Genomic DNA, 144179 nt, shown 5'->3' on the forward strand with positions numbered 1-144179 from the left:
TGCGAGATTGGAGGAAGCAAGAAGATGTAAAAAAAAAAAAATGAAGTGTCTATTTTTGAACGGACGTATAAGTCGGGGTCTGATTTTATGATCGATTTTTTGGGTTTCAAGACCCGACTTATATACGAATATATACAGTAACTGACCATGAATGGCCTTGGTCAGGGAGAACTTAAGAGGTCCTGTGCTGAGATGAGAGAACCTGCCCGAAAGACCATCTCAGCAGCACCCTATCATTTAGGCATTTATGGTAGAGTGGCCAACTCTCGCTTGAAGATTGAAAAACAGCATTTGAATGACCCTGAGAGGGTAAGGGGAGAAGAATCTCTGGTCAGATTTATCTATTTAAAATTAAATCTTCCACAAAATAAAGATGTACAAAAAGTCAGGGGGTCTCAATACCTGCTAAAGCCAGTGTACTGCATTTATGGCCTGTCCAATGCTGTTTTTCTGAATTGCATTCACCGTTACCGAGAAAGGCCCTGATCCCCACCGACTCTGAAGATTCTCTGGTCAAATGAGACACAAATTGAACTGGAAGCAAACGTCTGGTGTGAAGAAGATACACCTGCATAACACCATCCCTATTGTGAAATGTAGTGGAGGCATCATCATGCTATGTGGGTGCAGGGACAGAGAGACTGGTCAGAAATGAGGGAAAGGTGAACGGATCCAAATACAGAGAGTTCCTGGCAGAAAACCTCCTCCAGAGCGAAGACTACAGCAAATGGTTCAGTCATCCGCACAACCATCACAAGACGCCAAGACAACACTGAAGATGGCAGTTTACAAACACCTCCACCTGATCTAATGGAGCCTGAGAGGACCTACCAGGAAGAACGGGATACACTGCCCAAATACAGGTGTGTAAAGCTTGTAAAGGGTTGCCAGAGAAGTCTGGAATTGCTGCCAGAGTACTGAAATAAGGGTCTGAATACTTAAAGGAGGGAGAGAGTTTGGTTTTTGATTTTTATCATATCATGTTCTCACTTTGTCAATATGAGTTATTGAATATACAGATGTGGCCAAAACGTTTTGAGAATGACACAAATATTAATTTTCACAAAGTTTATCACTTCAGTGTTTTTAGATCTTTTTGTCACATGGTATACTGAAGTAGAGTTACAAGCATTTCATACATTTTAAAGTTTTCGTGCAGTATCAATATTTGCAGTGTTGGTCCTTCTTTCTTTTTTAAGACCTTTGCAATTCACCCTGGCAGTCTGTCTGTCTGTCCATCAACTTCTGGGCCAAATCCTGACTGATGGTAGCCCATTCTTACATCATCAATGCTTGGAGTTTGTCAGAATCGGTGGGTTTTTGTTTGTCCACTGCTTGATTTCTTCTTTTGAGAGGAATGTAGAAATGTCAGCCTGTGGTACGTTGGGGAAAATAAACCTCTGGGGGTTTTGAGGCAAAACAGACCACCCAATCACTCCCACCCTCGGTAAAACGAAACCATCTCCCCTCCACATGACTGCTCTTGCTAGACTTATTTTTTAAAACCTCATCCAGTTTAGCGTCCACTTCGGGCGACTACTGCAGTTTTAAGAACCATGACAAGCAAACATCTGGAGGCTTTTAGATAAATCAAGACGGAAATATGAGATTTCAAAAACCTAATTTTTAAATAACTGGTTTGCTTAGTGCTTTCCTAAACTAGCCCTCCAATTATTTGTCACTCGGGGGTGGTCCGCACCAGCGTTCCTTTTCTTCCACTGAGCTCACCGTGACTGCGGCACACGCTTGCTAAGAGGATAGAAAGCCCAGACGTTTACAAAGAGTCTTTTGTGTTTATACTTTAATAAGTAGTTTAGGATTTGTGCTCGGGTGCTCTGCAGGAAATTATAAAAATAAATAAATAATATTGCAGGTGGGGCAGTGCAGCAAATTTAAAATAAAAAAGATATAAAACGTTTTGGCCTAGCAGTTGTATTTCAAGATCTTTCAAAGATTGCATAGTCATACTGTATATAATTTGTAAAGCTTAACACATTGCAGGACTTACTTTTATGCTATGTTAGATTTATTTATTATTTATATTTTGATACTTCTTACCTGGTTTATGCCAATGTCTCTTTAATTGCTACAACACATCACCTTCACAAAGTCTTCAGATGCCTTCCTGTTATGTTGCGACCTCATCCTAAAATCTTTTCAATTCATTTTTTTTCCTTTATCAGGCAACACTCAACACAAAGAAAACAGAAGTATTCAGACCCCTTTCTTCAGTATTGAGCTGAAGCCCCCTCATCCTGGAGTCTTCTTAAGTGGGACGCCACAAGTTTCACACACCTGGATTTGGGGATTTGCTGCTGTTCTTCTCTGAAGATCCTCTCCTGCTCTGTCATGTTGAATGGAGACCACCGGTGGGCTGTTATTTTCAGGTCTCTCCAGAGTGTTCGATTAGTCTGGCCTCCGGCTGGGTAAGTTAAAGTCACTTTGCTTTGTGCCTTGGGGTCATTGTCCTATTAGAAAGTGAGTGGTTGGTCCAGTCGGAGGTCCTGAGCTCTCTACAGCAGGTTATTATTAAGAACATCTCAGTAGTTTGCACCATTCAACTTCTCCTCAACTAGTGCCAGTTGAAGCCCATACAGCACCCTAGTTGGGGTTGGGGGGTGTCGGGTTGCCCTCTGTGTCCATATCACTGATGATGGTGCGAGTGTGTTAGTTCAGAAAGTCCCAGAGTGTGCATCACTTGAGCGGGGTTGGGTGTCCAGAGCAGGTGCCCCTTGAGTTACCCAAACTGCACTCCCTTTTATTATTTATAGTGCGGACATGGGGGCTATGTCCCATAACTTCCATAAATAGTGCTGCTTGGGTGATGGTACCCAAGACGCATATCTGTGTCACTTAATGGATTGACCGTCTCTGCCCTTAACCCTGACAGGTCTAACAGTCTCTGCCATTGGAAAACAACCCCACAATATGATGCCGCCACTACCATACTTCACTGTTTTAATGGTATTTTGGAAGTGATGAGCAAGGCCTGCTTTTCTCCACTCATGGTGCTTAGAATTGAGTCTAAACAGTTCAATGTTGGCTTAATCAGAACAGAGTTTTCTTTCTTGTAGTCTCAGAATCCTTTAGGTGCATTTCTTTCAAACTCTAAGCAGTCTTCCATATGTTTTCTGACCACTCTGTCATAAAGCCCAGATTAGGGGAGTATGGCAGTGACGGTTATGCTTCTGGAAGTTTTTCCGATCGCCACACAGGTTCTCTTCAACTCTGCCAGAGTGACCATTGGGTTCTTGGTCACCTGTCCTACCATAGCCCTTCTCTCCTAGTATCTCAATTTGTCCACGTAGCCAGCTCCATTAAAAGTGGTAAGAGGCTACTGTCCTCTTGAGAACATTCAATGCTACAGAAATCCTTTTGTGGCCTTCCCCAGATTTGTACTTCGACACAATCCTGTCTCCAAGCCCTGCAGGCCATCCCTTTGACCTTATGGCTTGGTTTTTGCTCAACTTGTGAGACCTTCTATGGACAGGGGTGTGCCTAATCCTAATCATGTCCAATCAATTGAAATGACCACAGATGGACTCCAATCAAGGTAAAGAAACATCTCAGTGATGAGCAGTAGAACTGGACGCACCTGAGCCCAATTTCAAGTGTTATAGCAAAGGGTCTGAAGACTTTGTGGCCAAGACATTCATTTTTTACTTCTTATAAAATGGTAACAAATTCCTAAAATTCTGTTTTCACATTGTCATCTTGGGGTAAAGAGTGTTGTCTGATGAGGAACAAAAATGAAATGATTTTAGCACAATGTGGCACCTTGATAAAATACAGAAAAAAGTGAAAAGGGTCTGAAGACTTTCTCAAGGTGCTGGACACAACCTACCATTCTCAAAGCCACAGGTTGTCATGTTGAGAAGTAATTTTGAGATATCTTGAAATGCATTTCAGATATCTCAAAATCAGGATGATTTTTCATTTGAATAATTTTGACGAGGACAGGCCATCCAGCCCAAAAAAGTCCCCAAGTCAAATTCACCAAATTTCTTTAAACATCAAGTCGAGTTTTGAAAGCACCACTCATTTTCTTAAGGAACACGAGCAACAAACAAATGAAACCTCAAGTCTCAAGCGCACTAAGCTTGAAAAGGCTTTTATGGGATTCGGTTATTAGATCCTTATGCCAAAAGATGTATTTTAAGATATCGAAAATCATTTATTTGTTTATTTAAAGAGCTTCTGTAATGAGAAGTCAACCAAAATGACACCTTCTATTGGCGAACTGAACAGATTAGAATATGCAAGCTTTCGAGGCAACTGAGGCCCCTACTAGACTACAACGTGCCTGAAGAAGGGGCCTGTGTTGCCTCGAAAGCCTCCATATTCTAATCTGTTCAGTTCGCCAATAGAAGGTGGCATTTTGCTCGACTTCTCATTGCATCCATAATGGCTAACACAGTACATTACCCTACTACTACAGATATACAAGAGCTTCTGTAAAAAGCCAAATTTCTCCCTGGTGGCAAATAAACCTTGTTTTTTCAAATGAATGAGCAATCCATCTAGAGCTGACAACTTTCTTTCTCTGGAATTGAGGACATTTGGGTCAAAAAATGAAGACTTTTGAGGACGCCTTTCCCTATGATGTCATAATACACCCTTAATACTGTCTTATGTTTTTTTAAAATGATATAAACCTTTAGGGGCGGCACGGTGGCGCAGTGGGTAGCGCTGCTGCCTCGCAGTTGGGAGATCTGGGGACCCGGGTTCGCTTCCCGGGTCCGCCCTGCGTGGAGTTTGCATGTTCTCCCCGTGTCTGCGTGGGTTTCCTCCGGGCGCTCCGGTTTCCTCCCACAGTCCAAAGACATGCCGGTTAGGTGGATTGGCGATTCTAAATTGGCCCTAGTGTGTGCTTGGTGTGTGGGTGTGTGTGTTTCCTGTGGTGGGTTGGCACCCTGCCCAGGATTGGTTCCCTGCCTTGTGCCCTGTGTTGGCTGGGATTGGCTCCAGCAGACCCCCGTGACCCTGTGTTCGGATTCAACGGGTTGGAAAATGGATGGATGGATATAAACCTTTAGTAGCAGATTATCACTATAATTATGATATGATGGCCATAATCACAGACACTGGCCAACTAATAACCCATTAAATATTTTGAACATGTCAAGCCTCTTAAATTAACAGACTTAATTTCTTCCGTTCTTATTGGGATAGCTTAAATGTTGTAAACCTGTAAAACAAAACAATGCACATGGTAAATTCACTTCTAGTAAAATAAAAATAATTTTACTCTTTTCAGTTTAGTTTATTTGCATTTATCTACATTGTATTATATTTTTCCACTGAAGCTATTTTTCTCAGTAAAGCTGGGTTCTTGGATAAATATGAATAGAAATCTTGACATAGTATGCTAGTGTGATTAATTAATTGATTTCTTAATGTGAATTTCCCCTTGGGATTAATAAAGTATCTGTCTATCTAGTGTGGAAGAAACCTCAGAGGAAGACAGGGATAATTCAATCAATCAACTTTTATTCAGTCACAGATGAGTAGATGGGTTCATGCGTCAGAAGAGCGCAGATTCCCGTTTTTAGTCGGCTTTATATTGTTTTCTTTCGTCCCCCTTCTACTTAAATCTCAAAAAGCATAATATCGTTTACCTAAGCATTTCATTTTATTATGCAAATGGGCCATCTGTTTCTGTTTAGTGTACGTGTCAGATGGACCCTAAAGAAGGAAAGGCCATCTTTCCTGTGTCTAACAGACGCGTTCCTAAAGAGCAAGTTGTCCTCGGTCAGCTTACTGCACCCTGTCTTATGACAGACGCCTGTATGAATAACCTGCTGTTATAGCAAAACAGCTTTGTCAGCTTTTAACCCTTAGTAGCTTGCAAGCAGTTAATTTTTCTTTCACACTACTGAAATTGAATCTTGGAAGCGTTTGCCACTTAATTGAATCTGTTCTGCCCTTTTGAAAAAAAAAAAAAAGAAAAGGAGATTTGTTGTTCAAGTAGTCTGTGAACTTGCACTTTCTTTTTGGCATAATGGGTATTCCTGAATTTATGTAAATGAAAGAATTATGAAAATATTATTAACTTACTCGAAGAAGTGACTTCTTACTTGATCAACTGATGACTAAAAAGATATTGCATTTATATGACAGAATAAATGTGTGATTTTTTTTTTTTAATTAACTGAAACTTTAATAGTTGACTCATTCATTTTCAATTATAAATGCATTTTGGAACAACAACATTTATTTATATAGCACATTTTCATACAAACAATGTAGTTCAAAGTGCTTTACATGATAAAAAAGACAAAATAAATAATTAAAATTAGGGAACACTAATTAACATAGAATAAAAGTAAGGTCCAGGTGGTAATAACAATATATTTTCCATTAAAATATCACAAAGCAGTACTTACTCACACATAAATATGATGGACTGTACCTGGATGTATGAAATTCCTTGTTTAATTGAGCTGCAGCAAGAAGAATCGAAAATAAGATCTCACATAGAAAATGTGAAATTGTAATATCGATTTTGAATAAAGTCACTTAGTTACGGTGAATTAGGATTACAAATAATTAAGGAAAGGAACAACATTTATAATGAACTATCTAGTTCAGAAGATAAGAGCTGAATTCAAAAGATGAAGTGAAAAAGCCAAGTTGGACAGATATCGACTATTCTCGTCAATATCTGCATTGTTTACTACCAGAACAAAAGTGAAGATTCTAGGAAAAAAGTGTGTGCACTACTTCCGCAAATGCTGCATGTGTATGTATGGTGTATGGCTTTCACTTTTTACCAATGATAAGGATATGGCGATTTTCAAATTATAGGAGCCAAAATTCTGGAAATTTTCAACATTTTATAAATTCCTCCTGGACAGTCCATGGCACCTTAAAAGTGAGGACATGTCTGGGAAAATGAGGATGGTTGGCAGCCCTAGATCCATCTGAAACTGCATTTGAGATATAGAGAACAACAAATGTGACAAACGAGAGAGGACCCTTCAGTCCATCAGGCTCGTTTGCTTAGCTAAAAGCCAAGCTGTCCCAGTGTCTCATCCAGGTCCTTTTTAAAGGATGTTGAAGTCCAGAATCTTCAATGATATGTCTTGGTAGTTTATTCCAGATTCCAGCAACTCTTTGCGTAAAGATGTGCTTGCTGATATCATGTGAAGATATCTTGAAATCTATTTGAGATATCACAAAATATACTTGAGACATCTCGAAATAGATAATAGTTCAGATATCTGCAATTAATTTTAAGGTACCCTATGTGCATTTCAAGAGATGTCTAAATATTAATTTGACTTGACATAAATACGCATATTTTAATAGGAAGCAACTCAGGTGGGAATTCAAACCCAAACGGCACCGGCTGTATCACAGCGGCTCTACTGTTAGAGTTAGGTGTGTCCACTTAAATACTGAATTTATGAAAGAAATAATAATAATAAATAATGTAAGCGTTTAAAGGGTACTCCAACTGATAAATGCTTGAAGGCACCTTAACTCCTTCATGTACAGCAGGTAACCTACACTGCATATTTAAGAGAACATGGCTGTCAATACATTAATCAGACCGTAATCCTTTATCAGCCATGACATCACCAATGTCAAGCTCCTTATAGATATTTCTGATGTCTCTTTGCAGTTTTGTTCCTCTAATTTACATTGTGTACCTTCTATATTACCATTAGGTGGGCATTGCCACTCCACCAGATTTGCTTCGTAACTTTCCTCTTAACCAAGGCACTCAATAATACATAATGAAAGTAATAGGCAGCCTCAAGAACTTATTATGAACTGTTAAGATCGTATCACACTGGCACAAATTCAAAGCCTAACCTGCAGCTGAAGGCTTCTGATCTCCTTGGTGGGACTGGGAGTCTTACCACCTTCTCGATCCAGTTTCTCCTGTTCGTCCTACCCGCTCAAACATTTACAGCTTTCCTTTTTTGTTCTTCTTTCTTTAGCTCTCCAAAGTTCAGAAATGTCAAAATGTGGCAGCCGTAGAGAAGGTTATTCTGAAGTGTCAAGCCACTGCACACCCTGTCATTGTAGCTGAAAAAATAAAATTTCCTCGAAAGAAACGTTTGAAAACTTTCATGTTTCTTCAAGTTGCTGCATTTAAAACTGGCAGCTGGTGGCAAAACCCTGGCCATTAGCAGACATAATCTCTTCAAGCCCTTGGTTAGGAAGTACAGAGGCAGAGCCTCAGCAGCAAAGCACCAAATCCAACCCTGAATGGAGGGCTGTGTGTGTACATGTGAGCCACCGAGACACTTGGCACGTTTTGTGCTAAGCAGATCTTAATCTGGTTTTGCTGGCACGTAAACCCAATAAGTTAGCAAATTCTGAAAAGAAAAAAAAAAATTCCATTTACAGAAAAGGTTGGTTAGAAACAATCAATGTGTTTAATCTCAAGTGCTATTTGAGCAAGTGGATTAGTGTCACCCCCCCCCCCCCCCCCCCCCCTTTGGCACAGGTAAACACCTGGAACAGAATGGCTTGAGTTCCTTTTAATTATAAAAGGAGGCTTTTCTTTAAAATAAAAGTATCAGATTAAAGAGAAGTGAGAAGCATAATACAGATCCTATTTGGAATGATCTTGGATCAGCACTGGATACATAATGCGCCGGGGGATTTTACTGGTTTACTGCACTTAACACACGTCGCCTCCCCGTTTGTGTCCACTCTGTCACAATTGCTCTTGACTATTGCATCTGTCTTCTGCTTTTTTGTTTATTTTCTCCAAAACATGGAAATAGAGTTGCTAATCAACTCTGAAGACCAGTCAGACATCACAAGTACCGACTTCTGGGGCGCTTGAAGGAAGAGCATCTTGAATTTAGCTAAATGGTGGGGTACTTCTGAATACTGGTTTACCCTCCTATAGCACGTGTAGTTCTTCAATATTCACACCTTGTTCAATCTGCTCATAGCGTTCACAAAAAAAATTGGTAAAATCACATAGCTATATAAAGATTCTTTGCTCACCTAAACAATGAGATGCCTGTGTCTGAAAGAATGGAACTTCCATAAATAGAAACCCTTAAAAGCTCTAATGTCTCCATTTTGTTCTGTTCACTAACAATGTGTGGACCCTACTGCTTGGGCTGCCTTTCTCCTCACTCAAAAACTTTCTCAACTCTGAAGGACACTTCCCTTTCTCACCAGACTGAACATTAGGACAACAGAAACATTTTGATGAGAACAGACAAGCAAGTCCAATAAAGCTTGCAAATCCTATCCTCATAATTTCTCCAAAATAACATCAAGTCTGATGAATCTACACATGCGGGGCACACAGATAAGGGGGATGAGACAGAGCTGAGGAGTCAGGAGGAGAATGTGGAGAATTGTCTGCAAGTCAACATCAGCAGAACCAAGAACTGGTTAATGACTTTCACTGCATCAAAGAGCTTCTATGCCCAGTCATTACTTAGGGAGTGGATGTAGAGATGGTGCATTGCTACAAGTACTTTGGGGTCCACATCAATGACAGGATAGACTGGTCTTGTAACACAGGAACCACATAAGAAAGGGCAGGGCAGACTCTTTTTCTCTTAGGAGACTGTGTTCTATTAATGTGGATAGGGAGATCCTTCACATCTTCTACAATTCTGTGATGGACATAGTGGTGTGCTGGGCTGGCAATATCACTTCAAGAGAGGCCCACCGAATCAACAACTAAATTAAAAGGGCAGGCTCAGTTATAGGACAGACTCTTGGTCCCCTAGAGGTAGAAGTGGAGAAGAGACTGAAGACAAAGCTGAGTGCCATTATGAACAACACTGCACATCCTGTCTCCGATGCACTAACACTACAGACTTTCAGCCAACTCATTTTTCAGCAGAGATTTGTCAAGAAACACGATTTTGGCTCCTTTACACCAATGAAAATACGCCTATATAGTGCGTTACCGCAACTGTGACTGCCAAGTCAACATTTTCTTTTTTTACGTATTATGGTGTGTGTATACAAACTATACATATTAGTTTGTTCAATGAAGAACTGCAACCGAAACATTAAATTTAAGGAGAATTCCTTTACAGTCAACAAATGCAATCATGGAAAAATTTATTAGAATATTTTGTGCGTAAGAAAATATTTACAAGCATAAATTTCATATTCAAAAGTACCATGATATTAAATAACAAAAAAAAAAAGGCAACAATGGAAAACAAATCTAAATTTGCCATGTTTCATTGAGTGTAAATTACAGATTATTGCAATTTTGTCCTAATAAATGAATGATCATAAGTACCCTTATGTAAAAAATAAATAAGAAAAGCCCATTGGTACATAATATCATTTCCTTCTTGGGCTATAGGACCTGGTTTCTGGGAATCCGCTATTTGCAAGTTGCAACTCCACCGTTGTTTGTGAAAGCTGAAACACAAAAGCAGACACAGTTGTGAACGTTGACAAAAATGTAGCCAGTGCATCTTGCATGTGTCACAGTTTTATAAATATTCTTTAAGTATGGAAAAAAAAAACAATAAAACACTTACCAGCAGAAAAACTGACAATGCACACTGTTCAAAATGACCCAAACAACAGCAACCAAAGCAATGATATCATCATTCTTATGCTTTGCAGGCAGCAATTTGTCATTCTAAATAGCACGGCAGGTATGAGTTTCTTAAAGTGCTGAAAAGGCCCTGCTATACGCGAATTGTATATATGATGCTAATAGTTAGCAACAAAGACTTGCCGTAAAACTTTTCTTCTTAAGAAGTATGTTGACGATTCTGAAAAACGACAAAATGGCTCACGTAGTAGAATACCTATTTAAAAAATTGTTTTGTGAATATATATGAATGTTGATAATAAGACAGGAAGGATGTGAATGGGTTTGTATAACGCTCTTCATTAAAATAAAACTAATGATGACAAACTGAATGAACTGAACAGATTGAAAGCATGTCAGATTTTACGAGGGGGAGTCAAGCTAAACTTAGAAAATGGGATATATTAGAAAATGGAATGAAAATAATTGATGTAATTTCTCAATGTAGTCTCCACCATTCCAGCACGATAAAAGGTTTCATCTTGTCCTCGCCACCACTCGTGCGCCGCTTTCTTCACGTCGTCATCTTTCTTGAATCAACGACCACCCAGATGTTTTTTTAGTGGGTCCAAAAAGGTGGAAATCACACAGTGACAAATCTGGTGAATAAGGAGGATGTGGCAATACCTCAAACTTCAGTTTCTCCAGACAAGCCTTGGTGTTCTTATTGTCTTGCAGGAAAAGGACTCCTTGAGACAGCAGTCCCCACCACTTGGATGGAATAGCAGGCTTCACATTGGTCTCCAGCAAGTCACAGGAACTTGCACTAGTGACTGAAGAACCCGTCAGCATGTAGGGTTTGACAATAACTCGGATGCATGAGTGGTGGTGAGGACAAGACAAAACCTTTTATTCTGCTGGAATCCAGGCAGGTGGCGCAAGTGCAATGAGAAGGGTGGAGACGACGTTGAGAAATGACAGTATCAGTTTGTTAAGGTGTATTCCATTTTCTAATATATCCCATTTTCTAACTTTAGCTTGACTGCCCCTCGTATATGTCTTTTGCAATGCTGGTTTGCTGCTGCTACGGTCGAATATTGACAAAGCTCCTCAACAAATGGTTGAAATATTTATTGGGGGAAGATGATGAAAATCCTGAAATTAAAATACCGTACACCTTAAAAGGCATCCAGTGACAAGAATCAAGACACTTGGACTTCTTCAGGTAAGGAGAAAAAAAATCTTCATTAACTATTTTCAGAAAGTTGCCATTTTTAATACATTAATGTATTCATACTTTAACTGTATTACTTTGAATTTTAGGTGATTACCAATTTGCCTTAAAAATATCTTCTGTTTTTCCTAATATGAGAAATACTCAAAAGAAATATTTTTCTATACAGTAAGTTGCACTTTTTGCTGCATATTAACTTAGCAATTTGAGAACCCTCTGTATGTTATTTTTATGTTGCCATTACAGGTTAAGCAATTTGAAGCAATCAGACAAAAAAGCAGTTTGTTATGATATAAAATAACAGTCAGCGTTGGAAACCAATGTGCTTTGAATCTTGTGCACCAATTATAAGTACTGAGCATTCGATAGCTGAAGAAATGTAATGTCATGCCAAAATGTTCAGAGATAATCTGCTAAAAAGAAGTCCCTTATCTTCTATAAAAACATCTACGCGTGGAAGTGAGAGGTGGAGTCGGGGTAAGGGTTCCACCTCCGAGGAAACAGAAAACTTGCTTAGCCGCTACTAACACAAGCGAGGCCAGCATGTCAGCAAAACAAAACCTCTGAAGAAAGACGATGTCGCTTAACATCAGCAAAACGGTATCCCCTTTTACTTTTCCTCCTGCCGCTAATACACAAGTGAGGTGAGCACGTCGGCAAAACGAATCCTCCTAGGAGAGAGATGCCCAGAGTAGTTCCTTTCATTTACCTGACATCTCTACATTTCAGTTTTATTTTCTGATGATTTCAATAGTTTCTAGGACCCCAGGCTTTTTCCAGCACGAGCTTACACAGCTAGTAAATAAATAAATAAGTAAACACCAAATGCATGGACCCCGGGTTCATGCAAAGAGCCTCACAGGTCTGCAAAGGTCCGATAGGTTTTTAACGAGAACATTGAATTAATAACATAGTAATTATTTAGTTAGTTACTTGCATTAAAATGTATGCAATAAAATTAATTTAGAAATGATCTTTTGTGAAATGCACAGAGTCCTCTTAAAATTCATTAAGCAACTACATGAGCCTGCCCGGCAGAGCAGGATTTCTGTTTGTAGATGGGAAACAACATCCATCCATCCATCCATTTTTCCAACCCGCTGAATCCGAACACAGGGTCACGGGGGTCTGCTGGAGCCAATCCCAGCCAACACAGGGCACAAGGCAGGAAACAATCCTGGGCAGGGTGCCAACCCACCGCAGGACACACACAAACACACCCACACACCAAGCACACACTAGGGCCAATTTAGAATCGCCAATCCACCTAAACCTGCATGTCTTTGGAATGTGGGAGGGAACCGGAGCGCCCGGAGGAAACCCACGCAGACACGGGGAGAACATGCAAACTCCACGCAGGGAGGACCCGGGAATCGAACCCAGGTCCCCAGATCTCCCAACTGCGAGGCAGCAGCGCTACCCACTGCGCCACCGTGCCGCCCGGGAAACAACATTTTAAATAAATTAGTACTCTACTTGAAATAGCTTTGTTATCTTATTGGAATACAAACATACTGAAATATTTTACAGGTAATTTCAGTAATGCTAATTTTGTTTAAAAAAAAGTGTTCAGAGCTGGATTAATAAAAACTACCCATGAATCTTACCATATCCAGAAGAATATCGATCTTTAACTTCAACAGATTATTTTCCTCTTCTAACTGTCGGTTTCTCTTCTTTAGGCGCTGCGCATCTTTGTGTATTATGCCTTCATCCGTTTCTGTAGTAAGCAGATACAGTCATTTGCACACACAAATTTAAACAGTACAAGTTTATTGTCAGTTACACTCTCACCAAACCACTTGTGAATTCTCAAAATGAAAATAAATATCACCTAAAGATTAGTAGTCTAACGAAAATCTAACTAGAACCTAAGAAATGACTGCGGGAATGCAAGATTGAAAATCTCTCGGTCTTCTTCTAGCTAAGTCTCGGTCTCCTGAATGGGCCTTTCAAATTAGATGGGCTTGATGATAAGCCTGAGATTCTTGTTTAGGATGGAGTTTAGCTAATTTAACTATCCTTAATTGAAGAGCTCTGTTCCAAAATCAGCTAAGTACAAAAGATAAATTTTGGAAATAAATAGGAAAATTTGGGTCCGTAAGCAGATTTTGAAACTAAATCCCTAAAACTATAGCGCTACACTGTTGCAATTAGCAGGTTTTGAAGCTCAAACATATTCTCTGCGCATGACCAACTGCATGAAAAGTCACAATCACGTGTTCACTAAATTTTACCAAAAGGTGTAATTAGCAGATTTTGGAACTCACATCTTCAATTATCTTTGCTAATTTCCACTCATTATGCGGTGCAGTAGAGTCTTGCATAATAACAGTGTCAATGGCTTTAGCGATTCTTTAGTTCTTGTTACCCTCACTATGCTGTATACTTCCATCTGAATTTGCATTTTTCATTAAAACTGCACAGTTGCTTTCCATCTTAAATGGCTTTGCATTCATCTTGTCCCACAATCACAATACTGGCTGTTTTTTCAACTGTTATTAAACTATAAGAGGTATAATCATGGAAAAAAAAACATTCAGTGAGATTTGCACTGGTTACATTAAAAATTCATAAAGCAGTAAAAACTGTACACAATTAATATGTTTTGATTGCAACTTGATTCCCGGGGTGTTTCAACTGTTTAATATATTAATGATTTTAAGTGATTTTAGGATACTGGGACCAGGATGCAGCGGGCTGCTTGCTAGTGACTAAAGGACATATTAACAGAAAAGCCTTGTTAAATTACCAATAAACAAAGAAGAATTGAAAAATTAAAACACTGTTCTTGCAAAATATATTTGTGCCAGAGTTAAAACCCTATCATGGATTACTAGACATGTTAAAGATATTCATCAACATGAAATTGGGATATCACACACTGGCAGGTGGCATTATAGTTACTGAATATGGAAGCTTCATGTGTAACTCTAGGAGTCTCTTTGTCCACCATAATCAAGTCAAGCTCAGCTCACACCCCTTACCTATGGTCATAGGTTTATCCCTAATCAGAAATATTTCATGTTGTGCTTTAGCTGTTATATATTTCCCACATTTTCAAGTGTTTCAGACACGAAACATGTTGTTGTTAAGTGTTAATTTCTTATTTAAAAGCATTTATCATTGCTTTACAAGATATACTGTGAAGATAAATAAGACAAAGAAAACAGATTCCTTTGAACACAGCTAGAAAGGCACAGTGGTAGCACTGCTGCCTCACAGTATGGACACCAGGATTCACACTCCGGGTCCTCCCTGTGTGGAGTTTGCATTTCATATCCATGTTCGTGTGGGTTTCTTCCAGGTGGTCCGGTGTCTTTCCACAGTTCAAAGAGATGTTAGTATGCTAGACTGGAGATGCTAATTTGGCCCTTGTGTGTGTGCGTGTGTGTGTGTGTGTGTGTGCATTGAGTGTACTCAATCTGGAATGGACTGTTGCCCTGTCCGCTTTCCGGGACAGGCTCCAGCCCTCTGCACCCCTACTCAGTATTAAGCAAGCTTAGAAAATGGCATGGTTAGGTATGATATGATACACAACTTTAGTTATTTACAGCTGGGGTTGTTTGCAATTTAAATAAAATGTAATCAAATCGCTGCATAAGGAAAGTCCATTTTTTAGATTTACCTGCAACCCACTGGCCATCTTCAAACTTTAGGATCTGGTCACCAATTTTCATACTTGGAGATCCATATTCAAGTCCTAATTCACTTTCCCTGACTGAACGTTCCAACTGCCAATGAAAAACAGGAAAAAAAAAATGGATTGTAAAGATATTGTCATAATAATATATTTCAGCTTTATCATGAGGTAAACAACATTAAACTGACACTTAAGTCAGAATGCAATTGACATTTTTTTAATTACTCCATATTCCCTTCTCAATTTAAACATCTACTGTATGTCACTCTACCACATAAAACACATCCTGTCAATTTTCTTTAGCAGACATTTGTTCCAAACACTTTGTAATATTTCCTTTACATATCCATTTTTATATGCACCTTTTTCACTATCCTGATAGTATGCGGTACAACAGCAGAACAAACCCCAGCCTGACCATTCCAGGGCACAAATTTACTGTACAGTCACTCACATTGAGTCAATTAATTATTAATTTAACAAGCACATTTTTTTTTTGAAAGGCGGCTGAAATTCTTGGTGGAAAAAGAAAACAATAGTGAACAAGATGGCACAGGACGTCACACTATATGACTATAACTGGATCGGCAATAAACTGATTGTATATATTTCAATACAGTTATTCAATTACCGGTATTTTAGTAATCTGCTTGATTAAAAATCTGCCTCATAAACACAGATTGCAAGGTAGGAACCAACTTGTCAATACAACAATGAGCAAACCAACTTAATGTGAGTACATTTAGAGTTGCAGAATGCACTACACCACACATTCTTGAGATATCTGAAAAAAGAAGACGACCTAAATTTCAAAAAGATGAAGAACCGGCAGTAAGCCTGCATATTGAGACAAACCAATTGTTACACTTACCGTATGGAGACTGGACAGAGATGCTGATCTTCGTGGAGGGGTCTTTTTGGGACTGAAGGCATTTCCAAAAAGTGGCATAATTTTATTTATTGATTTCTTCTTATCTAAATGTAAAAAACACATTAAATGATATAATAAATAACACATACACATTCAGGAATTTTGTGAATGGATACATAACATGACAAGTTAAAAAGAGTGTGACATTCACCAAAAATGTAAATTATTAAGCAGATACCAGTAAAGTACCCGGGTACATTCATTTTTAAATCAGACATATGATTTTAAAACTTAACACAGTATGCCCCAAATGCATCAGGCAGTGTTGCAACTGAAAGCTAATTAAAAAAAATACAATTAGATGCAACATTTACCATGTTTATTACATATGTTCAAGCTCTGCGATTTGGCTAGGTTAATAAAAATGACTACAGTTTCTCGTTTACGTATTAAGGCAACTAAACTGAAGAAATAAATGTAAACAATAGGCTACGAGGTCTCTCACAGGGAGAACCGTAGAAATGAAATCGATATAAGCTATACTTATATTTGTTTAAGGAGAATGAAACAAAGTTATTATATGCCATGTTTATATTCTGGAAATTAAATAAAAAACAGACAATAACTAAATGCTCACCCTTGTCAGCGCCTGGCTGGCCAACGTCTTCAAACTCCTGGCGTTACGGGGACTCGACCACTTAAATTATAGGGGGTGACGTTTATAAAATCATAATTATATATGGCTATTATCATAAAATATAAATCTGTTGAAAATAATATATAAAAATTAATGATTATGTATTATTTGATTATTAATTTATTATATCTAATTTATATTTCTAAATCTGTTTTAATTATCAGGGTTCACCCCTCTGTTCTAAAATATCGTCCTAACGGCCTCATGTCACCATAGAGACAGCGTTACGCTCAATAGTCCGTGTGGGAACGATATCAAGCGCTAATGGTTCCGCAAAAAATTGTTAGATAAACTAACATTACGGGATGTTTTGAAGCGTGTAGAACACGTTAGACGATATTTAAATCCCAATTTCTTCCTAGCAAAGTATTTGCCTTCTTCTGTATACGTAAACCTAAAAGAATGATTAGAGACACGAGTAACTGTCATATATTTTTTCTTTATTTATTTTTGGTGACGCGGTTTCCTGGGCTACTGTAGACGCCTTGCTTTGCCTTTGCACATGCGCATTAAGAATACCGGGCCAAGTGTGTTTCTGCAAGGGCGGAGTACTCAGGGTTGCCAGATGAGGGGTTTTCACGCCAAACTGGGCTGTTGGGGAAAATATAAAATTTGGCGCTGGGGGTGGGATGTGATGTGGTTCTATCTTATAAACTGCAAGGTGGGTGGGTGAATGGGTAGGGGGCAAACCCCCCCCCAGTCATCGACATCTCCAAAACTCCCGTGGTTGTCAACAGCGTCATGCATTAGGATGGTCCACAGCGTTATTAGGCGGGTTTTCATCTGTCACTGGGCTGGGAATATTTGTAGGACCTGCAACCCCGGCATGCCAAATGGGTTTAACAGCGATGCCATGACAGAATATATATCATTTTCTGAATGTATATTCAGTAAATGTCATGTAGTCACTTTAACCAATATGAAATATCTGCAGATTTATGTCACCACTTTAATTACCAGGTTATTCTTTTCAGTGCTTTTTCACTCATCTCTATAGTAACTGATTTGATTTCAGCGGGATGTCTCATTTACGACAGCATAGAGATTGAATGGTCCAGTTCTATTCTGTTCAAAAATGATTGTTAGGTGGACGCCTTTATCCAAGGTGACTTACAACATTGCAATATAATTGGTTCCATTTCTTTTTGTCTTTACACTTGGAGCACAGGCAGGCGAAGTGACTTGCTCAAGGTCATACAGTGTTGGGACTATGAACCTTCAACTTCATGGTTTGAAGCCCAAAGGCTTTAGCCACTACACCAGACTGCAACAAATATTTTTTTTCAAGCTATGAAAGAAGAGAAAAGTAATGAGCCTGGACAAACATGTACGTCTCCTAAAATGGCATCCAAAAACATTTTGAATGTTGTGTTCGTAAGGGCCCTACCTATCAGTGGACAGGTACAGTTGTAATTTTATACAGCCATTATTAAATTAGGTGAGATGAATTATGGAAACAAACTAATAACTATGCTAACATGGGGAGTGAGAAAACCTAGACAGGAGTTGCTTATTTGCCAAGGATGGTCTTAGTTGGTCACTTTAGGTGCTGCCTCTGATAGCCACCATGCTTTGGTATCATGGAATTTTCTAAATATTGTGGACACCAGGGAGCACTCCAGCTCCCCAAACACCTAACACAAGTAGGCTTGAGGCCCAAGGTAAAAAACAAAGAGTCTTTAATTCGTGGGAAACCCTTTGATGCAAGCGTTTCCCACCACCACAACCACAAGTATATACAATCGGCACAATAGACACAATAAAGCAAGAGTACTTTGCCTTCTCTGTGTCTCTCTTTTAGTTGCTGCCTCCTCCACACCTCCATGCAAGCTTTGTCCACCACCTCCCGACTCTGACTCTGACAGTCCCTTTTATTTTAGCTGCCCCACAAGTGCTCCCAATCTTCCACACACATGGCCTTTCAGCACTTCCAGGTGAGGCGGAAACCCCGTGACATAGGGGCTCTCCAACACTGTGGGTCTCTCTGGTGGCCCCCAGAGGACTACAATGCCCCCTATGCCCTGCAGGCACCGATGTGGAATTCTGAGCCTGGGCTCACTGGCCCTGCACTCTGACCTCCAAAGGTCCACATCTGCCATCCTCATGTGTTTTTGTAACCAGCCAGCCTTTCCTAACATTAAGATCTTTCTCAGTTTTTGAACTCTGGGAGTGTGACACAGTCCATTATTGTTATTTATTAATTTTTTGTAATAGCAGATTGTTCAAAGTCATAATTAGATCCATGCACGGCATTTCTTATAGTTTTAAGTTCACCTGCTTACCCTGTACACTACGCAACACAAAATTCACAACTTGCTCATATGTGCAAATTTAAATGTATTTCAGATGTCTTTAATGATTACAGTTTTACACGATATTTTAGTTTAAAGGAATTTTGCCAATAAAAGATGAACAAACATTTTTTTAGCTACACACATAGACAGCTGGCCTATCCTTCAGTAAGGATATATTTCCAGTGTCTAGGCCACAGATGCAGACAGGCATCTCTATCATCTTCATTTTCAGGAATCTCATCCGCCAGACGTCTTAAACGTGACCAGTTTCCTTGCTGATTTCCAAGGCTCGTTTCATCTGGATATACCAGAAGGTGGGTGAGCTGAATCTACCCTGTAGGTTGTTTTTCCTTGGGTATGCAAGAAGCATCTTCTTTACCAGGTCTGCCAGGATGACTGACCAAGCTGGATATGTAGAGGAGTCTGAAAAGGTAATGTGACAGTTCATTAGAAAGGTGGCTGGAGGCAAGAACACTCAAGAATTTTAATAATGCACTGTACAAATTACTTAAGCACACATATAATGTATAAAGAAACAGCTGAATCTGCTGTAATGAATGGTGCAGTGACATCACTATTTGGTTTTAAAATGGAGTGATTGAAGCAAACTGTTGTGTATTAGAACATCAGAACACTCTAGACAAGAACAGGCCATTCAGCCCAACAAAGCTCACCAGTCCTCTCCACTTCATTCTTCTTTAAAAACATCAAGTTTAATTTTAAAAGCCCCTAAAGTCCTACTGTCTATCACACTACTTGGTCACTTATTTCATGTGTTTCTGTTGTTCTCTGTGTAAAGAAAGGTCTTCCTAATGTCTGTGTGAAATTTACCCTTAACAAGTTTCTAACTGTGTCCCCGTGTTCTTGATGAACTCATTTTAAAGTCACTGTCTCGATCACGATTAATGTATATTCAGTTAATGTCATGTAGTCACTTTAACCAATATGAAATATCTGCAGATGTACTGTATGTCACCACTGTAATTACCAGGTTATTCTTTTCAGTGCTTTTTTACTCATCTCTGTAGTAACTGATTTGATTTCGGCGGGATGTCTCGTTTATGACAGCATAGAGATTGAATGGTCCAGTTCTATTCTGTTCAAAAATTATTGTTAGGTGGATGTAGCATGCACTGCTACAGCACCCACCCACTTGACAAAACAGCTCGGGATCCCGGTTGGCAACATCCCCAGGCAGACACGCGGCCTAGTCCCACCCTCCGGAAATTTCTCTCTATCTGCTGCAGCCAGGTGTCATGTGAGCATCCCCTTGGCCTGGTGCAGCCACTCAGGTCCTCAACAATGAAGATACTGGAAGCTGGGGAATCGCGCCACATGCCCGTAGTGCCGTAACGGATGCTTCCTCACAATGCAGGTAATGTGCCTCATTCGGGACTCCATGAGCAACACAAAGTCAAACCAGCAGTACCCAAGGATTCTCCGAAGAGACACAGTACCGAAGGAGTCCAATCTTCATCTCAGGTCACTGGATAGCAACCATGACTCTCAATATAGCCAGACAGGAAGCACCAGGACTCTAAAGACTTGGACCTTTGTCCTTTTGTATAGGTATCGGGAGCCATCTTACAGTCTCGATTCACGGGACTAATTCCCTTCATAATTTTAAACAATTCAGTCAGGTCTCCTCTTAATCTTCTTTTTTTAAAACTGTAATTGCTTAGCTCTTTTAATCTTTCCTCATAATTTATCCCCTGCAGCCCTGGAATCAGCCTAGTTGCTCTTCTCTGGACTTTTTCTAGCACTGTTATGTCCATTACTGTAGCCTGGAGGCAAAAACTGCACACAGGACTCCAGATGAAGCCTCACCAGTGTGTTATAAAGTTTGAGCAGAACATCCTTGGACTTGTACTCCACACATCAAGGTGCAATATAACCTGATATACTGTTAGTCTTCTTATATAGCACTATGTGTAGTGATCCTGAATGACATACCACACAAACTCCACGATACACAATGCAGTGTGCTCTATGCTGACAAACAAGGCGATCCTCAAATACAACTTTCATTTATAAGCAAACCTGGGTTTTACGTCCTTACATCAATGTTTGGTTGAAGAGCACTACTGACGAAGGGTAGATCAGAACCGTATTCACTATGGGATGGTAATTTTCATAATGAGAACAAAAGAATGTGTGGCCAAAACAGAAATGTTCAGCTTAAAACCCCCTTTGTTTGAAGACCAGAGTTCCGCATGTTTCCTAGTTACAATAATAATCTTAATAATAGACTGATAAATGTGACGTTCTCTATGCGGAAGCCTGTAATGTGGTAGAAAAATTTTCAATTGGAGTTTTTGATAGTGCTTTGGATTGCATGTTTAAATATGAATTTTCAGAAATTTTATTTGCATCATGTTGCATGGCTGTTTGAAACACAGAGGGGCAGAGTGGGATTTTTAAACTTGACGGCACATATGTCTGACATTGGTACTGTTCTTTATTTAACAAAGTCACAAAAAGACTTTTCCTTAATTAAGAGTGGATGTTTTGCATTTATGCAAATAAAAATAGGAATCCCTTTTTGAGCCTGATTGTATTTACTGTAGTTGAGTGAGAATATTTAAAGGACACACACAAGCATAATCAAGCAAATATTGACAGCAAAATTCAACCTGTTTTTTAACCTCAACATTGATATTTCTGAATGGCTTATTAGCAGGTAGAGTGGTGGTAAAGAGGGGTCAATCCATCATGTTCGTAGTGCTTGATTTTAAGGGCCAGCTTGGTATTTTGAAAAAGAAATAAATACTGGGACCTTATGGTCCTAAGACATGACCAGAAAAAAATTCAAACTTAATTATAAGTTAACTGTGAACAAACAAAAAAAACAGGGATATAGGAAAGGCAGTCAAGCTAAAGTTAGAAAATGGGATTTATCAGAAAATGGAATGAACCTTAACAAGACTAATGCTGTCATTTCTCAGTATAGTTTCCACCCTTCTCAATGCACTTGTGCCACCTGCCTAGAAATGCCTCGATTCCAGCAGAATAAACGGTTACATCTTGTCCTCGCCACCACTTGTGCACCGCTTTCTTCACATTGTCATCTGTCTTGAATCGACGACCACCCAAATGTTTTTTTAGCGATCCAAAATGGTGGAAATCACACGGTGCCAAATCTTGTGAATAAGGAGGATGTGGCAATAAGCCTTGGTGTTCTCAGCAGTGTGTGTGTGCCATTGTCTTGCAGCAAAAGGACTCCTTGAGACAGCAGTCCCCACCTCTTGGATCAAATAGCAGGCTTCACATTGGTCTCCAGCAAGTCCTAGGAACTTGCACTAATAACTGTAGTACCCCCCCGGGATGTAGTGTTTGACAAAAACTCAGGTGCACGAGTGGTTGTGAGGACAAGACAAAACACTTCCAGGCTGGTGGAGCAAATGCATTGAGAAGGGTGGAAATGACATAGAGAAATGATAGCATCAGTTTTCTAACTTTAGCTTGACTCCCCCTTGCAAGTCGACTAAATAAATGATACCATTGTAAATAGAAATTATCATTTTAAATATCAATTTAAGTTTAAAGTAAAAGAACCGTCACCCTTATGAGGAAGTCTCCGTCCAGATCCTCATTTTCGTCTACGCTCTCGAGTTCTGATCTCTTCCAATTCCTTCTGCATGAGCTGTGAATCAGCAGTCATTTCTGATAGCTGAAATATCAAAACAAAAAACATTTGGAAAAATGAAAGAGAGAGTTTCTATGTGATTTGTTATTAGGTTTAAAACATTGCAATATTTCAGAAAGTGCTAACTTTTCTAACTTTAGTAAGCAAGATTTAATACATCTGCGGTGGGTTGGCACCCTGCCCAGGATTGGTTCCTGCCTTGTGCCCTGTGTTGGCTGGGATTGGCTCCAGCAGAACCCCGTGACCCTGTGTTCAGATTCAGCGGGTTGGAAAATGGATGGATGGATGGATTTAATACATCGTTTTCACCACGCCCGGTCATTTAGGCCAAATTTAGTGGGGTAGCAGGGTGTGTAGGATAGAACAGTTTGATATTTGTGAAGGCAATGACTTTTAATAACTTTTTAAGTTCTTCAATTACTTTTTAAGTTCTACCCTTATTACTAAGCAGGTCATATATTCTTCCTGTGAAATTATAAGTAATTGTACTCTATACTTATCTTTTACGTCACTTTGGAAGAAGGGATCAACTAAATATACATTAATTTGTCTAGCATGTGTTCCTTAGCAGCTCTGGCTTCTAAAAATGTCACAGTTCATACAGATGGAATCAATAAGAAAGTACTGTGTTAACCAAACTGACTATTTGTGACTAATAAATTATGAAGTTCTTGTCTTGGATTACATCATTCATTTACAACACAAAGAATGATGTCAGTATAATAAAGGTTATCCTTCTTAATGTCGTTAAGCTTTAATATTAGAGAAAACTGTCAGTTAATACCATTTGAATAAATGTTTGTTCAAATGAAATAGAACTCAGTTTGCTGCCTGATTATTTTTAGTATCTATCAATGATTTACAGAATAACAATTTTGGCATTAAGAAAAGCAGTTTATAAATTATGCAGCCCAAATCTAGTCATATAGGCAACCTATTTTTCATTTTTGATATACTTAATTAATACCTGAGAGGAAATTGTCTTTTCACATGACCTTTGGCAGTCTGAGCACAGGGTCAGCCATTGTACAGCTCCCCCAGGTTTAGGGCCTTACTTGCTCAAGAGTGTCCAGTGGAGTGGGATCCCATCTGGCAGTAAAGGGATTTGAACCAGCAAACTTCCAGATACCAGCGCAGGTCCTTAACTATCTGCTCTTTTATTGACAGTTACAAGAGTCTGTCTCGTTAAAAGTAAGGTGTATTCAATTTTGTGATTGTCTATTTCATGTAAATTGTTAAGAAATTAAATATTTTGCAGCATCTCACTGTCAAGAAGTCAGTCATTTTCTAACCCACTCTGTCATGAATAGGGTCGTGAGGGTCTGCTTGAGCCTATCCAAGCTAGGACAGGGTGCAAGGCTGGAAGAAACCCTGGACAGAGTACCATTCCATCACAGCGCAAGCACACACACACACACACACACACACACACACACACACACAGATTCTTTGGTTCCTATGTGCTTCAAAAGATCCACAATTGTTCCTGTTCAAAAGAACAATAAACCCACGTGCCTGAATGACTACCGACCTGTTGCACTGACATCAGTAGTCATGAAGGTGTTCGTGAGGCTACCGAAAGACATCATCTCATCCTCCATCCCAAGCACCGTTGACCCACTCCAGTTCACCTATCGTCCTAACAGATCGACGGAGGGTGCCATTTCCCACATACTGCACACCACCCTCAGCCATGTGGACAAGAAACAGGGGAACTATGTGAGATTGTTGTTCATTGACTATAGTTCAGCATTCAGTACAATAATACCCTGTAGGCTGTTTGTGAAACTGAGGGACTTAGGACTCAACAACCTCTTGTGTGCGTGGGTGCTGGACTTCCTCACAGGCAGAACACAGGCCGTGAGGGTTGGTAACTGTGTTTCCAACACCATCACCATCAACACAGGAGCTCCACAAGGGTGTGTTCTTAGCCCCCTGCTGTACTCCCTCTACACCCATGACTACACAGCCACATATTCCTCCAACACTATTGTGAAGTTTGCAGATGACATGGTGGTACTGGGCTTCATCGCAAACAACAATGAGACGGCCTACATGGATGAAGTTGCGAACTTGACATTGTGGTGTCAGGAAAACTGCCTCCAGCTTAACGTCAGCAAAAGCAAGGAGCTGGTTGTGGACTTCAGCAGGAGACAGCAGCGGGACTATAAGCCCCTCATCATTAACGGGACTTCAGCGGAAATGGTGAACAGTTTTAAATACCTGGGTGTTCACATCTCTGAGGACCTGATATGGTCTGAAAACATCCAAGTTCAGACCAAAATGGCAAAGCGGAGACTCTACCATCTCAGACAGCTTAGGAAGTTTGGAGTCTCTTCAGGGATTCTAAAGACTTTCTACTCTGGCGCTGTGGAAAGTATCCTGACACAGAACATTACATCCTGCTGTGTACAGGACCGTAAAGCCCTACAGAGTGTGATCCATGCAGCAGAATGCTGCTGCAGGTCAGCTCTACCATCTATGCAGGACATTTACACCAGAAGATGCAGGACCAGAGCACTCAGGATTATCAAAGACTCATCTCATCCCAGCAATAGCCTGTTTCATCTGTTAAAATCAGGCAAAAGGTTTTGTTGCATCCTGGCCAGGACAGAGAGACTCAGAAGGAGTTTCTACCCTCAAACTATAAAATCAGAACATGCCATCTCATCCATGACCCTCCACATACTTAGACTGGACTGTAAGTTACCATGCCGTCTACCTTTACCTTGTTTTGGAATTGGTCTGTCATTTAACTATGCACCTGTCTTAACTTTGGTTTTGGACAATAATCACTGCACTATTGCAACTTAACACTTAATTCTACTTTATTCACTTAATTTTACTTATTTATTATGTTCTATTATTATATTGTTATCTTTCAATCTAGGACTTTTTTGTTAATCTCACTGATTCTTTTAACTTTGCACAGTTTTGATAAGCAGATCAGGATGCATTTCTCTGCGTGTTGTCCTGTATAATTATGCATGTGACAAATAAAGAATCCTGAATCTTGAAACACACACACCCCAACACACACTAAGGCCAATTTAGGAACAGTCAGTCCACCTAACCTGCATGTTTGTGGACAGTGGGAGGTCCATAGGTTATATATTATTTCTACTTACTTATAAATAGCAAAGCCCATTTACCTGGAAAATCAATGAACTTCTTTAATACCATTTTAGATTGAGGTGGCATGGTGGTGCAGTGATAGCTTTTTCTGCCTTGTAGCAAGGAGACCAGGATTTGTGTCCCGGGTCCTCCTTGTGTGGAAGTTTGCATGTTCTCCCTGTGTCTGCGTGGGTTTCCTCCTGGTGTTCTGGTTTTTCCTCCAACTACCCAAAGACATACAGTATAGGCAAAGTGGCAATGTGATCTTGGCCCTAGCGTGTATTTGGTGTGTGTGCGTGTTTGACCTCCTATGATGGTGTGTCCAGCAGAGAGCGCTAGCTCCCTGGGAATAAGTTCTTTTGTGATTACGGCGTGTTACATAACCCGAATCTGTATAGATATAAAATTAAAGGCGATACCCCTCCTTAGTGATATGGCAGTAAGAAATCACATAGGAGAAGTAACTTAGCTTTCATTAATGTTGGCTTACGCTGCATAACAGACAAAGGAAGCCAATGGCAAAATCCAGTTCGGGAGTGGGAGCCCAATGTGTAGAGTGTCATTTTCGCCGTTGGAATGGAAGGATTTTCAGAATCGGATGACATTATCTCCCATCCATCTGTCAGCTTCCGAGGTGTACTGGGCAATGTTCCAAGGCTTTATACTCTTTCTTCACCTGCAGGCCCCCACTTAAGTGAATCATGCAATGCCAAACAAGGCAACGAGGATACAGTTTCATGGTGACTTTGACAGACAAATAATAATATACGACAGTCCTCAGTCTGACTACACGTTTCCCAGTTGTGTCTATCTGTTTTGTCTTCTAATGCTTGCCTAGCAGTTCTATATGGTGAGCCCCTGTGCTAAATCTGGCTCTGTGTCAGCTGTGCATGTGTGTAGAAAGAAGGAGATTTATAAAATATATTTGCACAGAGTTGAGTGACATGCTAAACTTATGCTTATTACAGATGGACTGGTGAGCATGTCCAGCTCCCCTGCGGCCCTGGTCTGGATTAAGCAGGTTAGAAAATGACATGGCTGCGTATCGTCTATTTATGCCTAAATCTCGAGAAGATATTGATGTCTAGTATCAAAAGCAATATTTTCAATACACATTTAATATGTTTGAACTTAGCCATCACACATATTAAATACTATTTCTGAGTCTACTTACTATGCCTGTGTCAAATTTTCGATATAAATTTGTCACTATGACACTAATTTTGAGTAGCGAACAAATATTGAGGAGAAAGAAGAATTGAGAAGAACCGGTGAGTTTTTGCTTTGTGTAACAATTTGCTCAAACTTTGGATGTTATGCAACCGTTTTCAGTTATTTCATTTGGATGGATATTTTAATTTGCCTTTCAAACCACAAAAACAAGCCGATCAGGCTAGCGCTCAGATGGTGAGAGTTTCTTAACCTTTATAGGAGACCGAGGCTGCTCTTAAGCACTGCACACAGATTCTGATCCAATGGCACATCCTTCTGCCTCCCATGGTGTACCAAAACACTTCATCGGAACCTCACCATGTCCAGCAGAATATCAACTTTTAACTTTAAGAAGTTGTTTTCTTCCTCCAGCTTTTGGCTTCTCTGTTTTAAACGCTGCATTTCGACCTGCACGCCTTTGCCTTCCGAGTCTGAAATAGGAGCACAGACACAAATTCAGAGTGCAATCTAAAGTTTTATCGTTTGGATCATGTTAGAAGAAACGTTTCTCTATCTGACTGGAATGAACTCTTATGCTCTTTTTCTAATTCAGTTTATCCGTTAACAGCTAAAGTAAGTTAAGGAAGTCTTGATATTCGTGGCAAATTCAACTTTGAGCATGCCCGACAAATGTGGAGGTCTCCTCTGGTCCATCATGACCATTGACAGCTTCCTCTAAACATTTAACACATTTGATTAAAGTATTGATGGAATATCAGTTGCCAATGTGATTTTGAAGATCACAGTTCCTAGATACAGATTATCAAGCTAATGGAAGACAATAAGACCAGCCTGACTCTGCTCTCACCTGCCACCCACTGGCCATCTTCAAACTTAAGCACGTGACCCCCAATGTTTATGAAGGGAGCCCCGTACTCAAGCCCCAGTTCAGTTTTCTTGACTGAGCGCTCCAGCTGCTTATAAAAGAAATAATAATAAAATAAAAAGAATTGTTGTTTGTGCCTTTGCACTGTTCAGTCGATGAGAATGGTGGTAAGAAGTCTGTTCTCGTTAATAGGCAGCAAGAGCCATAGCAGAAATCATTACAGGATGCCAGACAGGAGCAAACGCAAAGCTGGAAGATGTTGGCAAGCACACTAACACACACACACACATGTTTTCCAAAATTTCCAAAATTTAAATTATTAAGTTATTTTAACAGAATTTTGACTGGAGAGGGTGACGGCAGTCCATTTAATAGAAGCTGCTAAATTCGAAACATGGAGTGGCCGAGTGCAACATCTGGCAAGTAAAGAAATGGCTGAAAGCGGGGAGTCAGGAAAGCACAGACTGATTTCTTCCGAGGAACTATAAAGCTCGGATTTATTCTACCAGATAAATAATAATAACTAATAATTCTTTGCATTTATATAGCACTTTTCTCACTACTCAAAGCGCTCAGCAATTGCAGGTTAAGGGCCTCAGCTCAAAGGCCCAACAGAGCAGAGTCTCTTTTGGCATTTACGAGATTCAAACCGGCAACCTTCCTTCCGATTGCCAGTGCAGATCCCTAGCCTCAGATAGCAAGACATTCGAGTGCTCATTTAGTAGGAGTGACACTTACAGGAAGGTCGAAAGAGAATGTGGAAAACGGGAGAGCCGACAAGCACAGAACTGACTTGAGGACAAAAAAAAAAAACACTCACCATAGGGATGTTAGACAGAGATGCAGACTTTCTGGGGGAAAACTTTTTGAGACTAAAAATGCTCCCAAGAAGTGGCATGTTTGCTTAACTTTTAAGTTTTTTATTTATTTTGCTTTCTTAAGCGACCCTAGAAGAGGTAAAGTAAGGACAGGAAATAACAGTAAGAGAATATAAACAAGTTTCATGGCAGGAAATAACGTTGGGATCAGTTTACTCAAGTCTGACAATTAATTGTGTGATGTGTGCAGTGGTCTCCCACCTTTCACTCTGATTGAGGGTCTGCTCAATGGCGGGTTGCTCAGTCACTGCTTTGCACAGCAACAATTTAGACTTTGCTTTTATTTCTTTTTAGTCTTTTCACTACTCTGAAGCATGTAATGGTGTGAAGAGCCTAAGTATTAAAAGCATTCCTGTCTAACATACACATCGTGTGACCTTAGCATGTAGTTCAAAATGGAGCCTACGTATTAAATACTCTTCTTTAACAGGTATATTTTGTGACCTTAACATGTAATTCAAAATGGAGGTCAGCACTGATCAGAAAATATACCAGTTACATTACAGTCAGTGCTGGACTGTGACACGTTTCAGACTCCCTGGGCTTTTTCCTGCAGTGTTTGGGACAGCTCCATTTTGTTTTTTTGGGGTGGGGGGTTGTACTATCTATTTACTAAAATGGTCTTCGGTGGGCTCAGCTGGTCATTCTTGCTGCTTTCATTTAAAGATGATGACTCTTTAATGTAGAGATCTTATATTTATGTGTGTAAAATACAATCGTGTCCTGCTTCACTTTTATTTATCTTTAATGTTCCCTGAATATCAGATATGGTACAAACCAGACATAAGGTTAGGAGCTGTCAAGAATTTTTGGGCCACCTAGCATTTACTACAGAGTTAATGAAGAACAGCGTGAAACCACACAATATGCAGGTATTTTGATATCACTTTTTATGATTTTTTTTAGAGATTTGACAATATGTTCAACATCAGATGGGGGCAGAGCTCAGTTTATTTGTCACATATGTTTGGTTATAATCAGTGGATACTCGTAACTTCTCATAATCTCTATTTAAGTCTGTTTGATTAAAAGAGCAACTTTCCCCCATGAAATTTCAGGCTTTGGGATATACTTACAGTCGTGGGCAAAAGTTTTGAGGATGACACCAATATTAATTTTCACAGATTTTGCTGCCTGTTTTTATGATGGCAATTTGTATCTAATCCAGAATGTTTTGAAGAGTGATTAGATGAATTGCAATTCATTGTAAAGAACCTCTTTGCCATGAAAATGAACTTAATCCCAAAAAACACCATTTCCACTGAACTTCAGCCCTGCCACAAAAGGACCTGCTGACATCACTTCAGTGATCCTCTCGTTAAAATGGATGATCGTGTCGATGAGGACAAGGCTAGAGATCACTCTGTCATGCTGATTGAGTTAGAATAGAGAGGTGAAGAAGGCTTCAGGGTGCCCAAGAAAGTCCAGCAAGTGCCAGGGCCATCTCCTAAAGTTGATTCAGCTGTGGGCACCACCCAAGGCAAAGCTTGCTCTGGAATGGCACCAGGCAGGTGTGAGGACATCTGCACGCACAGTGAGGCAAAGACTTTGGAAGATGGCCTAGTGTGTGTCAAGAAGAGCAGCAAAGAAGCCAAGAAAAACATCAGGGACAGACTGATATTTTGGGATTGGACTGTTGGACTAAAGTCATTTTCTCTGATGAGTCCCCTTTCTGATTGTTTGGGGCATCCAAAAAAGAGAAAAGGTGAGCGGCGCTACCATCAGTCCTGTGTCATGCCAACAGTAAAGCATCCAGAGACCATTCATGTGACGGGTTGCTTCTGAGCCAAGGCAGTGGGCTCACTCACAATTTTGCCTAAGAACACAGCCATAAATAAAGAATGGGACCAAAACATCTTCTGAGAGCAACTTCTCCCAACCATCCAAGAACAGTTTGGTGACCCACAATGCCTAAGTTGCTCAGGGAACAAAACAGCGAAATTTGGGGTCCATGGCCAGGAATCTCCCCAAACCTTAATCCAATTGAGAACTTGGGGTCAATCCTCAAGAGGCAGGTGAACAGACAAAACCCCACCAATTCTGACAAACCCCAAGCATTGATTAAGCAAAAATGGGCTACCATCAGTCAGGATTTGACCCAGATGTTGATTGACAGATAGCCTGCCAGGGCGAACTGCAGAGGTCTTGAAAAAGAAAGAAGGGCCAACAGTGCAAATATGGACTCTTTGTATAAACTTCATGTAATTGTCAATAAAAGCCTTTGAAACTTATGAAATGCTTGTAATTCTACTTCAGTATACCATAGAAACATCTGACAAGAAAATCTAAAAATGCTGAAGCAGCAAACTTTGTGAAAACCAACACTTGTGTCATTCTCACAATTTTTGGCCACTTTTGGCCTTTTGGCCAGACAGTAGTGCAAATGGGTGGAGTGAATGATCCCCCTTGGACTTTTTCATGCGGAGATATACTAACATTACATGGAGAAGTGATGGGACAACTTCATCCCCTGGTTATAACTGAAAAGAAATATTAAAAGAAACAAGTCATCCTGGTGAAGGACCAGGTGGTATCCATCCTTGGCTGCCTTGGCCTCTTTGAAGTATGAAGAAAATTAATGACAGAAAATTTACAACAAAGGACCAAAGTGTTACCAGTGGAACATTGCCCTGATCGTCACATTGTCTCTGTCAGCTTGCCTTCTTCCCATGGTGCATCTTGCTTCCAGGAAAAAGAAACACATGCATCCAGCTATTCACATAATCTGAAAGAAAATGTGATTTATCAGACTAGGTCATCTCCTTCCATTGCTCCAGAGTTCACTTCTGACCTTTATGTGTCCATTGTAAGCATGGACAGGGATCAGCACAGGCACTTTGACTGGTCTGCTACCTGTGATGCACTGTGTGTTCTGACACCTTTTTTCTTATGGCCAGCATTAAGTGTTTTTTAGCAAATTGGGCTACGGTAGCTCTTTTGTGGGACTGAACAAGACAGACTAGCCTTCATTCCTTAAGTGCATCAATGGACCTTGGGCACCCATAGGACAGAGAGGTAGCTCTGAGGCTAAGGATCTGCACTAGTATCTGGAAGGTTGCCTGCTTATGTTCCATTACTGCCAGAAAGAGGCCAAGTACAGTATGTTGGATCCTTACACAAGGTCCATAACCTGAAAATTGTTTCAAGGGCACCATACAATAGCTGAACCTGGACTCAGATCCCCAGAGGTCATGTGAAACCAAAATACCACAATTTTCCATTGGGGATTAATATATGTATCCAAAAATGTTACTGGTTTTCCTTCCTTGGACCACTTTTGGTAGATACCCACCACTTCATACTTGTAACACCTTACAAGACCTGCTTATTTGGTGATGCTCTGACTTCAGTCATTTAGCCTTCACAGTTTGGCACTTGTTAGAGTCGCTCAGCTCCTTACACATGCCAATTTTGTTCTGCTTCCAACACATCACCTTCAAGTAATGACCGTTCTATTGCTCCCTAATATATCACACCCCTTGACAGGTGCCATTGCACAGAGATAATCAAGGTTTTCCTCTTCACCTGTCAGTGGTTTTAATATTAGGGCTACTTGGCATATATGTTTATGTAACAGTTAGAGGCCCTGTCGACCCCTTGAACCCTCAGACCAGACGTCAGACACCAGATAAAAGTCCAAAAATAATATTTATTATTATAAATAAGTGCACAAAGCACCCTCCACTCCACTATACTCATAAATAAACAAATCAATAATCAATCCTCAACTCCCAGATGTGTTGCTGCCCTTCCACCCAGCTCAGCTCAACGCTCTGGTCTCTCACAGTCCTTTATATAGTCCGTGACCCGGAAGCATTTCTCTCTCTCTGTCCATGTGACCGTGAACACTTCCGGGTCAGATAAAAGCTCCTATTCTTCAACCCGGAAGTGTATCATTTGCTCTGTCGCTGTGACTAAGACGCACTTCCGGATTATAGGTGAAACAAAAGTCTCTGGGCCTTCCTGCAGCATCCCCTGGAGGTTCCCATGGTATCCAGCAGGGCTGTGATGAAAAACTCCATTGTCCATGATGCCCTGCTGGAACTCGGGGCACCTCTATGTTGAAGGCAGGGCTCCACCTGGCGGCTTGGGGGTATTGGTCAGGATGAACGGCCGGACATGTTCCACATTTATCATTTATTTTTATGTAATGTGCATAATTTTTCATTATTGTGTAATTATTGACCATTGATAGCATCTTGACCAGCTGCATCATCGTGTGGTACGGCAACATTACTGCTATGGACCGCAAACGCCTGCAGAGAGTGGTAAAGACTGCTGAGAAGATCACCAGGACACCACTACCCTTTCTGCAGAGCATTTACAACTGCAGAGTCCGCAGGAGAACTGCTTCGATCCTCAGTGACCCCCCCACCCCCAACACGAACTGTTCACACTTCTACCCTATAGAAGTATGAAATGCAGGACTTCCAGGCTAAAGAACTATTTCTTTCTCAAGGCCATTAAACTCTTAAATAAATGACTGCAGTTTATAACCGTGGTGCACCTCATTCTATCGACCTCACACAACTGTATTTGACTTCTCTGTCACACATCTACCTGCACAATTACACTTTATACTTCTGTTCTGTTCTTATATTTTATGCTGTCTTTGTTACTTATTATCTATCTGCTACTTATTATTTATGTGTATCTTTATATATGGTTTTGGCATTCTTGTGGACAGCAAAGAAGAATTTCATTGTAGAGGGAAATGTGTTTCCTTTCTGTGCACATGAAAATAAACTTTAAACTTTAACTAGAACTTATTTTTTTAAATGTAGCCAAAAGTTCTTTCAGGTCCGTTGTGCTTTTTGGGTGTTTCCCCAAGAGGTGGGGCCACCAGTCTGTCTTTTTGTTTGAATTGCCCATAGCCCTTTAAAGGCTGGGGAGACCCACTGTAAAATGTGGTTCATTGTTTTATATGCTTGTTGAGTTCTCTTGTGTTTTGTACATTAGAACATTAAGATGAGAACAGACCATTCATCCCAACAAAGCTTACCAGTTCTATCCACTTCATTGTAATATTGCTTTCTTGACTATTGGATTTCTGTTTTTGACCACATTTATTGGACTCTGTTTTAAAACGTGGGCGCACGGTGGGGCAGTGGGTAGCGCTGCCGCCTCGCATTTAGAAGACCTGGGTTCGCTTCCTGGGTCCTCCCTGCTTGGAGTGTGCATGTTCTCCCCATGTCTGCGTGGGTTTCAACCAGGTGCTCCGGTTTCCTCCCACAGTCCAAAGACATGCAGGTTAGGTGCATTGGCGATTCTAAATTGTCCCTAGTGTGTGTGTGCATGCCCTGTGGTGGGCTGGCACCCTGCCCGGGGTTTGTTTCTTGCCTTGTGCCCTGTGTTGGCTGGGATTTTCTCCAGCAGACCCCCATGACGCTATAGTTCGTATATAAAGGTTGGATAATGGATGGATGTTTTGAGTTGTTGTTTGCTCTCGGCTTGCCTTCAGGAATGTCCATTTGTGCTTTTTGCAATACTTTTGAGCATTTATGGTTTACAGAGCATTTTTGAATTACATTTTTTTATTTAATAAAGATTCTTTATCTGTTGCATTCATACAGCCAGTCTTGCTGGTTACCCTTTCTCTGTTTTAGATGTTTGCTACAATTTTAGGATTTAATAGTTGTCATGGCCATTTTCCCTGTTTAAAGGCCTCCCCTGGGACATGCCTGAGTCAAGTGTACCTCTGCTGGGTGTACCAGCAAAGAGTTTGGCACCCTCACCAGCCAGTGTGGATTTCACTTGGGAAGAACATCATAGCAATAGTGAAGACTTTACCAGATTAGATTGGAAAAAGGGGGCTCCGCTCCCTGCTCGCTTCGCTCGCCTACCCCCGGCGTTTTGAACCCGTGCCCGCTGGGCAGCCACGTGTGAGGATGACGCACGTTTAATGCGGAGCTTTCGCCCGTGTCACTCTGGGGCTCCCAACTGTTAATACGGAGCTCCGTCCGTACTATTATGCGGTGCATTGTGGACTACTGCGGACCCCGTAGTGTTTCCCGTTTCAGTTTGTATCTCGGTCAGTCGAGCTTTTGTTTTTGAAGCGTTTGAATTCCGGTCTTCATTATCTGTAACCTGCTGTCCATGTGTTTGGCCCCCTAGTTTAACCTGTTTATGACGTTTTACTTTGCTTTCTACTCTGTCTTTCATTTCTGATCTCGCTTTATTCTGCTTTTGTTTCAATGACACCTGGTGCGTGGTGAATATATTTTCCCTTTTTCGAGTAATAATTTTCATTTGTTTGCGATACTGTGATGTTTATCGTACTGTTAATAATGCATCACTGTAATGTGATTCACCTATGCTGTAAAGTTTGGACGTGTGAGGATGACGTATGTTTAATACGGAGTGTTCGCCCGTGTCACTCTGGGTCTCCCCACTGTTACTACGAAGCTGTTTCCGAACTATTATGCGGTGCATTGTGGAGCACTGCGGACTCTGTAGTATTTCCCGTTTCACTTCGTATATCGTTTAGTCGAGCTCTTTCTTTTTGGAGCAGTGCCTGCCTGGTCTGGGGCATTTCAGACGCACGTTGTAGGCGCCTGCGTTCATTAATTATATCCAGGCAGGCGCGTGTTTGTATCTCGGTCACTCGAGCTGTGTCGTGTTGAATCCGTGCCTGCTTTGCCTACGCAGTTTGAGACGCGCGTGTGTAGGCGTCCACGTTTATTAGATCTGTCCACGCGTTTAACTGTCGTTGTTTCTGCCTTTATATTCTGTATCTCGGTGTGCATGTGTTTCGTGCCTAGGTTTTTTTGAAGCTGTTGCATTCCAGTTTTCATCATCTGTAACCCGCTCTCCATGTGTTCATCCCCGTTCTTTAATCCCTTTATAAAGTTTTACTTTGTTTCCTACTCTGTGTTTTATTTCTGACCTCACTTTATCCTGCTTGCGGCATGTCAGATGGTTTGTAGTCTCTGTCGTTTTACTCTGGGGAGGGGGGCTTTGTTTTGTAACCTGCTGTCCATGTGTTTGTCCCTGTTCTTTAACCTCAATATGACGTTTTACTTTGTTTCCTACTCTGACGGTTCGTAGTCTCTCCCGTTTTGCTCTGGTGCGGGGGGGGGAGGGGGGGGGCAAGGGGGGGATTGTGTGGCGCCTGCGCACGTGCGTAGTCTCTCCCGTTTCACTCTGGGGGGCTTTGTGTGGCACTTGCGTCCACGGGCAGGTCCCTGCGTCCATATCCGGTTTACCATTCTCGTTTAGTAATATGGATCTTTAGCTTTGTAGAACTTAAGAGAAAAGGTAATTCTTTGTGGGCTATATGTACAGGGGTTATAGGGTCATTATTGTCATGTGTACATGGTGTAGTGTTGTGGAGAGTCAGGCAGCTTCTGGATTGGCATTAGAACTGGCAGTCAGCGACCTTTTCCATAATAAAAAAGCTTTAATGTCAGTGGAATAACTTAATTGTTTGTACTTACTGCATTTGTGACTTTACCAACTTGGACTGCATAATTTTGAGTGTCTTACATCCAAAACAGCAGCTGAGATTGCTTCAGAACTGTTTAATGGTGCACTACTAAAAGCTTTTCTAACTCCAAATTATAGCCATGATAAGTGTGCTTAGCCTGCCATGTTTGAATATACTTCATGTATGCTGCACTGATAGGTTGGACATTTTCAATTGTCTTCTCAGAGAAAGATGCACCTTATTGAAAAGCTACTTTTGAATTTGCACTAAAAAACTCATGCAGCTGATAATAGTTTATTTACAAACTTAAAATGTTTCAAATATTAGAAAATTTTCACTGATATCCTAAACCATAAAGCCAACAATCTCCAGTTTAATTGCCTAAATTGAATAACAAAACAAAGAAATAATATAAAAAAATACTTTTTAAAAACCACGATTATATTAAATTAAAAACTGTACTAAAAAATAAAAAATAAGTCTCTCATACATCACTCGTAAAATAAAAGTGTGGGCGCTTTTGCTAAGATTTTAAGAAGTGTTTTTTGAATGTTGATTGATGAAAAGCGTCCATGCTGTTGTTTTACGAGTGATGTATGAGAGACTTATTTTTTACTTTTTAGTACACTTTTTAACTTAATGTAAGCGTGGTTTTTAAAAAGTATTTTAAATATATATATATATATATATATATATATATATATATATATATATATATATATATATATATATATATGGAAGAGAAGGTCTGTGATACGGTTTGCATATTTGCAGTTGGAGATCCACAAAGGGAGAAAAAACGAATCACGTATCATAAAATAGTTTTATTCCTGAGCTTTCAACCCCTGTCAGGGGTCTTCATCAGAGGATAATGCTTAGACTTACAAGAATCCTATATATATATATATATATATATATATATATATATTGTTTTCAACTTTTTAGTCTTGGGTTTGTTTTAGTATAATTTTGTAATCAATATTTTAACACTTCCTTTAATATTTCTATCCATTACTAGTGCCATCTATTGGTGAAATCTTTACATTTTCTTCATATGAAAATTTAATTTCTTAATTAACATGGATTAATTGATCAATTATTGAAACTGATTATTGATTCATGTATTGTCACCAGAAATGAGTAAGTGTCATTTGGACATTTGGACAAGAAATGAGTAAGTGTCATTTGGACATTTGGACAATAGAAAGTGGGTTAAATATCGATTACAAGATTTGTACCAGACAACAAACAGGTGAAGTTAAAAGAAGCATGGTAATAATAATAAAAATTAAACAATTGATCTTTATTGAACTAAATAGAGAAGAAAAGTCAATAAATAATCAAATGATAAGCAATTCACTAATTCATATAATGAAACAAAAAACAATTAACAGGTAATTAGGGAAAATAAAAGAAAAAAACACCTGACAGCTAACAAAGTGCTAAATATCTCTCTATTATAATAAAAAAATCTTGGGTCGAGACGTGATTTTCTTGGAGACACTTTAACGTCCCACAAGACAAGGAAGTGAGACAAAAGGACAGCTGCTGTACAGGATTGTAAATGTGCGATGCATTGCACGACATGCAGATCACGCAGCACGACACAAGCAGCAGCAAGCCAGCTGATCGAGCATAGAGGAGGTAAAAAGAATGTATTTGTTTCCCATTGTATCACCGTTTAAGAGGGGGTTCGGAGGAGCGACCATATCTCCTTGGGGTGCGTTCAGCCTCCCTCTTCACAACACGAGTGGCAGAGACGTGAAGTGGCTGGCGCGTAGCATGCCCCGAGGCGGGAGGGAGAATAACTCATTCACTACAGCTTTATTACTGGCAAATATCAAGAAATAAAAAATGAATGAAATGAAAATAACAATCTCTTTAAATTGTATATCCAGTTAACCAAACCCAGGAGTGGGTGAGTGAAGCGAGCAGGGGGCAGAGCCCCCTAGTCTACAAGATATTAAGAACCAAACATATTTCAATAATAAAAGTGTACAAAACTATGCTTGGAACACTTCCAAATAAACACAAAGGAAACACAGAAAATAAATGTGATAATCAAACTACTCTAAGCTAAATAACAGAGTAAGGGAGCAACAGTAAATATAAAAGATATTAAAGCATTCTGAATGCAAACGTGGAAGTAAAGCAAACTACCAAAATCTAAAACAGAAGGTAAATTCCCTTAATGCGAATGTAGATGTCCTTAAGAGGCCGACTGCTGCAAGAAGTGAAAACTACTCAGGGCCTTTGCAACATGCAGACATATTAATGGTTCTTACATAAGAAGAGAAACAGGTGGCTACTCCAGCTAAATACAGACAATGGGAATTGTTATTTTGTTGCTTAATTTCTTTATTGAAGCTCATTTTCTTTCATACTGTGTTTAATCACTCCAGTTTACTTTAAATTGACATTATGTGTCCTTTGTTCTGATTTGATGTTTAAGGTTTCTCTGGGTTCTTATTCCTCCTCTTCTTTCAAATTCAAACCTTGAAGACCATACTCTAAAATGACAAATACTGAGACATAGTAATTAAATATACAGTATAAAAAATGATAAATTAAAGAGTTTCAAAGCAGGAAAGTCCCAAAAAATCCCCAAAATGCTGACTAGAGGGGAAAATACCACAAAACCCTGGCTAGTTGCAAAATAGGGCAACTACAGTATTTTGAAAAAGGCACACTATAGATAGATAGATTTCATTTTTCTGTGTTCAGTATTTGTGTTTCATTTGAATGTTATTTTGTATCATATTTAATCTATACTGTGATTGTCTTAAACAGGAAGGTAGCACACTCCATGGTGCAGACTCCTGTGTAGATTTTACACATTTTACCTGTGTGTGTTTGTGACTGTGTCCTGCTCCCTTATCCAGTGCTGGTTCATGCATTGCTCCTATTGCTGGTCATACAGGTTGTGGCTCCCAAACTATATAACTGAATTATCAAATGGGTTTGAAAATGTATGTATTGATAGATATATTTGTATGCTAAATTTGAATTGGGCTTACTTTAAATAATTCGATTTTTGATAATCTGTGGCAAGATAGCACAGTAATTAATTATGACGTCTCTCATCCCTAGAGCCCTGGAGTAAAATCTTAGCATACGCATTATTTTAGTCTACACAAGCCTCTTATGGCCAAATGCATTTTATTCAGTTATTGTAAGTTATTCCAACTGTCTTAAAATATTTAGCTTAAGTTGCTTGACAAGTTTCAAGTGGTTGTTTCTGAGTAAGCATGCCCTATCTTGGAGTAATGCCTTATGCAGGATTGCTTTAGAGCTGCCATCTGATGCTCCCATTATGAGTGGCACAGGAAAAAAATGAATAGATTATAAGTTAACTAGCAAAATACCCGCGCTTCGCAGCGGAGAAGTAGTGTGTTAAAGAGGTAATGAAAAAGTAAAGTAAACATTTTAAAAATAACGTAACATGATTGTCAATGTAATTGTGTTGTCATTGTTATGAGTGTTGCTGTCATATATATATATACATATACACATATACACACATATACAGATATATTATATATACATATACACATATATTTTTTATATATATATATTTTTTATATATATATATATATATATATATATATATATATATATATATACAGTATATATATATATATATATATATATATATATATATATACACATACATACATACATACATACATATACACACATAGATGCACTTACAATAACATAGAAATCAATATAAACAACATTAACATCATTATCATATGAGAATATGAAGTAATATATAAGAAGCACATTTCATATAAATATAAATTATTAAACAGTAACATCTTCTTCAATAATTTGCTACCGTGGCTTTTCGTTGGTCTGTCCAGGATTTTAAATCACATGTAGCTTGCAAACCGTTTCACGTATTGACTTGAAATATGGTACACATATAATACGTCACGTCTGCTATCCGCTTTATGGGTGATGAATGTATTAATCTTTTTATGTTTATTTTATTTTATAATCAACTCCTATCTGCGCACACCAGGGCGGCCGTGGGCAGATGCGTATGGTGTATTCAGTCGATGTTATCGTGCATTGCGCTGTCACTGGTATTTTGATAAAAGAATTTGAACAATATATAAGAAGCGTATAAATTATTAAACAGTAAAACATTAACATTTAAGAAGTAAAGTTACATTGAGTACTACTGCAGTGCCTTCGGGTATACCTAATTTTTTCTTTGCCCATTACATGTTTAAATGTATACATTTTTTGGTGTACCTACCCGAGAACACGCGACATATAACCGACCGTGGGAGAAGCATGGATTTTAAACACGCGTTGAGTTCATCTGCTGGTCTCCCTCGTGGAATAACTGGTAATGTTTGAGTAAAATGTATTTGAGTAAAATGTACAGCGAGTAAAACGACATTACCTCCTTTTTTTTTTTACGATCTCTGAGATCTTGCTTTTTTCGGTTCAAGGCTTCATAAGCTCTTTTATGTTCAATGTTGTACTTAATAAGTACTAATTATCCCAAACCATCATCTTTGAATGTTGCAAGACTTTCGCCTTGTATGTAGATCGGGGTAATTACAGTCATTGCATTCCTAGTCTGAATCACAATCTGATTGTATGGGTGGTTACCTGGCACTGTAGGGTTGCCACCCGTCCTTTAAAATACGGAATCGTGCCGCGTTTGAGAATGAAATTGCGCGTCCCGTTTTGAATCAATACTGGACGGGATTTATCCCGTATTTTTTTTATAATTTTTTTTTTAAAGCAGCGTCTCATGCAAATCATCCCACACGCATTTTATGAAGATGCCTCCTTTCCTACTTTTGATTGGGTAATACTTGATGTCATTGTTAGTTTGATTGGTGTTTTTAACTGTCCAGTGAGGAGGGCGTGTCTTTTAAGTACAGTCTGCAAAGTGTTGGCACTGACATGTTGCGTCAGCGGCATAGTTGAAGCCCCTAACGTTGCGGTCAGCAAGTCGGCTAACATCCGCCATGTGCCGTCTTTCAGTTGCGAGAAGCAGATCATAGAATGGTTGAAACTGTTGCCCCTAACGTTGCGCCACGGCGTGTGCTTCGTTTATACCTCGTGTCTTCTCATTAAACTTTTATCTCGCGAATATGTTATTTCAATCCGCAGCGGGAGCGTTTCTATAAACTTAATTTAAAGTTACGTTTTACACCGTGCTTTGTTTCCCTTATGAACATGCTTGTATGCTTTACTCGCTCCGTTCTCAATTGTTTAATTAATTTTTTGCTCTTCGCTGTTTGCGGCTGTTCCTCCATTTCCCTGTACTTCGTTCTTTTATCTCGCGAATATCTTATTGCAATCCTTAACAGGAGCGTTTCAATAAACTGATTGAAAATAGTTTTGCATTTACCTTTTTAGTAAAAGGCGAGCTTTTAAGCCTGAGAAATCACCCCGTAAATGCACACGTTTAATTGGACATGTGTTAATATGTATGGTTACACAGTATTAAAAGACAGTGAACAACGTCAGTTACCTTTGTTCCCGCGTTTGATAAAAGGTGAGCTTTTAAGCCTGAGAAATCACCCCGTAAATGCACACGTTTAATTGCACATGTGTTAATATGTATGCTCACACAGTATTAAAAGACAGTGAAAAATTAACGTAATTTACCTTCGTTCCCGCGTGTGACTCGTGCTGTAAATGTCTTCCTTGTTTTTAGTTCACGTGATTACGTAGGAGGCGTGATGACGCGATACGTGACTCCGCCTCCTCCATTACAGTGTATGGACAAAAAATATGTTCCAGTTATGACCATTACGCTTTGAATTTCGAAATGAAACCTGCCTAACTTTTGTAAGTAAGCTGTAAGGAATGAGCCTGCCAAATTTCAGCCTTCCACCTACACGGGAAGTTGGAGAATTAGTGATGAGTGAGTCAGTGAGTGAGTCAGTCAGTGAGGGCTTTGCCTTTTATTATTATAGATTAACAATTAATTAGATGTAAAAAAATAAAAACTCTTCTGAGTAAATTAAACATTTTATTTGCATCTTTATTTTTTCCTATAGTAACTCTTCTTTATTTAATGACAAAGAGATGATAGGCTAATAAAGACACATCAGGGTGTACAATTCAATACCTGAGTGTTTGAACTTTGCAGTCCTCACATGAACTGCAATCACAGCCAAGACCATCAGTAGCAATCCTGCAGAGAGTAGTCCCGTCTTCAGGTAGCATATTTTCAGCTTGCCTAAGAGAAATGAACCTGGCAGAAGACCTAAAAAAACCAAAACAATTTAGAGAAAGTCTCAATGTCAGGAATATTCAAGACAAGATTTCAACTCAACTTTGAATTGCCATAAGGGTTTATTTGGTGTTTAAGTGACATGACAGAGCTATTCAAGCTTTTAGATTACATCTAGTTGTTTCACCTTCTCTCCTGATACTTTCCCTCAGTGGCTGTGTCAGAGAGCTGTGATTTACTTCACACACAATCTCTTCACCTGAGCTCCAAAGAGAGTCACTGATCTGTAGGGTTGAACTGGTCCTGTAGGTGCCATCATGGTTTAAAGATGGGGCTTCCTGCTGGAAAGTGTGGGTCACCCCAGGGATGGTGTGCTTCCAGGACAGGATTATCCTTGGAGGGTAGAAGCTCATAGCAGTGCAAGTTACATTCAGGATGCTGGGGGTGCTGTCTGATGTCTGAGAAAGGAGCTGCAGTTTGGGAAGAGCTGTGACAAATAAACAATTGGATAACATTAGATTGCTGTGCTAAAGTTGTGATATTAACAACAAATAGATTCGAAATTCAAGATTATTTATTTGTCACATAGACGGTTATGCAAGTACAGCATGTAGTGAAATGTGCCATGAGTCAGCCATGGGACTGTGCAATAAAGTTAACGAACCGTTGAATTAAATGAAATTATATTAAAAAGAGATCTCTCTATTATAAAAGAAAATCTTGAGACAAGACAAGACTGTTGCCAAGAGATTTTTTTCAAGTCCCACCCTTCTCTCAACCATTTCCAGTTAACGGCCCACGTCTGTGGTCATCTCACCTCTCATTTGTGTGAATACTTTTGTCAGACACAGTTCCTGCGCTGTCAGATCTTTTAAATTTTTACGTTTTACTCACGTTCCCAATAAAAGAAGACTTATTATGTCCAAATCTTAATGAAGAATTTCATCCCGAAGAAACAATGAAGTCAAATGACTTAACGTGAAAATTGTTGATCGGTTACACGCCAGATTGGTTAAATGCGTATCAATAGGCTATGCTGAAACAGTTGGTGGTGATCGTGCGGAAGATGAAAACATCAACTTATAATATCCCGTAGAGTATTTACAACCGTTAACACCGTCTGGTTTTCCACCGGACGAATTACTGTTGAAAGAAGGCTGTATCGTAATGTTATTGCATAATTTATATATGACTGATGGGCTATGCAATAGGACAAGATTAGTTGTATTGAGAATTGGCCAAACAATTCTGACATGTAAAATTTTAACAGGCAACAAGAAAGGTAATGTAACATCTTCCGCGGAAAACATTAGACACCAAAGGAGATCTTGATATCCATCCATCCATTATCCAACCCGCTATATCCTAACTACAGGGTTACGGGGGTCTGCTGGAGCTAATCCCAGACAACACAGGGTGCAAGGCAGGAAACAAACCCTGGGCAGTGCGCCAGCCCACCGCAGGGCAAGATCTTCATATGCTATTCATATTAAAATATTTACGGTTTCCCGTTAGAATAGCTTTTGCTATGACAGTTAACAAATCACTGGGACAAACATTCGAAAAAGTCAGTTTATTTATTAGAGAGAAAGAAACGATATTCACTCACGGGCAGTTATACGTTGCATTGTCACGATGGTACTCCAAACACGGAATCAAAATTCAAAGCCATATTGACGAAAAGTTAATTCCAAATATTGTTCTTACTGAAGTTTTACAGTAAAAGTGTATTTTTAAAAAGTATTTGCGTGTTAATTTCAAAGCCAAACAGAATGAAAACATATAATGCAACATGAAACATAATTGTCTTTCAATTAATTACGTTTTACTATTTTTTACTATGGTTAATTACTTGCTGTAACATAAAATAGTCAGGTCTATTATGCATATGGAACAATTCCCATGAAAATAATAATCTATTTAAATTGTACATCCACTTCCCCAAATGTGAGCGGCAGAGCCGCAAAATGGCTGGTGCATATCGCAGGCACGGGGGTTGCCAAGCGAAGTGAGCAAGGGGCAGAGCCCCCTAGTTTTAATAAAAATGATGTTTTACTGATTAAGCATGCTACACCCAAAAATATGTGAGATAGATAGATAGATAGATACTTTATTACTCCCAATGGGAAATTCACAAATAATGTTAAATACCATAGGCTAGTCTGCTGAATGCACTTGCTAGCTTTATTTCTGGCAGAGTTGCATTTTCATCCTTTGTTCATATGCCATGGTTGGCAACTTGTAACTTTTTAACGGTCACCTCACGGATCTGAAGGAAAACTACAACCCCCTAGAAAAAATGATAGATTCTCCACACTTAAGAGGATATTTACTCCGCTTTTCAACATCTTAACAAATAAACAAATCACAACATACCTTCAAACATATGAAATTAAATTATTTTAATCAATGGTGTGTTTTTCTTTTTACAGATTAAGTAGAGAAAAAAAAAGACTTAATTACTCAATGCTTTGGAAAAAAAGTATGGCATCATCAACTAAAATAAATCGCAATTAGTACTCTGTTACTCCTCCTCAGGCTTTTACATATGATGGCTTGAATTCTTTAAGGTATGTTTGATGAAGTCAGAATATTCAGCCACTATACAGGAATTGTTTTGTGTTATATCCATGATTTGTTTATTTGCTACAAAGAAAATCTGGAGGAATATTTTCTTAAGTTTGGTGATTCCATGATTTGTGGTTTTCTTTCAGGTCCGCAGTTAAAAAGCCTTGGCAGAAATATGTGAACACAGGGTGAAAATGCAATTACATTGAGCACATTGGCCTGTTGTGTTTAGTAACGTAAACACTGAAACATTATTTTATTTCAGTCCACTTGCAAATAACATTGGTAACAACTAACAAGTGCATTTAGCAGATAATTTATCTGTTGTTTCTGAAGAAACACCTTTGCTCTAACCTTCACCACAATGCTAGTCACTAATATGCATTTCCTAAGTTAACCAGCTTCACAACACTGGTAGCGTGTTCACATTTTTTTTTACACTTTTGGAACTATTTGCATTGTGTGCTCAGTCATATCTGGTAAAATGTATGTACAGTTGTTTGTGCTAACGCTTTACTAGGATTACAAAACTGTAGCCCTTCTAAATAATACTGTTAGTTGCCCAAATTTATGTTAGTGTGCATCAATTAAATCAGATTTATTCTAGAAGAAAAGGCGGGCACCCTGAGGTTGTTGGTTCAAATCCCACTACTGACACCAAAGCAAGTCACATCATCTGCCTCTGCTTCAACTGGAAGAACAAAGAAATGGAACCAATAATATCTGAGATGTTGTAAGTTACCGTGGAGAAAGTCAATAATAAGTAAAACATATGATGTCTGGAAAGAGATTAAAACAAGACTAGAAAGAGATCTCACAAAATCTAACATGCTTTTCAAACCAAATTCTCAATTTTGACTCCTTATACCTCAGTTGTATCTCATATCTTCTTTTTGTCTAAAGCGATTTCTCGTAAGGAATTTTAGGGGAAACATCTTCAAAAAGTTGATTGTTAAATGAAACATAAATGAGAATCTCTGTTAACTCTCTTAAGTCATTAAAGATCAACTATTGAGCGGTCAGTTTTTCCTATGGGTATTTTTGGGTTAAATACTTACAATGTTTCCAGATGTTTGGTGAAACCTTCTTCCACCGAATATGCCGGTGTGATTAGCCCACTCAAAGACCACACAGAGAGTTGCTGCATGTCGGTGTGCAATGTGGGGGAGGGGCAGGAACAATTAGTCGATTAAGGAAATGCAATTTGATTGAAAGTTTTAGTCAGTTACAATGAATTAATTGCAACAGCCCCAATCTATTTGTAAACTATAACAGTAATATTTTTTCGGTTGTTTTTGTTCTGCAGACTAGTAGATGCTAGAGGCACTGGTGTGTTCATAGGCAGCATAGTCACTACAGAGTTGGAAATTAGGACTCTGTGTCTGCCTTGTTTCATCACATATGACAGTAAATGTAGTACCTAGGATTTCACAAGCTATCATAAAATTAGTTTGCATTGTTGAAAATATTCTTTCTTATTAGAAAATTTGTTTTTCTGACTCACTTTTACAATTGCCTGTATACTGCAGACAGAAATTGTCATGTCCATGATGTACGTTTTCGCTCAAGTGATAACAGAATAATAGGAGCCTTCTTTACGTTACTTACTTATTTTATTTTTTTTTTTTTTGGAGGTTCTTTCCAGGCAGAATTTTAATGAGGTTTAAAAAAAAATTAAATACCAAGACTCTTTTTGTAATGTCACAAGTCCTTTCCAAATACACATCCCAGAACAGATGAAGTGTCCAGCATCAGAGGGCTTCACCGCTGTAATGTTCAGAATGCTAGCCGAAAGATTATTTAAAATAGAGTAGTGACTGTCAGTCCTAATATCTTTTTCATTTCCTTCAGTGCCATTTGGAGATGAGTGTCTGTGGCGCCAAAGTAATCGGAGTGTTGGGCAGTTTTGTTCATCTTCCAATATGCAATTGAACTGAACCATCTGGCCAACCAGAGCAGTTAGAGATGGAGGAACAATGAAAATGTGAACTGCAGAGCTCAGGGTGAAACCTGTGGGTCAAAAAAAAAATCTTATATAGAAAGCAGACTGTAACAATCTTCCGATCTTGTATCTATGTGCATTTACTGAAGCGCTATCTGTCAGCTGATTAGGAAGTTGACATGTAACTATCTCTATTTATATAAAATCCAATGTCTGTCTGAGTGTCTGTCCGCTTTTCACAAGAGAACTACTTAACAGATTTAGATCAGGTTTTTTCTATAATTTGCTTGAACATTCTGGTTGATTTTGTGACTTCTCTCATTGCGCTAAGAATCATAGTTTGCTTATAGGAGCGATATATTTGTACTAATCCGAGACAGAGGCTGCAGGCCGAAGAGTCAGGAGTGGGGAGCTGAGCAGGGCCTTCCTCACTTATGCGCCAGCCTCCATTCGAGTCGGTGTACCTCTGCGTTTTGGAGTGTACCTAACCTCCACTTAGCTAGCAATACCTGTTTATTTATTGATTTTTAAAGTTTGCCCTGTTTCACTACTATGCGGGCGGAGCCATCGGGGATGGTTAGTAAGGAATATGTTCCACTTTAACAGTATGAGTATAAAATTTAACAATAAAGTTTAGACCAGCTCTTTCCACCGTACATAAGAAATTTAAAAATTGCCAGTTCACTTCAAGTCATAAAATGGAAATTCACACCCTCCCCATTAAAACCAATATAAATGAACCCTTGACGATCCAAACAAGTCCACATTAACAGTGTAATAAGCAATATGAGCAGAAGTACATTTATCTACATAGACAATTAACAGTAAAAGGCAAGTACTGATAGAATAAAATGCAAAGCAAGGTGAGGAATAGCAGCATGTGAGTCTGTGTGAGCTTCACCTCGGCTACAGTTTTTATGAGGTCAGCTCTGATTTTTACTTGTTTAAGCTTTTCACACAGAAACACACACGCGTGGAACTAAAATGATTTTTGCTTCTGCATTAAATTTTCAGCAAGGATTTCCTGCGTCCTGAACTCTTATTCATCTACATTCAGCAGAATATGCGTACAATGAAAAATAATCTTTAAAATGGGAAACAAACTGATTTAAGAAATACAGTTTTTCAAAACTGATCAAATTATTAAAAGCTGTGCTATGTAACATCTATAGAAGAAAACAAAAATGTTAAATTAGTTTCATTTCTAAAAATGCATAAAGAAAGTAAAGAGATGATTATGAACTTGTCTTCTAATTCAACTTATGCTGTTTTGTTTAAATTATAATGTACTTAATTAAAGTATTCATAGTGAGGGTCAACATGTATTAATTTGCTGCTGATTCCCAATACTTTGGCTGAATCTCTCAAGACTAAGATTTAACAATTATTCAAGGAGCACTGCAAACCAAATATCTTTTTAAATGTACAGGTGACAGATAAACACAGAACATGCATACTTGTAAAATGAAGAATTTGTATAATTTGCACTTACATATATAGAATAAAATACATTTTCCATGAGGAGAAAGGCTTCTCTTTAAAGCCATTGTGCTGTCGTCTGTTAACGAATAACATGCATTTTTTTTTAAACTGGTCAAACCTTTCACTTCCTTCCTCTCTAAATACCTTGAGCTAGACACTGACGTTTAAGACCGCAGTACTAATGTTAATATTTTTTTTTTTGTGTTTTATCTCCCTGAGTCTTTCTCTCTTGAATGCCATATTAATCCAGATCATGAAGTGCTGATATACTCACAAATATCAAAATACTAGTTTAGTAAAGTCCTGCGGTGGGTTGGCACCCTGCCCGGGATTGGTTCCTGCGTTGTGCCCTGTGTTGGCTGGGATTGACTCCAGCAGACCCCCGTGACCCTGTGTTTGGATTCAGCGGGTTGGAAAATGGATGGATGGATAGTTTAGTAAAGCAAACAAACACAGCAGATAAGAATGATTGCAGGAGGAATACAAAAAGTCAAATCAAAACTAATTAAAAGCATAACAATTGGGTCAACCATTCGGTTTCTCATCCTTGTGGTTGGACACTAAAACCCACTCTCTGACTCACCTTCTAATCTCCACACTGTGCTACTTTTCCTCAATTTTAGCTGTTTGATAACCACGAGTGGTCCTCGTATCTAGTCAAAGGGTACTTATAAGGAAATCCTTGAATCATCTGAAGAGTCCTTTACAATCCTGGACTCTGTTTGGTGACCCCAGCTATTTCTTCAAACCTCTATACTTTTTGTTATTGCAGCTTTATGAACGTTTGGGTGTTCTCCATCCGTCTGATGTCCTTAATATGCAGGAATAGTTTTCTCCCCCTCTGTTCATCTTAAGGGGTTCCTCTTGTCTTTTGTCTTTTGATGGTCTGCTATAACATGACAACTACACTAATAAGGTGCCGTGTCCCCTACCATTTTGACTCTCTGTCTTGTTACATTTGTGGGTTTCTTCTGTAAAGTATGGACCCTGTCAGTCCCATCCCCTGTTGTTTGCAAGTCTTATGACCCTTGTAGCCCTGAAACCCTCTGCAAGGAGGCAACCTCCAACTGGTGCGCCATAACAACCAAAATTAAAATAACTGTGTAATGCAGATGATCTTTTCTAAACGTATTTTAAACACTTTCTAACTTTTTATACCAAATAAATATAACGGAGCCCCTTGTTTCAGATGGCCTTCTTAGACAAAATGGTCCAGCTTCTTGTTGTTTAGCCTGTGGTTTATCGATAACACAGGATATGATGTAGTTTGAGAGCTCAGCATGGCCTAGTCAGCCCCATTCTTCTGCTAACACTTTCGTGTGGTCAGATTTCTGACAGCTCAGATGAATGTTGAGTGATCACCTATGTGCATTTAAATAAACGTGGATCCACTGAAGTAGCAAGGAGTTCAGAGTAAAACTTAATTTACCTTTAACTTGGAAGAATGCATTCCTTTCATTTTGATGACTGCAAACACGATGCACAGCAGTTTGAGGCTTTAAGACTGTATTATTATAGGTTAGGTCATATATATTATATATTTCCTACTAAGCAGAACTTCTGATAACTGTTTTACATGTAAATGTTTTTAGTTTACAATTGGATGACCTTCACAGCTCTATAGGCTTTGGTTCAAATCCTTGTGTATTTGCTTGTGCGTGTTTTCTCCAAATGTTCCAACTTTTTCCCTTTTCCCAGAGACATGGTAGGTGACTTTGACTGACAACACAAAACGGGTGTTTTATGCCCTTTGATGGACTAATGTCCTCTGCAGAGATCTTTCTTGCCTTGTGCTGACAAAATAGACTCTGGCAACCCTAAATGGACTAAGCACATTCGGAAAATGAATGGACACAACAGGTTTGGAAAGTAAATTAAAGAATAATTTGCAGTTCTTATGTTTTTTATGCTGCTACAGATGGGGAGTTATATACTGTGGCTCTTCATAAAAAAAAGACAATGAGCCAAGTGCTTTGAAGTTTAACAGGAAATAAAAAGCTCAAATAAAAAAAAAAAAATGACTGCAGACCACCAATCAGTGTAAGCATTTGTAGAGGTACAATGGAATTGTTGATTCTCCCAGGAAGTGGGCTTTGCTCTTCATAGTTTAATAGAAATAATAATATATATATACAGTGTGATGGACGGCCGGCGTTTCAGTCTGGCCGGGATGCCCCTCAACTAAGAGAAAGGGCCTTTTTAGGACACTACATCCCCCGGGACACTAGATGGCAGTTCCCCTGGATGGAAATGGTTCTCCGGATTCCCGCAGGGCAGCATGGGACATGGAGTCCGGTTCTTCAGCCCCGTTGGGAGCCGTGGGTGCCACCAGAGGGAGCTCACCAAGAACCCGGGGAATATTATGGTGACGTTAACCCGGAAGTACTTAGGAGTCATGAGGACGGAAACCCGCAGTACTTCCGGGACACCTGAAGAAGACGTTTGACCCGGAGACAGAATACTTCTGGGTTAGAGACTTTAAAAGGACTATGGGAAACCCCAGCAGATTGAGCCGGAGTTGGGTGGGAGTGTGACAGAGCTGCTGGGAGTTGGAGGATTGTATTATTGATTATTATTGTATTATTGGAAGAATTGTGGAGTGTGCGGTGCTTTATGTACTTTATTGAAGAGAAATATTAAAAGAATATTCTTGTGCTTTTACACGTGTGTCTGGGATGTCTGTCTGGTGGGTTCAACGGGGCGCTGGGTACAATTAACTTGCTCCTTGTCTGCGTTTCTTCTCTACTTTATACCTGATGGTTTTGTGATATGCATACTGGGTCAGAAAATGTAGGATTGAATCCAGTTCAATAATTCTCAATCTTCTTCCAGTTTCCTCATTTGATGTAAACTCCTGCAATTTACAGTTTAAAGTGCTCTTGTACTTTGATTACCGGGCTTGTTCTGACTGTCTAACTGCAGTCTTACAAAGAGGTAGTAGTTGGTTTTTGTTTTGCTGCTCAGAGGAATAAAAAATACTTGCAAGTACAGTGGATTCAGAAAGTATTCAGACCCCTTCACTTTTTGTACATTTTATTGTAATGTAGATTTAATTTTATATAAATAAACTGGCCATTTTTGCCCATCAATCTACACTCAGTGACCCATAATGACAAAGTGAAAGCCTGTTTTCACAAAGGTTTGCAAATTTATTAAAAATAATTTATTGTACATTGATGCATTTACTGTACAAGGTGTTCTTTAGCCTTACTTCCATGTAAAGGTTCTGATGCCCTCTAATGGTCAACAATGGATATGCAACTTTGTTAAAAGAAAGAACAAGCAGAGCTGAATAATCTTTGATTTATGTTAGCTGATACCAGTCTGAAGTTTTTAACTTGCACATTTAAGGAAGGACAAGTTAGGTCGAAACATTAAGCATCCAGATGCCTTTTCTTTGTAGTCTTCATGTGGGCCGCAGTCACAGACAATATCATCAGCACCAGTCCCACGGATAAGAGTCCCATCTTCAGATGACACCACCTAAGTCTGCTGAGGCTGATAGACCCTAAGGGGGATAAAAATAAATAAATATATGGAAAACTTGTAATCAAATATGTGGTTTAGTGCATATAACCAGAAATATGAAGACCTGAAATATTTCAAATATTAAAATATGCTATGTTTTGTTAAAAATGAGTATTTTAATGAAATTCAAATTAAAAAGATAAAGATATAACAAATAGCATATTAATTAATATAACCATTGTTGAGTTGTTATGAGAGATGTGTCTCCTGAATGTTTTATATGAGATACTAGGAGGCTTCGCCCCCTGCTCACTTCGCTCGCCCACTCTTCTCCCCTCCGCCTGCGCTACGCGTCAACCACTTCGCTTCTCTGCCGCTCACATTGTGAAGAGGGGAACGCACCTCAAGGAGACACGATCGCTCCTCCGACACCCTCTCTTTTAAATGTTGATGCAATAGGAAACACATCTTTTTTTTTTACCTCCTCTTTGCTTGATCAGCTGCTGGCTTGCATTTTGCGTGGCGCACTTCTGTCATATCACCTATGTCCATATATTTGATCACTTTACGCTTTTACCTTTTCATCAATATCGCATTGAATTTTGATTTCATGTTTGGAATTACATCGTGACAACACAATGTATAACTGCCTGTGAGTGAATATCGTTTCTTTCTCTCTACAAAAAATGTGTCTGACATAACCATGCAGGACTTTTCCAAATCTCTTTGCAAAAACTCTTGTCTTGCGGGGCTTGCTTGGCACAAAGACTCATCTCGTGGGACGTGAAAGTGTCTCTGAGACAATCACGTCTCGTCTCCTTCCAAGATTTATTTTTATAATAGAGAGATAAAAGCAGATGCTAATAAATAAAGATGTGTTTTAATAAAAGGTTGTATTTATTATTATTTAGCTCACATTGATGAACAGATTTCTATTATCTATTTAAAATTAGTGATAATTGAGACTGCAGTAAGTAATCCGAGAAGAGGTGAATTCTTAGTATGAAACTGATAAAAAAATTATCTTTTTTTAATTTGAAATAAAACATCAGGAAAAAGTATTGCTTTCTTTTTTGTTATACATTTTATATTGTAAGCTTAGTGTGAAAACATTTTAGCCGGTGAAGTGGTGGATGTCAGCTAGTATATATATATATATATATACTATGCTCGCTTCTCTTGCCAACCCCCGTGTTTAGTTTTCCGGATACACACTTTTAAGATTTTTTTTTCTTTGAATTGTTGCTATTTCATTAGTTTCACTTTTATTTCAGAACTTCGTTAAAAACCATATTTGGAATCTTTCGAGTCCCAACATGCTGAATCTTTTAAATGAGGTCAGTGAGACACGTGTTTAATGACTTTGTACCATAATTCAGGATAGGTTTCTCTGTTTGGAATTTCAGCACAGACAAAACGATCTTCATCATCAGCAGCTAATAATTTTTTTCGCAAAGTAACTAATAAATGCATGTGAGGTAAACCCAGTTTTAGAAATTCTCTGACTTAAACTTCAAAGCCTTACAATATTTACATACTTCTGACATATCACCTGTATCCATATATTTGATCTTCATTCCTCGCATTGCCCTGCTTTTTTCCAATGACACCAGGGGCCTCATGTATAAATGGTGCATACGCACAGAAATGTTGCGTACGAACGTTTCCACGCTCAAATCGCGATGTATAAAACCTAAACTTGGCATAAAGCCACACACATTTCCACGGTACCTCATACCCTGGTGTAAGCAATTTCTCCACTCGGTTTTGTAGACTGGCAGCACCCAGCGTCAAAGCAGTGCTAATGTTCCTGTGTGGTTACCCTTTCTTTCTTAGACCCATATTCCTGACGCCGCTTTATAAATACACTGAAATTAACTGCATATTGTTTATTAGTGTAATGCATCTGATTGTAATTAACCTGTAGCAATATAATGGTCCAGGGAATAGCCATAGTATTCCAAATACCATAACTGCTTTAGCGTTGTAACTCTCACTGCATCTTCTTCTTTCAGCTGCTCCCGTTAAGGGTTGCCACAGCAGATCATCTTTTTCCATATTACTCTCACTGCACCACTCGGAGTATTTATATCACTGTATCTGAGTGGGGAATCACAGCAGCAGCTGATCGGAAAGAGAATTATCGGTATACAGTTTCAAGCACACACCACCTCAACCACAGCAAAAAGCGTCAAAGCCATTCCTGTACGGACCTCGCGTTTCAGAAACAGTTTCATCCCAAGAACTATAAACGCACTCAATCAGTCCATCAAGTGCTCCTTGTAGAACTGTTTGTACTTAAAAGTACAATTACCCCACTGTAAACTTGCACTAGTTATAATATTGCACAACCTGCGCCACTTTATAAAGCGCATATGATGACTATATCATTTTTAAGATGAAATGCAGCAAAATATGTTGCTTATAGTATACAGATAAAACTTTAACTTTATTTAAATAATCAGTATTGTTAATAATTAAACATGTGAGGACACGGTGCCGCAGCGCTAGCTAGTTCACGGATAGCTCCTGCCTTGCGTTGTATTATTACTGGTGCTGACACGACACTGGAAGGATAGACGGATAGAATAATTAAACATGTACTACGAAGATATTTCAATGTTCCTTAAAAGTTTTGAAGAATCGGCGTTCTAAGCTTACAGATGGCTTAACGTCTATTACAGAGCTGATTGTGTGGCGATTGGCTATTCGGAGAAAGAAAAGTAAGGACAGGAATTGGAGGTTAGTACGTTTGAAAGAGACAGTACTTCTGTAATAAATTATTTAATCGAAGGTCGCACATGGCGCAGCAAGCCTCTTGCGTGAGATATGAACAATCACTGCGCCACCGTGTTCCCATGTTTAATAACATGCTTTCATTCATATCATCATGAAAATGATATCACGTATACATCTCAGTATTTTAATTATTCAGAGAGCTGTAATATCACGAATGCAATGGATTCTGTGTCCTGTCGGAGAAAGAGAAAGAACGGAAGCACGTAGTGATTCACACACGTAGAGCACATAGAAGATCAAATACAGAACAAAGCATTTAACGTGCTACTTGAGAAACTAGTTAAATAAACGATTTTAAGATGAAGTTTATGATGTTCTACTTTAATGACAAAATAAACTACGTGATTAAAGTGGAAATTTCGAGATTAAAGTTGACATTTCATGCTTTTTTCCCCACTGTGTGCCTATTTTTTTTTCTCTATACCCTAATAAGCTTTCATATGACACTCAGATGGTCCGCTACGAGTCGCCTTTTCACGCCGACTTTGATATGTGACTTCTTTTTTATTTCGGGCACTGTGCGACTTTGTGAACTTGAGCTTTCGAGTTTCTCCGACACTCTGTCACTCGATCAACTTCCTTTTGTTGATTATCCCACTGTTTAAACCAACAAATAGTACGTTTTTCCTTTGCCTCCACTTGGTATTCGCTGAAATTCTTATATTTTCCCCCGTGCTTTTCCCATTGTCTTTTCACAGAAGGCTATTTATATCGATTTGCATATTCAAAGAGGCATAATTCTGGGAGGAGTTGGGGCGGGACAGAAGGCACGTGCACGTGCGTTACTTTTCACGCTGATCGGGATTTATCTAGTGGAAGAACGTGAAAGTTTGCGTGCGTACAGATTCCTGCATCTGGATTTTTCTGTGCGTATGCACATTCCTGCTTTTGTGCTTACGCCATATTATAGTGTGAGTTCTACGCACGGCGTTATACATGAGGCCCCTGGTCCGTGGTGATTATTTTCCCTCTTTCGAGTAATAATTTCCATTTGTTTGCGCTACTGCGATCTTTACTTTCTTTTTTTTGATACCTGCTTTCATATTCTTTAACTTTCTCTGCATTTGTATTGCACCATTTTTTTGAGCCTTTCGAATTCCACTGCTTTCATAATCTCTAACCTGCTCTGCACGTGTCGCGCCAACGTTTTTGAACATCTTTATGAAGTTCTACTTTGTCTTTTACTCTTTGTCTTTTAATTCTGAGCCCGATTTGATGCGCTTTTTTTCAATTTCACTTGTTCCAGGCTGATTATTACTTTCCTTATTTTCTGAATTTGCACCTAGATTATTCTTTATCTTTTATGCCTTTTTTTTCTCTCCAACGCTTTTGAGTCTCTTTTCTCTGCGCTGCTCTTTTTTCTTTGCTTAGTCGTCGACGTTTCATTTATATCGTATTGTCCTTATATGCTTTATAAGCGCTGAGAGCCCTGGATCTGTGTGTGCTCAAATCCTTTACACAACTGAGTGTTTTGCTGCCCGTGATCTTATTTGATATTGGTTGTAAGTAGGGCGTGTCTTGCAAGAATCTCATGTTCTACGTCCCTGCGAGACGGTCCTGAGTCAATCTCTTGGCACAAAGTCTCATGTGTAAGGTCCCCGCGAGACACTCCGTGTCCAATCTCTTTTGTCTTTGCAGGTCTTTTGAGTGTCTTCTGTGATCTCGTCTCCCTAGCCTTTCTCTCCCAGGATTTTTTTCATAATAGAGAGATATATATCTCAATGATCCCATGAGTCATTTATATATTTATATATAATAATAATAATAATTCATTACATTTATATATATGAGGTGGTTTGACTTCTTCATGACTAATGTCACAAGATGAAATCAATATGCTACCTTTAAAAACCTGTTGGAAAACAATGTTGTTGTCTTTTGAGAACCAGACCAGGAACGACATGCACCAGTGTTGTCCTAGCCTGTGTTTATTCTTTCTGCACCCTTAAAAATGATGCTGCCATTGTGGTTCTTTGGAAAAAAGCCATATGGAAACCATTTTTGGTCCCCAAAACATCCATATAAATGTTTATCTGCAGTATACAGACCCATAAAAGGTTTCATAAGTAGTTATAATAACTAGATTTATGAAATCCCCCTGGGTTCATGATTTTAAAGGATTCCTGTCGCATCCAAGTTCAAGTCTTCTTGATCTGTTAGTATCCTACTGGGTAGCCCATTGAACATTAAAGATTTCTAAAGATTTCTATTTTATCAAATATTAAGAACGTTTTCAAAGTCCAAATAACCCTTCTCGTTTTTAAAGTGTTCCTTGTCAGGCAATTGTCCATGAGAAACCCAACAGCCCAGGTAAATTCCATTTAGGAGCCATTCTTTTTAAGAGTGTAGGTCATTTACATTAAATGCGGTACTTTGTGCTGTCCCACTCCATTTCATGTCATCTTTTGTTCTTATTTTACTCTATTTACAGTTTAAAATTAAAATGCTGATCAAAGGCTTTAGATTGCTCATTCTAATCATAATGAATATGTATTTATATTGAAAGAGCTATGTTGCATTCCACTTGGATTCATAAATTCCTCACCTTCTCTCCTGATTCTCTCCTTCAATGGCTGAGACAGAGAGCTATGGTTCCCGACACAACTGATCTCCTCTCCTTGGCTCCATTGGGAGGTGCTGACCTGTAAAGTGGAACTACTTCTGTAGATATTGTCCTGGTGGAGTGGAGAGGCTCCCTGCTGGGTGGTGTGGATCATCCCCACGAGAGAGTGGTCCCAGGTCAGGGTTATGTCAGGAGGGTGGAAACCCACAGCAACGCATGTCAGGGTAATCACACCATTTACATCTGGAGCACTTGACATCAGCACCATGACTGAAGTAAAAGAAATTTACACACAATAAAAATTTCTTATGTTTGCGCTATATGGATAACACTTAAAAAAATAAATTCAGGTGATACCTCCTTTCCGGATGCTTTCTTTCAGTGGCTGTTTTAAAGAGCTGTGGCCCACCTTACACCCAATCTCTTCCCCGAGGGTCCAGTGGGAGGCACTAACCTGCAGAGTAGATTTGCTGCTGTAGGTGTCATCCTGTAGGAGTGTGGGGTCACCCTGCTGAATGGTGTGAGGTGACGCAGGGAGAGAATGATGCCAGGAGATTGAAACATTAGGAGGGTAGAAACCCACAGCAGCACATGTCAGGTTCAGCACATTGGGGTCCTCAGTTGCTGCTTGAGAAATGAGTATCAGTTTGGGGACAGCTGTGACAGAAGAATGACAAATATAAAACTCCTTTTTTTTAGAACATTAAGTATTTATTTCTTTAAAATTTCAAATTGTTATGTTCCACTGCAAGGTTATAAGGAACTGGAGCCTACCCTAGAAATATTATACAATGTCACGTGTGTGAAAGTAAATAAATTAGGGATTTTTTGTTTGCCTCTTCTTTTTATTATTTACCTTCTTCCTCTTGACAATATCTTTCGTAAATATAATATAAATTTTCAGTGTTATACCTTGCTAGTAAACCTATCTCTTCTTTTCCACCATCTTCGCTTATTGGCGGCATTGCTGAAATTAAATTCTGGTTTTCTTCAAATTTTCTTAAATTAAACAGTGACAAAATGGAGGTTCTCCTCATTGGTACAAAATCAACATGATCCAAAGCCGATAATCTTTCACTTGTTATTGATAACTCCTTTGCTATTGATAACTCCTTTGTTTACTGTCATCCTTGACAGTACTCTGTCTTTCCAATCTCACATTAATAACATCACCCGGTCTGCTTATTTCCACTTACGTAATATTTAATCGCATCCGCCCCTCCCTCACTCCCCATACCACTACCATGCTCGTTCACAGTCTTGTTACTGCTTGTCTGGACTATTGCAATTCACTTCTCTTTGCTCATTCTAATAAATCTCTCCATAAGCTTCAGAATATGCCAACGTGAAGTTTACTAACAAAAAAATCCACAAAGGTAAAATACAAAGACGTAAAAACAAAAGTGGCTACCTAGAAGCAAACAAAACCAAAGATCCTTAAAATACTAAACTCAAAAGCCAAAAGTGAGTGCAAACTTTCCACAACACTTTCTATAAACTTCCCAGAGAATTGTGGGGAAAGTGAACAATATAAGAACGAAATAATTCCTCAGCACATGTCTGAGGCACCCAAGGCCTTATATCAACCACAAGCACAGCTAGCAAGGTCAGGGGGCCCTGACCCCACTAGGTTCAACATTAAAAAACAAGGAAAATATCCAAAAGAATTAACATAAAAAGAAAACAAAAATGAAAAATGCTAAATTATTTAAAGAACAAGAAAATACAAATTAAAAAACAATGCAATAAATATAACAAAAATATATTTAGTAACATACATACATACATGTCCTGCGGTGGGTTGGCACCCTGCCCAGGATTGGTTCCCTGCCTTGTGCCCTGTGTTGGCTGGGATTGGCTCCAGCAGACCCCCGTGACCCTGTGTTCGGATTCAGCGGGTTGGAAAATGGATGGATGGATGGACATACATACATACTGTACATACATACATACATACATACATACATACATACAAAAGAATTAATAAGCAACAACAAAAGTAACACAAACTAAGGAAACTAAAGCCAATGATGGAACAATTTTTTTCAACGATGTCAGATTACAATTGTGGATTCGGCACCAGTCCATTGCACAATAGACGTATTCAAATGGTGAGCCAATCAGTGTAATCTGCGTGGCTGACTGATGGAGCTCTCCATTTAGCTCATTCTGTAAGAGGTTGCTTATGAGCCAGTGATCACAAGTTTGTAGCTCACTATGAACAGTTCATAACAATGCAAATTTTGAACTGAGATGCTTCGTGGTGTGAGTCCACAGTCATTCGATATGCAACAAGGATGAGATCTGCACTGTGGACGAGTGGAATGTAGCAGTGAGGCTGTGCAGAAAAGGCTGGGGCTGACGCAGAGAGATGTCAACTGACGTCACCAGAAAAATGCACACCACCCCCAGTAATCAGAGACCCGCTCTGCATGGCTGACTAATGGAGCTCTCCATGTAGCTCATGCTGCCAAGCGCTCACTTCTGAATGCAGAGATCACAGGTTTGATGCTCACCACAGTTCAAATCTTCGAACTGAGGTGCTTTGTGGTGTGAGTCCATGGCAATTCATGAACGTATCTGAGAAAAGGTAGCAGAAGGACAATGAACACACTTCACACAGACTAGGACAACATGGGATTTGAAGCTTGGATGTAAAAGGTGTGAGGCAGCAACACTGCCACTCAACCACCATGCTAGTCTCTTATATTTTTGCAGTGTTGTGTCATTATATGTTGCACAAAGACATGCATTGCATTACTTTGAGTTGGACAGTCTACATGTGCTCAAGTGTGTTCTGCAATGGACTTGTGTTGTATCCATGGTTGCCTTGTATTCAATACAACTAGTATAAGATTCATCTCTCTGCAACCTTGCAATAAAAACGTTAGGTTCGCAAAATGGATGGATGAATTTTAGTTTCAGAATATTTTGCAATGTCACATTCCTCCTTGTGTCATGCTAATTATGAACAATTTTGCCCTTTAGTTGTTTCAGGTGCTCGTTTTGGGTCATTTATGTTTCTGGTTTACATCAACTCAATCTCCCTTTCTGTTCATTTCAACTTTTCTCTGCCCTGAACACAGATTCTGCCTGCCTTGATTCCTTTACCATCATGTCCAGCTTCAAGTCTCGTTTCTCCAGCCTAGCCACAATTCATCTACCTACGGGCCCCACAGAAACTAACTTTATGAAAGCAAGAAAAAGACAAACTTGATTACCTTTCACCTCCAGATGTGACGTCGCCCATAAGGAAACTTTTTTTATCTTCACACAGAGAGCTGAACAAGTGAAGTTACCGCAGTCTGTGGGCTTCACAGCTCTAATGGTTAGAGAGCTTCCGAGTGGCCTATTGCTTATTGAAAACCGTCCTTCTTCGGTAATATCAGTTTTCGAGGATTCAGAGCCATTTGGAAACAGGTGTGTCTGCCGCCAAAAAAAAATTACATTTTCACAATGCCCTTCTTTCAAAGTGCAAGAGAACCGAACTGTCTGTCCAGCCAGAACAGCGGCAGAAGGAGGAGTGAGGAGAAAGTGAACCGCTGAGGTGAGGGAGACATCTGTGAAAAAAAACAAATTTGTGAGTATCGAAATTCTAATTCTACTAAATGTTGGAAGCTCATGAGGTCTAATTAAGTATGTTTTAGGTGCTGTTTATCAATTAAAATAAAATCGAAAATGTATGTTATATGGGCTATGCAAAAACTCTGTGGCTTGAGTGGAAAATCTCAAGTGGATGATGTTCCAGGACATTGATACCAGTGACAGAATTTAAAGAAAGCTTTGCCTTCTGATTAGACTGGGGTGGGATATAAATGACCTCTCAGCCACATTTAGAAAAAGAGGCCAACATAATTGAGTAAACATCAGTCTGGGGGACTGTTTGGGAACAAGCGTTACAGGACAAGTGTTCATAATTGATCATCACAAATGAAGAGCTCAGAATAAAATACAACACTGTTACAAAATATATATAAAAATGTAAGGGCCATTGATGCTATTAAATTGTATATTTTATTTTAGGTACCTTTAAATATATTGTTTAACATACAATAGTAGTATTTTTATTATTTAGTTAAGTGCGGCTGTTGTGGCCACATTGTGCAAATATCTAAATATTTCATCTGTACTTACCCAAGATGATTAAAGCCCAGCTTCCGGGAGGCAAACAGCATTTCTGTAAAACCATCGCACCTGCAAAGTGACCACACTACTGAGCACAGACTTTATTCTAACATCATACATTTGCTTCGGCTTTTCATTTCCTGCCACAGTTTCAAAGTGATTGGCCTTAGAGAGGTAGAGGCCTCTGACGCAGCTCCTGAAGGGTCACAGTGGTTTCTGTTTCTTGTTTCTGTCAAGTTAATTTTGTAATCACAGGCTAATTCTGCCACCTACACTCATATTTGAAACACACAATCAAATCTCTTTATTTCACTAGTTTTTGCATGTGTTGGTTCAGGAATTTGTATCAGATGGACATTTGTAGAAAAGTAAGTACAGAATTTAGTGGTAGATTCTGAGGATTTTAAAGGAGCACTGGACTCATAGGATAGAAGGGTCCTTTCATCAGATTGGTCAGCCCATCACTGACTCAGCTGTAGGGAGGCGGCTTGTTGGCCGAGGTCTTCAGGACTCCGACTGTGTATGTATCCTCATTGTGATAGTTCTTTATTTAGTGAAATGTGTATTCAATTCTTGCATTTTGCCTTGTAGTTTCTGTTATTGTATTCTTGAGGTAGCCATGATAGACTGGCGATCCGGCTTTGTGAAGAGGATTATTTGTGTTGTTTTGCGTATTGTATTTGCCACATTTTTTGACACTCACTGCATGCCCAGCCTACCTGGAAAAGGGTCTCTCTGTCTGTTTTTGAGTTGTCTTTCCCAAGATTTCTTCTGTTTTTTTCCACTTCTTGCAATTTTGTTTTCCCTATAGGGGTCTTTTTTTTTGGGAGTTTTTATTTGTCTTCTTAGTGAGTCGAGGCTGGGGGGGCTGTCAAAAAAAGGGCCTCTTAGAGTCCATTGCAGCAAATGATTTTGGGGCCTACAAGAAAGAGATTGTTGTTTTTGTAGGACACAATAAAGCCCTATTACCAATATGCAGAAGAAAACAATTACAGTATTTTGGTTCAGTCCACAACATATTTGTTTCATAAAGTCAAACTGGGTTGTGCAGCAATTGTATATGGTGTGCTCCATGCAGAGGTTCTTTAAGAGCACTTAGTTTATTTACAGGCATATACTGTACATATATATTGTCAAACAGATGAGCTGGGTGTACCTCTTATGGGGACATAGCAGTTCATTTTGTATGTGACACTGTCATTCACCCATCTGAAGAAGATACTCTTTCAGATTCAATGCCATACAAAATGCCATCAGAATGGTATAATTTCATCGGCTATCATTGAATTGGTCCAGTCAGATTTATTACCTTCTCTGTTTTCTTCAGTGTTTTACCAGCTGCAATACCAGTATTAGATAGATAGATAGATAGATAGATAGATAGATAGATAGATAGATAGATAGATAGATAGATAGATAGATAGATAGATAGATAGATAGATAGATAGATAGATAGATAGAACAAAGAACAAACAAAATTTGTCCCCGGGAGAAATTTGGCTTTTTATAGAAGATCTTTAAATAAATATTAAACAGGGTTTAACTTCTTCACTCCCTATTACTTTGCTGTTGTCCTTATGTCCCTTTTCCAACATATACATATTATGAATTAGTGAGCTTACCAGACCATGTAGAATGAAATCAGTGTTTCAATTTTTTTCCTTTGAGGGAAGGGAACTGCATTCATCCTGTGCAATTCCAAACTTGGTCTCTCTGGGAGAGATGCATTGTACAGTTTGTGATTCATTTATACAAAGGGTAAGTGTAACATTATTTGTGTCCTTAGGTGTTGCTATTGTTGTCATTTTGCTTCCATTATGGCTTTGAGGCAGTATTGTAAACAAAACCAATTTTCCACGATGCATTTCCAACAGTGAACTTGGTCCATTTGTGACACTGATCATTGTTTGCTGGACACAGTATCAAAAACAGAATAATAGGAGTAAATGACCAATCTCACTGGAAAAAAGGTTCGAATTCTACACAGGAGGAACTCTGGCTTGGAAACATAGAGGGAGAACCATTGTGCTGCCATAAAAGGCAAGCAACGTTAAAATTTGGTTTAAAATTCCTTTTTATATATATATATATATATATATATATATATATATATAAGGAAAGTATATTCAGTTTAATAGAGTTTATTTGCAGAATTGAGCTTCAGTAGCTTCTGGCTTGAATTATTTGTGCATTAATGCCTGATGATGATGGACTAGAATGCACACAGAAAGACACTTTAATAACTTTCATTTTCCCACCCTGTTTTCTGTCAGGGCACTAAGCTCAACTTCATTTAAGAGAATAATTGTCATATTAAGTATTTTCAGAATTTTGCTTCTCATTATCAATTATCCATTAACACTGTTGTTCCAAAAAAAGTAAGGTACAATTTAAAAAGAATGAAGCTTTATTAATCCTTGGTTATGTGTGTGCTTCCATACAGATACTATGTTTGAAATAGAGGTTTTTACACTTAATCCCCGCATTCTAGCAGTTTAGTTTGTATGCTAAAAGTTGCTATACAATGTGTAAAGAAGGCAGAGAAACTAAAAGCCTGGTGTTAGCTGGTTCTGCCCTGATTTAGCTCATCTGTGAAAATTGGAACCACAATCCTTTCATAAGTGCTCGACATTTTCACTGGCAACTAGGACAGGACAGCAAAGAGTCTTGTAAATATTTATTTTGTTCTAAATCAGTGTATCGTAAATGTTGAAATTCTCGTTCCTTACGCTTGGACTGGTCTTCTTTTTTTGGGTCTCAAGTTCAACTGCTTCCTTTGAGGGCTCTTGCAGGTCAGATCCTAAAATAAAGAAAAGTAATGATACACAGACATTAAATATATATGCTGAGTTCACCAGTGCTTGCTTTCTTTCTCAGGATGTACCAAACTGTAGATTTTGCCACTCGTAATATTGTAGCAATTTCTCGGATGGGTTTTTTCTGTTTTCGCAGCTTAAGGATGGCTTCTTTCACCTGCATGGAGAGCTCTTTTGACCGCATGTTGTCTGTTCACAGCAAAATCTTCCACATGCAAGCACCACACCTCAAATCAACTCCAGGCCTTTTATCTGCTTAATTGATAATGACATAACGACGGACTTGCCCACACCTGCCCATGAAATAGCCTTTGAGTCAGTTTGTCCAATTACTTTTGAGCCCCTGAAATGAAGGATTGTGTTAAAAAAATGCTTTAGTTGCCTCACATTTTTATGCAATCATTTTATTCACCCCACTGAATTAAAGCTGAACGTCTACACTTCAACTGCATCTGAGTTGTTTAATTTAAAATTCATTGTGGTAATGTACAGAACCAAAATTAGAAAAAAGTTGTCTCTGTCCAAATATTTATGGACCTAACTGTAGATATATTTATATTATATACAGTATATATTTATATTATATATATATATGTCATATGTCATATAAAAAAGTTTGGGAATCCCTCTCAGCCTGCATAATAATTTACTCTTCTTTCAACAAAAAAAGATAACAATGGTCTATCTTTCATTTCCTAGGAACATCTGAGTACTGCTGTGTTTTCCGAACAAAGATTTTTAGTGAAGCAGTATTTAGTTATATGAAATTAAATCAAATGTGAAAAACTGGCTGTGCACAAATGTGGGCCCCCTTGTAATTTTGCTGATTTGAATGTCTGTCACTGCTCAATGCTGATTGCCAATCCACCAAATTGGTTGGATAAGCTCGTTAAGCCTTGAACTTCACAGACAGGTGTGTCCAATCATGAGATATAAAGGTATTTAAGGTGGTCAATTGCAAGTTGTGCTTCCCTTTGACTCTCCTCTGAAAAGTGACAGCATGGGATCCTCAAAGCAACTCTCAAAAGATCTGAAAACAAAGATTGTTCAGTCTCATGATTTAGGGCAGTGGTTCTCAAACTGTGCGGCTGGCACCCCTAGGGGGGTGCGAAGATGTGAAAAAAAGAAAACAAGAATCGAAAATATGAAAAATACATCTATTGAAACCAAACCAAATTAACTTAAACTACATTCTGATACTAGAAAAATAAATATAGAGTTAGATAAATGTCGATAAAAGTTAAGTAGGTATAATAAAATATGCATCTATGATATATCATTAATTAAAAAAGAACAAATTGGTATTAGTGGGCTTCTTTCAAAAAAACATTAGGGGGGTGCGATTAAAACTTATGAAAACTCGGGTCGCAAATACTTAAAGGTTGAGAAACGCTGGTTTAGGGGAAAGCTACAGAAAGCTATCTCAGAGGTTTAAACTGTCAATTTCAACTGTAAGGAATGTCATCAGGAAATGGAAGGCCACAGGCACAGTTGCTGTTAAACCCAGCAGGTCTGGCAGGCCTAGAAAAATACAGGAGCAGGATTGTGAGAATGGTGACAGACAACCCACAGATCACCTCCAAAGACCTTATGACTCAGGCGCCACCGAGAGTGGCAGCCTTTTCAGCAGCTCCGTGTTTTAAAATTTGTGAATTTCCTCTTGGGATTAATAAAGTATCTATCTATCTATCTATCTATCTATCTATCTATCTATCTATCTATCTATCTATCTATCTATCTATCTATCTATCTATCTATCTATCTATCTATCTATCTTGCTGCAGATGGTGTATCTGTACATCGTTCTACAATTCAGCACAATTTGCACAAAGAACATCTGTATGGCAGGGTGATGAGAAAGAAGCCCTTTCTGCACTCACACCACAAACAGAGTCGCTTGTTTTATGCCAATGCTCATTTAGACAAGCCAGATTCATTTTGGAACAAAGTGCTTTGGACTGATGCAACAAAAATGAGCTATTTGGTCAAAACAAAAAGTGCTTTGCATGGCAGAAGAAGAACACCGCATTCCAAGAAAAACACCTGCTACTTACTGTCCAGCTTGTTAGAGGTTCCATGATGCTGTGGGGCTGTGTGGCTAGTTCAGGGACTGGGGCCCCTGTTAAAGTTGAAGGTTGGATAAATTTAACCCAATATCAACATATTCTTCAGGATAATGTTCAAGCATCACAAGTCACAAAGTTGATGTTACGCAGGGGTTGGATATTCCAACAAGACAATGACCCACAACACAGTTGGAAATCTACAAAGGCATTCATGCAGAGTGAGAAGTAGAATGTTCTGGAATGGCCGTCACAGTCCCCTGACTTGAATATCATCGTAAAACTATGGGATGATTTGAAGCAGGCTGTCCATGCTCAGCAGCCATCAAATTTAACTGAACTGGAGAGATTTTGTACGGAAGAATGGTCAACAACACCTCCATCCAGAATCCAGACACTCATCAAAGGCTATACGAGGACAGCGTCTAGAGGCTGTTAGATTTGCAAAAGGAGGCTCAACTAAGTATTGATGTCATATCTCTGTTGAGGTGCCCAAATTTATGCACTTGTCTAATTTTGTTATGATGCATATTGCATATTTTCTGCTAATCCAATAAACTTAATGTCACTGCTGAAATCCTACTGTGTCCATAAGGCATGTCAGATATTAAAAGGAAGTTGCTACTTTGAAAGCTCAGCCAATGGTAAACAAAAATCCAAAGAATTAAGAGGGGTTCCCAGACTTTTTCATATGACTGTATATACATCCATTCTTTATCCAACCCGCTATATCCTAACTACAGGTTCAGGTGGGATAAATATATTTTGTTGGAAATGGTGAAGGTGGGAGTAGTAGTAATTGGGCATTAAAAAGTTGCCATTATGCTGGGAAAGTTGCATTGCAAATGATGGGGACTATATAGAAAAGTGATGTCATTTGTTCTTGAAATTCTTAGTAGAGTTAAAAAAAAGTGTGGAAACTTTTTGAATGTAAATAGTGGAAGGGTACTAATACATTTGGCTATGTCTGTAATTTTTAATTGCATAAAAACAGGACACCTTCTACTTTAAAATGTAAATAAATGTCCCAATACTCGTGTAACTAAACAAATAAACACAGGCACATATTCTAAAATGTGGCTATGCATGATTGCCCATCAAGATTTAATTTCTAGTAAAATGTTTAATAGTTACATTCACTGAAAGTGTGTGATTTTTTGCCAATCTTAACTCAATTGAGAGTCCAATAAAATATATATTTATGTATTTGATATATTTTTTCATATATTTCTCAAAGCCTTACTGTTAAGCCCCTTTGAACAGACAGAAATATACATATATAAAGAAAAATACTCAACTCATCCTCATGTTAGCTCTAAAGTGAACCATAATTACTGGTAAAATCAGTAATGTCAAACCCAGAAACAGCAGACATATACGCAGGAACCACTGGGTGCTCTGGTAGATTCCATTAAATTTGGGGACATCTGAAAATACAACAATAGGAAATGATTTTTAATGGGTTTCATCTTTTCTGCATAACAGACACTCAAAAAGTATCTTAATAGAGCCATGTACCGCAATATTATGGACCAGGCTGTCAAAATTGGTTGCCACCAGCAGTTCATCCCCTTCCAGTAGCCTTCAGGCAGATGATTTTAGGAATTGCTTTCTTCAAGCATTTTGAGAATATATTCGAGTACTCTGGAGGATGAGCCCATGTTTCTGCGATACGTAATGAAATATTATAAGTTGCTTTTCATACATCTCAATTTATGAGAGACACATAAGCTCTTCCTGCTATTTTCTCATCACCTATTATTTTATCATCAGTGGACAGGATAAATCATTTATCACCTATAGCTGCATCTTTCCGGGTTTCTTTTATATACACTAAAGAGGCGACTGCTGCCTTTGATCTTTATCTGATGTGAGGCTGATTACGTTTTCCTAATATGGCATCGGTATGTTCAATTTCAAATACGTTAAGACAATGCAGAGAGCCACAACACGCAGTTTGGTGATTTATTGCCTGCAGTTCATTTAACTGTAAAGTACATTAAATGAAAAACACATCGCTGTGTGTGGAGGCGCTTTGTTGTGTAGGGTAACCGTAGATTGTATGCATAGCCATGTGAGAGGCCTGGGTGGATTCCTGCCTTCAGCTCAGTTCTGTCGGGACAAGTTACAGCCCCCTTTGACCCTGAATTGAAATTAAAGGGTTTGAGAATGTTATAATAAAGTATAATGGGTATATGGAAAGTGTATTTTGATCATTTTCTCCAAGTGCGATATTTTGTTATGATCAAAATTATAAGTAAAAACAGATTGCTGTAATTTGTTTGTTAATTTTCTGTTGACATATACCCTTTATTTGAAATTGGAATTATGTTGGGTGATGTTGTGCCTGAGGTTTGGGGCTTAGTGGCTCCCCCTTATGGTTACATCAGTTATTGGAAAATACAAGATTACATTTTGCCTGAAGAAGGGGCCTGAGTTGCCTTGAAAGCTTGCATATTGTAATCTTTTTAGTTAGCCAATAAAAGGGGTCATTTTGCTTGACTTTTCACTACATTAATAATGGCTAACACGGTACAACACCCTAGTACTGGAAAATACAGCAAATTACAGGCTCTCCAGCACAGAGAATATGAAAAGTTGTATAAAGTTTCAGATAACCAGACTAAACCAGACTATTGGATTTAAATTTATTAACTCTGTTTGCAACATAGTGTGGATGGAAACCAGCATAGCAGTTGGCACAAAGCAGCAACCGTCCCTGGTCAGGACACAAATATAGTGCAGGATAATTCAGGGCACTATCATAAAATGATATCAAAAGGTTTATTTCAGATTATTTTTTCTTTATTTTTGTTTTTTTTCTTCTATCCACTGTACCTCATGAAACAGTTATGGGAAGTGTAAATGTTCAAGGATTATTTTGAGTAGTACAAATAGACTAGGAGATGAGATACGTAGTCAAGGACATTGTCAGGACAGACAAGGGCTAAAAAATGAGAAGTCAGAAAAATCCAGGGAACCAGAAGTGAGAACTTCAAAATAAGAAATGAATGTCGAAGGCAAAAAGGACATCAAAACCAAAAACCAAACCTGACGCCGGGGCCTATTTGGAAGTAAAGCTAATGAGATTCTCAAGACATTGTGTATCCATTGCAGTATGATGCATAATGAAATATTTATAGTATAGTATCAAGCATCCAAAATGTGTCCAGAACATGATGTATCCAAAACTTGTTGAGCAAACAAAGCAAAACGGGATGGGAATGCAGTTAAACTTTGTCAGAGCAAATCAAAATGAAAAATGAAGTCCAATAAGAAAAAAAAAACAAAATATAACATACGTGTAAATATGTGTAAATATTGCAAAAACTTTTGTATAATTTAATTGATTTAATTTTACCATTCCTTCAAAAAAATCACCCAGTGTTTCTACAAATGGGTTTTTTGGGTGATTTCTGTCCACAAGCATAACAAGAACAGTAGAGTGACCTACCCAGGCCTAACCTTAACCTTTCAGCATGGGTGAAACATCCAAAACGTTTGAAGATAGGACTTGTTTTGTTTTTTTGATATCAAGAAAAGACTTATTGAAACAGTCGTTTATGATTCAGACATAGTCTTTTCTTCTAGAGTACTGGCATATATTCTGCAAAATAGTTCAAACTTTGATTCTTAAAACCACAGACTGCTTGAAGGCTGTCACTAGAGGAGGACCGCAAGAGAACAGATTATGGAGGACGGTGCAGTATAAAAAAACATCATATAACATTCTCAAACCCAAATAAAGTTCTATATCCTTGAAGTTTAAATTAGCTTTTGTACAATCATGCCATACTGTCATTTCATCAAAAAACGTCTGTGGCTAAGTGAAGTCACGGGTACTCAGTTGTTTCATCAGGGTGTCGTGTGGTCACTCTCGGTGATTTCAGCCACCTTGACACTCAGTCGTTTCATCAAGGGTCACTCTTGGTAAATTCGCTCTGTGAACACTCTACTGTTTCATCAAGGGTGGTGGTGGGGGGAGGTCACTCTTGGTGATTTCAGCCCCCTTGACACTCAATTGTGTTGTCAATGTGGGATTGGGTGGTCTTCCTTGGTGATTTCAGTCCATGGACGCTGGATCATTTCATTGAGCAGATGTGATTTCAGCCCAAATCACTACACAATCATTTTAGTGTTACCCCGTCTGATGGTGTCACCCTCCAACTGACACCACTGTGTATTAAATACACACTTTTAAAAGCATTTTACAAATTCATGCAGGATATCATATGCAGCTCATATGGTGGCTGAAGTATCTTTCATTGACACATCAGCTACTAACTCATGATGTCAAAATTGAATCGACTGATGTCCTTTTGTTAGGCATTGGTTGTAGAAAGTTTCTGGCTAATTGAAGTTCATATTTTTTAATATAAAATGTCTGTACCCAAAGGAAAAGTAAAATCACCATTGAAGTCCACCCAGCCGCACAAGCAGCTGATGTACTGCGGAATTCCTGGCTCTGTTTCTGTTTCCGTATCTCGTATTGGGGATTTGTTTGGCGTGGCTGTCTGACATGTAAAACAGGAAAATATACAAGTTAAAGTAACTGCTCTTTCGAGGTCCATTTAAAAACATAAATTATTCCGTAATTGAGCTTGTAGAAAATGTTTTAATTTTTCAAAATAAACCATTTTGAAAATTTGACATCACAAATTCCAAAGTGCCTATTAAAAATATTGCAACAAAAATGAAATTTTGTTGACAATTCTACTTGAGGAATAAAATGTCAACAAAATGAGTCCATCGGAAGCTGAACAGTTTCGTGTGGACAGGGAGATGTGACGACAAGAAAAACTGGTGAATTTGCATTTTACTTGAACGCACCCAAAAATCATGCATCTATCATTTGCATCGCTGTCAAGGTTCAATTGTAGCTTTAGTATTCTCGGAGCTCGCTGTTTCTAACCATGACTCTCAGTGTGAGCATTTGTTCCATACTAACCGTCCCCCGTGGCTCCGCCCACATAGTAGTGACACAGGACAGTGAGGAGGGCCCCGCCCGACTCCCCTCTCCTGATGTCACGCTCGGCCTGCAACCTTTGTCTCGGATTAGCGCAAATATATCTCTCCTGCAAGTGAACAATGATTCTAAGAGGGATGAGAGATGTCGCAAAATCAACTGGAATGTTCAAGCAAATTATAGAAAAAACTCAATCTAAATCCATTAAGTAGTTCTCTCGTGAAAAGCGGACAGACATACAGATGTTGGATTTTATATATATAGGGATGTAAAAGAGGAATGAGGTGAAAGAGAAAGGAGTCTTCTTTAAAGTGAGTGGAGTTTTACAAAACGATAACCTCATAATTTTGTGAAGATCTCATGGACGTGCACTTTATCAGTATGGACACAATCGATTCAATGGGTGTATTCTAAGGTTTGGCTTCATGTTTTTTTCTGGTGCCCCACTATTACACTTCAATGTGTGATTTCACTGTTTGAATGTATAAATTTACTTTCATTTAAAGGGACAAATTAATAACATGATTGTTCAAAAACTGGACCTTCAAAAATGAATCCAATTCAGGATGCAGACCTGTATGAAGTACATCACTGGACCCACTATGGAAAACACCCACACACAGACAATTTAGGATCTCCAATTAAAATAATGTGCATGTCTTTGGAAATGTTGGAGAAAAAATTGCGGTACCCGGAGGAAACCTACACAGACACGAGGAGAATATGCTGGCTTCCAACAGACAACGGCCAGGCAAACCTTAGGAGTCAAGCAGCACTAAAAGGCCAAAACATTGCTGCTGTTGCAGTATAACTGATTTTTTCCCGTATGATTATTTTTATTTTTTGGAATTTTTAGAAAGGAAAACACTTGTACCCATTTTCTCATGTCATTTTCTAACCTACTTAATCCAGACCAGGGTCATAGCGGGTGCTAGAGACTATCCCAGGTAGCATAGGGAACATGCCAGGAGCAAACCCTGCACAGGGTGCCAGCCCCTAGCAGACTTGTAGTCATATACAGTCATATATATATACATATATTCATATGTATATACGAGGGACGTTCAAAAAGTTCTGCACTTTTTTTTAAATATTAAGAATTTCAAAAACAAATTCCATCACTTTTCTACATAGTTGCCTATTTTCCCAATCGTCGTACCAACTTTTTAATGCCCAATTACTACTATTCCCGCTTCCACCTTTTCCAACGAAAATATAAAAGTGCCGAAGGTTTTTGAACGTCCCTCGCGTATATATCACGTAGTTTTGGTACCCTTCACAAAAAGTATGGCCAGCTTTTCAATAGTGAACGCAACTGACCATGAAGTGAAACGGAACTTGGTGTTTGTCAATTCTTACAAATTTTATACATAAAGAAAATTGTGATGGTGAGTCTCCATGGAAGGTGCATCACAAAAACTATAAGAATAAATAGAATTAAAGCCAATTTATTTAAAAAAAAAAAACAAACAGTTTGACCGTTGAGCTTTTTCAAAATAAACCAGCAGGGGAAGAAGAGAAGCATACCAGATAATGTGATTTGAAAAGGCGCTCCTTTAAAATGTAGTTTATAAAAAGTGTTAGCTGGCATGGTGGTCTTTTTTATCACCGTAAATATTATTTGAATTTAAGAGCAGTATTCAGACGTAAAATAATTCAATACTATGACTTTACTGTTTTAGTAATCTAATTTTGGCTGATTTCTGTACTTAAATGCATAGGCTGCAATTTTCACCTAGCCTGAACTAAAATAACTAATTAAACATTGTTTAATTTGTATATATAGATGAAAAATAAAATAAGCCAATGAAATAATTAAATGTAGTCTTAAGCCAGGTGACACAGTAATATATATATACTGTATGTATATATATATATATATTTCATTTGTCATGAACCTGTTATTTTTGTAGGTTGACACTCACATTTGTCCGATTGCTGTTCTTCACTCATCAGGTTCTTCCTCAATGGCTGTATCAGAGAGCTGTGGTTTGCCTCACACCCAATCTCAATACCTGGACTCCACAGAGAAGCGTTAAACTGCATAGTTGTGCTTCTGCTGTAAGTGCCATCCTGGAGGAGTTTGGGGTCCTCTAGCTCGGTAGTGTTGGGTATCCCCAGAAGGGAGTGGTGCCATGTCAGAGATACACTAGGAGGGTAGAATCCCACAGCACTGCAAGTCAGGTTTCTGAAATCGCTTGTCCATTGTGCAGTCAGCATGATCACTGCAGAAGAGAACATCATTTTCATTTAAGCATTTTGTCAAAGAATTTTGGGTGTTAAGCCATAATGTTGAAAAGTGCGAAGTGCCAGACCTTGGGCAAAAGGAAACTCAGTTATAATTGCAAAATGGGAGACACTGCCATACAGGAAGCAATGTCTGAAAAGGACTTACGGGTTTATGTCCCAGGACTTGAGGACATGAGACTGTGTAAGGACCACATCCAAGTATTTAAAATCCTCAAAGGCTTTGATAAAATAGGTCTAGCAACATTTTTTCAGCTTAATGGTGAATCACATACAAGAGGACACCAGTAAAAATGACGGGGAAGTGACTTTAGGACTAAAGCCAGAAAGCACTTCTTACGCAAAGAGTTGCGGGACTCTGCATCAAACTACCAAGACACAGAATCAGAAACTTTGACAACCTTTAAGAAGAATCTGGATGAGATATTGGGACAGCTTAGCTATTAGCTGAACAAATAGGCTTGATGGACTGAATGGTCTCCTCTCATTTGTCAAATTTCCTAATTTCTTATAGAAGGCTGTCAGGCTGTTTCCAAATTATTAAAAAATGTAACCCAATTGTGCTGCAGTTATACAAAACATAAATGAAATGTGTTAATATACTTTTATGTATTTCATATTTTATGTATTTAATATATGTTTATCTTGAAAAGACTTAGAAAAACAACTCTGCGCAGAGACTGACATGTGGAATTCGCACTCTGGTCCTGGAGATGTGATTCAGTAGCACCAACCGCTAACCTGCATCCCATCTCCATAATACACAGCAGTGGCAGTGACTGAGCTGGCAACTGACATCCAGCGATTGTACCACCATACATTAGTGTGTTACCACAACTGTGCCACCTTATTGTCAGGGAAATATAATCCGAGAAAGTTAACCTCCCATTGGGTAAGTCACACCTTTATGAAACCTTGGTGTGGGATAAAAAAATTTGCTAACAAGCTTAATTCTGTTTTTGTCAGGTTTTATCTTTTTCTTTTTTTTTTTTATAATTTCTGATTTTTTATTTCTAGTTTGATTATGAAATAATTTGTTGTATATGTTGATCTTGATTTTAGGCAATGTTATTTTCTTCTCAAGTAGAATAAATAAAGATGCAAATAATAAAAAAAATAGTTAAGTTTAGTTGTTGAAAATGTTGAGAAACATTCATTTTAGCATGGTATCTGTAGGTGTGCGTCTGTCTCTGTGGAATATTGAAATTCAACAGTTTTGTTGGAAAACATTTTTTTTTGCTTTGTGTGGAATATCTGGATAATTGCATTCTAGCAAAGACAGAAACACTTAAAATCAGCAGTTTCTGAGATATCTGCCCTGAATACTAAGACCTATAGTATGCACAATGGGAATTTCTGAAAAACATGAACCTGAAATAATGGACCTATCTTCTTCAAACAAGTTGCATTGTGTTAGTCTTGTTACAGGCTCCATGCTTATTATTTTAGGTCCAGGTTGGTCCAGGTTCTTATCTCCATATCCTGCTCTTTGCTCTTTATTCAATGACAACTGCCATAGAAATAGTTTCATTTAATCAGGATTTTTGCAGTGTTTCATGTAGTTATTGGTCCAGGCCTATTGATTTGCTAAATTTTTGCAGGAATAGTTTTTGAGATACATAATTTATTTAAATATACATGCATACACACATGAAGACACACAGAAGGATGTGCACACACTCGAAGAAATCTATAAAACCAAGGAGCTGGTGGTGGATTTTAGGAGACCCATGCCCCTCATGGACTCCATGATTATCAGAGGTGCAGACCCATAAATATCTGGGAGTGCAACTGGATGATAAATTAGACTAGACTTCCAATACTGATGCTCTGTGCAAGAGAGGACAGAGCCGACTATACTTCCTTAGAAGGCTGGCGTCCTTCAACATCTGCAATAAGATGCTGCAGATGTTCTTTCAGATGGTTGTGGTGAGCACCTGGACAAACTGGTGAGGAAGGCAGGCTTTGTTGTAGGCACGGAGCTGGACAGTTTGACATCTGTGGCAGAGCGACGGGCGCTGAGCAGACTCCTGTCAATCATGGAGAATCCACTGCATCCACTGAACAGGATCATCTCCAGACAGAGGAGCAGCTTCAGCGACAGACTGCTGTCACCGTCCTGCTCCACTGACAGACTGAGGAGATCGTTCCTCCCCTACACTATGTAACTCTTCAATTCCACCCGGGGGGGGGTGGGGGGGTGGGGGTGGTAAACATTAACATTATACAAAGTCATTGTCTGTCTGTATACCTGCATTGTTATCACTCTTTAATTTAATATTGTTATTATCAGTATGCTGCTGCTGGAGTATGTGAATTTCCCCTTGGAAATAACTAATTAAAAAATCAATACCAGATTGTTTCGGAATTGCTTCAGAGCATGCGTAAACCTAAAATTACAGTGTGGTACCTACAGATCACATACAAAGGAAAGCTTATATGGACCTGCTTATTAAAAACTAGGGGGCTTCACCCCCTGCTCACTTCGCTTGCCTACCCCCACACCTGCGCTACACACCAGCCACTTCACGTCTCTGCCACTCGCGTATGTGGATTTCACTTTCACCAAACAACAAATCATTTAAGTCTTGCGGTTATGCCACTTCATTGGGAAGAAACACTACTTTTCCCTGATGACAACACGAATTAGACGATCTACAAGTCTCTCATCATCTTATTTAGCCAAAAGAGGATTTAGCATGGTCAACAATCTATTAACAAAGAAAAGAAACAGATTGTCAATAGTGGATTGCGGTGATTTAAGATTGTTGATGACAAAAATAGCACCAAACATCGAAAAATTAGTGTCATCACACCAAGCTCAGCCCTCTCACTAATAATATTCATTTTTTTAATAATATATATTGTTTTAATCATACTTTGAGCAATATATTATTTTTATTTTTAAAAATCTGTCCTTGTTATTCAATATATAGTATAGTACGCCCACAGCTGCTTTCTGTGGTGGGTTGGCACCCTGCCCAGGATTGGTTCCTGCCTTGTGCCCTGTGTTGGCTGGGATTGGCTCCAGCAGACCACCTCCAAACCACCCCCCAATCAACCCCCCCCCACACACACACACCCCCCCCCCCCCCGTGACCCAGGGTTCGGATTCAGCAGGTTGGAAAATGGATGGATGGATGGATAGTATAGTACAGTTCACCCAAGGAAGGGCGCTATCGAATCACTCTTTGAAAAAGTGGGGTCTGACCAAATAAAGGTTGGGAGTCTATGATTTAAGATGTTTAATTGATTCAATTTCCTGCATGTTTTATTCTACATTTATTTGTGAAAATATCAAATATTGCGAGTATATGCGTTAATGTACTTGATTTAATGAACAATCTATGGTATTGTATTATAAAATCTTCTAGTGATTGAGTTCTTGCAGTATCACTAAAGTGAAATGTACATAGAAATGCCATATAGACCTTCTGTACTGATTTTTTAAACATGCAATCAGAAATGTGGAACAAATGACCTTTCTTTCATTTTCTTTACTTTGTTTATATTGAAGAAAGCACATTTGTTTTGACTCATTCAAATAGATTTTTTATTGTTTTTTAGCCTTCCACATTATCTTCCTCTCTTTGGTGTTCACACTCATCAAAAAAAAATGCCAGCCCTTTAATTATCAGATTCCTCTTTTTAAATTTCCCCTCTTAAGTTAACATAATGTCAGTTTTCATTGCTGGCACACGTTCTTCGCCTCACCTCCTCTCCTGATTGTTTCCCTCAGCGGTCGTATCAGAGAGCTGTGATTCACCTCACAGCCGATCTCCGTGCCCGGGATCCAAACTGAGCTATTTACTTGCAAGCTGGAGCTGCTGCTGTAGGTACCATCTTGTAGGAGTATGGGCATCTCCTGGGGTTTGTATGAGAGATTAGTGGGGAGGGAATGATCCCAGGACATGGTGACATTTGAGGGGTAGAATCCAACCGCTGAGCAAGTTAGGGTGAGGAAGTCGGGGCTGGCGAAGGATACTTTTGACTTGAGATTTACTTTGAGAGCCACTGTAACAAAATCAGAACAAGAGAATTGAATTTAATAAAAAATAGCAATCAATCAGTTATATCATATCCTCAATACAAGAGTGATTAACAACCCATTAGTGAAATGTGGCCTACACACATAGGCCACATTTCACTAATGGGTTGCACTGGTTTGGACATGTGCAGAGGAGAGATGCTGAGTATAGTGGGAGAAGGGTGCTAAGGAGAGAGCTGCCAGGCAAGAGAAAAAGAGGAAGGCCAAAGAGGAGGTTTATGGATGTGGTGAGAGAAGACATGCAGATGATGGGTGTGACAGAGCAAGATGTAGAAGGCAGGGAGATATGGAAGAAGATGATCCACTGTGGCGACCCCTAACAGGAGCAGCCGAAAGAAGAACTAAAATGTGGTCTATGGAGCAAAACACAGTAACATCAATGCAGGAATTGGTAGAACAAATGATGAAAAACTAGAGACCGCCCTTTGAATGTTATTATTCCATTTTCCTTTTTTTTGGATTACAAGGAGATGGACATGGTAGCACAATTCCATTGTTCAACTGGAAACAAATATCCTCACCTGGTCTCTTAATGTATTTTTTCAGCAGCTGTGTCACCGAGCTGTGATTCACCAGACATCCAATTTCTTTCTCCGGCCTCCACAGCGAGGTGTTCACATGCAGAACAGAGCTGCTGCTGAATGTCCCGTTGTTCGGGGTTGTGGGGTTTTCTTGTTGTGTGGCGTGAGGCACCCCAGGAAGAGAGTGGTCCCAGAGGAGAGTGACGTTAGGTGGGTAGAAATCCATAGCCCTGCAAGTCAGGGTAAGGTGATCAAGCTTGTTAGCTGTTGAATCTGAGAGAATCTCCAGCTTCGGGATGGCTGAGACAATACAAGACATTGCAGAGAAGAGCAAAAATGATGAAGGTCCTGTTAACATTTTTTTTTACAAAAATAAAATTCACAAATCTAAAAAAACAAAACTTTGTTGTCACATCTGTGTAGAGCTTCTTGCCTTTCTTGTATTACTGTGAGTATAATACACATGGAGAAAATGATGATTCGTTACAGAAAAATACATAACTTTTTGATTAGTTAGTGGTATGGTATAATGGTTTTCTAGTCTTTCCTTAGTTACGAGGGTGTTGTACCGTGTTAGCCATTTTGAATGTAGTGAGAAGTCAAGCAAAATGACACTTTTTATTGGTTAACTAAAAAGATTACAATATGCAAGCTTTCAAGGCAATTCAGGAGATTACCTGAAGAAGAGGCCTGAGTTGCATCGAAAGCTTGCATATTGTAATCTTTTTAGTTAGCCAATAAAAGGTGTCATTTTGATTGACTTCTCAATTCTAGGCTTTCCTTCTAACATTTTACATCTACAATTATTATTTTAAACGAGTACAAGTGCTTGAAAATTTCGATTTCTGTGAACCCCCTATGACTGATTGGCACCTAACTCAAGGTTATTCCCTGCATTGTGCTCAATGATTCCAGGACAGGCTCCCCCTAGACTGTGAATAAGATACGTAGGCTCTGAAAATGAATCAGTGAATGAAAGAACATATCCACCCATGTCCGATGCTTCAGAAATCACATGTTCCTTTGTTACATATAAAGATTTCATCTCATTTTCTTATCCACTTTTCCTAGTGAAAGTTAGGCATAACAACGCCAGCCATGATTAACCTGTCCCCTGGCTACAGATTTCAGCTCTCCTGAGGAGTTCCCAGACATTCCCAAGCCATCTGAGAGGGATATAATCAATCCAATCCCTCCAGAGTGTCCTAGATCTGCTGCAGAGTCTCCACCCAGTGGGACCTCCCTGGAGCAGCTCTAGTGCGAGACACTTGGCTTGTGTATATTTTTTATGACATGCCAAATTATCTCAACTGGCTCTTCCCAATGAGGAGGACCAGCATCTCTACTCTGAGGTTCTCCAAATTGCTGAGGTTCTCACCTTATCATGGAGTGTCAGCCCAGCTACCTTGCGAAGAAACCTCTATTTGTGTCGCTTGTACTCGCGATCTCATTCTCTTGGTCTTTACCCACAGCTCATGACCATAGGTGAGGACAGGGATGTCAATTGACTAATCCAAGAGCTTTGTCTTTAGACTCTGCTCAAGCTTCACCACCATGGACCAGTAGAATATCCGCAGAACAGCTTGTCGACCTCATGTTGTCTTCCTCCATTGCTCATGAACAAGATTCCCAAGATTCTTGAACTCCTCCAACAAGGGCAGTTGTTCCCCCCCTGACCTGGAGAGAGCAATCTACTCTTTTCTGAGAGAAAACCATGACCTTATACTTGGAGGTGCCTTTCATTATCCCTGCCACTTAACACTTAGCAGCAAATCACTCAAGTGCATGGCAAAGGTCACAGTCAGATGAGGCAAAGAGGACAACATCATCTGAGTAAGGCAACAATACCACCCCAACTGGACACCCCCTCATCCTCAGATATAACTTGATAGGAAACCACAAACAGGAGTGGCGAGCTGACACCAAGTATTCAGACATACAGCAGCTCTCACTGCATTCATAAAGCGAAGGAGTAGTATGTAAGAACGGCCCTGTTAACCAATAATATCCTGCAGCAACTCCCATAACACATGCAGAGTGACACGGTTTTATGCTTTTCCCAAATCTAGAAAACAATTGTAAACTGGGGTTATCATACTCTAATGCACCCTCCAGCAATGAGAAGAGCTGGTTTACTGTTCCATAACCAGGATGGAATTCATATTGTTCCTCTTGCTACTGAGGGACAACTCATTCGTTTCTTTATCTCACCCTGATGCTTTACAATTGACAAAATTAACAGTGACCCATCAAAATTTCTAATTGCTATTGTTAGAGTATCTCTATCTGCTTCAGAATCAGTCAGAGTGCGTGATAAGTAGGAATTACTTTGAGATGCTTACATCTTGTACGTTTTTGTGACTACTACATCCATCCATCCATTTTCCAACCCGCTTAAACCGAACACAGGGTCACGGGGGTCTGCTGGAGCCAATCCCAGCCAACACAGGGCACAAGGCAGGAAACAATCCTGGGCAGGGTGCCAACCCACCGCAGGACACACACAAACACACCCACACACTAATCACACACTAGGGCCAATTTAGAATCGCCAATCCACCTAACCTGCATGTCTTTGGACTGTGGGAGGAAACCGGAGCACCCGGAGGAAACCCACGCAGACACGGGGAGAACATGCAAACTCCACGCAGGGAGGACCCGGGAAGCGAACCCAGGTCTCCAGACCTCCCAACTGCGAGGCAGCAGCGCTGTGACTACTACATGCTGTATTATATTATCAGTTTCTTTGGGGAACATTCGTGCTTTTTTAATTAATCTTGAACTAAGTGGAAAAAAAAAACAGACAAATAAATTAGATACCTTAGAGACTTAAAAATGATTCAGACTTTTCAGTTTCCCTAAACATTGAGATCTCCCAAGCACTGCTAGTCCAAGATCAAAATAGCTGGTGCTCTGCACTCTTGGCACTACTGGTTCTGTACTGGCATTTTACTGGGTTGTGTGGTTCCTCATAGAAACATCGCTTGATAAAGAACCATGTTGGGTCCTTTGGATGTGAAACGGATTCTTTGGGCTTCCTAATATGTGGACAAAACAGAAATCTTTAATGTGTTGTAGTCTACCTGGAACCTGAAAGTAGCCTGTGTTGCTCTCCTTTTAAAATCATGAACCCATTTGAAATTTTACAAATCCATTATCATTTATGGATTATTTATGGACCTTGTCATGGATTTGAAGTTTCTTTCTGGAACCTTTATGCGGATGGTTCTTTTAGGAACCCAAAAATGGTTTTCCTTATGGCATCAGACTGAAGAACCACCTTGTAATCTTTATTTTTAAGAGTGATGTCCAGAGTGTCAGCCTCAGCAGTGTAATGTCACCATTTCAGTCGTGGAGGACACTTTTAGAGAGGAACTGGTTGACACCAGAATGGATATTGGATCACTCGCTGTTTGCTATCTGCTTTGGATTTTTAAGTGCCCCTTAAAAGCGACTTTTACCAATTAAATCTTATGCAGTAACCTTTAATTCATTTCTTTATTTTAATGATACAGCAGGCTGGAGCCTACTCTGAGAGCATTGGGCACACTCCTAAAAAAATCAAGGCACCAGAGTGGTTCTTTACAGCAGTGCCATTGGGGAAATATTATTGGTGCCCATAAGATCCATTCACATGAAGTTTCCAGAAGGGACCTTTTATTTAGATCAGGGATCAGGGGTTCCATGAATGGGTTTCAGGGGTTCAGTGAGGGTCAGATAAAAATTAATATTTATATTCACTATACAGCCCGGTATTGTTGATTTAGAGTAGATGTAGTAGTAGTAGTAGTAATGTTAGTAGAAAACATAGTAGTAGTAGTAGATCTGTTTTAATTTGCACAAGTGTATTGTATTTCATAATTATAATGAGTGGCCATTACTTTTTGCATAAAGAGGAGTGTTTATTTTAGAATGTTTACTTTAAAGTTTAATAATACTTAGTGTATGCCATATATGTATAAGACAATCATCCAACCCACTATATCCTAACTTACCATTTCTCAACCTTTAAGTATTTGCGACCCGAGTTTTCATAACAGTTTTAATCGCACCCCCTTAACGTTTTTTTGAAAGGAGCCCACTAATACCAATTTGTTCTTTTTTAATTAATGATACATCATAGATGCATATTTTATTATACCTACTTAATTTTTATCGACATTTATCTAACTCTAAATTTATTTTTCTAGTATCAGAATGTAGTTTAAGTTAATTTGTTTTGCTTTCAGTAGATGTATTTTTCATATTTTTGATTCGTTTTCTTTTTTCACATCTTTGCGCCCCTCCTTTTTGTTACCTCATGCCCACCTAGAGGAGCCCACCCCACAGTTTGAGAACCACTGTCCTAACTACAGGGTCATGGGGGGGTCTGCTGGAGCCAATCCCAGCCAACACAGGGCACAAGGCAGGAACCAAATCCCGGGCAGGGCGCCAGCCCACCGCAGGGCACACACACACACACACACACCTAATCTACATTTCTTTGGACTGTGGGAGGAAACCCATGCAGACACGGGGAGAGCATGCAAACTCCACGCAGGTTAGATAAAGTATATTGTATTCATTGCATGCAAAGTTGTGTGTATATGAATATTTCTGGGGAAGGGGGTCCACAGCTTTTATTAGATTCTTAAAGGGGTCCGTGACTCAAAAAAGGTTAAGAATGCCTGATTTAGATCTACAGCAGGCTCCATAAATAGATAATAGATTTATGAAATACCACTGAGCTTGTGACTTTAAGAGGACTCTTATGATTACACAGGTGGCTAAGGTCACATACTAGACATTACAGATTCCAGTTTTTTCTGTATATTAGAATATTACCAATTCTTTTGGTATTCTGACCAGGAAAGGTAATGCCAAACATTCCATTCCACCCATTATACTTTCCTTCCATTACACTGGCCTCCTTATTGGGTAAGAGAATTCTGTCACACCACGTGGGCATCCTCAAGGCCTACGTAACAGCATCATAGGCCCCGGGGCAAACTAGTGTGCTGGGGCCCCTGTTTTGACAGCAGACATAGGCATCAGAAACATCATGGGCCCCCGGCTAGTGCCCATTGCACATATACATTGACGGTCTAGGGCATCCCATGCCAGTCTCCTGACTGTTACAGGGAATACTCTGCCTCTCTTTAGGATCATCTATAGGCCATTACCAACTTCATAGGCAAACATTATTTCTCAGAATAAAATGGTTCTGCATCAAGCAATGGTTCTATGGAGCCACATAACCAACTAAAGTGTCATTGCATTTTTATTAGAGCACCAAGTAGGAACCAACCCACGAGTGAGACACCACCAGCAGAAAACCAACTAAAAAAAGTATGAAAAATGTAACTATATTACATTACCTTTAACGGATAATGCTGCTCCATGCCCTACAACTAACTGACTATTTCCAGGGCAAGTTGGGAAAGCGGTACAGATGTACTTCCCCGCATCAGAAACGGACACGTTTTTAATAACCAGGACACTGGACGAGTTAGATTGCTGCTGGATGCCACCGACCACGTCCTCTTCATGCCCCCAAGTGCCGTTAGGAAACAGCGGGATTCTTCTCCAGTAGAAATAACGAGCTTTGCCTCTGGAGAGTGTGCACGAAAACTGCGCTGTCTGACCGAGCAGAACGGACTGCGAGGAGGGGGACTCGGTGACTTCCAGGGCGAAAGAAACCGCTGCAAGAAAGAAAGAAAGAAAGAAAGAAAGAAAGAAAGAAAGAAAGAAAGAAAGAAAATAATGTGACTACATTCACAAACATTACTGCTGTTATTCAAAACGTTCAAATTGTTATACAGTATTATAAAACAGTGATCATATATTTCTATGCACACGTTAAAGTTAATTTGAACTAAAACGTAAATTATAATTTTCACGGGAAAAAAAAAATCACCAAGGCAACTCTATCATTTGGGGGGGGGGGGGGGGGGGGGGGTGAACTAAATGACGAGTTTCTGTTTCATAGTGGCATTTAACACAGATTACATGTGAGAATTAAATTTGTATAAACTGTGCTAGGCAGACACCAACGCTTCCAAAGGAAATTCAAAAATATCCGAGTGTAAACTGTGTGAGCAAAAGATAAATTTAACATCGTTAAACATGCACCGATCATTTTAATCGCATTGCGCTTAATTATACTGAATTAAAACGAGACGTGCTAGTGTTGGCACTGATCGCATGCATTTTGATTAGACGAAAAGTAAACACATCATTTGAAAAACTTCGGTAATATATGACATAAAAAATAATTGTTCAAAACTAAGCGATAGATGCAAGTTAAGAAATGTGAAGCTTATGCAGACAATGCGTAGCTAGGGGCTGGCGGAGAGGGCGGTCCGCACATTGTTGGGGGCGGAATTATTTGGCCAAAAGGCTCAGTACAATTCGTATGTAAGCAGCAGGGTTCGGAAAAATATCACTCATAAATGAAAAAAAGTAAAATTCTCTGATTTGTATCCACGAATGCTTCAAAAGTCATTTTCAGACTGTTCTTTTTCTGTGACGGCATCAGACACAGCATTGAAATTGAGGCACTAACAAAAATAAACGTAAACATCCATCCATCCATCTTCCAGCCCGCTGAATCCGAACACAGGGTCACGGGGGTCTGCTGGAGCCAATCCCAGCCAACACAGGGCACAAGGCAGGAGCCAATCCTGGGCAGGGTGCCAACCCACCGCGGGACACACACAAACACACCCACACACACTAGGGCCAATTTAGAATCGCCAGTCCACCTGACCTGCATGTCTTTGGACTGTGGGAGGAAACCGGAGCACCCGGAGGAAACCCACGCAGACACGGGGAGAACATGCAAACTCCACGCAGGGAGGACCCGGGAAGCGAACCCGGGTCCCCAGGTCTTAAACGTAAACATTACACCGATAATAATTTCTAAGATAAACGACTAAATTACAATTTACAATTTCGTTTCGTTATCAATCCGAATGCGTTCTTGCTCGTATCACTTGTACACTACACTGGTTCTGGTTTTCACAGCGTATTATATTAAACTAATAATTACAACACGGCTTATCAGTGCGTCTATATTTGTCTAGTTGATGCTTACAAATAATAATATGTGAAAAATGATTGCTGTTTCTCTATATACGAATATGCAAAATTTATCTTAATTTTTCCCTATACGTCATTTTAATTTTCAATTTAAATAGGTTAACATATTCAGATAAATTGTAGCCCCACCCCGAGCAGCACGAACTCGAGTATACGCCACTGAGACAATGTCGAAATAATCTTTTCATACTCACTTAATCCGATTCAGATTTTCAGGAGTAGACACAAGGCATCAATTTAGGACTCGCGTCTTTGGAGAAATCGAAGAAAACCCGGGGTGTACCCCAAGGAAACTCACACCGACACGAAGAGAACGTGCAAACTGCACACCGAGCGGGCGTGAGATTCATCCGTGAGTGGCAGGGCCAGCGCCTGGGGGGCGTCGAAAATACATAACGGAGCTGTTGCAACTACGACCTTACAAATGCTGGTTCTTTAAGGGTATTTTATGATTCTGCATTGGATTATGCGGTTCCTCGTAAAATTATTTCTTGATAGAGCACCATTTCATTCTGGGAAGGGTTTTTGCATATGAAGTTCTTTCTACTTTTAATAACTTTCTAATACGTTGGAAAAAAAAATAATCTTCAAAAGTATGGTAAGCTTCTTTGTAGGACATAACAGATAAAGAAAACCTGAACTTAGCCCGTGTGATTGTTTGAAGCAAGAGTCTTTTTAAATAATGACCATTGGTATTTCGCAAATCTGTTACCATCTAGGTTATTTACCGTATGGAGCGTATAACGGGTGTAAATAAGTAAAAGTTTTGTTTTTTTTTCTGTAACCTTCATATAGGTAGATCGGTTGGGAACCAAAAATGGTTCCCATGTAACATTGCTCTGCGGAAAACCACCCCAGAACCCTAGTTTTTAGGAGCGTAGGAGGATAGTGACACATAAAGAAAAGGCCTGAACTTAGCATTACTGCGTACAGTAACAGTCCTTTTAAAACTGGTATTTCGCAAATCTGTTCTCATCTGTTCATGGCCTGTTACAGATCTAAATAAATAAAGGTTCCTTATGGGAGCAACCAGAAATAGTTCCCCCTTTGGCATCATTCTGAAGACCAATTTTAGCACTTTTATTATTAGTCAGCGTACTTCACCATAGGCACTTGTGCTTTCCTCCAGGTTCGGTAAACCGGCGACTCTAAGCGGTTTGTAGCGGACATGTGTATGCGCAGGCGTGTCCTACTAGAGAGTGGCCCATTCGCTTGTATTCTGGAACGTCTGCACCTTTTCGACATAGACAGAAAGTCGATTTAAGAAAACCTATACCTTCGATTAAATTTTTAAGATCTAATGAAAGTTTCCTATTTATATTTTGTGCGACAAATTGACGTTGCTATACTTTGTTACACTATAGAATCGTCCAGTGTTTAAAACACCGCTTCGTGTAACAGACCCGTGAGGTTACTCACCCATCAAGTACAATATCCAGGAGCAAGATGCTGCACGACTGCCTTTCATCTTCAGTGTGTGGTAACAAATGACTCCACTCTTCTGAAACACGCTTAAATGAGTCGACTTTGTCTTTAGCCCCGCCTATTATCTTCCCCTTTCTGTCAATCAAACTGTATTTATGGTTTGATTGACAGCCATTTTAATAAGGGAGGGACATGATTTTTTTTTAAAGTATAGAATTCAGGACCCTAGACTTCACCCATGACACTTTCCTTTTGAGTTTGTTTTTTCTGTTGCTCAGAAGGAAAGTGACATTTTGAAAGGAATGAGAACCGAAAAATGCACATCGCTCCCCTTCAATGCTATTTAGTAAAGTTCTTGTTATTTATGAGATGCATTAAAAAAAAATAATAATATAAAAAAAATGTGGCAGCTACTCAAACCCACTTGAGCACCCGTCAATTTATAGCACCGCCACGCCAAGTTTTAGCACCAAGTGAAAGGGGTTCAAATACCGGCCTTGGCGCTCTCCGTTCTGCTCGTCTTCCGGGGGTTTTCCCGTGCTTTTCCTTATCCTTTAGATACACGAGTATTGGACGAGTGGTAATTGATTCTCTAGGCTGTTATTTGCATCGATGCCACCCTTAAGGGCTGTGTTATACCCTTTCGCCAGGCTAAGCAACAGTTCTACCTCATTCTCTACCAATGAAGCAAACAAACTTTCCTGCAGGTGCGCGAGCCCCTCAGCCTATCCAAGCAAAAACACCTCACTTATACAGTACTTGATTCTTCCCGTGACCAAAAAAAGTGTACTCATTCAGTGTGAGCGGACTAATCACAGCCAGCGGCATGACTGTGACGTCACCGAGCAGAACGTTCATTGATTGATTTCTTTCAGAACTTGGGGACATTCCAAATCAGTCTTGGCTTAGATACCGATTAGGAAATATCACCGAGAGCCTTACATATCTGACAAACTTGGAACTTGGAGAACAGATCATCGCGACCCGACGACAAACGGGCCAGCGGCTCTCGATGGAGGGGGTAGACATGCAGAAGGTAAAAACTGGAGGATAAATATGGGAGGACGCCGACAGAAAGCTGAGATAAAGGGAAACAAACGAAAATTCGTCTGTGTGTTATAGTAACGCGATTTCTGTTTCTCCTTTGACAACGCTTACATAAACAGACTTATCCAAAGCGACTTGCGGGTTATCAGCTGTTTACAGTTATTGAAGACTAAAATTATCCATAAATGTATAATTATGTTCAAGTCATCATACAATAAATCCATCCATCCATTTTCCAATCCGCTAGCATTCATAAATTGCTTTCCACTCGTGCCTTGACCATTTCGTGATCACGGGGACATAAGTAAATCCTGGCAGCCTCGGGCGCAAGACACGCACCAGCCGTAAATGGGGGTCCTGTTCCCTATAACCGCCAAATTTAGTCGCCAATTAACATAATCGGCTCATGTTTGTGATTTTGGTGGCCATCTTTGATGGACATATACCTGACTGGGGGTTTGGGAGCGAAGAGTTTGGGGGGGTTGGCTAAGGTATGGAGGGTCTGGTCCTCCTTTCTGACATTCCTCCTTCCTCAAATAAATTTTGCAAGTAATATATTGGGAATCTGTCGCCATTCAATGAGCATTGGATTGAGATGTCTTTCAAACAAATAGTATCTGCTGGTACCCATCATGACTGATACGTAGAAATTCCTGTTTAACTAAACTTCTCCGATTTTACTATTTCTCAGTTTTACTAACTCTCAGTTCATCATCGTGATAGTAACATTTATTATACTGAAATACTAAATCAAAATTGTATATATAACAAAATCCCCAAAATTGAAATTTAGGGAGATCCGCCTCAGGTTTACATTTTTGGCCACTAATTCGGTGAGAAAGCTAAACAGTTGTGATGCAAAAATATACAAAATATGAATGCTTTGTTTCTCGGCATGACATCAATTTTAGTGTGTCACTTCAAAACCTTGAACTATATGTTACTTTACAATCATCTTAGCAAACAACACACAGTTAAGTTACCCGTGAAGTTTCAAAGGGCTGTAAAATTAACTAATTGAGAACTTCGGCCATTTAAAACAGGAAGTGTTACATGACGGGGATGAGGAAATTCTCAAGGATTTTATTTTATTTCATTTTTGAGCGGTCATGTGCCTTGCTATTCAGTTTTGTTACTTAAACCTTTCTTTCCAGGTGATAAGTTCACAATATAAGGAAGCTGAATAGTTACATTATACATTCTTACAAATAACGGTTCTAAAATAGCACTTTACTGGGTTGTGTGGGTCCTCATACAGCAGTTGCTTGACAAAAAAATGTAATTCTAGGACGAGTTCTTTTGTTTATGGAATTGGCTTTCTGTGCTTTGAAACGTTACTGGACAAAACAGAAATATTTAATGTTTACAGATTATAGTACACCAGTAACGGCACGATAACGTGCAGTGAATACACTTGTCTTATATAGTTTTCATCCTCTTTCTCTGTACGTTTAGCATTCATTTGCTCAGAGGTTGATGCGCTTGCTGCTTCGTGAGCAGCTCGTTTTCTCCACCCTAGAAGCCCGTTTCTTCTCTTCTTCCGTCGGCATCTTTTGCAATTACTTAGTACGTTTTTCTTAAACTTTCACTTAAGCTGGCACTTAAGTGTTCAATCTGCCTCAATAATGATTTAAGATATGAAGAGGTAGGGGAAGTGACGGCGAAAGTGGTAGGGATGAGAACGGCACCCTGTCCTGCTGCAGAGAGTTGATTATACAATAAAATAAAATAAAAATAGAAAGAGGAATAAAACTCATCACCCCGCAAGCGGACAGTAGAGGTCCCGTAGTATATGTGTACCAAATTTCAGACCAATAGTTCAAACGGTTTGTAAGCTACTGGTGATTTAAAATCCCGAACAGACAAACAGACAGCCACAGTAGCGTATTATAAAAGAAGATTAAAAGATCAAGGGAATATGAACGAAGTCTTTTGTTATTGTATACAGCAAGAGTCCTTTGAAAATCAGGAAACCGCTGGTATTTCACAAATCTGTTATCATATTCATGGCTTTACGGAACCTGTAATGGATCTAAATAATGTTACGGAGCCTTTGTGGATGTTTCTTTTAGAAAGTACAAATGGTTATACAATGGCATTGTTCAGAATAGGCACTCTGGCGCCTTCATTTTTAAAGAGTGTACTGCACATAACGTGTTACACCTGCTGACAGTTGTTGCTCTTATCGCCCCGTTTCTTTTATTTCAGGGCCGCGGGGAGTCAAGTCATTTCTCGGCATCATCGGGAGCATGGCCAGAATCGAACCAGGTATGATCATTTTTGTACACATTTTGCTGTTTCTTTAACTTTATGACAGTTCGTTAAATCGCCCTATTTTATGTTAACGCTTAAATGGTGTGGCCTCGTTCTGTGGGCGCTCGCCCGGCAGGCGGTTTTCCCTTTTGAGCATCCTTTGGTTTACTTCTACATCGACAAAGACTTTAATTATGTGGTTGTGATGAACTGGGCTTTTTTTCTGCCTTTGGGATCAAGCCACACTAAGTTAAATTAAGCTGATTCAAAAATTGATGTAGCGAGTGTTATTATTTGTTATCAATTGTATAACATGTTCAGTTATGAGCGGCAGTCTATAGATATATAAAAGACTGCTCCGATTTTATTCACTTTGCGCTACGAAATGTAAAGGTGACCAATGTCAAATGAAAAAAATTAAAACGTATTAAAAAAAGAAGGAAAGAAACACGAAAGTTTTTTGTCAAAACCGTTTCAAAATTTACAAATCTATTTTTATGAGAAAACGTTTTTATTAGAAACAGACGATGCACGGCAATTATATATGTGTTGGTCCAGAAAACGTGTGTGCGTGTATGTATTGATATAAGGCCCTTAACCTACAATTGCTGAGCGCTTTGAGCAGTGAGAAAAGCGCTATATAAATGCAAAGAATTATTATTATTATTATTATACTGTATATTTATTTATTTATTTTCATTGCTATTGGAACCCATATTTCATGTGACTATTTGTGTCTAAACTTTAAGCGCTCTCGCGTCATTTTATATTTTTACCACAATGAATCGTTCACCCTTCTTTTCTACTTTTTACCCAATTCGCCTCTTATTTTGAAAGAATGAAAACGCCAAAGCTGCTTAGTGCATTCAAGTATGCAACGACTAATTGATGACTTGTAAGAAATTCTATCTATCTATCTATCTATCTATCTATCTATCTATCTATCTATCTATCTATCTATCTATCTATCTATCTATCTATCTATCTATCTATCTATCTATCTATCTATCTATGGTATCCTACCTACTACACTAAATTATCTATCTATCTATCTATCTATCTATCTATCTATCTATCTATCTATCTATCTATCTATCTATCTATCTATCTATCTATCTATCTATCTATCTATCTATCTATCTATGTTATCCTACCTACTACACTAAATTATCTATCTATCTATCTATCTATCTATCTATCTATCTATCTATCTATCTATCTATCTATCTATCTATCTATCTATCTATGGTATCCTACCTACTACACTAAATTATCTATCTATCTATCTATCTATCTATCTATCTATCTATCTATCTATCTATCTATCTATCTATCTATCTATCTATCTATCTATCTATCTATCTATCTATCTATCTATCTTGCTGCAGATGGTGTATCTGTACATCGTTCTACAATTCAGCACAATTTGCACAAAGAACATCTGTATGGTAGGGTGATGAGAAAGAAGCCCTTTCTGCACTCACACCACAAACAGAGTTGCTTGTTGTATGCCAATGCTCATTTAGACAAGCCAGATTCATTTTGGAACAAAGTGCTTTGGACTGATGCGACAAAAATTGAGCTATATGGTCAAAACAAAAAGTGCTTTGCATGGCGGAAGAAGAACACCGCATTCCATGAAAAACACCTGCTACTTACTGTCCAGCTTGTTAGAGGTTCCATGTTGCTGTGGGGCTGTGTGGCTAGTTCAGGGACTGGGGCCCCTGTTAAAGTTGAAGGTTGGATAAATTTAACCCAATATCAACATATTCTTCAGGATAATGTTCAAGCATCACAAGTCACAAAGTTGAAGTTACACAGGGGTTGGATATTCCAACAAGACAATGACCCACAACACAGTTGGAAATCTACAAAGGCATTCATGCAGAGTGAGAAGTAGAATGTTCTGGAATTCACTGGTGTTGAACTCCAGTCCTGAAGGGCCGCAGTGGCTGCAGGTTTTCATTCTAACCATCTTCTTCATTAGTGAGCCGTTTTTGTTGCTAATTAACAACTTTCGCTTTAGTTTTAATTAACTTGACTCAGGCCGCTTAGTTGTCTCTTTTTCCTTAATTAGCAGACAACACAAAACGAGCTGCCACATGACCATCTCACCCATGTGCCCATCACACAATATCTGAAAATAAAGAAAGGTGAAGGTCTCAGTAACTTTTTGAGGTGTTCTTAGGAATAAACAGAAAATCAACAGTTTTGGAAATGTCTGCTGTACCAGAATGAGAGCAGCAAAAAGCCATAGAATTAAATAATGGGCTTAATTAACAGCAAGAATCGGCTTCTCATTAAGAGATTGGTTGGAGTTTGAAATCCCAGTTTAGCCGGTCATCTGTTGGCTCGTTTCATGTCTAATTTCTGTTTGGCTGCCATTTAATGAAGAACGGAATAATTTCAGAGGACTGAATCCTTAAAAACAGGGCTATTGAAATGAAGGGAAAAGAAGTTAATTAGCCGTGAAAACTGATCAATGATTAGGAAAAGTGTTAGAATGAAAACGTGCAGCCCACTGCAGCCCACCAGGCCCAGAGTTGACACCCCGATCTAAGGTGTCTTCCTCAAGGACTGGAGATGAAAGCTATCCCCGTTTACTAATGGCGCAGATTAGAACAATAGATCTAGAAGAGTAACAACCAAATTATTAAGGAAATTTAGCAAGACAATCTTTAAATCATCAGTTGCTGTTGTGCACTTCGCTATTAATTTTTATTCATACAGTAAATGTCAGCTTTAATCACCACTCCATCTTATCTGTGGTGTTTCATATCACATAAAACTAACAACATGTTTTCCTTCTTAGTTCCAGCAGAGAATTAAGGAGATGCATAGCGGAGCAGGGAGACCCAATGAAGAACTTGTTCCTTGCAGCTCAGGTGTCTTCTCCGGTAATTACTCCGAAACATCCATTTTAGTTAATGTAACAATTTTTAACTGCTCGTTTTAATTAAATGATATTTTCTAGTGTTTATTGGGAAAACACGCCAGCTTTCTAAAACAGGGTGCAATGTTTTCATAATAAGACAACAGTTTACATTTTGTTGAAGAAAAGCTTTTATGATCAAATGTTTACAGCTCCAAGTTTGTGAACTGAACTTGCTCAATCCGGTCTACACACCTACAAAATAAAGGTGCCAGAGCTGGTCTTCAAAGCGATGCTATAGGGGAACATTTTGGTTCCCTAACGAACCTTTATGAATTTACAACTGTATCAGGTTTCAAAAATAGCGGTGAATAAACGATAACAGATTTATGGAATGCAGTGGGTTCATGATTTTAAAAACACAACATCCCATCCATGTTCCAACCTGCTGAATCTGAACATAGATTTTTTTTTTCCAGAATTCACTGTCTTAATCTTCTTTATTTATTTATCTAGTTTGTACAATGCTATATACTGTATACACTGCCGTTCTTTATTATATTCTGTAAGTGCCTTGAGCATGGGAAAGGCGCTATATAAATAAAATGTATCATTATTATTATTATTATTATTATTATTATAGGGTCACAGGGGTCTGCTGGAGCCAATCCCAGCCAACACAGGGCACAAGGCAGGAACCAATCCCAGGCAGGGTGCCAACCCACCGCAGGACACACACATACACACACCAAGCACACACTAGGGACAATTTAGAATCGCCAATCCACCTAACCTGCATGTCTTTGGACTGTGGGAGGAAACCCAGGCAGACACGGGGAGGACATGCAAACTCCACGCAGGGTCTCCTAACTGCGAGGCAGCAGCGCTACCACTGCGCCACCGTGCTGCCCAAAGACAGCATTGGTTAAGTTTAAGTTTCTTGTCATCTCCCAAGTTTCCGCCTACTTTAAATTAAATATGTCTGTTGTGTTGACATATTAGGAACCTTTTCACTGCCAAAAAAACTATAATGAAATGAGTCTGCAAGGAACCACATAACCCAATAAAGTTTAAGAATGCAGGATTGTCACTCAGTTTACTCCAACTTTATGCACATGTGCAGAATAATTCTGTTTGACACTTGTAAAATATTCTAGCATCTTACTTGCTACAAAAAAAGATACATAAAATAAGATGGTTTTGTTCACCATTAAAAAACAAAGATGTATTATAAAATACTACAAAGCTCCCAAGTAAGGAAATAGCAAGACCGTCCTCTCCCGAAGTGCTTCTTGAGCAAGGCTTGTTCAAGGGAGGTGCTGGGAGGGGCTACCCCAAAAGTTTCCTTGTCCACCCAACGCCTATAGACTCATATAACGGAGTCTCTCGCGAAACATCAATGGGGACCCCGCCGCTCTTCGATCGCGCAGTTTGTAACGCCAAGGGGGGGACTCCCACACATTATCTTCAACATTTCTAAATCCGGCTCTGTTATGTAGTGACAGCCGTCTTTCATGAGTTCGTTTCTTTCAAGGAGGAAATTTTCGGAACAAGGAGTCATACGAGGAGCCGCCTGCGCAAGAGAGCGGATACGGAGAATGCAGCACCGCCTGTCAAATGCCCTTGCAACCGTATGAGGTCCCAGGTAAGGAACTGAATTAAGATTTAATAAAGACTTAGTATTTTTTAAATTTCTTTTCTATTGCAAACGGCATTCGTTGGTTTACCTGCCTTTCTTTTTCAGACTGGCTAGTTTTCCTGGATGACTATGAGGTCGAGTCGTTACTAATCACCGGATCTTTCGGAGGCGTCTACGCAGCTAGACGACAAATAGATGACTTACAAGTAATTTTGTCTGCCTATTTATGACTGTATGTATGCATGTAAATATGTGCGTATTTTTTCTCCATATTTTGTTCAAGTTTGTCGGAACTCAATGCAATGTAGTTATTTTGCCTAAACTTTAAGCGCTTTCACGTTATATGTTCCCAAACGGGTATCCCCTATAGCTGAAGCCTTCACCCTTTGCTCTTCTCATTTATACCCAGCTCGTTTTTTTTTTTTTTTTATTTCGAAAGATTGTAAAGGCCAAAGGTGCATCCGAAGATCTTGATAGTAAACGCGACTCTAAAGCACTTACGCCTGGTTTATACTTTCCGTGTGAAGCCTTCGAGCAAACCGCTACGCAAAGCGCGTGCGCAGTGAGTGACCAAAGCTCATTTCTTTGAGGCCCGTTCGATCGGCGCATTGATAGTCTTTTTCTCAGTATGTAACAGTGTTTGGTTATTGCCGGAGAGCCAACAATGTCATAGGAGATGATGCGAGACTCTGATGATGGCAGAAGATCTATGTCTACATTATTGCTGACTATAACATGAAGAAAGGGAGAAGGCGGGGTGTATTTAACCATGTAAAATGCGGTTAAGGAAGGGTGAATGTAATATTCCCGCGAGTGATGATGAGCAAGTGCAGTTCAAGCGTTTCTGCATGTCTTCCTTGCATGTTGATAACATGTTGCGTTATAGTGAACCCATTATTCATCACATTGGTACCCATGTAACCCGCCTCGCATTGAAATGAACGACTTTGGATACACTGTGCCGGATCCTATGTCTCCGCGCAATTCTGAAACCTCCGCGCGCGGGGGTGTCAGACGTCATTTTAGCCGCCCTTCTTTTGTGCCAAGCGTCAAGTACGCGTCATTCTTAAATTAAATAAATAAATTCTTTGCATTTATATAGCGCTTTTCTCGCTACTCAATGCTCTCAGCAATTGCAGATTAAGGGCCTTGCTGAAGGGCCCAACAGAGCAGAGTCCCTATTGGCATTTATGGGATTCGAACCGGCAACCTTCCGATTGCCAGTGCAGATCCCTAGCCTCAGAGCCAAGAATAACGGCACCGCGCGTTTGTATTAAGTTACTATTCATCCAATAAGCAGACTGAGTTTTTCATTTTCTTTCCTGACGCAGGTGTCCCTCAAAGTGATAAGTAAGGATTCGGTTGCGGAGTGGGTTCAAATAGTAAGTATACATTATGTAGCTCCAATCACCTGCATTTTCATTGCTCCTTATACCAACATTTCTTCATTCTTTTTTTCCTTTTCTGCGGCGTAGCCTGGAGAGCACCAAGTAATTCCGCTTGAGATTGCGTTAATGAAAATAATTGGGAGACCGCCGGTGTCCCCGGGAATAATTCAGCTTCTCGATTGGTGTATCAGCTCTTACAATGTGTTTTTAGTCCTCGAGCGCCCCGAGCCTTTCATAGAACTTCACGACTTCGTATTTAAGTATGAAAAAGACCTGGAAGAGCCGCACGCTTGGCGTATTTTTCAGCAGATTGTGGAGGCGCTCCATCACTGTCTTTCCAGGGGCGTCTTCCATAGGGATGTGAAGATGAATAACATTTTAATCCAGGTCCACACCTGCCAAATCAAACTCATGAACTTTGAAGGTGCATCTCAGCTGCGGGAGGGGGAATACACAACTTTCAGAGGTAAATTAATGACCCTCCGCGTGATAGTTCATTGGAAGGCATGAAAAGTAACTGCTGAATAGCTTTTCTTCGTACTGAGAAAAGCGCTATATAAATGTAATGAATTATTATTATTATTATTATTATTATTATTATTATTATTATTATTATTATTATTATTATTATTATTATTATTATTATTCAGGTGCGCTGAAGTACGCGCCTCCGGAGTGGTTTACCAAGAAGCGTTATGAGGCTGCACCCGCCACAGTCTGGGCTCTGGGTGTGGTGCTCTACGCTCTGGTCTTTGGAGTCTTTCCCTTTGACACATGTAAGGATACCGTCAAGGGAAATATCGCATTCCCGAAAAATATCACCAGAGGTGCGTAAACAAGGAAAGCAGAAGCAAACCAGAACGTTTTATTAAAATCCCCCCTCTGACATTTCTCTGCCTTTTTTTATATAGAATGCCGAAAATTGATTCTGCATTGCTTGTCAAAATGCCCGAGAGAGCGACCCTCCCTGGAAGAGATTCTAAGGCATGCGTGGATGATCTAAGAATGGACACAACAAAGTAACCCATACAAGTTTGAATTGATAATTGAACATTGGCGATTTTGATGTATATGTGGATCTGCTTTGCTGTAATATTGTAAAGTACATCTATCTATCTCTGCGGTGGGCTGGCGCCCTGCCCGGGATTTGTTCCTGCCTTGCGCCCTGTGCTGGCTGGGATTGGCTCCAGCAGACCCCGTGACCCTGTGTTAGGATATAGCGGGTTGGACAATGACTGACATCTATCTATCTATCTACACAGAGCCAACCCCTGGTTCAGTGGACAGTTACCATCACTGGAGCCCTTGTGCTGCTTCCCATGTTCACGTGACGTGCATGACTATCTATCTATCTATCTATCTATCTATCTATCTATCTATCTATCTATCTATCTATCTATCTATCTATCTATCTATCTATCTATCTATCTATCTATCTATCTAGAGAAACTGGGAACAAATAAATCATGTAGGCAATTTAGGTGCAATCTTGAAATAATGGTTCTTTAATGGCACTTTACTGGGTTGTGTGGTTGTGAACCATTACTTCACCTTTGAAAAGGTTCCCAATTTGTGGTGTTATGGACAGGCTGCCATCCCAGCTGAGCTGTGTTCTTGCCTGGCCGGGAGACTGGCATGAGATGCCCACATGCTGAGAGAAAGAGATGCATTGGTATCCCAGCTGGGGTGGTCAGAATTTCCTTACACGATCAAGAGGCCAGTATAATGGAAAGAAAGTATAAAGGGTGGACTGGGATGGTTGTCATTACCTGCCAGGAAGCCAAAATAGTGAAGAGATTAGTGGGAGGTTGCCTTCCATGCTCATGTCATTTCGTGGCAGCATTTTTAGCAAGTCCCAATTGGATTCCTGCAGGGCACCACGGGAGTTGTGATTTCCATAAGACTGCCCTGTTGGTTTCCATGGGTGCCATTAGGTGGAGCTGTTGAAAGAATGACCCTCCTGTTTTTCCTGGAAGTGCTTTCTATATATAATGGTTTTGTATTACTAAAAGTGTGCCCTCCACATTTAGCAGGCAGTAGAAGGACAAAGCTCATTTGACAGGAGTAAAGGATAGAGAAGGATTTGTAGTGATTGTGGAGAGGTCCTAGTCAGAGGTATTTTTCTCAGTAATTAAGCATTCTTTATACCTGGACGGGAATCAAGAGTGTTTTCTCTGGGATTTGAGGGTCTGTAACGCTCCCTAGCGGCTAAAACAGAACTCTTTAATATACAGTAGGCTACCTAGGAGATTAAGAAAACCTGAACCTATCCGTCTGCAGCAAGAGTCGTTTTAAAATCTGAAACTCACTGCAGTATTTTACAACTTTCTTATGATCTGCTAACAGCTGACACGGATTTAGTGTTTGTGTGGGTGGGATTGTTTCCCCTTTGTTAAAATTCGTTTCCACCATATCGCTCCGAATAACCACTTTGGTACCTTTTTGGAGTATAGTTTAAGAAGTTAAACACACTGAAGGCCATTTAAATGATTACATAAACGGACACATTATATATTTAAGTTTCATAAAAACAATGCAAACCTCAAGTGCGATGGAACATCTCAGTCCCACAAACTGACGATGATTTACAATAATCCCGAGAAAACCAGAAACCCCAAATGACTTTCCTCTATTAAACAAAGGCACTAGCGATGGTTTAAACATCGATGTAGAAACGGAGCGTTGACTCTATTCCACTACTGGGCGAGAACAATGATGATAATCAGCTTCTGAGTTTAAGTTAGTCAGTAAACCAAAATCTGCCAAACTTCACCTTGGCTACTTCATTATAACCCTGTGGTGTCATCCGCTGCCGTGGAGTTTTGAGTGCATTTCCATCTGACGTCACTTTCCTTTGATTTAAACCAGAATATGAACGTGTCGTACTGCAGTGTTGTCCTGCATTCTGACCAGCAAGGTCATTTTGCAGGTTGTCAACGTTTGCAGGGTTCGAATACAATCGGTGAAATACTCAGTACCATCAAACATGGGCGGTTATAGAAGGAAGAGGTTTAGGAAGTATAGAAGGTATAGGACAGATCCTTGGGAGGCAAGGGATATGCCTTCGGAGGTTTTATTTCAGAAGGTAAAAATAAAATAAACAAACAATCGATGTTAGAGCGTAACGGGATACTAATCAATAAAGAGGATTAGATAAAGTCGACCATTTTAGAATAAGCAGGGAGAAAAGGACATTATTATTATTATTATTATTATTAATAATAATAATAATAATATTATAAAACTTCTGTCCATGCTGTTGGCTCTCCACTTTTTCTCTCGTTTGAGGGTTGTATGTTTTGTTAAATTTTGTCTCTTTTTGATTCTGCTTCTTCTTTTTTTTAACTTTCTTTTTCATTTTTACTTTCTAGTTTGTCTGTGATGTCATTTGTTGTGTAACTTCGACTTGATTGTACGAGGGGGCGTTCAAACAGTTTCCGCACTTTCGTATTTTCGTTGGAGACGGTGAAGGCGGGAGTAGTAGTAATTGGGCATTAAAAAGTTGGTACGACGTTGGGAAAATTGCATCGCAAAAAAAGGTGACAGTAGAAAAGGGATGTAATTCATTCATCCATCCATCCATTATCCAACCCGTAACTACAGGGTCACGGGGTTCTGCTAGAGCCAATCCCAGCCAGCAGAGTGCGCAAGGCAGAAAACAAACCCCGGGCAGGGCGCCAGCCCACGGCAGATGTATTGTTATTGTCTGCCAAAAATAATTAAAATCAGAAGACCAATCACAACAGACCTCGGTTAAGCAGCATACACTTCATAGATAAGCACCGAGCCTCCTCTTAGAGCGTTCAGAAAAGTTGTCACCGGAGAGATCGCGCTGTTCTGAACTCGACGGTAATACGCAGCCGCACCTTCAAATAAGATGATTTTGTTTTCTTTTTTAGATGGCACTCGACAGCGAGGTTTCTAATTGTAACGACAGTCTGGAAAGATCGCACCCGTCAGTGTGAAAAATTTTAACAAAATAAGGATGCAAGTGATGTATTTATCAGTTGCAGTTTTTCATGATTTGCGAAAGATAAACTATTATTATTCTTGTTCAATAGAGTATGCCATTACAGACGCTAAAAACAATGTTAAATTTAATGTAAGAAACAAACATATAAGGAATCTGATAAACGAGAGGAGTCCATTCAGGCCACCAAGCCCGCTTGATTAGCTAATAGCTATAAACTTTCCCAATATTCCATCCAGATTATACAAAAACGTGACAAATGAGAGGAAGAGGCTGATGCCCGCATACAAGACAGCACACATTTGAGATACGATTAGTTACATTTCTTTTGTTTTTTCTAATTGGAAAGGTGAAGTGAGTTGCTCATTGTCACACAGTGTTGATAGCTTTCTTTGAACCGACAGTCTCAGGGTTTGAAGTCTAAAGACTGAACCACTACACTAGTTGTGTCCTCGTCTAAAATTAATTTACCAGAGTGGTTATTGAATTCAGTTCTTTATTCTGCAGGGTAGTCACTTAGAAGAACAATTCTCATTATTGATAATTTGTAAAACGCCGCATTTATTGCATGATTAACCCACTCAAGGGTTTGATGGTGGATGAATCTCTTTGTTTTTTTGAGCTGCAACTTTGTTTTTCTGTTAAAGGACCACCACAGATGGGAGGGACAAAAAGAAGTAGAAAAGGAAAATGAAGACTTTGTGACTTCTGATCCTGCTGTCCCAAGAGGTATACCACATGTGGCACAGATTCTTACATGGTTCAGCAGGATGCACAGCACTAAAATTAACAGAGCTAGCATTGTCCAAACAGTTCAACCGAAGCCTCCTTGTTTTCAGTTTTTAATTCTTAACAAACGCATGAAGAGTTTTATTTATAAACTAGATATTGGCTTCTTTTCTCCACAGACGCAATCATGAGGAACAATGCACAGGTTAGACTTTCTCCTATAATGGAAGATGAAGAATGCAGCAACCAAGAGTATCCCCCTAGTTCTGAAGACAGCACAGGTAAATGTCACACAATAGTGGTCTTCATTCCAACTTGCTAATTATCACTGTAAAAAATGTTTTGTTGGATCAACCTAAATAAATTACTTCACAAGGTAACAAGCAATTTAATTGATTTCTTTCAAATTTTAAAAAGTATTTGAGTACAGTAATCCCTCGCTATATCGCGCTTCGCCTTTCGCGGCTTCACTCCATCGCGGATTTTATATGTAAGCATATTTAAATATATATCGCGGATTTTTTGCTGGTTCGCGGATTTCTGCGGACAATGGGTCTTTTAATTTCTGGTACATGCTTCCTCAGTTGGTTTGCCCAGTTGATTTCATACAAGGGACGCTATTGGCAGATTGCTGAGAAGCTACCCAACTTACTTTTCTTTCTCTCTCTCTTGCGCTGACTATCTGTGATCCTGACGTAGGGGGTGTGAGCAGGGGGGCTGTTCGCACACCTAGACGATACAGACGCTCGTCTAAAAATGCTGAAAGATTATCTTCACGTTGCTACCTTCTGTGCAGCTGCTTCCTGAAGCGACATGCTGCACGGTGCTTCACATACTTAAAAGCTCAAAGGGCACGTATTGATTTTTGATTGAAAAACAAAGTCTATCTCTGTCTCTCTCTCTCTCTCTCTCTCTTTCTCTGCTCCTGACGGAGGGGGTGTGAGCTGCCGCCTTCAACAGCTTTGTGCCGCGGTGCTTCGCATACTTACAAGCCAAACAGCCCTATTGATTTGTTTGCTTTCCTCCTCTCTCTTTCTGACAGTCTCTGCTCCTGACGCGCACTCCTTTGAAGAGGAAGATATGTTTGCATTCTTTTAATTGTGAGACGGAACTGTCATCTCTGTCTTGTCATGGAGCACAGTTTAAACTTTTGAAAAAGAGACAAATGTTTGTTTGCAGTGTTTGAATAACGTTCCTGTCTCTCTACAACCTCCTGTGTTTCTGCGCAAATCTGTGACCCAAGCATGACAATATAAAAATAACCATATAAACATATGGTTTCTACTTCGCGGATTTTCTTATTTCACGGGTGGCTCTGGAACACAACCCCCGCGATGGAGGAGGGATTACTGTAAACTTAATTCATTTGAGTTTGTTTTAACCTTTTCAAAAACTTGAATAAAAGCAAAAAATGTATTTAGCTCAAACCAAATTTCTTTAAAAACTCAAATTAACTGCAGTGGGCTGGCGCCCTGCCCGGGGTTTGTTTCCTACCTTGCACCCTGTGTTGGCTGGGATTGGCTCCAGCAGACGCCCGTCACCCTGTAGTTACGATATAGCGGGTTGGATAATGGATGGATGAACTCAAATTAAAATTTTGTCCATTATTGTATTCACTGTAATGCCAACTTAAATTCTATATATATAGTCACAAACTCGAGACAGAGTCATATAAAGTTTTGGGGCTGCCACCCGTATAATTTGGTTTCCTGGCTGCAAAGTTGCTTTTCAAAATAATACAACACTGATGTGCACAAAACTGAGACCAAACAGAACTGAGGGAATAGGGAAAAGGTGGAGGCTTTTAAAGGGGGAGACAGGAAGTGACGTCAAAGGGGTCGGGCTCATGTAGGTCTTCTGTCATTGGTGCGAGCCCGGACGTGACATCACAGGGGTCGGAGCCGGCAAGGTCTCCAAAACGATTTTTTGCTTTAGACTAAATAGAAGAAGTTACATTAAGCGACAGCAAGGTTTTTCAATTTGAAGTAAAGCAAACAATTACGTTAGGTGAACAAACATATTAATATAGTTCATTACAACTACTAAAATTACCTTAAATCAAAAAGAGCTCTTTTTCTCTTTTTAGAGTGTAGTTTTGTTGTTGCATTTATCAGAAACATTAAAAGCTGCTACAGAACATCTCCTAATTTCTCCTTTTCAGACTGGTTATCCTTAATGTATGAATATGAACTGCAGTCTCTGCTAGTTACGGGATCCTTTGGAGGGTTTTACACGGCCAGGCGTATCGTAGATGGCTTACCGGTAAGATGTCAATCTTTTAAAGCCCTCTAGATGTAGCTGGTGAAATTTTGTTTATATTGAAGTGGGCCCTGCTGTAGAAGTAGGTTTAGGGTAGTAAAATATTTCCTTAAAGTCGGTAGAGAGAAATTTCAAATGATACCAACTGCTTAATATTGTCTGGTACTTCTCTTCAAAAGTATTTCCTTATGGACCTCTTAACATGCTTTACTCAAGAAATACATTTTGTTATAGGTCGTCATCAAAGTCATGAACAAGGAATCCGTTTCTGAGTGGATCTGTCTTGTAAGTACAAATAAATCCAATTTGCAGGTCACCAAAAGATCTGACAGACTGCACATTTATTTTCTTTGACCCAGCTAAAGAAAGTTTAATATGTGTCACCCTCCATATGTTTCAGCCTGGAGAAATGCGTCCAGTCCCGCTTGAAATTGTGCTCATGAACCACATTGCAAAAGCTCCAACTTCTCCGGGTGTAATCCAACTTCTCAACTGGTGTGTCAGCAGCTACAATGTATTTCTAATCTTCGATCTTCCCGAGCACTGTGTGGATCTGCATAAATTTGTCTTCAACAATCCCAGATACTTGGACGAGTCGCTCGTCCGGTGCATCTTTCAACAGATTGTGGAAGCTATTCAGCATTGTCAAGAAAGGGGAGTCTACCACAGAGATCTAAAGATGAGCAATTTTTTGATCCAGTGCCACTCCTGTCAGATCAAACTAATTAATTTTGGTTGTGGATCTCACCTTCGGGAGGGTGAATATACCAGCTATAGAGGTAGGTCAAGAGAGTTAAATATTTCTCCTGTTAGCAAAAAAATAATTACCTCTGTCTTTAATTCCAGGAACACTAAAGTATGCCCCACCAGAGTGGTTTGTGAAACAACGCTTCCAAGCTGTGCCCGCAACAGTGTGGTCACTTGGTGTCGTGCTCTATGCACTCATCTTTGGAATTTTGCCCTTTGCAACAAGAGAAGAGACCATCAAAGGGAAGTTTAGATTTCCCTGTGAAATATCCACAGGTAGGAGAGAGGAAACAGTTTAAAAAAGATAACAAGCAAATGCCATCATTCTTTGGTGACCTGACTCACCTTTTCTCTGGATGGTTCAGAATGTCTGGATCTGCTCTTGCAATGTCTTTCTCATCGTCCCAAAGATCGTCCCACACTGAGGAACATCCTGAAGCATTCTTGGATGAACTGATGTGACTGCCATTTTCAGCTTTAATTTGTCAATAAGTGAAACATCAAAAACCACGAGAAAAAGAGAGTCAGGTTTTGGAGGAGCAGTTTTGCTAAAAGTCATCGTCATGCAGAAGGTTAGGGTCTTCTATCTTGTATTGTATTTTCATGTTGTGTATGTGAACTGAACAAAACACTAACATGCGGTTTTTCCATTTTCACATGGTGGCACAGTGTTAGTATTGCTACCTCATGGTAAGGAGATCCGGTCCTCCCTGCGTCAAGTTTGCACGTTCTCTCTGTGTCTGTTTGGGTTTTGTCCGGGTCTTCTGGTTTCTTCCCGCAGAACACAAAAACAAGCATGTTAGGTGAATTTGTGATTATAAATTGCCAACAGTGTGTGGTGGGGTGTGTTTGTGTTGTCTGTTCACCCTGCGATGGTCTGGCACCCTGTCCCGGGTTTGTTCCTGCCTTGCACCATATGCTAGCTGGGATGGGCTCCAGCAGATCCCCGTGACCCTGTTGAGGACTAAGCGGGTTAGAAAATGACTGACTGACTTCTTTGAGTAGCCATTAAAAGTATTCACCAAATGTACCAATAGGCCCACAAGTACGTTTTTAACTTTTAACTCACAGTCTGGCTAGCTTGCCGCCCTCCTCTTCCTCACAATGTGTCTGAACTGGTCTCAGCCAAGCTCTCTTCCATCTGTGGAATTATTTAGAAATAAAGGAAGTTAACTTTGCTTGTTTTTGAGGAAGTATAACCATACTGCTGCCATTTTCAATTTTGTTCTTAAGAGTGCAATACATAATGAAACAATATTATTGAGTCAGTTAGTACTAACGCAAATACAGAGCGTTTCTGGGAAGACAGCAGTCTGTGTGTTTTATTGATTTTAATATGAAATCATACATATTTGTTCAGTCAAAAATGCTCAAGAGTGTGCACAATGGATCATGCACAGCTCTCAACATTTATGCCCATGTTTGTTGATGTTAAATCTTTTGATAATAAATCTTCAACAGCATCCAAGATTAATAGAAATCAGAGTTGGACAAAAATAATAGTTTAAAGGAGGGTGTGAACAAATGGGCATCCTAGCTGGGTTGGCTCATGGTAAATTTCCAGTCCGAGATGCCATTCTAGTGGAAGGATAGTGGGAGACTGCCTCTCAGAGGCATGTATTCCCTGAATACACTAGGTGGCAGCATCCCTCCGGTGTGGTACCTGTTAGGACACCCTCAGGGCTGCATGGGCATTGAACCGTAGTTCTGTTGGGGTCCTCGGGTGCTGCTATAGGGGACTTTTGTGGGAAGGCTCCGCTGTCAGGGTGGAAGTTTGGTCTGACCCAGCAGTGCTTCCAGGTTACAATGCTAATGTGCCAGAAGCATTCCCAGGTCCAGGTTTAAAAGGTGGGCTCCATTGTTCCACCAGGAGTGGACTCACCTGGAAGAAGTGGAGGATAAAGAAAAGAAGAAAAGAAACTTGTGGTTGTAGTTTAAGAAGAAACCGGTAAAAGGTTTATTTGTGTTGATGCAGGTGTGCCTGGGATTTGGGACTCATTGATGCCCTTTAACAAGCCACAACTGAAACATCTGATAGTCTGTTAATATCAAGGAATTAATAATAATTCTTTACATTCATATAGTGCTTTTCTCACTACTCAAAGTACTTTACATAGTGAGTGGGGAGACACTTCAACTACCACTAATGTGTACCTTAGGCATTGATAATGTGATGAGCTATTAGGTGGTGAAGTGGTGAGAGAGATAGCCAGTTTGAGACAGGGGATGATTGTCGGCCAGAACGAATAGGCCATGGAAGACAGTTCAGCCTGGACATTGGGATACATCCTGCTTTTTATGTAGGTTGCCCATGGATCTTTAAAGACCACAGAGAGTCAGGACCTTGGTTTTACATCTCGACTGAAGGATGGCATCATTTTTACAGCACAGTGTCCCCATCACTGTACTGGGGCATTGGAATCCACATTCAAACCATAGGGTAGATGGCCCCTGCTGGCTTCACCAACACCTCTTCCAGGAGCAACCCAAACTTTTTTCTAGATGGTCTCACCTCCAATTGCTTAGCTTCAGGTGGATGACCTCTTTTGAAGTGCATGTGGTACCACTAAATGAAGACTAGGGTCAACCTTTGCCTTCTTCTTCTTGCCAGCTTCAGTTCTCTTTGCACTGCTGTTATCCACCCAAAGCCTCCAGGTCTTTGATAGAAGAAAGAGGTGGAAATTGACTCATCTTGTAAGGTTTGATGATGTTCAGATCTGGTGATTGATGATACTATGATTTGCATTTGATTCCATCCCGGTGTTAATCAAATTAGTCTGGAATCAGTTTACATTGTGAATGGAGTATTGTGGAAGAGGGGTCATCATGAGGGACCAATGTTTGTTCCATCTTGTCATGTAAAATGGCCTCATGCTCTTTGCCTATTATACCACCCTAAAGGAGGAATCGTTTATGGGTCCCAGGAAGTGATTGTCCATACCATTACTGTTCCTTTGTCATGTTTAACAGCTAGCAACATATATATGTTGGACTGAATGGCATCCTTAGGTTTGCTCTAATTGTAAACCTGTCAGCAACTCTTTTATTTGTGCTGGAGTTGGCAAGAGCTCTAGTTTTCAGCCTTGTGTGTTCCAAGATCTCCAAATGTACTTCAGGACCAATATCAGTGTGCTGGACACAGTGTGGACAGTGGAACTATTTAAGACTGCAAGATATTCAAATGAAATACTCATTTATTTCTGGAAGCATACATGTAAACAGTACTGATTGCATGTATTTATTAGACCAACGACGCAACTGAGCATGAACAGAGCCACACACCGGTTCCCAAATTGTTGTAAGATACACCCCCATTCCACACACAAGAATTCACTATGGGCTCCGGCACCTCATGATTTGCAAATGCAGTGCTGCTCATCATGATGTAGGAAGCAGGATGACAGATAAGTCATCTAGCTATACTACTCATTCCATTGCTTAGAGGTCCATGTTATAAAAGTCGCAAATCTCCATGTGCTGGATTTGGATACAAGTGGCTTCAGAACTTCAGCTGTGCCATAGATCTCAGATTTGTGAGGCTTCGATTATTGTTTTTTTTAAATTGGTCTCAGAAGGACTGATTTGAATTTTTCAGGTTATATTTTTATCAAAGGGTTCTGTAAAGCATCCGGCCGTCTATGTTAGTGAACTTCAACTTGCAACCACCATTTCTCTTTCCTGATGCAGTTTGTTCATGTCTTGTTATTTTTTATCTCTATGTATCTTGATACATGAAGTAATTTTGCAGTTTTTTGTGACCAATGCATCTGCAATTTAAGCACCAGCTATTTGGTCTCTTTGGATTTCCGGTGGTTGCTTCATGTTGCTTCGAAAACTCACAGGTCAAAGCAAATAGCGGACATATCCTGCTACTTGGTAAACTTAATAGGACTCACATTTATATTTGTGATTTCATGCCTTCAAAATTATTTTTTCATTTGATGTTTGCATTATGTTGTCCTTTCAATGAATCTATGGGCATACTGTGGACATTGATAGTGTCAGTTTAATGAATCATGATCATCCCCAAAATGGTCCATACAAGTTTTTGGCTTTGAGTGCATTTATGTGTGTTTAATGACTATTTACATCTTCCAAACACTTAACAAATTCATCAATTCTAAAGTAACAGGTAGTAACTCAAACTCCACTTTTTCATTTCAGGTTTGGAGAGCACAAGCGCCAACTAACTCTGGAAGGGATGCTGCTTGCTGCTAGGGGCACGCTTATTCTTTTCAGATAGGTTTAGATGTACTATTTTACAGAACATGTCTGCCTGTCAGACGCGGACCATATAGAAAATTCACACAAAGACTTCAATGAGGTTGGAAATATAACTCCGGATTCCTAAAGTTATGAGGTAGTTAATGATGAAATGTCTAGGTAGCCATAATTATTTAAATAATTTAATCAATGCCTTCACTTTCCCAAAACCTCAAGATTCAAATGAAATGTATCACACTGAGCTTATCTTGCAAGGCTGGAACCATCCTGGATAGGATAACATTATACACACAGACATTGCAATTATCCAGTCTAATTTGAGCCGTGACCATTTAACCAATCACACGGCTCTTTTGGTTACTTCAGGATAAACCAGAGCACCTGTTCAAACATAGAGAAAAGGTGCAAACTCCAAACCGAGATTCAGATTGAATTCAAATTGAGTTCTGAGGCAAAGGCGTTAACTAATGACCCTTCACTAAACTGATCAAAGTGTATTTAATATAATGTAATGTTCCAAGGTGCTTAAGAAAGCCGCAACAAAAAATGCAAATTAAATAACACAAATCAAGTAGTCATTTTAAACACTAAATAAAATAGTCATTATGAAAAAACAACCAAAATTGAAGCACTTGAATACCATATTATGCAGCAACATCTGGTTGCTCTTTTTAAAAGGTATTCTGCTCAAGATGTGTTTACTTTTCATATTTCTTAATAGTAAGCCAGGTCACAAGACCCCATACCCTATATGGTTAAACAATTGGGACACCACCTTTGTGACCCCATATAATTAAATGTAAGAGTTGAAAAGAATAAAGCATGCAACAAGTTGCAGATTACGTCTTTTTAGATGGGACCTCAGAATAGATCTGAAGTAAGATGGCCGGGTTATGTGGTGACTAAGCATGAAAGGGAGGGTCCAGAGGGGCAGAAAACAGATATAGAATTAGTGTCTGACATTCTTCTGTTCTGCAGCGCTAGGAAGACAGAAGGCATTAATGCACAGAGCCAACCCCTGGTTCGGTGGACAGTTACCATCACTGGAGCCCTTGTGCTGCTTCCCATGTTCACGTGACGTGCATATCTATCTATCTATCTATCTATCTATCTATCTATCTATCTATCTATCTATCTATCTATCTATCTATCTATCTATCTATCTATCTATCTATCTATCTATCTATCTATCTATCTATGTTATCCTGCCGACTACACTAAAATATCTATCTATCTATCTATCTATCTATCTATCTATCTATCTATCTATCTATCTATCTATCTATCTATCTATCTATGTTATCCTGCCGACTACACTAAAATATCTATCTATCTATCTATCTATCTATCTATCTATCTATCTATCTATCTATCTATCTATCTATCTATCTATCTATCTATCTATCTATCTATCTATCTATCTATCTAGGTATCACTTTAGATTAGGTGTCTCTAATTACGCTATTTTACCATGTAATTGCCTATATAATTACAGAGCAGATAGGTGTTATTACCTTTTACTTACTGTGTAATACAGTGTAACACTATTATTAAGTTCTCACTTGTAATTGTTATTCCATAATTTTTATAAGTACATGCTTGGCTGATTAGATAAAGGCATGGATGAGCAGGTATACAGGCGTTCCTAATAAATTGCTCTCCATACATAGAAAATGACAAAATATTCAACATAATGACTTCTGGCATCCACAGGAGGACTAGAATGTCCATTGACCAAAGGCAACAAGATGCACAAACAAAGAGAGAGGTAAGAGCTAGCATACAATACCTGGTCAAAAGAGGTTCCTAAATACAAAATGCTAAACGGGTATTTTGCTGTGCTAGTATTCTTGTACATTTGTTATCCTACTTAGTAAGTCAAATCAAATTATTTTATTGTCCTATTATCCATGCACAGTATTACAGCTAAGTAATTGTTCATCATAGAGTTGGCATGGCAGTACAGTATTTAGCTAGGCCCACGCATTGTGTATGTGTGGAGTTTGTACGCATTTTCCATGTGTGTGTGTAGGTTTTCCTTCCACAGCTCTGAAGATGTGGAATGTCAGGTTAACAAATAATGTTAAGTTGTCAGCAGTTGTATGTACAAGAGTGGGTGATTTCCGCCTTGTGCACAATGCTACCGGAATTAACTCCCTAAATTGGATTAAGCGGAATGACTTACTCTTTGTTTAAGCCAAAGGGTGATTTAGTAGTAGAATGTAGAAGAAAGCTAGAAATGATTGTTCTAAGTGCCAATAAACGTGTAAAAATTATCCTAAATCTATCAGAAAGGTTGGTCTCTTGGCTATAAGGATGGAAACCAAAGTGTCCTATGGAGAATTGGAAAGTGCAAAGTTCGTATAATGGACATCCGTCCCATTCTTGTGTATTATATGTAACCATCACATCTATTTGATTGTAAAGTCATTAAGTCAATCACTTGCTCTTTAATTTAAAAAAGACCCCCAAATACACCATGTTAAGTCATTACAGCTAAGGAATAATGAAAAGTCAGCTAAATTGAACCAAAACAACCAGCCAGCAACTTGGGGTTTCATTCAGTGAAGCAGGTGAGCTCTTTATTTCAAAAGATACTGGAGGACGCAAACCTAAAATAAAATACAAGAGCTAGTGTCAATCTCAAGTACTGTAGGTAATAACAATGATAATGCAAAGAAAACATTTAAATGAGAAATCTAGACCGTTGAAAGCACCAAAGCATATAGGTGGTCACCAGGGTACCCCAGGCAAAATAAATAAAAGCATGACTTGAAATGCTTGTTGCTGAGATCTCTTTTTTTCCCAGTCTGTTTGTTGTGGGATTACTGGTGGGGGAGGAGGTTATGAGTGGGATGACTTTGAGTGGCATAAAGTGATGGGGGGGATTGGGGTGGGGTTCATCTGTAGCAGTTGCAAGTGGACATGTAAATCAAGTTGCAAGACCATCTGAGATAGTTGACAAATGCCAGTGTATTCCAAGTATCATTTGTATTGAGTGAAACTGGCACCCTTTCCAGGGTTGTTCCCTTCCTTATGGCTAATCTTGCTAGGGTAGACTCTGTAACTGTATTTTGGATTTCCCAACCAGCAGTCCTCAGCAAATGTGGATGGGCAGAATCATATCTTCCATGCTGACCCTCAACACAGTTACTTCACAAGTTAGATAGAGTAATGAGCCCCCGTCTGTATTTCATGTTTACTGGTGGACCATCATAAGTCTTGATCAACAACAGTGATGAAACATCTTGTGTAGAACAAGTCTACCTGCTGACTCAGTCATGCCAGGGCCACAATTTCACTCTTAATGTCAGCAAAACAAAGGAACTGGTCCTACATTTAGGAAAGCAGAAGGCAAACCAAAATGACATCTACTGTACATTGGAGGGGGTGCTGTGGAGATGGTGAGCTGCTTTAAATTTCTTGAAGTGACCATGATTAGCTGAAGTGGGGCACAACACATTGTCAAAAAGACTCAACTGGGTCATTACTTTCTTAGATGTCTGAGGACAAACTGTTTGTTCTCAGTAACATTTACAGGTTCACAATGGAGTACATCATCACTGACTGCATAACATCTTACAGCACCTGATTGGTTCAGAAATGAAAAGCACTGCAGAGGATGGTGAAGGTGACACATAATATGTCTGTTTAGGACATACATGGTATGAAAAACAAAAGGTGGTTCTTTGAATTGAAACACCTTGTTGATAAGAGAGGTCAAAGGAGAATGGGCAGACTGGTTCGAGCTGAGAGGCTAAATTAACTTGGATACCCACCACTCTGTACAACTGCACAAATATGTCACACTTTGATGTGGATTGGCTGCAATATGAGAAGGCCATGTTGGGTTCCACTTCTGTCAACCAATAACTGAAAGTTGAGGCTGCAGTGGGCACAGGCTCACCAAAACTGGACAGCTCAAGACTGGAAAAAGAGTAGCCTGGTCTGATGGATCTCATTTTCTTGAGAAACACACACATGGTAAAGTCAGAATTTGGTGCCATCAGCAAGAATCCGGGCATGTAACCTGCTTTGTGTCAACACTGGTGGTGTGATGATGTGAAGAATGTTTGCTTGGCACATGTTGAGCATGTTAATTACTGATCAATCATCAACTGAAAGTCACAGCCTATTTGAGTATTGTTGGCGACCATATGCATCACTTCATGCCCACAATTTACCCATCTTCTACATGTACTGCCTGTATGATAAGCACCATGTCACAAAACAGACCGGTTTCATGAACAGGACATGTTCCTCAGTAGACTTAACAGTATCCAGATCTGAAGCCAATGAATACATCACATTTGGGATGTGGTGAAACGGGAGATTCACAGCATGAATGCGCAGCTGACTAATCTGCACAAACTGTGATGTGATCGTATCTGCAGGGACCAGGATCTCAAAGGAATGTCTCCAACATCTTGTTGAATTAATGTCATGAAGAACTGAGGCTGTTTGGAGAGCAACAGGAGGTCCTACTTTGTATTAGCATAGGGTGACTAAGAATTTGCTCAGTGAGTGTATGAAAAGAAATAATAACATATATAAAATCACTCACGAAAAAAATAAAATACGCTGAGTGGTTCAGATGACATTGAATAATGTTATTGCATCTCTGCATGGAGTTTCCATGTAGTTAACTGTACTACGTGGAGTTTCCATGTAGTTAACTGTACATAATGGATTGCTCGATGCTAGCCAGTCTGGCTTCAAGAGGAATCACTAAACTGAGACAGATCTATTGACTATGGTCGACCATCTACAATTTGCTAGACCTGCCAACATGTCATTGGTCCTGATCCTTCTAGACCTCACCTCTACCTTTGACATGGTCAAACATGACATACTTCTTGCCACCCTCTCTGACCTTGGCATCACTGGGACTGCTCTCAGAAAGTTTGAGTCCTACATCTTGGGCAGATCCTACAGTGTCTTCTGGCAAGGCAAATTGCCAAGGTTACAACAGACATGCATAGGTGTGCCCTGAGGATTAGAGCTGGTCTTTCACTTTTTTCTCTGTACACCACCTCACTGGGCTCCATCATCCAATCCCATGTGTTCTCTTATCAGTGCTAGGCTGATGATATCCAGCTGTACCTGTTGATCCCTCCTGAGGACAACATGGCATCAGTTAGTCTTTGCATCTCTTACTGGTATATCAGCCTTGATGAAGGACCACCATCTACTTCTCAACTTGGCAAAAACTGAGCTTCTTGTGATCCTGGCCAGCCAGTGTGTTCAACTCCCCATCTCTGTACAGCTTGTCTCATCGTTACTAACACCTGCCAAGTCAGTACACAACTTTGGGGTGGTGATTGAGCTACGATTTTCTGATCACTTTTCTACTGTTTCTTGTTCATGCAGGCTCAGGCTGAAGAACATCTGCAAGGTAAGACCTTATATGGCGAAATATACACCACAACTTCTGATCCAGGCTTTGATCGTGTCCCATCTGGACTACTGCAACTCACTTCTGGCAGGAGTACCCGCATGTGCTATTAAGCTGCTGCACATGGTCCAGAATGCAGTGGCCTGTCTTGTATTTAACCAGCCAAGATGGACACACGTCACTCCTCTCTTCAGGTCACTACATTGGCTCCCTGTTGCAGCACATATTAATTTCAGATCCTTGGTGCTTGCCTACAGAGTAGTCAGTGGGTCAGCATCTCCTATATGTAGATGATAGGTATATAGGTGAGGTGCTCTGCTCCTTCTCGCTCACTCAGGTCAATCTCTGTGTGGTAGCAAGTCCCAATCCAGACTCTTTTCCTATGAAGTAATTTATAGAGTGGTTTTGGGGACACTGCCTTTCTATAGGAAGAATACCTGTGTTCTGAAGAAGGACACTGATGTCTCCTTGCTGGTTGGTACTTTCTAAATTTTCGTTGTTTTAGGCAGACTGGTGGCTCTGAGGCTAGGGATCTGCACTGGCAATCGGAAAGTTGCCGGTGTTCTGACATTTCAGCATACATATCAGAATGGCATACTGTGGGCTATGCGCATGCGCAAACGTTAACACGGTATTTGCGCATGCGCTAAACTTTGTTTTGCTCTTGTCTATCATTTCAGGATACCACAGACTAAAGGTAATTGCGCATCATTAGTACCATTTTTACTGTCCATTTGTTATATAGCTACAGTCTGAAAGCAGTTCACTCATAAAAAACGTAGTTGTACTGTTTGAAAGTGAAGTTTTATTATAGTTTTCTGAAGTTGTTTCTTGCGAGTTCAGCAAGATACTTCATGCACGTTGCACGTCTGCTCCAAACAGAAACATCTAATGTTTTCTTATTTTTATTAAATCCAACACGTCAGGGAAGTTGTTGAACATTATCAGTGCTATTGTTGCCATGCATCTTTTATTTAAATACAGTTTGAGTAAATCTGACCGCAGATATCACTGTGTGGTTACACAAGTTTCTTTAGGTCTCTTACACATGCACTATAGCATTCAGTTATTTGATTTGCATGTAATATTGAACTTTACAACATTGATTTAAAACTTTTATTTACATTTCTAGACAAGAACGTCAACGTTATAAAACAACAGGTAGGTATGTTATTCTGATAAGGCACCTTGAACTGATAGATATAGCTGTCAGTTTGCACTACCGGTATGCTATTCTGACAAAGTTTGCTGAAATGTCAGAACACCGGTTCGAATCCCGTAAATGCCAAAAAGGGGCTCTGTTCTGTTGGGCCCTTAAGCAAGGCCCTTAACCTGCAATTGCTGAGCGCCTTGAGTAGTGAGAAAAACGCTATATAAATGCAAAGAATTATTTATTATTAAGAATTATTAGTATCAAAGAGATAATGCGAAAAGATTATTGACATGCAATTAACTGTCAACATGGCATGTTGCGCATGCGTGACTCGTAATGGAAGACAGTGGGGGCGATTTGCATCACGATAACAGAAAAGTACCCCCATCTGTACAGCGAGTATCTAATTTATTGAAAAAAAGAACTCTGTGATCCTTCATTTTGTTTAATTTTTTTGTTACATTAAGTTTGCTTGCTTTAGCGATTGTTAATCTATGATTGTAAATGTATTAGTTATTACATATTTTCACTTGTGGCAATCAACTATTGTTACCTATCCTACTACACTTGCTGAAAAAAACATCCTTACCCTAAAATAAATCCATTATGCTTTCCTTTTTTGTAAGTCGCTTTGGATAAACAACTAAATGTAAATGCAGTTGAGACGTTGTGTTCAACAGCGACTGTAAACGGGTCGGGTCGAGTGCTTGCCACAGTTAAAAGCAGTGACACATTAACAGGCGAGATACTTAGATAAAACAATGGATTGAAATGAATAGACAAATGGATCGCTAGGTGAAAACATTTTCCTCTGTACTTCCAAACGTTTTTGGACATTAAACCTTGCTGTTTCAAACCAAAAAATAAAAGTAACGTCTATCAATCAGTGGAAGTCACTGCTGTAGACGGTAAGAAGAACAGGCAGACGGGAAACCTCACGGAACGGGGGACAGTGACGTCACTGCCTGGCAACGGTAATTGCTTCTATTAAACTCCGTGCACTTGACGTTCTAAGTCAGTCTTGTTCTGTATTCCGACAAGAGAGGAGCTTTAGGAGGCTTGCATTGCTGCAACCCGCACCTCAATAGCTAAATAAAGCCACATAAAAAATAACTAAACAATCTGTATTTTAACAATATTTAGTTGTTGAAAAATGGGTGGTTACCGTAAGAGAAAGACAAGAAAAATCAAAAAGATTAAGACTGATGCGAAAGATAAGGTAAGGAGTCAACCTGATATGCCAATGAATATGTGGAGGATGAAGTGGGCAGGAAAATGCGTTCAAGTCTGGCATTTAGATTCGCTTTCGTTCCACAAAAAAAAAACGATCCTGCATATGAACACTAAGGCAAGGAATTATCCTGACCTAACATCTCCTTAACGTTTTATGAAAAATGCTGCAAAACAATAAGTACAACATTAAGGTTGTATTTTTGGCTCTGGTTCACAGCTAGATAGAACAGGTTTCAAAGTGTTAGCAATATTTACACCTCACTCGGTGCACACAAGTAGTGGCCAATGCGCGCTATATGTGTGTGTGTGTGTGTGTGTGTGTGCAAAAACACTTCAAATTTAAGAAGTACCTCCCAAGAGACTTGAAATATGATTGGATGGAATCCTAATAAACATACTGTTTTGATCTTTGTCTTATATACCTCGTTTCACTTGTCACTTACAAATAGGACTTGACTGGTTTAATGTGTGCGTGCTATAAACTTACTTGTAGAGAGTGAAGTGGATGAAAATTAAACAGCTATGCCTTGGAGACTTGGGCCATATTTATACTTACTCTGGCAGTTTTTAGAATTTCCACTGGCGGCGGTTTGTCTTTTAACTTTTTTTATTAACAGGTTGCTTAATTTTTATTCGTATCAGTTTCTGGTTAGATTTACAAGAAAAGTGTGACTTCAATATTCATTTGCTATTCAGTTGGCATAGAAAGCAACTACAAGATGAGATTTATTTTTTGTGAAAAAAAAAAACAAAACAAAACCCCTTTAGCATGTATCATATGGATCTATACACAATGCAACCACAAAAATCCCACTTTCGAGACTTGGTTTTTAATTTTACATAAAATAATGAGTGGGAGGTTAGTGTCACATCCACAAATGTCCAATTTCTGACTGACTTGATTATTAATTAACTTTATATACACTGAAAAAAATGGCATGTCAGATTAAAATAAAAAAAATATGTACATCGGATTGGCTCCAGCAGACCCCGTGACCCTGTAGTTAGGATATAGCGGGTTGGATAATGGATGGATGGATATGTACATCTGTTGCACGTAATAAACTTGTTTTTATCAAAAATAATTTAATGATTCTTAATGCACTAAATTAATATATCCTGAAACAACATGATATTTTTATATCAAATGAAAGACACGTTTTCATACTCTGTTAAATTAATTATGTTATGGTAAATGAACATGACTCATGTCAATAAAGCATAATATTTTAACGTTTATTTTGAAAACTTTTTAAAAAATGCACCTCACCGAGTTACTTAGCTATAACCTTTTTTAGGTTGTCAATTATACTTATTCCAGTATCATTTTATAGTTAATGTTAAAGTTATTAATAAGAAATAAACAGGTTTGCTTATACCAAAACTAGTTTTATTTGGTAAAAACAATAAAAACCAACAAAAATGCAAAAGATTAGTATTCAAAAGCAGAAATGTACAACAGTTGTATAAGAACACTGCTTCTTTGGCTGTGCCAGAATGCCATGACCAATGTATAACTAAATATGAACACAAAATGCACCTTGGATAGAGTGTTATATTATAAAATAAATTTTATATTTATGTAACTGTATATATTATAGAATAAATGTTAAATGTTAGTCAAATATAAAGTGCAAAAATTGCTGCTTGGCACCTTCTTTCACAAAATATAAATATATTTTTTTTTAATTTTCAAACGAGCAAATTCGGCAAATAAATTGCATTGTATACGGGTGTATTATTTATTTGTCTGTATTAATAGTATTTTTCGGGTTGAGCAATGTTATGATAATAGTAGTTGTTGACCCATAACAAAAGTCAGATGTTTTGTTTTTTTTTAAGTACGTAAAACGAGTAAATCTAGACAACTTAATAGTATATTTACTGAGCTGTGATGGGTATAGTTAGTGAGCATAGTTAGATAAAACATTAAAAGAGAATACAAGGAAAAACACAAAACAGAGTAACGTTAATCTGTGTGATTAAATGAATATCTGAATATTTGTCATGTGTGTTTTTTTTTTTATTAAACTTTTTTTTTCACCAGCCTTTTGCTTTAAACCGGTGACAAAAATTCAAACCCACAACCTGTTGCTTCTTTGAAAGTCACATGACTTTACTGCCACGTACCTCCGCTGACAATGAATCTGTTTGGTGCTTATTAATTTCCGGTGAGGACTACATAGAACTATTTTGACTTCTGTCTAAATGACTGAAATTAGTATATTGCACATCCCTTAAGATTCAATACATTAAACACGATCAAGTTATGTTCCAAAATTCCAAACCCTAACCCTAACCTTAACCCAAAGTGGAACATAAACAATACATGTACTATAAAGTAAATACATTTTCGTAAATGTAACAACCTGCAAATTTCCATTTTTTTCAGTGTAGAGAAATGAGGTAGAAGATTACTGTCACAGCCACAAAAATCCAAGTTCTGACTGATCTATTTTTTATTTACCTTCACGGGTGTTGTAACATGTTATGCCATTATGGATGTAGTGAGAAGTCGAGCAAAATGACACCTTTTATTGGTTAACTTAAATGATTACAATACCCAAGTGGCCTGAGTTGCCCCAAAAGCTTGCATATTGTAATCTTTTTAATTTTGCTGGTCTTTTCACATATTTAATTTCATATAGAGAAATGAGGTAAAAGATCAGTGTCGCACCCACAAAAATCCCATTTCTGATTGACCTGTCAGGACTAGCTGTATTCAGAAAATATAATTTTCTTCAAATTGTCCAATTTGGAGTTACCACACAGTAGGATATTCATATGAAATTTTTTGGTTTAGATTTCCCATTTTCCCCCATTGTATATGAGCTCTGCACTATAATCAGATGTGATACTATTTAATGGAGACCTTAAACTTACACGTTGCCAGTTTAACAATAACTGTGTGCAAGCAATATATCATACTTATCTTGGAGAACCTTGTTGACAGGTGGTTTCAGTCTAAGTTGACTAAATGTTCATTTGTAATCTTTAAAATAAATCCTATTCAAATATTTATATCTTCAAAATAATAGAGCACTTTGTCAGATCACAGAGTAAACTAATGTAAAATCTGTCAAAAGTTTAAAAATGAATGTTCACCCAGTCTGCATCATATCCATATAATCATTGGATTGAAATAGTTTTTGTGTACATAAAATCAGTCAATAATGACCATCCACCATGTTTTGTTGTTATTTTTGGACCTCAGGAAGGACATGGCACAAAACTGAAACATCTCGAGGAGTCTGACTCTGACAGCTCTGATGTCGACTCAGGTAATTTGTGTCTGAAATTTCAGTGGGTCATGAAGCCTTTCAAAATGTGTTTATAATATTTTTACACATTAATACCCAGATAATGTTTATTAGATGCTTCTACAAAGTCACTGATTTGAAACATTAGTGTTAGAATTTTACAATTAAGAAGTTTTAAGAATTCCTCAAGAATAATGAGGACTATTTGTATGGTAACAAACTTGCCTGGGAACTGAAGGAGTATTTGTGCTCCTATGATCATGAGATGTACCCTGTGGAAAGGAAAATAGAGTGAAGAAATATTATAAGTGGATACAGCACTGTTCTTAATTGTTTCGTTTTGTGAGCAAAGTCATTTTTTTCGCATTTCAGAGGAAGCCAGCAGGAACAATAGGCGACGTGATGATCTCTCCTCATCTGGAGCGCGCTCTGGAGCATGCAGCACATCCTCTCAATCAGTTTCAGAGTCTGACGATGCCAAGGGTAATGAAGGACACAACATTCACTGATTTCCTACTCGGTTTTACTCAGCAGCTATCTGTGGCATGACAAGTGCATCAATTCTTACGCTAAGAGCTTCTTTTTTTCAGATTGGATAGCCTACTTGGAAGATTACGATGTTGAGTCGCTGCTAGGAAAAGGAGCCTTTGGAGAGGTGTATGCTGCGAGAAAGAAAATAAATGGTGTTCCAGTAAGGATTGTATAAAGTTAATGCTTCATACAGCAAGAAAATGATTTAAAATAGTCCCTGTCTCAGTCCCCGGAAATGCCATTATTTATTTGTTTTTTTATAATTTAGGTGGCCATTAAAATCATGACCAGAGACTCGGTTGCAGATTGGATCCAAATGGTATGAAATTACAACCCTTGTATCCACTCCCTTTTCAGACTTGTCCTACACTTCCTCTCGAAAGGATTGAAACCTGTATGTGGTTTTGCACTAAAATGTTACTTTGTGGCACAGCCTGGTGAGCAGCAGTTGATCCCACTGGAGGTGGCACTTATGAAAATGGCAAGCAGATCTCCATCATCTTCACTTGTGATTCAGCTCCTGGACTGGTGTATGGATCCCTATGATGTGTTGCTGATCCTTGAGCGGCCCGAGCCCTGTATGGATCTGCGCGATTTTGTCTTTGAGAGCGAGGAATACCTAGAGGAGCCCCTGGTGCAGCACATTTTCCGTCAGATTGTTGAAGCCGTGAAGCACTGTCACTCTAGAGGTGTATTCCACAGAGACATAAAGATGAACAATATCCTGATCCAGCTCCACACTTGCCAAATTAAACTCATTGACTTTGGCTGTGGCGCTCAACTTCAGGAGGGCGAATACAACAGCTATAGGGGTAAGTCTTGTCCACCATGTGGAACTTCCTTCATTTTAAAGAAATGAACTACACTGTCACAAAGAACACCCACTCAATATTAAAATAACAAACACTGGTGTCTGGTCAGCAGTGCTGTTGTACAATCTTCATATATGCTAAGGGTGAGGATCTAAGAAAAATAAAATAAAACACGATAAGAACCACACCTCACCATAGAACTATAGGATTTCTAGTCATATGATTTGGTTGCTAGTTTCATCCATCCATCCATCCATTATCCAACCCGCTGAATCCAAACACAGGGTCACGAGGGTCTGCTGGAGCCAATCCAAGCCAACACAGGGCACAAGGCAGGAACCAATCCCGGGCAGGGTGCCAACCCACCGCAGTGCTAGTTTCATTATTTTCTTAATTAATTTTATTAAAAACAAGTAACATTCCATACAACAAGTCAAGCTTAACAAAACTACATTCAACCCTGAGCCAAGAGAGCGAAATAGCCGGAGTAAAACTTTAAGAGTAGAAAAGAGGGAAGAGAATTATTTTCCTCTATAAATGCTTATTTTAAAATGTTATTGATTAGATCCTGCAGGTTTTAAAAAAATGTGAACAAACCCTCTAAGTGAGAATTTGATTTTTTCCAATCTCAAATAGTATATAACAAAGAGGTGGGCTGGGATTCTTCTGGTTATGCAAGATAATTCTACATGCTAGTAGCGAGGTAAAGGCAACTCCAGTTTGTTTGTCCTTCTCCACTTTAAGCCTCTCTGGGAGCCCACCAAACACAGCTGTTAATGGATGAGGAGGGATTGTGTTCTCTGATAGGCATTTAAAGATTTTGGCCCAAAATTATGTTAATTTGGTGAACACCCAAAACATGTGGCCCAGTGAGGCTGGAGATCGACTGCAATGTTCTCAGTTTGTCTTTTGCCCTGGGAACATTTTGGACGATTTTAAACAGGACAGATGTGCTCGATAAAAGATTTTAATAGATTTAGATTGAATGCTTTGCACAAATGGAGCTTGAGTGAATAGCTGCCTTCCACTCCTTTTCTGAAATGTTGAGTTAGAGATCCTTTTCCTGGGATCTTTGAAAGGAAAGGACTTTAAAATGTTTTTATACGTTATAGAAATGCTGCCCAAGTCTTTCAGACTGATCAATATTTCTTCTGGTGTAAAAATAGGTGGGAGGTGAGGAAAATTTGGCAGATTTCATTTAGCACAGTTTCTAATTTGAAAGTAGTGGAAAAATTGTGTTGATGGGTAGTTAAATTTGAAGTGTAATTGTTCAAAGGATGCAAATACATTATCTATATACAATTCTATGAATGATTTAATCCCATACATTTTCCAAACATTAAAAACTGTAAATATGAGACGGTGAATAAAGGTGGTTATCATGTAGAGGTGCAACACATAAAAGCTTCTCTGTCTTGAAGTGCTTCCTACAATGGCTCCATATTCTGAGTGAATGAAGGACAATTGGGTTGTTAGTATATTGACAATAATTTGTATTCACTGGGGTATAAAGCAAGGAATATCAAGAAGTACTGCAGGATTTTATTTCTATTGTGGATCAAGCTTTTGTGTGTTCATTAATTTGTATCAATGACCAGGTTATTACAACTTGTATACTTGCTGCCCAGTAATAAAGTTGAAAGTTAGGTAGTGCCATGCCGCCTTCTGCTTTCAGGTTGTTGTAGGATCATCCTTCGGAAATGTGGATGTTTCGAATTTCAAATAAATTAGGTTATGATTGAATCTAATTTCTTAAAAAATGTTTTGTTAATGTATATGGGGATGCCTTGAAATAGGAAAAGAAGGTTGGGAAGGATATTCATCTTGACAATGTTAATTCTTCCAGCTAAAGTGAGATGAAGGGTAGACCATCTATGTACGTCTTAAATTTTTCCATGCAGAGAGCAAAATTTTGTTGAAAAAGAGCTTTATATTTACTTGTGATGTTTACCCCTAAGTATTTAAACTGATCTGCATCGTGATTAAAGGGAAAGTGACCAATCTAATATTGTGTGCTAGGGAGGTCACTGGAAACAACAAACTTTTATTCAAATTAATTTTAAAATTCTGCTAGTGCTATTGTGACTGCTGGCACAGAATTTTGTGGGTCTGATATATACGGTACTATATCATTTGCATATAGTGATATTTTCTGTTCAAGTCCTTCTAGGTTAATACCCTTTACCTCAGATTCATTTTTATTACATTGTAAAACTAATACAAATATTGTCAGGAAATAATAATATATATTGCATCGAGACCACTCTTAGAGAAGCATAAAGAAAAACAGAAAGGCTTATATATGGTGTTTATTGATTTTAAGAAAGCTTATGACAGTGTGCCATATCAGGAGGTCTGGAGGTGCGTGAGGGAGAAAGAAGAAGCAAAAAAGTATGTGAGGATTGTCCGGTATATGTAAGAAGGAGTGAGGATCCAGGTTAGAAGTAGTGCTGGGGTAACAGACAAGATTCCAGTTAGGGTAGATCTTACCTCTTTGATCTTGCTATGGATGCTTTGACTCAAGATATAAAAGACCAGTGCCCCTGGTGCAGGAGTGTTACTGATGACATTGTGTTGTGTAGCACCAGAAAAAAATTAAGTGGACAAGAAGCAGGAAGAATGGAGAAGGGCTTTGAAAGATAGAGGATTGAAGAGAAGTCAACATGTTTGAGGTTTAATTACAGTATGACCAGGATTTAGAAGTTGTGGTGGAGTTGGGCTACTGAAAAGAGAGAATAAATTTAAATATCTAGGATCAACGGTAATCCAAGATAGAGAACCAGATGGAGTGATAACCCACAGACTGTAGTCTGGATGGAACAACTGAAAAAAGAAATCAGAGCATTGTGTGACTTAAAATTCCAGACAAGGGTTAAAGCTAAGGTTTTTTGGACCAGTAATAATGCACGAAGATGCACGGGCAATTAAGGGAGCACAGGAAAAAAAGTTGGATGTAACAGAAATGCAAATGTTGGGATGGATATGTGGAGTTACAAAAAAGCACAGAATAAGAAATGAGACAATCAGAGGTGCAACAAAAGTGGGAGCGATATAGTAAGAATATTCAGAGAAAGCAGGTTGAAGAAAATGAGATGGACTTGTGATGAGGAGAGACAAGGAATATGTAGGCAAATGTGTGATGAAAATGTAAATATAGGGGGAGGGAAAGTTGGGGAGGCCAAAGCAGAGGTGGATGGACAAAGTAAAGGAAGATTTGAATTGAAAGGGCCTGTCTGGGGAAGCAGGTGCAGGACTGAGGTGTATGGAGAAGGTTGGTCAAACACATCCACCTCACATACAGTAGAAGTGGGAAACGATGAAGTTAAAGAAGATGAAGCAAAAGAAGTACTTGCAAAACTACAATCCAGTTAATAACCTTGAAATACAGTACATATGTTCAAAGATAAGAAGATAGTAAAACTAATATCACTTCATTCATCAATGTAAATCTGTTTCCTGTGATATCAGAAATTAACATGACAAAGGATGCCCAATGAGTTATAAGATATGGAACACAATCCATTAAACATTAATACATTAATGGAAAAACAAGAAAATGCCAATTCCTTATTTCCATTTAATAGTGCTGTCTCAAAAGTAGGGGAATTACTCATGTTATCTCACATTAAACCATATGCAGCGAATATATAGTCCATACTGACTCTTTAAGTATCTCTCTTTACCTCCTAATACTAAAGTATCATCTTGGGACTACAGAGAACAAATTTAAATTTTCTACAAATTTCGAGACCAATATGGTCCATTTATCAAGGAGTGATTATTTAAAGGAGAACAGGAAACTGTGGCATAAGGATCATAATAAATACATCAAAAGTATTTGCTATACATACTTTTTCTAAAAGACTCATAAATACGAAAAGTCAGAATACAATTTGTACTGATATAGAGGAAATTTAACAATATGTGTCAGGACAGGGAATCACTGGGCACAACAATAATAAATATTTTCAAATTTCATACACACAAGCCCAAATTTGTAATAGGGAGAATACAAAACATAAATATAAAAGAAATAAACTATATCAAACACAAGGCCGTCTCCGATAGTACAACGTGCAACTCTTGTACTGGACATCCATCTTTAGGAAGAAATTGTATAAAGCAATAATAATATCATCTATATGTCTAATACATTAATACAAATTTTATTTAAGTATTTGAACAGGTTTACATAATATATATATATATTTATAAAATCCAACACCTGTCTGTACGTATGTATGTCTGCCCGCTTTTCACGAGAGAACTACTTAACGGATTTAGATCTGATTTTCTTCTATAATTTGCTTGAGCATTCCAGTTGATTTTGCGGGCTTGCTCATCGCACTAAGTATCATAGTTTGCTTGCAGTACCGATTTATTTGTGCGAATCCGAGAAGGACCCTCCTCACTCGTGCGCCAGCCTCAGGGCGTTCCTTACCTCCACTTAGCTAGTGAACGAGAGTACTACTTAACAGATTTAGATCAGGCATTTTTCTAGAATTTGCTTGAACATTCCAGTTGATTTTGTGACTTCTATCATCTGGCTAAGAATCATAGTTCGCTTGCAGGAATGATATATTCGCGCTAATCTGAGACAGAGGCTGTGAGTCGAGGGGTGGGGAAGCATGACATAAGGAGTGTGGAGCCAGGCAGGGCCCTCCTTACTGTCCTGTTTCACTACTATGGGGGCAGAGCCGTGGGGGGCGGCTTGTATAGAATATAAAGAACCAATTTATATACAAAGAACCCTGTCCAGAATTAAATGGTTCTTTTTCAAGCAATGGTAAAGTGTCATTAGTGTACTGTTATTTTTAAGAGACCGTCAGCAAAGGTTGACTGACATTGGTGATTTTCTTAGTCTTTAATTATTATATACAAATATGGAACCCTCTTCTTTACACCAGGAACACTTGAATACGCTCCTCCTGAGTGCTTTATTGAGCAAAGATACCTTGCTGTGCCTGCCACTGTCTGGTCTCTTGGTGTGGTCCTCTATGCTCTTGTTTGTGGGTTTTTGCCCTTCGAGACAAGAGAAGAAACCATCAAAGGCAAAGTCACGTTCCCTCGAAAAGTCTCCAGAGGTGAGTGAGGAGAAAATTAAATGATTACTCCATTACCAATAAACTTAGCTAAAAAAACTGACCATTATGTCACACTTCTCCTTGTTTCTTATGGGCCAGCATGCCGTGATCTTATCAGGCGCTGTTTGTCACATGGCCCCAAGGACCGACCTTCCCTACAGGACATTACGAAACATTCCTGGATGATCTGAGAGCAGAAATCTTTCTTTTTTGTCAAGCTGGTGACTTCTAAAAGGTAGATTTTTCTGGTTTGTGAAAATGAAGGTGAATAATCTTATCATGTGTTGTTATTTCAATCCCAGAAAAGCTCCATGTGGAAAACAAGGGAATTTCCAGAAAATCAAACCAAATGTAAATAGTCACAAAAGAAGCGTGTAGCTGTGGATGAAGTGCAACATAAGTGCTTCAAAATGAAATGACTTGCAATAATAAAACGTTAGAAGGTAAGTTGTGCAATGAAGGTTTAAATCCTGTAAGTTTAAGCTGTACTGTTGTTGGGAGCTATTGGGGAACCTGGACTACCACCTCCTCTACTAGCCCAAAATGGGCTTTTTATTCATTTCTTCATGACCACATTATCAAAATGAGTCACTGATAAAGAGGAACACTTGGTGAGGAAGGTACTTTAAGTCACAGGTTATTTGTTAAGTTTTGATACACAGTGAATGCCCACAACCCAGGCTGGATGAAGACCTCCACGGGCTCCTGGGTGTTGAAGCTCAAAAGGCCCTGTTCACCTTACATCAGTCACCCACTAGGCACACGCATATACTCACGTGCTATGGACATCACGGTTGTCAATAATAAGTCAGGTAGAAGGATTGAATTAGGAAAAAAAAATCATAAAGTTTACATTGAGTCACCTTCTTTTGTTTAATTGAATGAATATAACAAACTCGCATCAGATACACCAGTTAAGAAACATCTATTGAATATTTTCAAACCTCATATATCCCTTAGAGGAAAATGTTGATATGTAACTTAATGTTTTAGTTTGCATTTTTGCACCAAATAAAATAAACTACTGTACGCTTGAGTTTGGTGTTGTTTGGTGCATCTTATTTCATGCAGTGGCCTCTTTGTCTTCTAAAGTTTTGCTCATGTCTTCATCGGTGTTAGGGGGTAACACAGAATCGGACAACACATTGCTGCCAGAAGAGGCGAAATTAGCTTTTTCCTGACCTGACTGTCTTGTGAGGTCAGTTTCATTCGTCTTAACTTCATTCGCTCAAAGTTAGAATGGCACAGTGGCGTAGAGCTTGTCCTGCTGAATGGCGTTAAAGAGCCTAGGGTTTGCGTCCTGGAACACTTTGTTTATGGGTGGAGTGGTAGCTCTGCATCTAAGGATCTGTGCTGGTATCGGGAAGGATGCTGGTTCAAATCCCATTACTGCCAGAAGGGAAGTTGGGCCCTTGAGTAAGGCCCTTAACCTAATTATTGCTCTAGAGGTACTGTAAAATGGCTGACCCTGTGCTCTGATCTCTAAAGAACATGTGAAAAGACAATTTCCTCCCCGGGATTAACAATGTATATATATATATATGAAAAATTGCTGGTTCTAATTATTGTTCCAATTTAGTTTTTGAAAGTGTTCAGGTATAATTTTTTAGCAAAAAAGTGCCTTTTGATTCTCTCAGTTTTCATTTTTTCGTTTGTTCCGCCACTTCATTCCCATTTTGAATGACCAAACCTTTTGTATTTTTCTTCTGTTGCAGTGTGGTAAAGCATCCAATGTACTTATAAAAGTGACAGATTGGACACCTGCTCTAATCATTCTCCATCCAACCAACCAATCAAGACTCATATTTTCCCTTTTACAGCTTTTTAATTTAAGTCTTGTTAGATTGGTTGATAATCATCAGGATCAATATGGGGTTGGGGTCTGTTCTGGACAGTGGATTACACTATTGGTGAAAACAATGGCCACTTTGCAAATAGGACCCCAGGGTGTGCACCCGAGTAACTCTGATGATAGATCTGGCCATGGTCAAAACTGAACTGCTCTGTTCAGTACGTTAGTCACCAACTCCAACTGTCCACTCTTATTTTTCTCATTTATTTTTATATAAAGTATGAACTCACCCTTTCACAATAATATTAAAAATATCAATTTGCAATTACGATTATCTGCATACATGCTATACATTCTCAGCATTCCCTGATTGGTACCTGGAGCCTACATTGTCTCCAACCTGGACGTAAATAAAGAAGCACCCCTAGATAGGACACCAGCCCATTTCAGGACACACATTTTGACACAAAGAGGCAATTTAGATTTGCCAATTAACCAATATTGGAAAGAAACCTAGCATAATACCCTCACACAGACATGGGAGTAATGTGCAAACTCCATACCTAAGTCAACAATTTTGGATAGTTTAGGCAACTACTGTGCCACCATGACACTCCTAATTATAATAAATATACCAATCTCCTGTCCACTTCATTGAATTCTAATTTGCAGAGGGCCAGAGCCTAAGCCAGAGGTTTTGGGTGCAAGGAAAGAACCAGCTGCTGGAGAGGGTGCCAGTCCATCACAGGGCCCATTCAGTCACATAGTGCTAATTTAAAATCTCTAATTAACCCAACAAACCTGTCTCTAGGGTCGATGGAGTGCTGGCTGATAACAGAGAGAATGTGTATACTGTAATCCACACTGTGGGATCTGTAAAACAGAAATGCTAGTCATGGTGACTCCATGATCAGTAAATAAGGGAGCTGAAAATTGCTTAAGCATTTCAAATATAAACACCGGAGACTTAATATGAGTATGTGAATTTGAAAATATTGATTTAACCATCATATTTCACTTCCTCATTATCTAATTAAGAGAATTAATTAGTGTGCCAAGTTACATTCAGAATACTGTAACTGTTTTAGAATTAATCAGCAGGTGATGTTCTGCTAGTTTTGTGTTCCCTTCTGTTGTCTATAGGTTGTGGTCATTGGCAAGGAAAGCCCACCCTGCTGCTGCTCCAAAAGTCTGTCACAAGTCTCCTAAAGCCGCACTCCGGAGTTTCCAGTTTCTTAATATTATCTTTGACAGGACCTGACACATAAAAACACAGCTGTAGTTCTCCATCACAAACACAAATTAAGTCATGCCTTTGAAAAGTGTACAGATAATGCGCTTTTTTATTATAACTACATTTTAACTGTACGGGTTGGAGTTATTTGCAGTACTTTGCTCTTAGTGAGCTCCTGTGAGGTCACTCTGATCCAGTCATGGCACTTAGATTGGTGCTTTGTGCTCCTTTTGTCAGGATTTAGTACTGAATAGAGACATTGGCCAGGGAGTACATTTTTAACAAGATTTGAAAGGTGTCAGTAATAAGAGATAAGAACAACATAAAAAAAATCAGAGTCCATCAGACTCGTTTGTTTAGCTATCAGCTAAGATGTCCCAATATCTCATCCAGATACTTCTTAAAGGTTCTCAAGGCTTCTGCACCAACTCCTTGTCCAGGCAGTTTGTTGCAGATTCCCTTTGCATAAAGAAGTGCTTCCTGTCTACCGTCCTAAATGCACTTAATTTCCACTGGTGTCCTTGAGTGCACGATTCACAGTTTAGTTTAAAGAATTCTTCTGGAATGACTTTATTAATGCCTTTGTGAAATTTAAAAACATGGATTAGGTCCCCAAGCAGTCCTGGTGCATCATGAAGTAATGTTAGCGTTCAAGGCACAACGTAAATCACACGTGATGAAAAAAGTTGTGACATCTGGTCCACTCTGTTTCATCTGTTGTATGAATGCTGTAGAGGAAAAAGTCTTTTTCTATTTTTAATATATTGTTCATTATTAAAAATTGTTGTTGAATCTTTTCAATTCCAGAACATTTTCCCATTATGTCCGAAATACAGACCAAAGCAGATAAATTAGTATTTAATTGAAATGCATGCTGTAATTTAAAATTAAGAAGAAAAAGAGTGAAGGCTTAACTATTCCATTAATATTAGGTTTAATAGCCTGGTATAGTAGTAGGTTTAATATGTCCTCAAAAATTATTATATAACACAAGATAGCAAATCTGAAACATAATAATCTTGTGATGCCCAATCAATTCAAGCAGATGTATACAGAAATGAGCAATGAATACAGAATGGTGTAAATCAAGTCATTTGGCATTACTGTCATACCATCCATACACCATATTGCAGCATGCAGTGATACAGCTGGTGGTGCTGTAGGCTCATGCATGTGTGTTAAAAATCACATTGATTGGGATTTATAAAAGAAAGTGTATAGAACTTTGCTTACGCAGTTTTATTCATCTGATTATTTCTGTGTGTACGCAAATTTCTACTTTTGTCTGTACACCATGTTTTAGTGTGAATTCTACACAAGGCATTATACATGATAGATAGATAGATAGATAGATAGATAGATAGATAGATAGATAGATAGATAGATAGATAGATAGATAGATAGATAGATAGATAGATAGATAGATAGATAGATACCAAAGCAGATCCACATATACATAAAAATTGCCAATGTTCAATTATCAATTCAAACTTTCATGGGTTGCTTTATTGTGTCCATTCTCAAATCATCCACGCATGCCTTAGAATCTCTTCCACTGAGGGTTGATCTCTAGGGCATGGTGACAAGCAATGCAGAATCAAATGTTGCCATTTTTCTACATAAAATAGGCAAAGATATGTCGTGGGGGGATTGTTAATTAACACATTATGGTTTGCTTCTGCTTTCCTTGTTTATGCAGCTCTGGTGATATTTTTCAGGAATGCGATATTTCCCTTGATGGTATCCTTAACGGTCTCAAAGGGAAAGACTCCAAAGACCACAGCATAGAGTATCACAGCCAGAGCACAGACTGTGACGGGTGTAGCCTCATAACACTTCTTCGTAAGCCACCCCAGAAGTGTGTACTTCAGCGTACCTGAGTGGAAAAAAAGCGATTTAGCAGTTACTTTTCTTTTTCATGCCTTCCAATGAGCTATCATGGAGAGGGCCATTGATTTACCTCTTTAGGCTGTGTATTCCACCAGCTAATAATTAAAAGCAAAAGAAGTAACAAATATAACTAATTTTAGTGCATGTAAATAAGCTTCTAGGAGCACTTTTGAGGGCAGAAAGGCATTGCAGAGTTCAGAATCCAGACCACCAAGGGGTACTGTTGAAGAATGTGCAAATAAATTATTAAGGGTTTAGGCACCAACAGATATTTTACAAAAGTAAAATTAGATTTTCCTGCAAGCCTCAAATAGACAGTTTCATAATTAGTACACAAATTAACTAAACACTCTTAATTCTTTCATTACTAATGACAATTCATCACTCGTATATTTCAGAATATGTTCAATGTATTTATTGTGTTCCATCTGTGTTCTACCTTCTGTGTGTGTGCGTGTGTTTTAATGGATCAGCAAGTTTTAATAATTACAACAATTAATAAATCAATTAACTAAACTAAACTAACCAAAGTTTCAATAAGAATTTCACTTTAACAAGATCATCACAGAGCATCGTCTAGGGCCATGGCTAGGTCAACACAGGCGTACTGATCACGTTTTTCAGAAAGCTGTTATTTAATGTTACTTTGTCAGAGAAGACATAACTTTTTGCCTTTCAAAATTTAATTCAAACCATTGCAGGTTCAGTTATTTCATATTTTTGTGTTCTGTGTTACAAGAAATACCCAGCATTACTAATAATGTTCTGAATTAAGTACCCGATCTGTGTGATCCACACACTGTGCTTCTTGTGATTATTTCTAGCAAACACTCTACTTCTATTTTTACTGTAATCAGGGTAGAGACGCTTCACTTTAGGGTTAATGGGATCTCTTATAATTGCTCTGCGTTGAGTGCCCTTAACTGTGGCAGTAAATTTACCTAAACTATGCAAAAAATGTAATCCACACTTTAACAAAAGCCAACAGCCAAATGATTTGGGCCTACTCACTGCTTTTCTTGTGCAACTTGCATGTATTCTTCTCCTTAGGATTGCTCGGTTTCTTTGCCCCCACAACCCCCTTTCCTTGTAAAGGTGCATTTGAGCTGTAATAACTACATCCTGCACCTTAACCACACTATCCCTGTCACACTATTGACACAATGATCTTGAAGAAGCTAGATCCTGCCTTTGATTACTGTTTGTTGAGAAATACCCTATGGTTTTTCCGATTTTCCTTACACCTCGCACAGTCAAGGTGTGTTCAGTTTTATTTGTATGGATGAGTCATAATCATGGTCATAGTTCCCAGTGAAACCTCAACAAGTTGAACAGTCCTGTTCACTGAATCTTCACTAACAGTCAGTCAAACAATGGGATGCTGCTTGATCTGTCTCATGGCCATACCCTCTGACATCTTCATCGTATGTCAAAATGTAGCAATATGCACTTTAGGTACATCGTGCTAGTACCGGGTTGGACCTCCTTTTGCTTTCTTCGTTGTATAGATTCCAGGAGGAGCTGGAAATATTCCTCAGGGATTTTGGTCCATAATGACATGATAGTATCACGCAATTGCTGCAGATTTATCGGCTGAACATCCATGATGCAAATCTCCCATTTCACCACATCTCAAAGGTGTGCTATTGGTTTGAAGTCTGGACACTGTGGAGGCCATTTGAGTACAATGAACTCATCGTCATGTTCAAGAAACCAGTTTGAGATGATATAAGCTTTGTGACATGGTGTATTATCCCTCTGGGCGTAGCCATCAGAAGATGGGCACACTGTGGTCCTAAAAGGATGGACGTGGTTAGGAACAGTAATTAGGTAGGCTGTGGCATTTAAACAATACTCAGTTGGTACTAAGCAAACCAGAGCATGCCAAGAAAATATTCTCCACACCATTACACCACCACTACCCACCTGAACTGTTAACAGAAGGCAGGATGGATCTATACTTTCATGTTGTTGTCAAATTCTGACCCTACCATCCAAATATCACAGCAAAAATTGAGATTCATCAGACCAAGCAACATTGTTGTCAAGTTTTGGTCAACCCATGTGAATTGTAGCCTCAGTTGCCTGTTCTTACACACACATTTCTTTACACACACATAGATGAGGTACATATTTGGCTAAGAAAGAACATTACATGTGTAACGGCGAGAGAGAGTTTAGAGGACGCATTTGCTCTGCACCCTCCTTGTGTTCTAAATTTGCCGTTTGTTGGAACAAAACAATAAAAATAAAATGGACCGCTGCAGTGAGTGCACTTGACTTTGTGATATCGCTAAGTTATTGGCCCATAGAGCGTCTGTGTAGAAGAACAGCAGCAACGAGCATCTGTTGGGCTCATATGCGCCCCTTTTGGTGCGGTATGGTTACTGTCTGCCTCACCTTGTGCCTTTTCACTGTGGTTTTATTTCCGATTAACACTAAATATATTAAAGATATTAGACTGTGGAAAGTCAGGGTGTATAATAAATGTGTCTGCAAACATCATATTGGCGACATACAGAGAGACAGCAACAGGCATGCGTCACTTGCATTCATCAGCCCCGTGTGTGAGGAGAGCACAGTCCAAGGTGAGGTGAGGACCGTTGCCGCCGCACCTCGCATTTCTCCCCATATTTGAACAGGAAATGAGCAAATTCAGCGATTTTGACTATAGAAATTATCAAAATTATTGAAATCATACAGAAAACAAATTTATAGCACAGACCAGTGGACAAATGTATTTTTATGTTATCATTTTTTTTTATTTTACTTTTCATGATGCCTCCCCAGACTGCAAACCCCTGCTCCAAAGATATGTCACGGGGAACAATTTTTGATTCTCAAAAGAATCAGTCATATGAAGATTCCAGAAAGATCATTTTCATTTAAACCCCTAAAAGGGCTCTATAAATAACCATGAAGAGATGATAATAGTGAGGTTTCCCTCATCTGTATATTAAAGATTTCAGATTTGTCCACATGTCAAAACCTAAAGAAACAATCATATATGGAAAGAACTTTTTCACAGAGTGACATGTTCGGAACCACACAACCTGAGAACACTGCAGGGCCAATACAAGCAGCCTCTCTGCTGGAAGACTACAAAAATTATTTCACATACTAGAAAAAGAAATGTATTACATTGAGCATGTGATGGAAAACTGAAAAATAAATGCTTAAGACTACAAAGCTGAGAGATATTATATATATTTTTATAAGATGTTAAAATATTGCCAGAAGACTTTGCACATCTGGCAGAGCTGTGCCTCTAAAGCCCATATTAAGGAAACACCGACAACAAGTAAACAATATCAGGCTTGAATAAGATAACGTATAATAATAATAATCATCCATTCATCTATTCTTCTTCCTAACCTGTTTATCCAAGGCCAGGGTTGCTTACAACAATAATAATATTATTAATAATAATATTAAACAAAATAATAATTATTTTTGTTAATGGTAATTTCCCTAATCTCGGCCAGCCTCAGCGAAAAAATTCTATTCACGTTTTAGAGAGACAAAAATGACAATACGTGGCAATTTAAAAAATTGAGAAGAAATCCGAAGACTTTTCTTTGTACATTAACAAAAAAGCGAGTTTCAAGACGAACCAACTCATTGTGAATGCGCTAAGGAAAGTGCGTAAAATATAAAAGAAGACGGGCGAATAACGTACATGAATAGATAAAAACACAGTTAATTTCCACGACGAGTAAATCAAAGTCTGCCCTGTTGTGGTGAGAAACTGGTACCCCGCACACGCACGCCGCGCACAGCCGCACAAACATCCCGTCTCTAAACTCTCATTGGTCTCGAAGGTGACGTCACGGCTCAGGAGTTAGCGGTACTTATGTTTGAGGATCATAAAACTCGAGTCAGTCTTGGCAGGGCTTCCATTAAGGAAGGATCGATAGTGGACTTTAGTATCGGCAATTCGGTTACATGTATGTATAAAAAGTCGTTCAGTATTTGGATTTGGAAATAAACGCTTATATGAACGGAATTAGCAATTTCAAAAAGAACAAACCACTTCGTCGATATCTGAAACTAAGGCGTTTGAAAGTCGCAATGAAAGAGGAAATTCAGAAAATGAAGAGTCTCCTTGAAATGCAGATGCAGCAGCTTCGCCAGGAAACTATGGATCAGATGAAGAAGATGAGGGAAGAGCATAGCCTCGAGCTCCAGAAGGTGCAGCAGGCTTGGTCCAGGGAGAAAGATGAGCTGTTTCTGCTGTTTCGCAGATGGAAGAACATAGAGGTACTACATTCAAAACTACAGAATGAATTTCACATGTTCTATGTTATTGATGTATGGACTGATAATTCTGTAACAATAAACTTTAGTGTTTCTGTAGATAAAATTTAGAAATAACTACATTATTACTTCTGTTTACTTAATGGACTATGTGCTATATTTACCACTTTGCTATTGGCATATTCATTTATAGCTTTCTCCCTCAAACAACATGAATTAAATGTAAGAATTTTATATTTTGCTACACTATATAAATATATACAGTATTTTCTCAATTGTTTGGGGGACCAGAAGCGTATCCCATCATAAATCTGGAAGCTCAGATCAAACTTGGTCATGATGGAACACCTGGCAGGCCTATTGCCTTAATCACACTGGGCATTACAGATTAAAATACCAATAATCCCTTAAAATGTGTGAGAAAAATAGAACTAATTTGGCATAAAATTATAATGAATAAATTTGACTTTTTCAGAATCATCGGAAAGAGAAGCTGAGAAGAGTAGATACACCAGTATTTCAGGAAGATTCTAAGACATGTAGTCCCGAACCTGCCAAAGGTACAGTTTGTTAGTTTAGGCTGAATGTATTTATACTAGTTGAGGTGATGTTAAAAGTTTCACTTCTTTCCCCCTATTACTTTTGTAATCTAAATCTCCGAAAAGCCAAGTACAGCATTAGTCCGGTTTACTAATTTAATCTGAATGTGTTTTATTGTTAAAATAGCTGTACTTTAATAGTTCTATTTTCCTGTAATTTCCCAGAAAAAAATAATTTTAAATAAAAAACTGTGTGGCACTGTGGTGCTGAGGCTGCCGCTGCTCTTCCCAGGTTTCCCATCACGAGTGCTCCCTGCGTGGAGTTTGCATGCTGTCCCTATATTGGCACAGGTCCCCCCTGGGTGCTCCTCTCCTAATTCCAAAAATGCTAAAGTTGCTCCTAGTGTGTGTGTGTGTGTGTGTGTGTGTGTGTGTTCACTCTGTAATGGCCTGCCTTGCTCTGGGGTTTGGAAGATTGATGGAAAAATTGGGATATTACAATTTTTTTGGGGTAGACTTGCTGCCTAAACATCAAATTTTTAGACACTTCAAATATTGCTTTATATTGACATAAAAGTGTAAATCAATGCAAGCAAAGTGGCAAAATTACAGTATACTGGCAAACACCCATAGGTTCAGGGAATTGGGTTCCATACCCCTCTTGGTCATTAATTGTGTCAAATTTGCATGTAATCCTTGTGTGATTTTTTAATAATATAAGAATTAATTGATTGATTGATTGATTGATTGATAGATAAACATTTATATGGAACCTTTCTAAACAACTCAAAGTGATTTACATGGACGGTGGGAAGCCATTTCAAGTCCTGTCAATGTGTAGCATCCACCTGACATGTGTGGCAATGGCAGCAGTGTGCTCACCACACACAAGCTATTAGATGGTGATGGTTTGAGAGAGAGCGAGCGAGTGAGTTAAGGACAGGAGATTATGAGGGGTCCAGAATGACCAGGCCATAGAGGGCAATTTGCCCAGGACATTGGAGTACACCCAACTGTTTTTCAAAAGGACCTTTTATGACCACTGAGAGTCAGGCCCTCGGTTTCACAGCTCATCTGAAGGGCGGCACCATTTTTTTCAGCACAATGTTTCCCATCACTGCAATGGGAGATTGGGATCCACACACAAGACCGCAGGGTTAGTACCACCTGCTGACCTCAACAAACATCCTCTATCAAGTCAAGTCAATTTTATTTATAGAGCACATTTGAAAGAACAAAAGCTGACCAAAGAGCTGTACAGTTTCATAAATACACCAATAAATACATAGATGCAGTAAATAAATACATTAAAATATATAACTAAATTAAAAACAGTACTCTCAAACAAGCGTAAAAAGCTAAAGCAAAAAGTTTTTCTGAGTGGCTTTAAAAGTGCCAAAAGTTGTTGCTGACCTAACATGCAAAGTGTAGACTATTCAAAAGCTAAGGGGCAGCAAATGCAAACACAAGGTCCCCTCTGAGCTCATGTCGAGACCTCATCACATCCAATAACTTCTGGTCAGAGGACCTAAGTGATTGTGAAGGAGAGTACAGGTGTAAGAGGTCCATAAGATAAGAGGGAGCTAAATAATTCAGAGACTTAAAAACTAACAATAAAATTTTAAACTCAACCCTGTAGCGATCAGGAAGCCAGTGACGAGAAGCTAAAATTGGTGTCATGTGATTCTGCTTGCGTGTGCCTATCAGGAACGTTCTGGAGACTACTTGAAGACGAGCATGGGATGACTGATTAACTCCAGCGTATAATGAGTTGCAGTAGTCGAGCTGAGAAGAGACAAAAGCATGAAGTCATTTTTGAAAATCATCTGTAGGAAGAGAAGGCTTGACTTTAGCTAGTTAGTACCCTGAGCTTTCAGCAGCAACCTAAGCTTTCCTGGTGGTCTCCCATCCAAGTACTGCCAGACCCCAACATGCTTAGCTGCAAGTGGAGTACCAAGTAGTCCATTTCAAAGTGTGCAAATACCAATAACTGTTGACTATAAATAGTGTGATATTGTCATGTCCTCTGCATGTTTGGCTTTCCCCTTCTCATTTGAAACCATGACGGCACCTGGCCTAATTGGATCCCACAATGAAGAGATTTTTGATGGACAGATACATAGAAAGCTGTACAACAGGAGAATTAGCAACAGCTTTGATGTGTTTGAAGTTTTATGAAACAATAACCATTGAGTATTGATGGACCTGAATGAATTGCATTAATATTTTATGAAGATTGATCTAAACCTCTTGAAATTAAAAGCTATCAGAGGAAATACTGAAAATGTACAGACACCTCATTTAAAGTGTTTTTGTCTCATAACTAATTGTCCTCTACAGATGGAGCTAACGCAGATACAGAGCAGAATGAAGATCAAGACCCTGATGGCGAGTCTGATGAATGTAACAATCACAGTCAATTGCTCTGCGACCCTGAGGATGCTCAAGGTGCAGAATCGTCTTGTGTGTCATGGCTACTCCTGAGTTTCTCTCCACGTCTCACCTTCTTTTCTGAATTGCTCACTGCATGTGGTTGTCATTTCAGACTGGACTCACTTCCTAGATGGCTACGTTGTGGAGTCATTGCTGTCTCAAGGAGGACATGTGGAAGTATATGCAGCTAGGCGAAAATGTGACAATTTACCGGTAAGTCTTTTTCCGAGACCTAAACTAGAAACAAACCCAGTTGTGCGGAACAGTGACCTAGTCAAATTAAGTTGGGTATAGAGATGAAAGAATATCTCAGGATTAGAGGTAAAGACTAGGGATAATGTAACAGACCAGGAGTAACAATAAAGTGCCTATCTGGTTCCATTGTGGCCACTTATTTTGTTGTACCTTAAGTCCCACTGTGCATTCACAACTGGTTAGGTAAGTACCCAGCATGCAACAACACCCTATAAGATTCTGATAGGACTCTTTTAAGAGTGATGTGGTGGTACCACAGTTATCACTGCTTTGTCATAGCTCCTTGGTTTGAATTCCAGCCCTGTAACTGGTGAGTTTCTCCCACTATCTCCTTGGGTCTTCCTCATGGTACTTTGGTTTTCCTTCCACTGGCCAAGAGTGTGTGTGTGAGTAGCAGGAACTAGCATGACCTGCCCAGCTTTGATTCCTGGTCTATGTTGTAAAACTCTCAGGATAGGCTTTAGGTTCTGCAATCCTGAATTGAGTTTCTTGATTTGGAAAAGTAGATAAAAGCAATGAAGAACGCAAAAGTATGCCCCAAGTACACTAACATGTTCTTTGCTTTTTTAAACTCTAGGTAGCCATTAAAATCATGAGTAGGGACTCGGTCATGGAGTGGATTCAATATGTAAGCATCAGAGCATCTTACAGGCTTTGTATAGAAATGTAACATTAATGATTTTGATAAAGATAAGTTTTAAGTAATACTTAGTGATGAGCGAAATGATTAGTGGGAAAAGTAGTTGGATTTTGCAAATTTTGCAAAACAAAGTTTCATCATAAAGCAAAATTTGTGCCATTAAGACATGTACTGAACTCCCACTCACACTCTGACTTCTCAATGATGAAAAGTACGTAACCTCCGTGCACTTTGGATGTGCTTCTCAGCTGTTAAAATTTATTGACCTGGTTAAATTGTTACCAGCATGCCTCCGGAAGGATCCTGGCTTGGATTGGCTTAAAGATTTGGGAAAAGTGACTGCAGATGTCATTATCTCCAACCCCAAATGAGTCTCGTCTGACTGAATCGGAGGAATGAATGTCTAGGGCAGGCAGTGTGTGAGGAAGATGAAGGTGTGTGGAGCTTCATGGAAGAAGGCAGTAAGAGACAGGAGTAGCGCTGGAGAAAACTGAGGAAAGAGTTTCTGGTTTCGGCTGTGCAGTAACCTGTACATTCTTTGCTTTGCTTGCTTTCTACCCCAAAAACCTTTAAAAACCTTCACAAACCTAATTTTAGTGAGTTTTGTGTTTCACAATCGTGAAATCACAGGCAAAACTTTTTTAAGTTCAATTTTACAAACCTGTTTGCCAAATGAAATCCTGATGTTTCGCTCATCACTAACAACAACAAAAGTAACATTATATGAGGGACGTTCAAAAAATTTTCCACTTTTTTTTTACTCATATTAAGAACTAGCCATGTGTGCCCAACTATGTTGCGCGTGTTAAAGTTGTCTGTGAAGGGCTCCCTGTTTAAACGCGGCTGCCAGTTGTGAACTGGGCCCTTCGTCGCACAGTATTATGATTTTTTATAAGGGAAACAAAATTACAAAAGAAAACCCTTGGACATTGATTCGATAGGAACAGCCTACTCGGAATCACTTTCCGAATAGTAATTATGTGGTGGTGGAGGAGCATTTCTGCTTCTCTCCGTTCACAGTCCGTCTCGTTTTCACGACTCTGTCGTTTCCTCTCACGATCTCTTCTCAACCTTTCTCCAATCTCGCAGGTTGCTTTGTGGCAATCCAAAGAGTAAGGCAATATACACGGAGCAATGGTTATAAAAGGGGGACACATAGGTATCCAGGCTCTTTAAAGCATAAATAGGGATCACTTCACTGACATGTGAGCAAGTCACGGTACAACTGTGAGACGCGCAGCACTCGCCAGCTACAATGTAACAATAATTTCCAGAACGTGCTGTTACGTTGTCATTCATTTTACCCACTGCTTTCTTTCATTCATATGTTACGTAGGCACGTACCTTTTATCTTCGTCAATCTCATTCTCTAACCAGGCCTCAGGAGCTAACCAGTGTAACACTGTCCACCACCCCTTTCATTATTCCGGCACATTGTTGACATCCGTGAGTAACAACAACGTACTAAACTGGAAGGTGGTCTATGCATGCGTGGAATTCACGGACAAACAAAGATCAAGATCCAAATGAAGATTATATATAAAGATTAGTTCATTTAAAGCACAACAATTTGTTTAGTTTGAATGTCTGTGTTTTGAGGTGTGACTGGAGTACTACAGTCTTCAGTAGTATAAGCCTGGAGGAGATTCTTGATTCTTAATGCAATGCCTATGTTTTAGCTGTCTCTCTACTGCCATCTAGTGCTTCTTTGTCTAATTAATTCGCGGACAAACAAAGATCAAGATCCAAATGAAGATTATATATAGAGATTTCAAAATCAAATGATATCACTTTTCTACATAATCCCCTTCCTTTGCAATGCAATTTTCCCAGCGTTGTACCAACTTTATAATGTTTTTGGTTGAGTGCGTAGCCACTGATGCACTGCTGCGTTCACATCATCATCACATGGCTGTAGCTAGACGTCCGGAGAGCTCTGCATCCGTCACACTAGTATGGCCATTTTCGAACATTTCAATCCACTCATAGATGATTCTACAGGAGAGAACTTTATCCCCATACTAAGCACACATGCTGAGATAAATTTGTACTCCTGGCACATCTTCTGCCCACAAAAATCGTATGATGGAATGCTGTTCCTCTTTGGTGCAGTTTACAAGTTTCACAGCCATTTTCACCACAAGGTGACAACTCCTAAACTGCAAAGGCAGCTGACTTGCCAGACAGAACTAGTCACATGACACTCTCAGACGCGACCAATTACTAAACGAAAATATAAAAGTGCAAAAACTTTTTGAATGACCCTCGTAAATTAAAGTAATAATCAAAATAAGTAATTAACACTTAGTAATGGCATATTAAAGCACTAGTAAAAATAGTAATAGTTTACTTCCTTACATCACTGTACCTCAGCCTGGTGAACGGCAGGGCATCCCCTTGGAAATTGCCCTGATGAAGATGGTATGCAGGCCCCCAAATTTCTCCGGTGTCATCCAGCTCCTGGACTGGTGCACGGACCCCTATGATGTGCTCCTCATTCTCGAACGGCCTGAGCCATGCATGGAGTTGCATTACTTTGTCGTTGAACGTGAGGAATACCTGGAGGAGCCACTTGCTCGAGATATCTTTCAACAAATTGTGGAAGCTGTACAGCATTGCCATTCCAGAGGGGTCTTTCACAGAGACGTGAAGATGAACAATATTTTGATTCAGATTCCAAATCATCAAATAAAACTAATTGATTTTGACTGTGGGGCTCATCTGCATGGAGGAGATTATTCTAGTTTTAGGGGTAAGTCTAATGAATGGTGTAAATATTAGAGCATTTTGACTTTATTAGTCCTGTACAGGAGGTGCCGTGGGCACCACCATGATTATGTTTTGAGTTGTCACATACAGTCAAGCAAACCAAGATCCTGCTCTTCCCTGATGGGAATAAACCACAAGTCAGATTTAGTGATTCAGTAGGTTTCTCACCATTCTTAACATCAACGTGTGCCTTTATTGTTTCTGAGACTGTTTCTTTTTGTTTTCATAGGTACGAGCAAATACGCACCTCCAGAGTGGTTCACGAAGAAGCGCTACCAAGCTGTGCCTGCCACAGCCTGGTCTCTTGGCATTGTGCTGTATGGTCTGGTCTGTGCTACTTTGCCTTTTCATAACAGAGAGGAGACCATAAATGGGAAAGTGTCATTCTCTCGTAATATCTCCTTAGGTAAGATAGCCAAGATGCAGGACCAAACTCCAATGAAAACATCAAGAAAACGATTGAGTTGACTCCTCTTTTCTCTTTGTATGTCAGAATGCCGGGATCTGATTCTGCGCTGCCTCTCCCTCTCACCCAGTGATAGACCCTCGCCAGAGGACATTCTCAAGCATTCCTGGATGACTACTTAAGCAGATGACTATGCTGATGCTGTGGAAAGATTCCTATGAAGCAGAGGTAATAAAGAGAAGGTTAGCAAGACTCATCCAAACATTAATCCATTTGCCTTTCAGTTCTCAGCCCAAGATCCAGTGAAGATATTAGCAGTCAGAAATGGACAATATTTGATACTTCTCCTTGATTTGGCAGCCCAGATGAGACCGATAAAGTGTAAGCATTTTGTGATTGGTTTTTCCGAATAGATCAGATGGGAATTTGAAAAGGGAAAAAGGCAAGGAGTTTGATGTAGCACCCATAAAAAGTATTGACCCTCCTAGGAAGTTCTCACATTTTACTTATCTACATCATTGAATCACAGTGGTTGTCATTTAGCTTTTTTGAACTTTAATCAACAGAAAAATACCCTTTAATGTCAAAATGAAAACAGATCTCTGCTAAATGGTCTACATTAATTAAAATATAAAACACAATATAATTGAAGGCATAAGTATTCACCCCTATAAAATGACACACTTGAATCACTCAACAATCACTCGTGCAGGCAAATTGTTATAGGGGTCGCAAACTTGGTTAAACAGATCACTTGTCTGGGATTTCAATTGATTGTACTATAAAAGCACTTCAGTGTGGAATGGCCAACGTCTGTTGAGTTAGTATGGTTGCCTTATCCTACACAATGAAGACCAAAGAACCTTCAACTTCATGAAAAAAGGTGATTGAAGTAGAGATCAAGACAAGAAGGCTTTTGTTCATAGAGGGAAAAATAAATGCCGCAAAATAAATAGAAGTCCAGGGGGAAAACCGAATGAAGTCTGCCAGAAACCTTTACCTTGGTAGAGGATTTATTCTGCAGCAAGACAACCACTTGAAGCATAAAGCCAAAGCTCCACAGGAATGGCTTTGAAACAGCAATATTAATGTCCTGGAGTGGCCATGTCTGAGTCCAGATCTCAATCCAATCACCATGACACACCAGACATGCCTTAAACAGTCTGGTACAGAAGAAGAATGGAAGGGAAAAAATGGCGGATGAATGAAGATGATAAAGAAAGAGGGACCTCTGAATACAGGCTGAAGGCTGTCATGGCTGCCAAAGGTGTACCTAATAAATGCTGACTACTTATGGAATCATTTTATGTTGTGTTTTACATTTGTAATCAGTTTAGCCCAATTCGAAGAAACATCTTTTCATTTTGATATTAGAGTATTTTTCTGTTGATCAATGTCAAAAAAGCCAAACTAAATCCACTGTGATTCAATATTGAATAACAATAAAATGTAACAACTTTAAGGGGGTGAATACTTTATTTATAGACGCTATAATTTTATTGATTTGTCTTGACTTCAATCCTCCCTTTAAGGATCTGCACAAAATTTTAATTAATAATGTGACAAAATGATACCTGCTGTGCGTGCATGTATGTATCTATTTAGTATTGTGTGTGGTCTAACTTTCTATTGTGGCTGGGTGCAAGGAATAACAGATTGCAGCGCATAGGAAAAGTTGGGACACCTACCGGTTTGTCCTGTTTAATGACTAAAGACCAAAACAAAATCACAACTTTTTGGCGATACAGTAAATAGCCTCTTCGGTACAACAGAAAAATATCTGGCACTTGGCTGTCAAATAAGGATCATTCACTGAAGTCCTGTCTGGTGGGTTGCTCTTAATGCAAATTACCTGTTTGGGCTTCTTGTAAAGCACGAACTGGAAGGGCTGGGACTAAGTGTCCTCACTGGGTGGTTTCTCAGTGGTGCTGGGAGAACAGATGAGAATGTTAATGTCAGTGCCCCCTCTCACCCCAGCGGGTTATATCACATACCTCGGGGTTATCACATTTCATGGGGAAATCCTCAGAATTACACGTGTGACACTATCTATCTATCTATCTATCTATCTATCTATCTATCTATCTATCTATCTATCTATCTATCTATCTATCTATCTATCTATCTATCTATCTATCTATCTATCTATCTATCTATCTATCTATCTATCTATCTATCTATCTATCTATCTATCTATCTATCTGATCCTGCCAACTATACTAAAATTTCTATCTCTCTATCTGACATGTGTACAACAATTAATTAGGCCTCTTTATTGCTTCAAAGCACTTTTGCCTCAGATTCATCCATTAATTGGATTATCCCTCTTCTGTATTCTTGTGGGATTTTTGTATAAACTTAAACTTCTTACCACTATACTAGGAATTACATCAGATGGATTTGCAAGTCTAAACTACCCTGTTGTTAAGTATGTCCATGGTTGTGTGTTTGCCTAACATTTTTCTTTTCTTGTAAATTTTTCATTGACATCTTGTAAAGTACTTTCATCTTATTTCTGTGTATGAAAGTGCTATATGTTGTTGTTGAGTGTAAAGGACTGAAATCCCATTAGCGACTGGATTTTTTATGAGTTATGCTGCTAGGATTAGACTCTTGTTCAATGAACATACCTGATGCATGTGTTTCCAGTCTCTGAATCTATGAGTGAATCTGTCCTTGATTAGGTTATCACCAAAATGTCTGCATATTTATGC

The 144179-nt window shown here is 39.1% G+C and overlaps 6 protein-coding genes and 2 gene segments (V, D, J or C); 3 read left to right on the forward strand and 5 right to left on the reverse strand.

Annotated features, from left to right (window-relative positions):
* Positions 1–10039: 10039 nt before the first annotated feature.
* Positions 10040–16983, reverse strand: LOC114661857 (protein chibby homolog 1-like). Its single transcript, XM_028815074.2, has 5 exons — positions 16875–16983; positions 16238–16341; positions 15352–15457; positions 13331–13443; positions 10040–10368 (listed from the first exon to the last, which is right to left on the reverse strand). Exons 2-5 carry the CDS (start codon positions 16313–16315, stop codon positions 10288–10290), a joined length of 378 nt encoding a protein of 125 aa, XP_028670907.1. The 5' UTR covers positions 16316–16341; positions 16875–16983; the 3' UTR covers positions 10040–10287.
* Positions 16984–22817: 5834 nt separating this feature from the next.
* Positions 22818–28924, reverse strand: LOC114661858 (protein chibby homolog 1-like). The gene is made up of 4 exons (XM_028815075.1): positions 28847–28924; positions 28009–28114; positions 27519–27631; positions 22818–22898 (listed from the first exon to the last, which is right to left on the reverse strand). The coding sequence occupies exons 1-4, from the start codon at positions 28922–28924 to the stop codon at positions 22818–22820; spliced, it is 378 nt and encodes a 125-aa protein (XP_028670908.1).
* Positions 28925–38545: 9621 nt separating this feature from the next.
* LOC114662276 (class II histocompatibility antigen, B-L beta chain-like) lies at positions 38546–43182 on the reverse strand. The gene is made up of 3 exons (XM_028815667.2): positions 42729–43182; positions 42437–42574; positions 38546–38840 (listed from the first exon to the last, which is right to left on the reverse strand). The coding sequence occupies exons 1-3, from the start codon at positions 43054–43056 to the stop codon at positions 38797–38799; spliced, it is 510 nt and encodes a 169-aa protein (XP_028671500.2). The 5' UTR covers positions 43057–43182; the 3' UTR covers positions 38546–38796.
* An 8435-nt stretch (positions 43183–51617) lies between these two features.
* On the reverse strand, positions 51618–62174 carry LOC114662278 (Ig mu chain C region-like). The segment is given in 6 exon segments: positions 51618–51821; positions 51872–52041; positions 57346–57633; positions 57721–58020; positions 60585–60923; positions 61498–62174. Coding segments are annotated over 5 exon segments (1116 nt in total).
* A 1700-nt stretch (positions 62175–63874) lies between these two features.
* On the reverse strand, positions 63875–86757 carry LOC114661845 (tyrosine-protein phosphatase non-receptor type substrate 1-like). The segment is given in 6 exon segments: positions 63875–64288; positions 67666–67794; positions 77295–77594; positions 78150–78449; positions 83507–83830; positions 86649–86757. Coding segments are annotated over 6 exon segments (1215 nt in total).
* Positions 86758–89950: 3193 nt separating this feature from the next.
* LOC114662279 (serine/threonine-protein kinase pim-2-like) lies at positions 89951–96965 on the forward strand. Its single transcript, XM_028815668.2, has 8 exons — positions 89951–89969; positions 94361–94471; positions 94571–94671; positions 94905–95027; positions 95797–95847; positions 95941–96319; positions 96504–96680; positions 96765–96965. Exons 1-8 carry the CDS (start codon positions 89951–89953, stop codon positions 96854–96856), a joined length of 1053 nt encoding a protein of 350 aa, XP_028671501.2. The 3' UTR covers positions 96857–96965.
* Positions 96966–115483: 18518 nt separating this feature from the next.
* Positions 115484–130156, forward strand: LOC127529855 (serine/threonine-protein kinase pim-1-like). Its single transcript, XM_051934902.1, has 9 exons — positions 115484–115549; positions 118778–118844; positions 119196–119306; positions 119414–119514; positions 119623–119673; positions 119788–120166; positions 125074–125250; positions 126966–126969; positions 129976–130156. Exons 1-9 carry the CDS (start codon positions 115484–115486, stop codon positions 130154–130156), a joined length of 1137 nt encoding a protein of 378 aa, XP_051790862.1.
* A 4006-nt stretch (positions 130157–134162) lies between these two features.
* Positions 134163–141647, forward strand: LOC114662280 (serine/threonine-protein kinase pim-1-like). The gene is made up of 8 exons (XM_028815669.2): positions 134163–134426; positions 134899–134983; positions 137303–137410; positions 137508–137608; positions 138228–138278; positions 140664–141042; positions 141289–141465; positions 141553–141647. Exons 1-8 carry the CDS (start codon positions 134163–134165, stop codon positions 141645–141647), a joined length of 1260 nt encoding a protein of 419 aa, XP_028671502.2.
* Positions 141648–144179: the final 2532 nt, after the last annotated feature.

This window comes from Erpetoichthys calabaricus, chromosome 12 (genome assembly GCF_900747795.2).
Source record: "Erpetoichthys calabaricus chromosome 12, fErpCal1.3, whole genome shotgun sequence".
Lineage (NCBI taxonomy): Eukaryota > Metazoa > Chordata > Cladistia > Polypteriformes > Polypteridae > Erpetoichthys > Erpetoichthys calabaricus.

What these genes read in the sequence shown, in the direction of transcription:
- LOC114661857 (XM_028815074.2), bottom strand. Translation starts at nt 16,315, where the DNA reads ATGCCACTTTTTGGAAATGCCTTCAGTCCCAAAAAGACCCCTCCACGA. An exon ending in CTCTGTCCAGTCTCCATACG is followed by an intron (nt 15,458 to 16,237) that starts GTAAGTGTAACA and finishes TTTCATTGGCAG; the next exon opens with TTGGAACGTTCAGTCAGGGA. An exon ending in TCGATATTCTTCTGGATATG is followed by an intron (nt 10,369 to 13,330) that starts GTAAGATTCATG and finishes TTTGTGTTTCAG; the next exon opens with CTTTCACAAACAACGGTGGA.
- LOC114661858 (XM_028815075.1), bottom strand. Translation starts at nt 28,924, where the DNA reads ATGCCACTTCTTGGGAGCATTTTTAGTCTCAAAAAGTTTTCCCCCAGA. An exon ending in CTCTGTCTAACATCCCTATG is followed by an intron (nt 28,115 to 28,846) that starts GTGAGTGTTTTT and finishes TTTTATAAGCAG; the next exon opens with CTGGAGCGCTCAGTCAAGAA. An exon ending in TTGATATTCTGCTGGACATG is followed by an intron (nt 22,899 to 27,518) that starts GTGAGGTTCCGA and finishes TTGATATTTCAG; the next exon opens with CTATCAGAAATGACTGCTGA.
- LOC114662276 (XM_028815667.2), bottom strand. Translation starts at nt 43,056, where the DNA reads ATGTTATCCAATTGTTTATTTGTCACAGCTCTTCCCAAACTGCAGCTC. An exon ending in GGAAAGTATCAGGAGAGAAG is followed by an intron (nt 42,575 to 42,728) that starts GTGAAACAACTA and finishes TGGTTTTTTTAG; the next exon opens with GTCTTCTGCCAGGTTCATTT. An exon ending in TGCAAAGTTCAAACACTCAG is followed by an intron (nt 38,841 to 42,436) that starts GTATTGAATTGT and finishes TTGTCATTTTAG; the next exon opens with AGTATGGTCTTCAAGGTTTG.
- LOC114662279 (XM_028815668.2), top strand. An exon ending in GGAATACACAACTTTCAGAG is followed by an intron (nt 96,320 to 96,503) that starts GTAAATTAATGA and finishes ATTATTATTCAG; the next exon opens with GTGCGCTGAAGTACGCGCCT. An exon ending in CCCGAAAAATATCACCAGAG is followed by an intron (nt 96,681 to 96,764) that starts GTGCGTAAACAA and finishes TTTTTTATATAG; the next exon opens with AATGCCGAAAATTGATTCTG.
- LOC127529855 (XM_051934902.1), top strand. Translation starts at nt 115,484, where the DNA reads ATGGGTGGTTACCGTAAGAGAAAGACAAGAAAAATCAAAAAGATTAAG. An exon ending in CAGCTCTGATGTCGACTCAG is followed by an intron (nt 118,845 to 119,195) that starts GTAATTTGTGTC and finishes TTCGCATTTCAG; the next exon opens with AGGAAGCCAGCAGGAACAAT. An exon ending in AGAGTCTGACGATGCCAAGG is followed by an intron (nt 119,307 to 119,413) that starts GTAATGAAGGAC and finishes TCTTTTTTTCAG; the next exon opens with ATTGGATAGCCTACTTGGAA.
- LOC114662280 (XM_028815669.2), top strand. Translation starts at nt 134,163, where the DNA reads ATGAACGGAATTAGCAATTTCAAAAAGAACAAACCACTTCGTCGATAT. An exon ending in CGACCCTGAGGATGCTCAAG is followed by an intron (nt 137,411 to 137,507) that starts GTGCAGAATCGT and finishes TTGTCATTTCAG; the next exon opens with ACTGGACTCACTTCCTAGAT. An exon ending in GAAAATGTGACAATTTACCG is followed by an intron (nt 137,609 to 138,227) that starts GTAAGTCTTTTT and finishes TTTAAACTCTAG; the next exon opens with GTAGCCATTAAAATCATGAG.